The sequence below is a fragment of the Rhipicephalus microplus genome, chromosome X, assembly GCF_043290135.1.
Source record: "Rhipicephalus microplus isolate Deutch F79 chromosome X, USDA_Rmic, whole genome shotgun sequence".
Classification (NCBI taxonomy): Eukaryota; Metazoa; Arthropoda; class Arachnida; order Ixodida; family Ixodidae; genus Rhipicephalus; species Rhipicephalus microplus.
This window is the reverse complement of record NC_134710.1, coordinates 64429364-64573542: the sequence shown is the minus strand read 5'-3', so window position 1 is coordinate 64573542 and position 144179 is coordinate 64429364. Positions and strand designations below refer to the sequence as shown.

At 43.9% G+C, this 144179-nt stretch overlaps 3 protein-coding genes across 10 annotated transcripts; all 3 read right to left on the bottom strand.

The window, feature by feature from the left end:
• Window positions 1-35254: 35254 nt before the first annotated feature.
• LOC142775040 (uncharacterized) lies at window positions 35255-66169 on the bottom strand. The gene is made up of 2 exons (XM_075876355.1): window positions 66103-66169; window positions 35255-37428 (listed from the first exon to the last, which is right to left on the bottom strand). Exon 2 carries the CDS (start codon window positions 37166-37168, stop codon window positions 35255-35257), a length of 1914 nt encoding a protein of 637 aa, XP_075732470.1. The 5' UTR covers window positions 37169-37428; window positions 66103-66169.
• Window positions 53942-54436, bottom strand: LOC142775038 (uncharacterized). Its single transcript, XM_075876354.1, has one exon. It carries the CDS (start codon window positions 54434-54436, stop codon window positions 53942-53944), a length of 495 nt encoding a protein of 164 aa, XP_075732469.1.
• Window positions 66035-132243, bottom strand: LOC119176713 (mortality factor 4-like protein 1). 8 transcript variants are annotated; one of them, XR_012886787.1, is made up of 14 exons: window positions 132036-132243; window positions 131690-131736; window positions 131546-131613; window positions 130472-130558; window positions 126393-126422; window positions 122636-122730; window positions 121057-121172; window positions 120681-120782; window positions 119983-120074; window positions 116093-116195; window positions 110326-110395; window positions 107980-108060; window positions 104649-104735; window positions 66035-66169 (listed from the first exon to the last, which is right to left on the bottom strand). XR_012886787.1 is itself a non-coding variant. In XM_075876991.1 (14 exons), exons 1-13 carry the CDS (start codon window positions 132061-132063, stop codon window positions 104654-104656), a joined length of 1005 nt encoding a protein of 334 aa, XP_075733106.1. In that variant the 5' UTR covers window positions 132064-132238; the 3' UTR covers window positions 66035-66169; window positions 104649-104653. The 8 variants fall into 8 exon arrangements, 6 of the variants coding, with proteins under 6 accessions (XP_075733106.1, XP_075733107.1, XP_075733109.1 ...); XM_075876991.1 differs by having other exon boundaries at window positions 107980-108064; window positions 132036-132238; XR_012886788.1 differs by lacking the exon at window positions 66035-66169 and adding an exon at window positions 92653-94432.
• Window positions 132244-144179: the final 11936 nt, after the last annotated feature.

The window sequence follows — 144179 nt, the reverse complement described above, 5'->3', positions numbered from 1 at the left end:
TTGTATTCTAAATGCTTTTTTGTACAATCAAAATTAAGCTTATGTTCTAATTTGTTTAATATGCAAGTTGTTTGATGGGTAAAAGTTTGTTTACCATAATTTGTTCGTGTTTGTTGTGGACGGCGTAAGATTTGGCGGATAGGATAAGTGTTTTGTCTAGCTCCTTCGTTGGGCTCATACAATTTTTGCTGTATATGATTTGCAATATTTTCATGTAAAGGACTTGATCAGCACGAAGCATATGATATCTTTGAAATAGAGGTGCGCTCCTCAAGTTTGCGTAATTTCCTTGGTGTTTGCAGTATATGCGGAGAACCCTTTTTTGTAGAAATACAAGTTTTTTGTAGTTAGTTTTGGTAGTTGTTCCCCACACCAGAACTCCATAGCACAGCTTAGAACAAAAAAGGCAATTGTATAGCTGTTCTTTCAGTCATAGGGGAATCAGTTTAGAAATTCTGTACATAATACCAATGCTTTATGATAAGTCTACACATAGTTGGCTAATATGCGCGTTCCAGCTTAACTCTTCATTAAACGTCACTCCAAGAAACTTCCGGTTTGTCACTTGCTGCAGTTTCATTCCTGCATAAGTAATGGTTATTTGCTCGAATGGCCGCCCTGCTGGAGGTATAGGTGGTTTTCTGGTGGTCTGGTGGTGGTTTTCTCGTCATGCAGTCTGGACATGTAAGAACAATCTTGCTCCCGTATGCGAACATCTTCGGCTAGAAATACCGGCAACGTACTTTTTCCCATGTGCGCCTGACACCGAGGTGGCCTGCCGTGGTGTCGTCATAGCAGTGCTTCAGAATCTCTGCTATCAGGCGCTTAGGAACAACGAGTGCGGCGCGGTCTTCCTGAAACCCTTTCGCCCTCCGATACAATACACCATCGATCAACCGAAAGCTCCTTGCCGTTCTTTTAATTTTTCTGACAGCGAATGTGCTCGGGTGCTCGAGGTGCTGTATAATTTCTTTCATCCATGGATCTGCCCTCTGTCTCTATTCAACGTCCACTCAATGCACACCCGGCAACAGTAATGTGATTTCCTCGCTTACTGGTGCAGGATCACGAGGAAGGCGAGAGAGCGTGTCAGCATTTCCATTCTTCAGGCCTGGTCGATGCTTCAACGTTACGTCGAACTCCTGCAGCAACAAAGACCATCGCATGAGACGACCATTCAGATTCCGGACCTTCATAAGCCAAGCAAGGCTAGCCTGGTTGGTCACGACTGTGAATTTTGTACCAAGACGTATGGCCGAAACTGTCCACAGGCGTACACGACCGCAAGACATTCCTTCTCGGTCGCGCTGTAGTTGATCTCCGCTTTGTTAAGGTGCCAGCTAGCATAGGCGATCACTCTTTCTTCAGCTCTGATCTTCTGCATGAGCATAGCGCCAATGCTGTAATCGCTTGCATTTGTGTGCACCTCTATCGGCTTTCCCGGCTAAAATTGACGCAGCGCGGAGACTGTAATCAGCTTTTCTTTGAGAGACTGCATCGCTTCTTCACAGGCCACATCCCAGACGAAAGGAACACCTTTTTTGGTCCAATTTTACTGGTGTCGAGAAATACGACAGAAATCCTTAATGAATCGTTCATAATAATTACATATTCCAAGAAAGGTGTGTATGCTTTTTTTGTTTCGCAGCGCGGGGAACTTTTCAATCACTTACACTTTGTCGGGATTCAGCCAAATTCTTTCGCCTGTGAGAATGTGGCCGAGATACTTGAACTCCTGTCGGGCGAAGGTGCACTTCTCGGGATTCAGTCGTAAGTTAGCCGTGTCCAAAGACAAGAATACTCTTTGCAAATTCTTCCAATAGGCTGCCGAGGTCTTGTAGAAAACCATGATGTCGTCCAAGTACCCCAAACACTCTCCAGAGGAGACCACTGAGAACCATATAAATCATTCTCTGGAATGTGTCGGGGGCATTACACAGACCGAAAAAGACAACATCTAATTCGTAGAGTCTTCGCCCACATGAGAATGCTGTTTTGGGTTTATCCTCTTCTAGAATTCTCATTTGCTTGTAGTCTGATGTCAAGCCTAATGTGGTGAAGTAACTGGATCCCAGCAGCACATCAAGAATGTCGTGAATTCTCAACAAAGGGTATACGTCTCTCTTTGTGACAGCATTGACTCTTTTTAAATCCACACAGAAGCGCCAGCCGCCGTTCGGCTTTTTACCAGAACCACAGGGGACGACCATAAACTGTCGGACTCTCTGATCACTCTGTCACGGAGCATATCGTCAACCTTCTGCCTAATAACCTTCCTTTCAAAATCGGAATGACGGTAGGGATGTTGATGAACGGGAGTCGAATCATCTCTGTTTATGGTATGCTCCGCTGCGTCAGTTCTTTGAATGGCGTTGTGTTCTCCTGTAAACAAATGTCGGAACTCATTCAGAAGTAAAATCAGCTCATATCTTTCGGAAGATTGCATATGGTCTCTAACGTTCACTTCGAAGTCACCGGTACCAGCTGTACAGTCCGGTGCGGCGACGCCGAACTGTGCATCATAAATAGGCGTAGCCCAGCCTAGCTTTGTGCCGCAATGCAACTTACTTTACTGGTGACATAGTAGGGTTAGCCACATGGACAATGCCGACACCAATCAACACATTTGTCACACTTCATGCCACACTCAACTCATTTCTCAAATTCATATTTGGCTCAACAATGTGGACAGCGTCTATGGGAATCTGAACAGGCATAACCTCCTCAGTTCATGGCTCTAAACATATCTCCTCTTGGCACCTCACCAGGACAGCACCGTGTGTGACACTCTATGACCCTACTTGAATATCAAATGCCTGCCCCCAATCTGCAATTTCTTCGCTGAAAAAATTGATAACTAACCGAGCTTCTCAGCAAAATAAGAGCCCACCCAGCAGCTCGTTGGGTCATTTCTTGACAATTAGATATTTCGGACTTATTTTCATAGTGCCAAATTCAAGAAGTATTTCCGCTTCCCCCATGGGTGATAGGATATTTCCTCGAATTGCTCTAATCAATTGATTGACATGTGGGGTTTAACGTCCCAAAACCACCATAGCTCTAATCTAAATTCTATGTTCTTTCAATTCTCGAACTGAAGTGATCTGCGCGAAATCAAGGGAGGCAACATTTACAGAAAAGCCGGTGTCGACGATTAGTCTGTCCCTTCTTCCGTTCGCCTTGACCGGTGATGTAATCGGGGGTCAGCCCAGAGAACCGGAGCGTGCCAGAGTCTCGAGGAGATGTCGAGGAGAGGAGCCCGGAGCTGCTAAAAGTAACTTTTAATTACATTATATACAGGTAGCGTGTTACATGATGGTGGTGCCGTTGTCAGATAGGAAGGAGACACCGCGCGGAAGCGTTTGTCCCAGAGTCTCACGTAACTCATCAACCCATCATCATCCGTAAGTCTGTCCCGGCACCTCCTCCCCCCCCCCCACAGGGTCGAATGAGGGGAACGTTTTGTTTCGGGCTGGCGGACATGCCCTGGCAAGGGGGCCACCACTCGGCGCCAGGCGCCAAACAGACGCGGCCTGCCTCCTGGCGTACAAGCCAGGGAGACCCTACAAAGGGACTACCCTTCGGCGAAGCAACTTCGGTCACGACGCACAAAGTAAAAGTACCCTGGCAAGGTGGGCTATCGCAGCGCGAGGGGTGCGCTGCGGTCATGGCCCGTCTCCTGACCACTAGGACTCAGCGAGACTCGACACTGGGGCTGCCCTTCGGCATGGTGACTCTCGGCACCGCACGCAAAGCGGAAGTACCCAAACATTTGGCAGCAGGACTGTCCTTGGGCGCGGTAACTTCAGTCCCCACAACCAAAGTGCCCGTGACCTCCCATAGTCGCGCGGCCTAGAGCCTGCGACGACGTCTCCTCAGGACGGATGGGCTATCGTTTGGCGCGAGGCGTTTTGTGTTCACGGCCCGTCTCCTTACCACTAGGGCGCAGTGAGACACAATCCGTCCCGTGGGGTCTACGGGACTACTATTTGGTGCACAGGCCAATGTCGCTGCACGCAAACCAAACGTACCCAAGGAAACCAGCACGGCTGAAAGCCGGCTCAGTCCTTCGCGAAGAAGGGAACCAGCCTCCGCCTCGGCGTGTAGAGTCGCCGGGCGCAGAGGAGGGTAAACACGGACCTTGCGGGTAAAGCCCGACAAGGCGACAGGATCGCCTTAGCGCACGCAAAGCTCGGGCGAGCAACCATACAAAACTAAACTGCAAAACTCGTGGACGACCGGCTCACTAGGCCTAGTCGTGGAAACTTAGAGAATGCCATCATTAAAAATTGATAGTTATCTGCCTTCCTGACTAACTAAATGTCACTGCCGGACGGTGCCGCATTTCATAAAACTTCTTTGCACCTAGGCGCTGCCACTCTTGGTGGAGAACGAACCAGACCTCCTTCCGTACTTTTTCGAGTACTTCGTGAAGCACGGGTCGCTTCCCATCAGAGACGGCACAGCACTGTGCCACCCACACTAGGTAGAGCACTCAACAAGCAGAAGCACTTACTGCTTATCCGCTTGTCCCAACAGTGGTTGCAGAAAACTAACGGTGTTGAAAGGAACACCGGGAAGGCCAGACAAGCTAGCTATCCTTCGATGAAGGGCGGCTGGTAGTGTGCACTGAGAAAACACGTGAACCAGGTCCTCTATATTGCCACAAAAGGGGCACGTTCCTTGTTGAGAAATTCTCGTCAAGGGCCTGAACTTTAGGGGCAGGCACCCTCTGGCCAGGTGATACATGAATGTAGCGTGCTTGGCGTCCAGGAAACTGGCAGTAATGAACCGCCTGTTAGGACTATGGTGGGACAGGTCAAATGCTCCGCAGTTTGCAGGTAATTCTGGAGTAAGTCTATCAACTAACTCATGAAGTTCTACTGAAACTAAATCTATGTCGGGGTCGACCTCTTGGAGACGGGCCAAAGTAGAAGCGGCCCCTGCATAGAAGGCAGAAGGCGTTCCCGCCCGAGGCACCGAATTTAAAAATACCCCAGGCAACAACAGCCTCGCGGCCGCGTGCTCAAAAAATACGACGCAAAGCTTCTAGTAAGGAGCATATCTTAATCGAGAGCTACCCGCGTCAATCTAACGTGTAACGCCGTGGTCACAACGCAAAGGTCAGGAATACATAGTCCTCCTTCGTCCCTACGCAACTTCAGCACGGGGCGCGAAACAAACGGAGAGGCACGACTCCAAAGAAAACCGAAAAGTTTCTTTTCCAGGAGAACCTTGGAATGGGACTTAACTGGCATAACCGAACCTACATACGTAAGAACCCTAAACAAAAGTGATCGAACAATCGGGGCCCTAGCAGCAAATGGACCAGACAAGGCAACAAATTCCCGAATCTTGTCGGTCAGCCTGCTAACCGCCACGCACAGGACGTGGACTAGAGGGAGCACAGTTCAGATACGTGACTGCGCTCTTCGACTTATTTATCCTGGCGCCGCTCTCCGAGCAGTACCCCTCCATAACATTGAAGACGGTGCAAACAGTTGCCTCGTCCGGGACGACAATAGAGAGGTCATCTGCATAGATGAATATTAACACTGGGGGGGGGGGGAGCTGGCGTAAGGGGAAATCTACCAATGCTGGTGTCTCTAGGAAGCCTCTGCAAGAGCGGCTCTAATGCGAGCACGAAGAGAGCACGTCAAAGTGGGTCGCCCTGTTTGACTCCACGGCACACACCAAAAGACTCAGAAACGCAATCTTGTATTACAACAGCAAAACCAGGACGAAAGTAGAGAGCCCTGACCATGCTAATGAACTTGGAACTGAAGCCTGCCTGCTTTAAAACTTAAAGAGGTACCTATGACTGATAATATCCAACGCCTTCTCTTGATCAAAAGAACAAAGGATTCCACGAAATCTGCATGAATTCGAGCATTCTATAAGATCCCCAATAGCAAAACCATGAAGTTGGCACGATCTACCTTGGACACAACACGCCTGGTATGGACCCAAAACAGTACTAAGTGCTGGAGCGAGTTGAACGGAAAGGCACTTAGCTATGAGCTTGTAGTCACAGTTTATAATGGTGATGGGCCGCCAGGCTCTCAGGTCAGTGCGTCTCGTCTCATCCTTACACTGGAGAGTGATCCGCCCCTCTTTTTGAGTTGCTGACAGAGTCCCCTCACGGAGAAGACTGTTTACCAATGTGGTAAAATGCCCCCCAAAACCTTGCAAAACTTGACATAAAACTCGACTGTCAAACCATCTGAACCTGGGCTACAATAACGGTTCATGAATTTGAGGGCTGCAAACACCTCCTCTTTGACGAGAATAGTGTCAAAAATATCAAAGTCCTCGTAAGTCTTGGTGAAAGGAAACGAGTACGGAGTGGGAGGTAGTTCAGCGTAAAGGTTCTTGTAGAACTGCCTTGCAACCTCTCATAGTTCGTCCTGTGTTTCCACTAAACTGCCTGTGTTTGGATCGACCGAAGAGGTTATCACTGAACTCTTCCTAGCTAAGTGTCTACGAAGGATATTTCTGCTGCACCTAGCCACTATTTCCCACTGCTCTGCGCGTGCTGTGGCCCGCAAGCGGTACCAGCGTCGCTGGAGCAGGACTCCATATTCTTTGCCCAGTGAAGTAAGAGCCGCGGTTGCCCCCGGGTTGCCGGACAACAGCTTTGAAAGCAAGAGAATCGCGTCAGAGACCACTTTGGTCTCGGCGCGCTCCTTCCGCGCCCGCTTCTTGCCCCAATCCTGGAAGCGCTCCGCGACTCCGGCCTTCACCGCGTCCCATTCGCTACCGCCTAAGTTGTGATCGCCAAGGATCGAACTGATGAGCAACCTTGCCTCATCTTTTGTAGCGTCCTTATCTTTAAGGAGCCGCGGATTTAAACGTCACGGCCTCTTGCCCCGTGGCACTAAACTGGAATCGGCAAATCTCAAGGCAAGGAGGCTATGGTCACTCGAGGCGGAAGAACACAGCCAGCTAGAGTGCATGCTAGGAGCAAGCGAGGGCGAGATATAAAAGCGATTGATTCTCGACCGGTTCCCCCTCCCCGTCCAAGTCATTCTTCAATGGAGGGGGTGAAGGGACCGCCAAGCATCGACTAGTCCCAGCTCGTTAACAAGCTCCCGCAACTCTAGGTCGCCATTTCTATCTCTAAACTTTGGAGTTCATCTGAGGGAAACACGATCCGCTTGTTCTAAAACACAGTTGAAGTCACCTACTAAAATGACGCGAGAAGGGCCAACTAGATAGGAATCTAAGAAATTAAAGAAATCTTTCTGCTATCCGTACTGCGCCGGAGCGTAAACATTCACAATTCTAACACCTGAGTCAAGATTCACCGACAGAACAAGGCCATCTGAATCTGTGGCGTGGCGTAGGACAGAACCGGCGAATCGTGGCATTAAAATGACAGCAACTCCCCGGCAACGTGCGCCGCCATAATTCCAGTAGGGTTTGGTGCCAAACGTCCTGTCGAAGCTCTTAATCTGTCCCAATCTCGACAAAAAAGTTTCTTGCAAAACGAGAATGTCTATCTTACGAGACCGAGCTAAGTGGATAACCTCGGCTTGTTTTACTGCTCTTGTGATACCTCGACAATTAAAGGTAGCAATAGTAAAAGAAGAAGCCATGATGAAATTTTGGGCAAAATACAGACACTAGAATAGACAAAAAGCGAAAAGGAAAACACAGAAAAACAAAGAAACAGCTAATACTTGAAGGTATCAGCTGCTGGAAAGCTACCTAAAATAAACCTACGAACGAGAGTCGCCCTCGCAGAGGGAGTCCTCGTTCGTGGACGAATAACTTGTGTCAGACATGAGCGAACACTCACAATTGCCTGGTCCACAGTTAGGGCAAGAAGAACTGTTGCTCAACTCACCCGCAGTACTGCCCGTGAAAGTCGACGAGGTATATTGCTCATCAGACTCCGTCACTGCGGGTCACTTCGGTACCGCGAGGTCATCCTCAGAGCTGCCGGGGCTGCCGCGCGAAGCCGCCGCCAGCCTCTACTTGGAGGGCCCTGGTGATCGGTGGGCACGCCGCTTCTTGCCTCAAACAACGCCTGTCCAGCTCCTGGTGTTGTCGTCCTGATCCTCGGCAGCAGGTGTGTCAGCAGGGCTGGTCCCGGGCGCACCGGTAGGCGAGGACAGCGACAGCTCGGCGGCAGCAAGGAGGGTGGGGGCCTCAGCTGATTGCAACCCCACCTCCTGCTCTTTCCCCTGCTGAAGTCCATTCGTTCACTAGTGGGCTCCGGCTGTGGCTGGGCCGAGCCCTCGTTGTCCCTCGGAGCAGCCTCCTGGTCTTCAGCAACACCGCTCACCTGCTCTTGGGAAGTAGAGAAGGCTACAGGCGGGACGGCCAACGAATTCGTCTGCGCCTTGCACTCTGAGGGACTATGATCACCGCCGAAGTGCTTGCATTTGAGCGCGCACTGGTCGTGACCAATCATCCCACAGCGCACACACTGTGAAACAGTACACTTGGCCACGTGGTGTCCGGTCCTGCAGCATCGTCGACAAACTCGCGCGACATCCTCGTACTCAAACTTGATGATGACGTCCCCCACCTGGTGGAGGTTAGGGACACTCTTGCTCATATATATCCAGTTGGACCACGAGTACGCCGTTGAAGACTCCCGAAAGACCATTCCATTTCTCGCGCGACACTTCCAAAACATTCCCAAGCTTGCTCAACAATTGTCTTATTATGCGCTCGTCGGCGTCCGCCGGGAAGCCAGAACGCGCACTACCTTGACCTGAACACCTCGGTACTGAAACCTGATCCTCGCATCGCGAAAGACGGAGACTGAATAGTGAGAAAACCGCCGATTCGCCTCATCGGTCGCGAATGTCACCTCAAACTTCCCAAGTCCATAGTCCTGCACGCATTTCAGCTCAATGAGCTTGAACCGCTTAAAAAGCTCCTTGCAAATGTCGGCACTGCCGACGCCCTTAGGCGCGCGTGCATAGTGTACCCGCGGCCTAATCTGCGAGAGTAAGGAGGCTGCCATCGTGGTAGCATCATGGAAGCTCTCGATTCCAATGCTCGGCCACAAGGGGTGGCAAAGAATGTGAACCACCGATTGTGAACTCAGCCCACCAGTGCGTTGTCTGGTCCCAAAGGTATGTGAAATGCATTGTAATTAAACCTACATTACCTGCTCGACTCGTTTGATAATGTTCGTTGCCGCGCAGAGTAGCGGTTCTTCGAAACCTTCCCCATGCCTTTAATTCCTTCCCCATGTCTTCATATATATACAAACCACGACGCCGTGGTCTGTATCGCTTTGCGTTGTAACAAATTCAAGTTTACCTTGCAGTTGATTGATTGATTTGTGGGGTTTAACGTCCCAAAACCACCATTTGATTATGAGAGACGCCGTAGTGGAGGGCTCCGGAAATTTTGACCACCTGGGGTTCTTTAACGTGCACCCAAATCTGAGTACACGGGCCTACATTTCCGCCTCCATCGGAAATGCAGCCGCCGCAGCCGGGAATTTAACCCGCGACCTGCGGGTCAGCAGCCGAGTACCTTAGCCACTAGACCACCGCGGCGGGGTAGTTTACCTTGCAGTGGGCTCCCCAACTTCATGACACGTAACACTTGTGCGTACTGCCGAAAAGGAGTGTTTTATTGTGACGAGTACAGCTTTGCAATGAACGATTGGTGCCAGCACTGTTTGTAAACTCATGTGTTTGCTGCTTCAAAAAAAACAAATGATATACATAGCGTAGGTGGTGAGAGGCGTTGTATGCACTACAATATGCTGATCCAGTCCAGACGAGCGAAAAAAAAGAGATGAAAAAGCTGAACTTCATTTGAAACTGCTTTCTATTTGTCTGTGTGTTTAAAAGTGGGTACAAACTAAAGCTTAGAAAAAAAGCATTTGTTGCTTGCAATTCTACATAGCCCAAGTACGGCATATATACTAGCAGAGTCATTCAATGATACTAGGCATCACTGTGCACAATGCAAGTAATGCATCATAAAAGTGTTGTGCATGTTTAGCATTCTGGTTGTCTAATGCGCCCATAGTTTATATGGAATAACTGTTTCATACCTTTAAATGCTCCTGCATGAGAAATCCTACTGCCTTTTACTTTGCAACAGTGCACGAATGAAGGTAGAGGTAATAAGCGTCAGCTGCAAGCAACACTGGTGCACTGCCAGCGCTGGCTACATTAGCGTGTTAGTACACTTGCGTGAAGGTCAGACAGTCTAGTTACAAGAAAGAAGATGCGGCATGCAGGCACAGACGACAGAAAAGAACAAGACAGTGAAAATGTGGCTGTCAACTGAAAAGGCACCCTGTGCTCTTCTAATGATCAACCATTTTTAAAAAAATATGGAGGATTTTTAACATTTTCTCAAGGAAGGCCTCATTGCACTTCAAGATCTGAGCTGGCAGTAGTCCCCCAGATAATCAAGACTGCTGCTAAACCTTTGATCGAAGCAATTATTGTGTTTTTGATCTTGTGTTTGAGTAGCCACTGTGGAATGCTTAAAAAGAAAAAAGTCCATCAGTTTGTCAAGTTTGAACATAACTGTTGAAAGAAGTACACAAGAAAAGATCTATATATTTCACCCATGCATTCTTTAATTCATGAGCTAAAGAAAGCACTAATAATATTAACGTTGCTCTTGCAGCCATCGATAAGCTTTCAGCTAAACTTTCAGCTGCTTCAACATTCTTTCACAAGGGTGCTGCTTAGTTCAGAAGGTCCAAGTGTCGTATGAACTTGTCATTGTGATGCTGCTGCTTCAGTAAAAAGAAACGCAATCTTTGCAGGTCGTGTCCTGAAAAGTATAATGAGGTGAGGTTCCCAAATTTCTGCAAGTGTTCTTCAAGGATGCAATGAGACCCAGAGAAAGGGTATGCACCACACAAAGGAACAAAAACACCGGTAAGAATGACTAAGCTTTTTGTGTATGACAGTGGAGGCGAGCGCAGGGGTATCAATACAGTGTTATCAGATCAGAACACTAAAGTGTGCACAAACATGGACAGAAAGAGGTGATGCCAACACAAGCCTTTACATCCAACTAATCATTTATTCAAAAAACTGCACAATATTCACACCTTCTTTCATGACGTCACAAAACTGAAATGCCAACATCAAGTATACACTCTCAGAAACTGTTACTTGGGATGATAAAATAGTGAAAAGTGTGCTGATGTACAAGTGACTTGCCTTTCTAATCAAATAAGCTTCATTGATCTCCCTAACATGTTGATTTTTAGTTCTCACTATTGCTTGGCACTAATAGTACGATTGCCTACGAGGCATCCACCGCAGCTGGGTTGAATCTTGGCCGTATTTTCGATGGAAGTGGCAATGCTTGAGGCCCTTGAGTTTAGCTTTAGGTGCATGTTCAGAAATCTCTGTTGGTTGAAATTTTCAGAGTGCTCCATTACGGCATCTCTCCTAATGGTATCTTGGTCACGGGGCGTTAAACCCCAACAATTATTGTTATTTATTTATTTAACAATACTGCCAATCTCATCAGAGACTATAGCAGGGAGGGCATATGAGAAATATTATTTCTTTGCAGATTATTATTATTATTATTATTATTATTATTATTATTATTATTATTATTATTATTATTATTATTATTATTATTATTATTATTATTATTATTATTATTATTATTATTATTATTATTATTATTGCTATGAACCAGTCACAAGACTAGGTGCAGGCCAACAGACAGACTGAAATTTGAATGAAATTTCCTGAAACCTTGTGTGTCAAGTTTTGGCCCTCTCGGAAGACAATGTACTTTGCCTTTACCAATTAGGAACGATGTTGCTCCAAGTATATGCCGCCAAAATTATGACATCACAGCAACTGGTGACACGCCCTCTCACGCCTAGCTGTGTGTGGGTTAGCTGTGTCTAAAGGAAAGGTGTGGTGGGTGTTAAGCTGAAGGTGGGTGCTTGGACCTCTCCGAGGCCCCCTGGAAAAGGCAACGCACCCCTGGCCCCAGCTTCACCTAGAGAGCACTCCTGAGCTGACCCACCCAATGAAAGCCAGCAGTCACCTTTTTTCGTCTCTCTACATATATCTTCCTCTTTTTCTTTCACTTATAATGTTTCCTGTCTTCTCCTCTCTTCTATTTGCTTTCAATGTTCCTGGTGGCAATGATTATATGTGTGTAGTATCGAGCCTTGGCTATAAACATTGAATAATAGTGGCGGTGCATAGCTGACGTTTGCAGGTTCTTGAGACCTGTAGCAATTCTATGTTGGGCATGGCAGTAGGTGGCTACCACTGCTGCTGAATTTCAAAACCATGTTAAATGCAGTAACTTTCCCACACTTTACATATTTGCCTATCAAAAGAAATTGTACCAAAACAGAATTTAACCTTATTCTCTGCTCCAGCCTGTACTCCGTTTCACAAGCTGTCGGGAGTGCAGCCAAAGGTAGAGCTCTCGTCGAATGAGGGCTGTGCAGGCACAGCAAATAGTCCCTGAAATATTTCAGCGATCCAATCCTATTTCGCAAGATGCACTCGCAGAAATTGAAAACACGATCAGGATTGACTGTTTGAAAGCATGCATTGTTTAAATCCTTAGTGAAATTAAGACACATAGCCCGCACGGACACATCTCTGCGGAGTCTTTTTGTGAGGTGGTGATGCGCCCTTTCTTGGAAACATGGTGTCACCTAAGTTGGTTGTGTCTGTGTGAAATGCCCCTCAAGCTGAGTGACCAGTAAGCCATCCTTCGAATGTGTGCGGTATTCCCAAGCTGGCAAAGTAGATAGCTTTAAATATTCTTCAAGGGCTTCGCGTCGAGTGTGGAGACAGTGCAAGTGAGTATGCACTTACTGAGAGCACTGCAAAACTGACCCAAGTGAGTTGGCGAACGCTGTATCGGTGGAAAACCGATACAGTTATAGCAGAGTCAATATGTTATAGGTACTGTGGTTATGTGTGAGGTCCACTTGTCACTGGGGTGCGGTGTGCTGGCGCCAGATGCAGAACTGCAGGTCAACGGAGCACAGCGTGGCCCCGATTGCAGAGCAGCGCAAAAGGTTTTAAAACTGCTCGCGCTATATATTTCTTTTATACAATGTGCAAAAAGCTAAGAAATATTCTTCGACGCATGTATACAAACGCCAACCTATGCACATTGAGATGGCTCATGAAAAGGGGTGACACTAGACGAAATAGTGAAGTTCATTAGACATCTGATTTACAAAGGGATTCTTCACATCACGGGCATCCAACTATATTACAACACATGGAGGCTCCTATAGCAAAACATATATTAGTGAGAAAATTCAACAAGTTTTTTTGTGTCTCACGGAATACCAAGCAATGCTTCACCGCATGGCACAAGCAACAAAGCATCACCTCAGTCTCGGTTTTCTTTGTCTATGTGAATGGAAACATTTTGTACAAAATTTATTATTTTTTATATTGTTCCTGGGTCATTTGTATTCAAAATGTATATTCTGTTTCTTTTTTGTATTGAATATTTTTGCATATATAGTATTATTTATTGCACTGTTTACCAGCTGGCACCCAAAAATTATACACTTTTCACATTTTTATTCATTCGAAGATATATTTGTTGCTCCACAATATATATTTTCAGAAAGAGCATTTTATTATGCCAAATTTGGTATGCTGCAAAGCGTGCTAGAGTACTTTTCAAACTGGCAAAAGCGATCTTTCCAAGACTTATGAAAAATAACCATTTTCGCATGGTAACAAAAAAGTTAAACAAATAATCACTTTCAAACCAAATAAAAATATCTTACAGCCAATGCTCGCCAATGCTCGGCACTAATAATCAGTAGGAAGTGGCCAAGCATGGAGGACTATTAAACGACACAAGCATCTCAAGCTTCCCAATTTAATGTCAGGGATGATTTAACGTGCTCTAGATATGCATTTTTTTTTGCTCTAATAGCAACATTTCACTGCTCCTAATTCTCTTGCAACTGTATCACACCTCTTTTCCAGCACCTTCTTTAGTGGCCACCAAGGTAAAGGCACTGGCTCCTGTTTCTTCGAGCATAACATTTATATAGCACATTTTACACAGTTTGGATCAAAGTACAGCTTAAGTTTCTAATATGTTGGCTCCACAACAAATGCAATTTTTTAGGGGCGAAGCTCCTTAGGGCGTGGGCTGTGCGTCCCCTGTAGCCTGTATGTAGCCACCTCTAGTTTAGTTCTTGCAGTGTTCACTAGATGGCGGTACCGTCCCCTGTATGTAGCCACCTCTAGTTTAGTTCTTGCAGTGTTCACTAGATGGCGGTACCGTCTCCTGTATGTAGCCACCTCTCGTTTAGTTCTTGTAGTGTTTACTAGATGGTGGTACTTGTAGCTGATGATGAAAAGATGCAAGATGTTATAAACTAGAAAGCGGTACTTGTAGTTGATGAAAGACGCGAGATCTTATAAAATAGGAATGATGTCACATATGGCGCGTGTCATTGGTTGAAGGCAATCGTTTGATTTAGTGCGGCGACGTACGCTAGGGGGAGCGATGTAATAAAATTGAGTGGGCAAAATGTACAGAGGATTCATGGTTTACCAGGTTTACCTCCGGAGCTTCGCCCACTCATCATCATTCACTTCGTGGATATGGCGGCACTTTTTTTGTATTAGTGTGTAATGCTTCTAATTTGGCTGCTGACTGTATAGTTTGCAATGGCAACTACAGGCTGGAAGATTTATTTGGAGGTTATGTTCCCAGACAAGCTTCATCTGACATTTCACGTGTAGCGATTCTGGTGGAGGCACGACATGCACCCTTACTGTATTGTACCTCTTGCGGATGTGCCCGGATACGTGCAACATTGGGTTGCGCGATTAATCAGTACAGTTTGTGTGCTCTAGATATAGGAGGCGGGATTCAGTAACTGACATTCTGAATTCATGCAATTTAGAACCACTGGAAATTCGAAGACAAAAACAAAAACTTAAAACGTTACATCGTATAATGCAAGGGATATTAAAAATACCTAAAGACGAGTACATACTTTTTCCCGGAAAACGTAACGCTAGATTGAATCATGGAGCCTCCATTAAACCTTTTAACACTCACACTGACATCTTCCGGTGGTCATTTTTTCCGGATGATATAGAACAATGGAATCGTTTACCCCATCATGTTGTTAATAGTACCGATGTACAATCTTTTGAGAGAGAAACTGGTGCTTAATTCATTATGGTTGAATTGAACTACTGCCAATTTTGGTTTCTTGTGTGCATTGCTATTTGAGTGCCAGTTGTTTTGGTATTTTGTTTGTACGTACTATTATACTTCCTACCTGTTATGACCCTCAAGCGAGGGTTGACAGTAATACTAAATTAATAAAAATAAATAAATGAATAAATAATCCTTTCTGTTTGCCGTCGAATTTCGCTCCATAGTCTTGTACTCCCACATACTGCACAGATATGGTTCCTCGCAGTTTGGGTGCCTCACCTGGCAGCGCTGCTGAGAGAAAGCGTGCCATCACACAACTGCCATCAACAGCTCAACCACATGGCATTGATGGTAGTGGTGATCGAGGGGATAGTGAGAGCCAGTCATATGGCTGCCTTCTCCGGAAATATGAGGCATTTAGCTGGCCTTGTGGTGACCACCGCAAGAAGTAATTTACACGGGTATAAAGGATATTCTGTGTCATCTATGTGTCACACTTTTAGACGTGGTTTGGTCGAGTGTGGTCTGTCAGGCCTGCTTGTGCATAGCATCAATACTGCTTTCATTGAGTGTGGCATAGTGTAACTATGCCCACTGCAAGACAAAGGCCTCATCCATTGTTAGTTTATGCCTAATAAAAAGAACAAGAGTAGCATAAACAATATACAGACAATATCATTTGCATTGTGACAATATGCGAAATAGTACAAGATTGTCTGTCTTTCACATTAGAATGCAGGATATTGCTACCGTTGTCATAACACACAAATTTGTGTAATCTTTTGAGAAGCTATTTGTTTTTTGGAAGCATAATGACCTTGGTTTGCAGCCACTGGAATGCACTAAAGGTAAGTCTTTATTGATTTTGAAAAAACTGGTAGAGCGAATGCGTCCACTGGCTCCATTTGCAGCCAATATTTTTATGACTTAGGTTCTATATCACACCAATTTATTTGTCCACAGAAAATAATGCTTCCCGTTTTTTTTTTTCTAGGATTCAGGTTGCACCACAGTGGAAACTTGGGCACCTTGCAACCATGGGGATTCACATGACATCTCCTGCGAAGTAATGCCTGCTATTAAAATACAAGTACAATTCTGCACAATAAAGTCCAATCCAATAAGATCTAAGCATTTCTTATGAGTTGTGAATGCAAAGCAACTGGAAACACTCAGTTGGACATTAGGCAGTCGTAGCAGTAGCCTGCGTGTCAACGCTGCTTTTCCCCAGTATTCAAAATTATTATGTTCTTTTCATACATTGATTTTCTTTCTGGTGATCACTAAGACAAATATCGAAGTCAAGCAAGAACATGTGCATCGTCTGTAGCTGGATCAGACAAGAAAAATGACACCATTCAGTCCAGCAGCTTGCTAGAGGTCCAGCCAATTTCATGGTTAAGTTGGCTGAGTAGTAAGAGATTTATGTTTGAGGTAGTGCCTGTTAGAATGGTTTGCCTAATGACTTGCGTTATTTTCTTCTGTCCCAATGACCCTGATTCAAGGCCATTTGTTCAAGCTAGGTGAAAATGATTTCGAACCAAACATTTTGTACTTTCAACTTGAATTTCTCACGTGGAGAGCAGAGCATTACCTTACTTAAGCTCAATGAGATGGCCCTCGATGGCCCGTATTTGTGATACACAGCATGTATGAAAATGGCATTTCTCAGCGAACATCAACTTCTTTGTCCTTGCGGGAAGCGCTTATTTTTTTCTTGAGGTTTTTATGGTTTCTTTTTAGTTATTATGTTGGACAGCACCACTACAGGGTGTTCAGTCAAGTTCTAATCAATTTTTAGGCATAATCTTTGTTGTAAACTTCAGTAAACTGGCGTTCAAATTGCTTGCCACCAATCGGTGTCTATGAGTCTTATGAGCACACTATTGATGATGAGAAGGCACCTGACTGAAAAAGAAAGGCAATTTCTTCCTACAAAAACATGCTGCTGATCTTTCACGTTCTGATGATTCTGAATTTATTGGCAATGATGCTTACAATGGCAGCTATGTGGAGCATGATAGTGAGGACAGCAATGGCAACAAGACGCCTCAATTGGCATGATGCTTGAAACAAGGAGAGCAGTGAAGAGGAGGAGGAGAACGTCAAAAGAATGTGCTTTGTCAAGTGGAAAGACCGTATGGTTCAATGACAGAAGGAAGAGTGTGAATGGTTGCTAAGTAAGAGAATTATGACCGACGTTGACTTCACCAGCTGCTTTGTGTCCTACTCTCACATTTATTGAACACAAGGAAGAACACTATCCTAATGTTCACTCAGTCTTTGTATATAACATTCATGCTCTAATGAGAGGATGAAATGTAAGAGCAAGCAATAGTCTCGAAAACTCGAGTTGACCTAAAAACGAACACGGCAACATGTTTAACTGAAGCGTCAGCTGCTGTGTCTGAGGGACAATGTAACGGAGGAGAAAATGAAAAAGAAAATTAAAGCAAGGAAATGTTTACCGGCCGACAGAGGCGCAAGATCCCTCTGCCACCACCAGGCAACGTGAGATATGACGTTTGAGGCAACGTTCCTGCAAACCCTAAGCTCGGATGAAGAAGAAGAAGCACAAAATTTGCGTATGGAGATATATCTAGAGCGAATTCTTCAAAATGTGTTCTCTGTAGCCTCCAGAATAGAAACTGCTGTGAGGGCTTCCACACCTGTTAGGACCCAGAGGCCTCATTTGAAGTCAGCTCGGTTTGTTCAGTTCTTTTTTTTTTTGTTGTTGTTGATCCAAATTATTTTGTTCTCTTTTGCTGTATGCTCAAGACCGCAATAAAGAAGCTTCAAATGAACTTACCAGCAATTTTGTTTTAAGGACTGAGAAGGCTATTGTTCTTATGCAGGGCAACTAGGTGTCACCATTTAAACTCTTAAAATAACACATGTTTTTGCTTGGCATAAGCTCTACCTACATTGGTACATACTTTGACCTTGGCCCACAGTGATCAAGACCAGCAATAGTTACATCATGAATGGGGTAATCACTTGATTTACATTGACAGCTTGAAACGTCATCGAGCGGGCAAGAAGGGATTCCATGACAGCAACTTCCATCTTTAAAAATTATACTAATAATTTCATCATCAATATCAGCGATATTGATGATAAAATTGAGCTAAACAGCAGAATTCGTGTGTGTAAGCCTGCATGATGTCAGTTGTATCTTATCTGATTTGATCCCCTTTAGATTTCAAATAAAGAAGCAACGCACAAGTCAGATGGACAGCGCCACTTAACACATGGAGAAAAAACAGGTAAACAGAACAAACACTTTTTCCCCTCCTCCATCAAGTGAACAAATTGGTCGGAGCGCAAACCTTTAGGTATTCTCGCTCGACCGCCATAGAAATAATAGTGCGTATGTGCTACGTTACGATCTCGAATTTTATTCGGGCAAATTTTCATTTGCGCCACTTGGCTATCTTTACTGCAAATGCATGACCTCCGAGATTTAAAAAGTGCAAGGTAGCAAGAGTGTACTGACCCTACTTCTACGCTTCCGCGCCAAAAAGAGACCAGCAAACTTAAATAGTGTTAATTACAAACACAGAAAGCCAATATACACGACAAAATTAAGGCAAAGTTACAAAAATATTGGTAGAAGTAGTGTTCGTCAGTTTTGGCAACTACGTTTGCAAGTCTGGCAACCAGTCATTGTCATCGCCGCGTTATAGTTAGGGTATATTATATTCTAGCACACTACAGCCAGTGCTGGGTACGCATTCTCTTGGGGCCTTGCGGGCTTGGGAGCGTGCGGCATGCGTGCCCAACCCATACCCAACCGGAATTCCTTTTAGTTGGCACCATGGTGGCACGCACGCAAACGGAAGCCGCACGAAGGTCACACGCGCTCGCAGCGCCATAGCGTCTTGTCGCGTAAGTATTATTTAGGTATTTTTATGATTTAAAATGTTAAATTAAACATACATAGCGATCAGGACACTTTTTATTGTGTACAGTATTCTGGTATACGCAAAAAAGTGAAAAGACAAAGTTAATGTAACGGCAGTGTCGACATCTTGTGACACTTCGTGCAACCACAGTCATGAACATGTTAGCTTACGCGTAATGTTTCTGAGGTGAAAATGAATAAAATCGTTACTCATTTGTAATATTGTCGCTGCGCAGTTTTTGCACCAGATGTACCATGCACAATGTCTCTGCAATAACAAAAGTGTGGTTGTCTGTTTCACTATGACCTCGCTAGATGGCGCCACCTAGTCAGCTAGTCGGGAGATGGCAAATTTTTAGTTCTATGTTCCAGGCCATTCTAGCTGTGGAAATCTGGCTGAAACCGTGTAATCGCTATAAGTGATCGCACTTTGGCTTATTTTAACTCGACGGCAAGAGTATCCGCAGTGCGGATACCGTGAATTTTCGCGAAGGTGGACCTTACAAGGCGGCCGATCCATGCTGTCCGAGATTTCGCGACTTTGTGCCATGCTATTCGTATAGTGGCTAGCCACTATAATATTTGCGCTTAAAACTTAAAAGTCAAAGTGGTGGCTCAGGCCAGCCTCAGCTTTGCTCGCCATCAAGGTAACATGATGCGCCAGCATGTGCGCCACGGCAGCTTATCTCCGCTAGGAGGCCAGTGGTGGCAGCGTTGTTTATGGCCGCACAGACGCATCGTCCCAGCGATCTTGCGACGCATCTCTTTGGGGCTTCGCGCATGCGCAATACCGCCGCCCCATCGTCCTACGTACGCAAGCCGCCTGCGTACCCAGCACTAAAACTCCCTGATTTCGACCGGTGACGACGCGGGAGTCGTCCAGAGTCGGCGGCGGTGGCGTTGTCAGCGCACGCCGGTTATTTCATCGGCGGCGGCGGCGCCGGCGGCGCGGAAACCGAAACTAAAGATTCAAAATGCTCTTCTGCCACAGGTTTCTGAATTATTTGAAATTCAGATATTTTCATCCAAACAGCATAAATGACACTACACTGATGTGTCGACATCACGATGATTGCAAAGCGTTTTGTAAAATAGTTTTTATTTTGCTTTCATAAAAATACGCGAATTTCAATCTATGTCGATGTTCTACCCCAAATGTGCAGCACTTTGCTTGTTTTTTTTTTATTTGGAATGCAGCAGTTTGTTTCTGTTGTTGGCTACGTCATACTTCATGAAACCTTCTTTCATTGAACAATGAGCAAGCACCGACGCACGTCACTCAGTTCGCTTTTTCCGAATCGAATCTCACTTTTACATTGTACGCTGCACGAAAAAAAAAAGCAGCTCTGCTACAAGTTTTCTTATTGCGATTGCAGAAAACCACTCTTTTGAGTATCTGTCATGCCTTGAATGTAACTTTCCTTCAAACGAATCAAAATACCTACTTTTAAGAATGTGAGAATGTTTTATGCAGTGGTATAAGATGTGGAAGAAAACAAATCTGCACATTTAGTCAACTAGTCCTCACTGCAGTGTTCAATGAAGTGTAGACATGGGCGTGGGCGAGTCGGGTGGTGAAAAATGGGCACTTGACCCCTTCAAGCTGCACCAGCACTTGCTACCCACTCTAGCGACACTAACACGACCACCCCCCTCAGCCGTGATGCAAGTTGAAAGGAGGGTTTGCATCCCCCCAAGACAGAAACCTGTCGATAGTCATATGCGCAGATGAGATCAAATGCAATATTTGCTCAGATACACAGCCCATACTGGTCACGAGCTGGACGCCCGTTGACCACGCCTGCAGAGAACCTTGACTCCCCGACCTTTGTGTTTTGTCAGGGGATGGGGACACCCCTTGCAAGTGGGCCCCATTAAAATTTTTTCTTAAAAAAGGTCACAAATAAGAATGATGATAAGCATGTATAAAACCTTAAACTTTTCAATGCTTTCTTTTTTGTAGCGTGTACACGTGCTCAATACCCATCAGATGTATGAGACAATTGAAATAGCAACGGCCTCTCTCGACTGAGTCCGGAAAAGACTCAATAGAAGAATGCAATTACGAGTGCTGGGAACCTATGTTCGTTTGTATATTTGATTTTTAGGCATGATTTAAATTCTTATTTAAACAAAAATAAAACCTGCAACATATTTAAAAAAGGCTGCTATTGCAAGATGTGTGATGCAAGACGTGATTTTTCTAGACTTACGCCTCTGCAAGGCACATCTGGTGTCACAAACTTGCAAGTGTCCCCCCTTTTTTCCACGACATCTCCCGATTCCCCCCACCCTCCCTAATAAAAAGGCACCAATGTATGCCTCCGTAGGCCTCCGTGATTACCTACTGGCGCGCGGCGGGCCAGTTCGGTGGCTAGGATCAACAGTGCCGATTTCGACATGCTTTATTGAAGGTGCTGAAGGATCAAGAAAAGGCCGATTGCTGTAAATTTCTTGAGAGTTCAGTAAGTGTTTTTTTTTTTTTTTGTGAATACCGTGGATTATTGAACCTCACTCTGTGTATAATGCTCCAATGAAAAAAAAATGGTTTCATCCTGTGTCATTGCAGAGTCAGAAGCCATCAGATGTGCAGGCATCATTAAGCTTCTGTATAACACTGCCCGGGTTCAGTACATTTGTACAAATAGTTCTCGTTAATTGAACATTTTGAGTATAATCCTTGCTTGGGTTAGTATGTGTGAAACATAAATTTGAGATTTAAAAATTTTCATTGTGGGTTTCTGCAGCAAAGACACGTTGATTAAAACTGATGATTCCGGAATTACCGCAGGTCACGGGTTCGAATCCCGGCTGCGGCGGCTGCATTTCCGATGGAGGCGGAAATGTTGTAGGCCCGTGTGCTAGGATTTGGGTGCACGTTAAAGAACACCAGGTCGTCGGAATTTCCGGAGTCCTCCACTACGGCGTCTCTCATAATCATATGGTGGGTTTGGGACGTTAAACCCCACATATCAATCAATTCATTCCGGAGTTATGGCAGAGGTAACATTCGTTATGATTTTTTTTTCGGTTACGGTAATGGTAATGCGTTACCTTTATATATATATATATAACGTGGAGCCGTGAAACGTTGCTTTTTTATTAGAGTAACGAGTTAGGTATTTAGTTACTTTTTACTGTAACGAATACAACACTGAATAGACTTACAGGAGTGATGTCGGCCCACACCGTCAGTTGTTGTTGCGGTCTATAGGCTGGCTGTAAACATTACATGGATATATTCCTTTCACTTAGCATGTGATAGGAATGGGTTGCTCGACCATTGAGAATCTCGACCTTTGAGGAATACACAACAGCTTCTCAATGATATGCATATCATCCCACCAAAGCGTGCGCTTCGTTTCGCTAAAATTTACGGTCGACGTGAGTGCTGTCGTCACGCCGTATGTTTTAGGTAGAAATTTAGCCTACTCAACATACCCAAAGACGTCGATCCACCTTTCAACGCGTGGCTATACCCACTGACGGTTCTGTATTAAAATGGCATCCACAGTGAATATGTTGCATCTCCTGAAATTTTATTGCAACATTATTATACTGCCACGCTCGCTTGTATTTTTATGTCACTGTTTTGCGCAAAGGCACCACCGTAGTGGTTCAGTAGCTAAAGTACTCGGCTGCTGACCCGCAGGTCGCGGGATGAAATCCCGCCTGCGGCGGCTTTATTTTCGACTGAGGCGAAAATGCTCTTGGCCCATGTGCTGAGATTTGGGTGCATGTTAAAGAACCCCAGGTTGTGAAAATTAATTTCTGGAGTCCTCCACTACGGAATATCTCATAATCATGTGGTGGTTTTGAAACGTTAAACACCACATATTATTCAATTGCCTTGCGCAAAGCACGCTTGGCTGTCTGCGAAAACTCTAGATAATTTTAGAATCTTTTGATAAGCCTGAGACACCTACCATATGGATGATGTTCGATGCCACGTGTATAAATGGCGACGTACCTTCGCGCAGATCACATTACCGACGACCAGTGCTCCGATTACCGCTATCTGCGTAAAGCATAAATTTCTAGTACTTTGCACTTTCCTAGGCACATGTTCACTTAATAAAAAGTGTCGTCTTAAGCAACCCACGCACCGAATTCTTTGACGTCGCAACCACGTGGCAATACCGCAAGTGAAATGAGAACGCTAAAATGATTGATACGAAACAGTGAGATGGGGCGTAAGTACACGGCCAAGTTTTATTTGAGATGCGTATGCCACAAGCTATTTTCTTCTATAGAACCGATATGGTGTGGATTTGTTAAATTACTGTGAAACTGAATGTCAAGAAAGGAAGAACGCGAATTTGGAAAGAGACAGTAGAGACGAAAAATGATAGGTATCGACGTAAAGTTTGATCGGTCATTCTACGCCAAACGTCCAAGGCGTTTTGGCGACTGTCTCAGGTGTATTCGAAAAATTCTGGGCTGATTTACTCCATTGAAAGCAGTCTATTGCGAAAATATTTTGCAGAGAAAAATATTTTTGGTCACCTGTATGTGACCGAAATTCCGGCTTTAGGCTGGGCCCTATATCGAGTCCTAAGATAAAAGCACATTTACTGAGCGAGTCTATGTGGGCTCCATTTATTTTGCCTACCTATGGTTTCGAATATTTAAAACCTCCCACGATGGCGCACCTGGTTGTCGTATTGACGTTCCGGCTTGTAAAGTCTAAAATTTTATTTTTCAAATTATAAAACTGTTTATATCTCCCCCCTCCCCGGAACTCGTTCTAAGGTTGGTCTTTTGATAAAAACCAGTTAAAAAATTCTTGGATGTCAACTATTCATAACTCTCATTTAAGGACGTGGAAATGAAATGACCATCACTCAATGACTGATGAGGTGAAATATTAACCTTAAAAAGCATAGTAAACGTGACTAAAAAGCTAATTCTACAAAAACAATGTAACCTGAACTAATGATGTCACCACATATCTAAAACCTCATGCAATGTATATTGCATACCTGCAAGGTGCAGTTATTCGAGCGCTTTTTGCAGTGAAATTTGGTCACGGAGTTAACCCCGTTCATGGTGGTGCTATTTTTAAATTTAACGTTTGAATATCTAACGAAGCATTAGGAATTTCTTTCCGTGATACCCGTATTTTTTTTTGGCGATGTAATTTAAGATTGTATGCATTGTGCTGGCACGAAGTTTAATGTAGGTGATGTGTTTATAGAGTACACAGTTCGGTGACTGTGATGAAATAGAAAGAGCAATTTATGTTAATTCATGCTACAAAACTCACGTGACCTGTTCCCAGAGAACAGAAGAATGCATAACCAAGTGCATTACTAACTAACGGAAGAATTAAATATTTCTCGGTCTTTTAATGTTGTTTCTGTAGTCTAATCTACAAATGTTCGTATTAAACGAGCATGACGGTACGAAGGTATGGCATTGGGTTCTGCAGCATGTTGTGACGCATGTGCCACTCCGGGTCACCTTTATTACATGACATCGGAATCCACACTGAGCTTTATCTAGGATTATGTACCTAATCAACGGAGAATAAGTGCTAAGCTCCGGATTAATTATTAATGTGGCTTCAAAGACGAGAAAGCAGCACGATTCGCGAGCAATCGAGCACCCGTCCTCTCTCTCTATAGCGTTGAAGTGCTTGTGCCCTCAGATGCCACTTCAACTTTTTCTTTAATAACTGTGGCGATTGGGAAAGTTGTGAGCGCCAAACAAAATGTTAACAAGAACGAGAGAGACAGGACGGGTGCTTGTGAACATCGTGTGGAAACATTCGTTTGCGCTCAAAATTTCCCGATAGCAATGCGCCGTCTGGCTGGATTTCAAGTTTTGTTAAAATGTAGCGATGGCGCAAACCATGGGCTTTTGTCATGTCATTTGCTACCAATTAAACAGCGTCTGCGTAATTTAGGGTACCATGAAAATTGTCACGGCCATATTTCAAGAAGGAAGGAGGCAGAAACGCACCGTTCATGCCGCACGTGATCCTTCATCACTCGCGGAAATAAATTTATGCAAGTTGTAACGTGGTCGAAGGATTCTGTTACCTCTCGGCAATCAGAGAGGCTTTTAATTCTCGAGTCCTTTTATGAGATACTGCTGCCATCTTTTTCCCACAGGCCTGCAATTCTGTTGTACCGACACAACATAGCAACGCCCGTGTTTTCGTAGATTTTTTTTTCATTCCCATTCAAACACTTTTCCATTCATAGACATCTTTGAAGCGCGTAAGAACTTCCTGTCGTCCCTCACCCGTCGTTGCGTTCGTCCAGTCCACATTGCAAAAGGCTTGATAGCAAAGTCGTTTTCCACGCTCAGGTTTCTCGTACTGAAGCTTTCGCGCACTTTGTGCACTTAAAGGGATGCAGAAAGACTATAAGAGAACGCAATGAACTCTACACCGTGCCGTCGGGACTGGTATGGGATATGGTGTATGGGGCAAACATGTTGCGAGTGGTCTCGCAGTGTTCTGCGAATGTGCTCCGTTCGCTGTTCCCTGCGCTCAAGTTGGGTCGACACGTGGCGTCGTTGCGGCGCCATTGGTGTCGTGTTTCCCGTGTCTTTTCTTATACACAGTGTTCTGCGAATAAATGCCTCTGTGTAGCCGCTGGTGCCGAGGTCACGGATTACGTTTTTCCTTCCTTCCTTCTGCAGCTGTGGTGACAATTGGTGGTTAGATTATCTGTTATTTCTTTATTTATTTTAGTTTTCTCGTTTAGCTAGTTTTCTGTATTCTTGCCCAAGAAAGGTGATCTAGAACATTTTTTTTCTCGTGGGAATGACCATAGGTATCTGCGTACGTGGTTGCAGCTCCACATTTCCAAGTCGTATGACTCGGACTGCCCTGCCAACGGCGCCTATTCTCTTTCTGCTCTAGCAGCCATGGCTGTCACGTTCTTCCAAACCTTCTCCTCCTACCTACTTCTAAACTCTTTTCTCCACTCCCCCCCCCCCTCCCTTCAAGCGACTGAGCCGTGGTGTCGCAAGGAAAGATAGTGTCTTTTAAGGGCGAATCTCCTTATAGTGGCACCTGTTCGTCCCTCGTAGCCGTTGTAGTATGTAACAAGTATAGCATTTTGACCTCCAAGGTGGTGCCGGTGAGAGATTTCTTCTGTGTGTTGTTGAACAATAAAAAATAGTGCTCAATATAAATGCCAATGGCTGCTAATGGGGAATGAAAGACAGGAGCATTCGGCTTTTAGTTAACGCGCACGCTGCGATCCCCATTAGCAGTCAATGGCTTAACGCGCACGCTGCGATCTTCATTAGCAGCCATTGGCATGTACATTGAGCACTATCTGAAAAGAAAGGGTTGCTATGTTATACTCGCTGGGTGTAACCTCCTTGGTTTTAGAAAGGTTTAGCGAGCGTTTAGCCGCAGTGCCATGAATACAATGAACTAGTATATACCATGAATGAACTCGAGGTGGTTAAAGGTGGGAAGTTGACCCGAAGTAGGCCACCCTACCCGAAGCGCAAGCCGTAAGAAAGAGTGCGTGTGCCACCTCTCGTTTAGTCCTTGGAATGTCCGCTGGATGGCGGAGCTTCTATATGGGGAATATATGATCAAAAGATGCGAGATGGTGGTACTTGGAGTGTTGAATAGATGGACGAACGGACACACAGGCAGATGCATGGATGGACGCATAAACGGACGCAGGGGCGGACGCACGAACAGACGCACACACGAACGGGCGGATGGACGCATGGACGGTCACACAGACGGACGCATGGACGGACAGAAGCAAGAACGAATGGACGGACGTATGCTTCGCCCCACTCTCCATCATTCACTCCGTGGATGTGCTGCCAATTTTTTTTTCCTTTTCTTCAGCCACAGATTCATTTATTCAGGGGAATTATGCTCGCATGCAGTAACTGGTTTGGAAAGCAGGTAAGGTTCGCGGAAACTCTCCTCACACTGAGCTGCCGAGCACAAAACAAAGCTCAGCCGAAAGTCATGAGAAGACAAGGAGATTACACAGCAAGATGAAAAGAGAAGATATTTTGCCTAATGGAGTATTGCGAAAACCACTGGGGCAACCCTTTTCTTTACCACCATCCACACTTCTAGTCGTACATTGAAGTAATCAGAAAACTCTAACCAAAACACATTTTAAAAAACGACGTTTTGAAGCCAATCTCTCACCCCTGAGAAAGAAGCCGGACCAGCTTCGAAACATCGGGTTTTTTTTTTCCTTAAATATATTTTGGTTCGAGTTCTCATTCCATCAGTTTCTATCCAAAACAGGCAGACTTATGTCGAATGTTCAACTTTCATTCCAGTCGTACATTGTATCCTCGCTGCTCCGAGAAACCCCCTCACACCGAGACATTTAGAGAAGGAATGACAGGTGCGCAACCGCAAACAGCCCCTCCTCCTTCTTGGACGCTTATAGCTCTGGTGTGCGTGTGTGCGCGGGGGAGGGGGGGGGTAGAGAGAGGAGTACTGACGGAAAAAATGTTGCATCTTGTTTTGTTTTGTTGTTTTTTTTGCAGCAGGTAGCTAACGACCTAGTCATTATTTTCTTTTTGAGGAAGTAGCATACAATACATCATCATGCCCAGCTAAAAAGACGCAACTGATGAGGTATTGATGAGGTATTGTCGAAAGACTCAGCTTATGTAGGATAACACGTACATGTACACTAACACCAGAGCATACAATGAAGACAAGTTTTTCTTGCAGTGTTTTGCAGGAAGAATTGATAAATGATGAACCATGAATGCACCTTACCTGATTCGAAACTCGGGACAAGTAATAGACTTTTTAAAAAACGCGACCCTGTCAAGTCATGGTTCTCAGATTTTCAGCTGACAAAAATTTTATATTACAGCATTCCGCACAATGACCAAATTACAAGCGTGGGCGAATGTATTGACCAGCATAGTATCACCAAATTTCAAAAGAGCACAAGTATTTACAGCAGCCAATTCATGGGGTACTCATTGTATTTAGTGCTATCAGCGCGCATGTGCCTGTCGCGGAAATTGCATGTTATGTTAAGTTTCTCTTTAATATTATTATGTATAGAGGCATGGGAAAAAACTTGTTTTTGTATGTTGAAAGAATATATATATATATAATATATATATATATATATATATATATATATATATATATATATTCTTATATATATATATATATATATATATATATATATATATATATATATATATATATATATATATATATATATATATATATATATATATATATTCTTATATATATATATATATATATATATATATATATAAGAATATATATATATATATATATATATATATATATATTATATATATATATATTCTTTCAACATACAAAAACAAGTTTTTTCCCATGCCTCTATAGATAATAATAATATATATATATATATATATATATATAAGAATATATATATATATATATATATATATATATATATATATATATATATATATATATATATATATATATATATATATATATATATTGCTTGGCAATTTCAATTCTTTCACATGTGCTTTTAATGGTGCTCTTTCGACGTTTATTGTTGAGCCGGACGAAGTCGAATATCACTCATTTTTAGTCTGAGTGAGTCCGCTGGAGGAACGTTTTGATGAGCCTGAGTATCAGTGGGTATATTTGAGGAAAGTATTAGTGGATCCGGCTTACAAAAAACATCGGTGAGTCTGAGTGACTTTAATTAGAGAGAAATTTCGTTAGTCTCAGTCCGAGTGAGTCTAAAGCAAAATATTTTTATATATGGTTATTGAGTTAGTCTGAGTGAGTTCCACTTATTTTGCCAACCTATGCCGTACGTGCACTATTTCCGTATTCCACAGAGTGTAGTCTGAGTGTTGTTTGCGAAATTTACTATAACCTAGCTCGTTTGAATGGCACATTTAGTTTTCATATTAAGCAAAATTGTTTGTTCCAGGTGTTAAAAGCTGAACAATATTGCTGCTATTTTTCTGTCATACAAGCATCCAGAAATCTTGCTGAAATGTTCTGTTTGCATTTCTTCCAGGTAGCGACGCAAGGGGTGGGCACAGGGGAGCTGGAGCTCCCCCCCCCCTCAATTTTCACTCGCCCCCCACAGCCCCCCCCTCAAAGAGAGAACATAGTCACAACACAATGGCTAAGTTCCTTTCCTTCCTGACCACCCTTAAGGAACTCACTTATCATGAGTGCCCCTTTAGTAAAATAATCCTGACGCTGCCCCTGATTTATTTCTTTGTGTTGTTGAGCTATGCATAAATACCTGAGTAAGAAAATACTTGCTCTGGGGAGGGTATATTATGCCTATATTTTTAGAGGACAATTTTTTTTTTCAATTTTGTGAGAAAAAAACGCGGGCTTAAGAACATCGTAATTTGGGTCCACATTGAGACGCAATTTACAGCACGTAGGGCTCCAAGTGAAAATTAACTTTATACCTCAATCTAGAGCAAACAAACAGCTTTATGTGGCAAGTGTTATCACTGGGATATTCCACGCCATCTCTCCAAACCTTGGTGCTCGACTATTAGAGATTAGCTTTGAAAAATTGAGGATCATCTATTAATAGAGCAAGGGGCTTTTCCCTGAAATGTTTCTTGACATACAATTTTCAGTACCGTAAGACGCATGCGAATTGTTTTCGGAAAGCTTGACTCGTAAAATGTATTGCCAATAAATCAATTCTATATTCTCAATAAAATTTTTACTATCTCACTCCTATATTAAAATATAGAAAAATTTGTCAAATTGAATAGGGGTGTCCTTTTAACTTGAAATAATTTTTACGAACCCTTTCAAAAGTGTTTATTGCTGCCTTAAGGAAGAAAAATATGGCCCATATTGGAGATTTTTGCCATAGACAGATAATTGTGAAATGAAATAGATTGTATTGATGAATTGTCAAGTAGTTTTTCTGTAGGCGAAAAATAATTTTAAACGTACGTAATGCAAAATAGTGTGGACAACTGGCGACAAAATTTGCTAAGAAAGCTTTTTTTTTTTTTTTGCTCATAAGTGGTCGTAAGTTTAACATTGACGTGGTCCAGGTAAAAATATACTGAACAGTCTATTTAGTAATGATTTTCATTGCGTACTGACTGAAAGTTTTTCTTTACTTTTTGTTTTAGGTGAGAAAATTACTGACTAGTTATCTTTGGCTTATGTAAGTTATCTGTGTGCTTGCACGTGTTCATACCTTATAACAATGGAATCTAGCATGAAGTACAAGCTGCGTGGAAGCGAGGAGCATTTAGCGAACATATTCAGCTTTGTTCAGGCTGATTGAAGTGATTATTAGAGAGTATTAGCTTGGGTCCCTATCAAAATGCCGAAAATCAAGACACCGTAAAATTAAAAAGTCAAATGTCAGAAAGCTGAAAATTTTAAATGCCATAAAATTGAAACACCTAAAACAACGAATGCTGGAAAATCAAAATGCTGAAAAGACGTATTGAAGAAAATCCCTCGAACCATGCACGCGAATACCCCCGATTCGGAGGGAAATGGACGAAGATGTGGCGAGTTGTGTTCCCAAAAAGAAAAACCAATACTTTGTTGCGGTTGTGGTTATGTTTACGTGTTTGACAAGATGGTGTATTCTAGGTACTATTGGAAATGCGAGAAGTGAGGAGACTGCAACGCCAGAGTGACTACCGACCTTCCTGGAGAAGGTACTCGCATGGCAATCTCGAAGAAAGTGATCTACGACAGCCATGCACTTTCGCCTTATTGCTACGGGACTCGCTTGCTGGATTTCGGGCTGACCGGTCGTGCGCTCGCGCGCTCCGCGCGCTTGCGATCTCCCGCGTCAGCGTGGCTCTGGCCGACTGGGCTCGCCCTACGTCACCTCCTGCCGCCGACGACCTTCCACCTCCGACGACAGTGCAGCTCTGACTTACTGGACTTGTTCTACGCCATCCACCGACGCCGAAAGGAGCTCTCGCAGGTGCGCCCCGTCCTCGGACTCCAGTGACTGTGCTCCATCTTTCCTATCTCTTCTATCCCCTCGGTTTGTCCTCGCTCGCTGTGGCTTACCACCACACGTCTCTTCTTCTCTTCTCCTTCTTCGGCTTTCCCACATCTTTACTCCTATCCTTTTTATCCCTCCTCACCCCCATCCCTCGTGAGCTACTGTGGCGGTGTCGCTCATTGAAGCAGACAATAACGGGGCTCGCTTTTCTCTTCTTTTCTCTTTTTAATAGCCACTCCGCCTTATTGCTACCATGAAGAGGAAGCAAGCCAGACTCGAAGACATCGTCAAGGGAGCGACAACCCCGCCGCTTACAGAGCAAGAAACAGGGGTTACGCAAAATCGCTTGATGCTGCTCTGGGCAACCCGGACAATGACGACGTTTCAAGTTTTCGACAACGAATTGCACACAAGCTGTTTGCGATAAGCAAGAAATCACTCTGATGTGCGATCGGAGGTGGACAAGTTTATAGTTTGCTATTTTTATGAAGCCTTGAGATAAATGTAAGGGGACAACTGGAAATGAGGGTGAAAGAGTGTGCTGGCGTACCCTCTAATTTAGTTAGGTACTCCATCTTCCAGTATAGCTAGGTGACGCAGACATTTTGATATTTCGGCCTTTGGATAGTTAGGTGTTTTGATTTTTTGACATTTTACACTTTCGGTATCTTAATCGGCTTTTTTATTTTTCAGTGTTCTGAATTTCGTCATTTCGATTTTCGGCGTTTCGAGTGCCACATTATTATAGCTTTAGTCAACAATAAATGTGAACTCTACCCAGGTGCATTTAAACCACGTGCAGCTCTCCGCTTACCGGGAAGTGATACCAACCTGTGCGACAAAAGCAAAGAGTCCATGAAAAAAATGTTGCATGGCAAAAAAGTCACAGTTATGAACTAACTGAATAGTATTTGAGGGACCATGTTTAATTAACCAGTAATCATGTGTTGGTTTATAATTGCAACTCATCCGCCACGACGCATAGCTTTTTTATTTTCGCGGATTATTAGATCGTTGTGGTCTATCAATTTATAAATCTTCGGGTGTAATTAACGAGGTGCTTTACACGTCGGTATTCCTTCACAGTGTCACAAGGGATCCACGTGGTGCACTCTAAAAGTATTAGAATTCCTCGATGACTAAAGCTAATACTTGCGCGGAAATAATTTGAATGAGTTCTTAGAGAGCTGGATGTGCTGTCTAGATGTTTCTCGTGTCCACTCAGCTTGTACTTAATGCTAGGATTCCACTTAATGCTAGGAAACACCACAACCAACCACCTTCATATAAACACATGCGAGGACTGAGATCAGTAGAACGCCAATTCAAAATTATTTAACTCACTAAAAACAAAAAACCTTTTTTGAAAAAAAAAACTTACAGACATTACACAGGACAGGCTACTAGCAAATGCGCTGTTAGTGTATTGCTGTGTGGACGCCTCAATGTTAAATTTAGAACCTAATGCGGCGCGTCATTGGCTCAACATCTTTCTGCAGAACACCACGCTCTAGATGGTGACGGTCTACAAGTCCTTCAGTTAGCAGAAGTGGTCTCTTACAACGTGCTTCACTTTTCCAACTGCGTCAGGCGTATAGTCTTCTATGCAGCCCCCTAGAATAGGTTTAACTGAAGGACTCATTGAAGAAGAGATACAAGCTAGTTTTCTTTTTGTACCAGCACCAAAAAGCCCATCGGCACAGTTAAGTTTTCCTTTTCGTTCGTTGATCTCTTTGATATGGATTGAAGTCCCGTCAAGGAGATGATCGGCGTCGATGAAGCAGGAGGCAGGTTAGAGGTAATGAAAACTTGAAGGTATATTACAGCGAAATATTTAGTCATATGTACATCTTGCCGAAGCACACTCATGATAACACAGACATCAACAGCGTCTTACTCTTCTACTTAACTTTTCTTAAGTTAGAGTCTAGAACACTGTTACTACATACAACGTACTTAATCTCACTGTTCGACCACCAAGTGGTTACGGCCCAGACAAAAGTTGCATCGTACGGAGTCGTACTGATCTATCAGTTAAGTGATTGCAGCCTCGACTGAAGAGAAACGGATTCCCCCCCGTCTTAAGCATCTTGCGGTAACAAAGAAAAAGGGGAGGGGGCCACTGCTGGTCCGCCTCAACCTTCTCTCATCCAATCTGTTTCCACTCAGATTAAGTCACTCCCTACTGGGCTGACCTTACTCTCGACAGCAGCGCTTCTACAGTTTAAACAGGCGTTTGGTACTCTTTCCCATCATGTCTCTCTCTCTCCACCTCCCACGCGCTCAGGAATTCTAACGCTCGGGAGATATCGGCATTGTAGACCCGGTACATTCATGCCCTTTTCCCACTCCCAGCGAGCCGAGACGAACCTCCAAAGCCGGAAATTAAATGATTGCGCGCAGAACGTAATTGCCCCCGCAGGTAGCAATCGGCCTTTGACTTTCTCCGGTTTCCTTGTGTTCGGGTCGTGCATCGCTGCGACTTTGAGCCGATCGCCAGGGCAAAGCGTGTCGCCTACTTCCACTGAGCTCGCGCCCGGCTGCGGAGGCAGGACGGGCGCTTAATTCCATTGTGCGCTTGCCCCCGGCAGCAGCGACTTGTCTCTAAACCACAAACATTCCAAGCCGGTTAGCAGAGCGGGTTCGTCTCACATTGTGTGTTTGTCCCCAGCAGCGGAGGAGACGGACGTAGTTTGCATTCCAGAGGATAAGTGGTGTACAGTTAAACGGGCATACCGAGAGAGAGTCGAGAAAGAAGCTTTGTATAACGTAGCTTCCCGCGCTGTCGTTCCATGCTCAAAGGAAGCAATTTGCGACCTTGCCGAGAGAGACCCGAGAAAGAAGCTTTGAATAACATAGCTTCTGGTGCTGTCCCATCCGCACGATCAACTTATGAGCGGCAAAACACAACACGTCCCCCCTAAAGAGTATACTGGGCTGTCTTACGCTCAGTGATACGATAAAGCACTGCCGCGATTAAGTCACTGGATTTTCTAACCACACAACAGTTGTACACAAGCATCAAACACAATTGCAAGTCAACACTACAGGAGAATACACTAAACGAAAACAAATACATGCTAAACAATCAAGTACAGCATTGCTGCTTCAAGCAGTGAGATCACTAGTGTCTGTTTCTTGAATTGTCAATCACACAGTCCACAATATACAGCAGCACGTGGGCAGGAACATTCACGTCCCCCCCCCCCCCAGTTGGCATGGCACTGTTATTCTGATGGCTTCCATGAACTATTCTGAAGCCTAGATAACGCATCCGCATTACCGTTACATACTCCCTTCCGATGTTGTACCGACACATGATATCGCTGTAAAGCCAGCGCCCATCTTGTTAATTTCGCCCCGTGCGGAGTCGAAGTTGTAAGGTACGACAGCGGATTGTGGTCGGAAACGACGTTTACTATGGCACCGAAAAGCCAGTAGTCAAACTTCTTTAAGGCCCATATTACTGCGAACGCTTCCCTCTCGATTGTCGACCAACGCATCTGGGTCGGTGAGAAGCGGTGGCTTGCAAAGGCAATAGGCTTCTCTTCTCCCTCGGCTGACATTTGTGCCAAACATGCTCCCGCCGCCGTAGCTGATGCGTTTGTGAAAAGCCAGTAGGGCTGAGATGGCTCAGAGGTGTTTAGCGCCACGGCCTCGCACAAAGATCGTTTGAGAGTCTCAAATGCCGCCTGAGCTTCCTCCGGCCAGGGTATCTTATTAGGTACCGCTTTCTTTGTTAACAGCGTGAGCGGGCTCGTCACCTCTGCATAACCTCGGACGTACTCTCGATAGTAGCCGCAAAGTCCTAACAGGCTGCGTAGTTCCTTCTTGGTGCGCGGTGGTCCCAAGTTCTTAATTGCTGCTATCTTTTCTGGGTGTTCTGGGGTTGAAAATCTTGGCATGCAACCCAATTTCTCCAGCATCGTTTGCGTGAGCTGCGATTTGAAATTAGTGCCCTGATCGGAGCAGATCATCTCCGGAACGCCTGTGCGACTGAATATCTCAACCAGTGCATCACAAGTCGCCTTAGCTGTCAAAGAGCGCAGTGGGATCACCTCTGGCCACCTCGTGCAAAGATCCAATAAGCACAGTGCGTACTTATGCCCTCTCGCTGACGGTGTGTCTAGGGGTCCGATCACATCTACATTGACAACTTGGAAAGGGTGCTCGGGTCTAGTGAGCGGAGTCATAGGCACTTTATCCGTGCGAAGCTTGTCTGACCGAATTTGACATTCATGGCACTAACGACAATGCTCTAATATCTCCTTCGCCATACCCGGCCAAAAAAATTATACCTAATGCGAGCTCTTGTTTTCTTTGACCCTAGGTGCCCCTCGCATAGTGACTCGTGTGCTAAGTGCATCACCTCTGTGCGCTTATCTTTGGGGACAACTAGCTGACTCACTCGAGTGCCTGCTTTTGAGTCACAGTGGTATAATAGTCCGTCTGAAATGAACATGCCGGATTTCCCACTACGCGCGTCTTCCCAACATTTCTTTAGCGTAGTGTCGCCCAACTGCACATTGCGGAACTCTACTCTTTGGCCTAATGACGCCTTCCTTTCTTCATCAGTTTGCGCCTCTTCCCCGGAATCATCTTTCTCCTCCAAGGTAAGATTGCAGGCAATTACCTTTTGTTTCTCTACTGCTTGTTCCGCCTCGTGAGCAGGCTCGGCCGGCGCTCGACAGGGTGCCAGAGGGCTGCTGGCCTTCAACAAAAGTTTCCAATCGTCCTTGGTCAACAAACAATCTGTGTCCTCGACGAGCTCATCAGTTAACGCGCAGAGTAGGTCGACGTTCTGAGGCTCCGTAACCTCTCGCGGGCTATTTAATTTGACCGGTAACGTAGCTAGCCTTGCCTCGATAGTTTTACCGAAAGCGGACACCAATCTTACCGTGCCAGACGGCTCTACAACAGTTCGCGGAAGCAGACTCTCCCGGATGACGGTTATCTCACTCCCCGCATCCAAAATCGCATCTGCGGATATGCCTGCGCATGATACAGGAATTAACTGCAGTTTATCTGTGCCTTCACCCTCGTGTTTCAGAGACTTCACCTTTGCGCTAAGTACTCCAGTAGGTATTTCAGTATCCGTCTCGTGGGATAACGTTACCTTTTGAACCTTCCGCTTTGGCTCGGTAGCCTTCTTGGGGTTGTTCTCCTTATCACTAGCCTTCGGGCACTCTTTAGCGAAATGTCCTGAGCCGTGACATAAGTGGCATTTCAGAGCCCCTTTCTCAACTCGTGTCGCCGGCTTCCGCCCCATTTCTACAGTTGGTTGCTTTGAAGCACGCCCTTTCCCTTTCGCTTGCTCGTAAGTTTGGAGCACTTTCGCGATCTCAGTTGGCCTAAGCCATCCCTCGCCTTCCCTTAATCTCACATACTCAAGACCCTCCGTACTAAGGCCCGATTTTATGCGGTCAGCAACCATGAGTTCTGCCATCACTTCTACCGTGTCGGCTTCTCTCACTTGGAGGTAGTACGAGAAATAAGTTTTCATGCGGGACGCGAACTGCGCCCAGGTCTCTTCCTTACGCTTTACTGCTCTTTCGAACCTCTGCAGGTACTCTGCCGGAGAAAGCTTCAGTTCCGTCAGCACTGCTGCTTTAACTGCCTCATAATCTGCACTCTCTTGAGGGTTGAGGTTACGCAGTAGGTAACGGACTCGCTCAGTTAGCGCTGGCATAACCAAATGCACGCGGCTCTCGTGCGGTACCTGGTAAGTAGCAAAAAGTTTTTCTACTTCCTCAAACCATAATGGGACATCCGCGTCACTCGGCAGGCGGAACCCTTTTAGCACTTTTGCACATTGCTGAACAGAATCGAAACCCCGGCGCCTCTTATCACCCGTCTCCGACCCAGAGTTGGACAACGTGCCATTGAGACGTTCCGCGTTCATTCTAGCCTGCAATAGCTTTTCGTACTGAATCTGAAGATTGAGCTTTTGAATTTCAAGCTCGAGCGTTCTCGCTTCGCTTGATTTCGGCAAAACCTGAGATGCCTGCTGCATCGATTCTTGCCTCTGAGTAAGCACTGTCGCCTCAATTGACTGATCAGAATTTTGAATACCATCATTGGATGGTTCTCGACTCCGATTCACATCTGCCGCACTCGTACCCTCATCTTCATTAGACTCCATTGTTTTAGCACCCCCGCGTGTTCTCACCATGTGCTCTACACATAAACTGCCATGCCAACTATAGAAGAACGCAAGAAATCCTGCTCACCCTTTGCTGTATGCACTGTCGTTCCCGGATCTCCTCCACGGTGCCGGAGTTGGCTGCTGTGGGAGCGTCTCGACTTTGCCGCTGGTGGCTGTTGGATGCCTTGCCCCTCGGTCCTCTCAGCGCTGGTCCGGTGTATGGTGCTGCAGAGCTCGCCGATCCTGTCGACTGCGCCAGTTAAGTTTTCCTTTTCGTTCGTTGATCTCTTTGATATGGATTGAAGTCCCGTCAAGGAGATGATCGGCGTCGATGAAGCAGGAGGCAGGTTAGAGGTAATGAAAACTTGAAGGTATATTACAGCGAAATATTTACAGTCATATGTACATCTTGCCGAAGCACACTCATGATAACACAGACATCAACAGCGTCTTACTCTTCTACTTAACTTTTCTTAAGTTAGAGTCTAGAACACTGTTACTACATACAACGTACTTAGTCTCACTGTTCGACTGCTCGGGAGATATCGGCATTGTAGACCCGGTACATTCATGCCCTTTTCCCACACCCAGCGAGCCGAGACGAACCTCCAAAGCCGGAAATTGAATGATTGCGCGCAGAACGCAATTGCCCCCGCAGGTAGCCATCGGCCTTTGATTTTCTCCGCTTCCTTGTGTTCAGGTCGTGCACAAGGAGGATACATAAAACTTGCTGGAGTGGAAGCCGCCTATGCGCCGCTACGGGAGAGAGTGAAGCCGCGCCGAGCGCGCGGCGGCCATGTTGCCAGTGGCAGAAAAGAGCCGAGCGCTTCAAATTTATGCTTCATCGCGCTGTGGGTGAAGTGACTCGTGTGTTTATTGAGCAACAAAAACAAGTAATTCTGGTTGTAAACGTTTATTGCGACTTGTACGCAGCCAAGTGGCATGTAGAAAACTCAATTAAAGTGCCTATGCATTAAATAGCGATGCATATAAGCAAACACATAATCGAAAACATAGGTGCCCTACTGGTGGTTGAAAAGTATTGCCCTTGTCAAAAGTGGTCCCACCTTACTTTTGACCGATTTTCGTTTTTTTTCCTTCGTCATGTGTTGTATCCTCACTTTTACGTATTGTTCGGCGATTTGCCTGCACAAACTGTAAACCTGATTATCAAGCGTATCGAAGTCTAGGACGTGTTGCTCTAGTTTATGGAACCAGTTTTTCTCGGAGGAAGCTCATAGAACTTTCAGAAGGAGGTGTTTTGCTCTTGACTTCACCGTTGTGATGGAATCACATTCAGCCTGTAGCTGCGCCTCAGTCCTCGACTTCTTTACAGAGACTAATTACATCTCGCGACGGTGAAACAAGACCACCTCGCCTCTTACATTTAATTAAAGGTGTCAGCTCGTCTGAGTGCATGGCTGCTATGCACTCTTCACAGGTAGTTGCAGTTCGACCTGTCGAACAATGAAGCCTGCTATGCATGGCAACATGGAACCGACAAAAACAGAAAAGCTTTCAGACTAGTCAATGCAATGCGTATTGTCGTGGTCATCGGGCTGCAGGACTTGGGCCTTGCGCATGTCAGTGAGATTGCTTCTAGGATCTACCATGGCTGCAGGAGTCGTTGCATTCAATACTGAGAGAACATCTTGGGAGCAATGTCTAGAACTTGAAGACTTGACTTCCGTCTGAACCAATAGACGCTTGTATGCAGCCATAAACTGCGAAGCTGTTGGGTTGTTGTTATGGCCGCCTCATCCACGTATTGATGCAAAGACGTTTTCGGCATAGTCTTGACTGAGTTTGTGTGTCAGTAAGTATTTCAGCTGACCCTGGCTGACAAGTCTGTCAAACATTCTTTCCGTGCTTGCCATGCGTATCCAAAAACCAATGAATCCGTTTTTTTTTTTTCAGTCCTTCTTTCACTGCCGGATCTCTCAGCCCGTTTATGTACGCTCGAGTCTCCGCAAAAAAACGACTTCCAGAATGCTTCGTTCCCCTGCCAAAGGGGCACTTTGTACGACCTTGCCAGCAGGTTCCTGGAGTTTAAGATGCCAAACAAGCGATCAAAAGTTCTAATAAACGTAGATCCTGTGCTGGCATCCTTGAATTGCGGCAGCTTTAGCTTTCGTTCGCAGAAGTCCAAAGCGTCGGCAATTGAGGCACTCGATCAGTTGTACAGCATATCATACCTTCATTTTCTTGCTTTTCCCATTGGACGTGGACTTTCGTAAGTTTGTTTCCGAGCCACAACCCTTCTTCACGTTGAAGTGCCTTCAATGCCACTTCATAGCCCCATTTCACATGTTTTCCCTTCAATGTCAAAGAGGTGGTCAAAGCACTCTGGCGCGAAGGGCACAGAGCGAAGTGATCTCAGTCTTTCGCATTCTACTTCTCAGGGCGAACGGCCCACTCCCAGAGGCTCCGCGTTACGGGATATTTAGGAAACCTGTAAAACAAATCCGGACTGGTATGTTTTGCACGCTTAGATCGCGTCAGCTATAGCTCCCTTTAGTAACGAGCGCGGAATGGCTATGTCGAAGACGTTTTCGTGTACGTACAGGTGGAATGTGAGGCCACAACCTTTTTTCAACCTGTTGGCACATCCGTAAACGACGCAAGAGGCAACGATTGTAAACCATTTCTTTTTTACATGCCGACAAGGTGAAACAAGAACGGACGAAATCAGCAGCTCGTGATGGCGCTGAGCACGCTTTTTGCCACTGGCAAGATGGCGGCGGCTGGCTTCACTTGCACAGCGCCCCTTCCACTCCAGCAAGTTTTATGTATCCTCCTTGGTCGTGCATCGCTGCGACTTTGAGCCGATCGCCAGGGCAAAGCGTGTCGCCTACTTCCACTGAGCTCGCGCCCGGCTGCGGAGGCAGGACGGGGTCGCTTAATTCCATTGTGCGCTTGCCCCCGGCAGCAGCGACTTGTCTCTAAACCACAAACATTCCAAGCCGGTTAGCAGAGCGGGTTCGTCTCACATTGTGTGTTTGTCCCCAGCAGCGGAGGAGACGGACGTAGTTTGCATTCCAGAGGATAAGTGGTGTACAGTTAAACGGGCATACCAAGAGAGAGTCGAGAAAGAAGCTTTGTATAACGTAGCTTCCCGCGCTGTCGTTCCATGCTCAAAGGAAGCAATTTGCGACCTTGCCGAGAGAGACCCGAGAAAGAAGCTTTGAATAACATAGCTTCTGGTGCTGTCCCATCCGCACGATCAACTTATGAGCGGCAAAACACAACAGGCACTACTGCCGCGTGCTCCACATAGCACCACTCAGTTAATAGACAAACGCCATGATGAAAAACAGCAATGGGCAAAGTGCATGGTTTAACCCAACAACCTCAAGACTGGAGGGTTTCGTTACACCGGCCGTACAGACGTGACAGCATAGAGGCTTTCACTTGCTTCTTCGCGCTCGCGATGATCAAGAGTTGCAATTTGGAACATCTGTGCACCGGGCCCTGGTGCATAAACCGGGTTTTCAGCAAAAATATGTCACTTCTTTCAATCAAAATATGCCGGAGGGAAAATGTCTGGTGATCGAATGCTTGGTAGTCTGTAGAAAATCCTGTCACTGCGTTGATACGGCTTATAGTTCACCATTATACAGAAGCGGCAGCGGGGCTTAACATTCATGAACCATGGAAAAGCACTGAGAACAAGTACTCCCACGTGCTAACTAAGTTTAAAAAAATGTTGGAGCGATTTCCTTTTTCTTGGCGCATCATTCAGGAGTATCATTTCCAGAAGTCATGCGCGGCGAATAAATATTTGTAGTACTTTAACCCAAATATATGCGACTAACAACCGCCTCATACCTCAGCTATATAATGAAAATATACTATAATTACAAGACTGTCAAAGAAAAGAAGCTATGGCATACACTGCACGCCTTTTTATAGCAGATGCACGTTACGTACGTCATTGTGACCACTACCAATTTTCTCTCGGAGTGAAACTGTGCGTGCTTGTGTGCGTGTGTCTGTAGAAGATGTTAAGATCGGCCTCCCTGGCTCGGCGCCACTTGGACGCGGGGGACGATTGCACCTAAGCCTACCCTGATTTGTTCCGGGTCAACGCTCTCAAAGCGCGCCAAAAGCGACGACAACACGAAAGTCATACTTCGAATTCTTTAGGGCTGTTGGCTCCCTTCGTCAAAAACTCTTTGGACACGCCTCACTGACTGACGGCCTAGGAAGAGCTGTTGGAAATCGAAGCTGCTTGATTTGTTCAACGTGCTATGCGACGCACTGAACAATGAGCCGAGAGCTTGGGATCCGTCGTCAGGTATGTTTCCCACACTTTGTGGTGCCTTCAAGTCTTCAATTCCCACAGGCTCTATCTAAGCCTGCCTAGCGCTGCAGACCTTATTCTGCACGTGCGATGTAACGTTATTGCACTGTGCTGTATTGTGCGTATTATTGCATTATGACCTACATTGTGTTTCTCACCGTGTGACGAACTGAACGTACATCCTCTCTCTTTCCAGGGTAGAAAAGAAGGCAGAGTTTGACTTTCTCTCTCTTTCTCCTTCTCTCGTTTTTTTAAATCCTTATTCGTTGCGCCATGCTCCCTGCTGGGCTGCAGAAATTAGGCGCCTTCTTCCAACCACTACCCCCACCATTTGGGGGACGGAGATGAAGACGACAATTTCTTTGGACTGCCCTGGATTGAATGGACATGCAGTCTGTCCGTTTACAGTGATCTGCAAGGCGGCTTTCCTGTAAGGTTTATTTTTCGACCAAAAACTCTCGTTCACAGATTTCTTTTCTCCCTCATTGTGCCTTTACCTCTTTGAATTCCAGTGAATGCACATGAGCACGCGAGTACAACAAAATGTCACCTCTCCAAATTCCAGCGAAGGCATGCGAGCACAAGATCTCAAAAAGGGGAATGTCAAAAACAAAATGAGCGAGAAAAGCAGTCTGTGAACGAGAGTTTTTGGTTGGAAAACTAACCTTACAGAAAAGCTGCCTTGCAAATTACTGCAAACTGTCCATTGTTTTCTCCTGCAGAGAATTTTAGGAAGACCAGGGCTTAAAACGCGAGCGCCAAGGCGCTCTGAACCAGCTTTCGGAAGCTCCCATCAAGCTTCCATGATGATACCTTTAGTGTGTAAATAGTGTATATAAACGTTGCTCTTATCAGCCCCGGCTACTCTGCTCGACTTCTACCTGAGACTTGGCTAGCTCCTTCGAATACATCCCGAGCAAGCAAAAGGGCACGGATTTGTACAGGCGAAAATGTGCGACATCACATCGCTTTTATTACGTGACATATTCGTTCTCCTCTGCATTCGCCCGCTCGTGTCCGCATATAACGTTCCAGTTTTTATAGCGACGACACACCGTTAATTGCGGTCACGTCATTGAATGTCAATTAAATAGCGGTTGCGTTATTTATTTGCAAATTACTTCTCCATAAAGTATGGCGAAGTAATTTTTTACTTGGCCACTTGAGGAGCTTTCTAACTTGGCTTATTTTTTTATCAAGACCTGAATATATTGTTAAGATTTATTTGGTTGATTCTGAACATTACCTTCGCAACAGAAGTACGTCTGTCAGCGACAATCATTCTTCACCTCTCCCAGTGCCAGTAGGTCCGTTCAAGTTACGTGATGAAAACCTGTTTGCTGGACTATGTCCTACATGGCATGTCGCTCAAATGCCTGTCTCCACATTATTCACGAATCCAGCCGTCTTTTGTAAACTTTCTACTGGCAAGTTTTTTTTTTAATTTTGTTTTGTTCTTTTTTAAAACTGGTGGCCTCAGGCAAGCCTATTACGCCTCTTCTCACCACTGGATAGCCGTTGTTACGCGTGGCGCCTGGGCCGACGGAGGAGAGCCGCGTTCTTTGTTCATCAAACAAGTTACTGAAGGGCCGCCAGCCTGCTGTGTGCCGTGTTTTGTGCATCTTAGCCGGGAAGTGAGGTGGCATTCCGACACCATAACACGTTCGACGAGACGACCCCAATGGTTTTTTGGTGTCACAGGTGCAGTGTGGTGGCCACGCCCCAATCAACGACCTTGACTTGAGCGAATGTGAGCGGCACCGTCAGAAATGGTGTGTGTGTCCCGTGATTCAACAGCGCATTCTGAACCCATTCCCAGATTCAGTCAAAACGCACACTTTATAGTGAACCACCCAGCTCATTCGCAAGAGATCTGTCGCCCTGTCCGTACAGAATGTAATAAATCCTCTGTTAAGTTTGCCATTCTACTCCTGAGTGCACATGCGTTTTCTTTTCTGTCTCTCTACACCCCCATTCTTGCCCCTATTTCCCCACCCCCAGTGCTGGGCAGCAAACCGGATGCCAAGATATGGTAATCCCCCAGCCTTTCTTTATCTCTCTTGCCGTCTTACTGCCTTGGCATCTTCATCCCGGATATCAGATGTCTTAAAAGGCCGGTACAAACAGATAAGTTAAAGAATAAAACAGATGGTGAATATTTTCTGCAGCATGTTCAGACGCTGCATATGAGTGGTCATCCTCGAAAATTATCAACTTTAACACCGCGGACAGGTGATGATATACCCTGAGTATGTTCGAGCATGTATTATGCCTCGACGCTTTTAATCTCCATTAAACTTCTCCCTTTCATTTTCATCCTTCGGGGCTTCGTGTAGTTCTTCATCTAACGCACTGCATTCATGCTGCACTGCTACCACTTCATTTCTTCTGTATATACGCCCTGTGTAGGGCACGATTATAGGCTGCCATCTTGGACTGATAATGATGCCGTTTTGCATCCGTATGAATTCGCACGCATCAAAACGCTGGGCCAGTACAGTCAACGTCGTATGACCATAATTATTGCTAATTACGACATAGAAAACCAGCTAAAATTGCTTTTAAGCCTAAGATGGCAGTGTCTATGCTTTACTGTAACTGTTAAATTTATTTTTGTCAATTTGTCCAATAGGTCATTTCATGCAGCGGCCGCCGAACTTGTGCCGCTGTTCATAGTGGTACTCTCGGTCTCTGAAGCTAGATGAAGATAACTAAGAAGCCTGGTTTTTACTGGCTACATAAAATTTAAAACGAAGCTATAAATCAAGATGAAAAAGACAAAGACAAATCTGTGAAAAGTCAGTACTGGCGCATAAATGGCGCGCCGATTGCGCCGATGAAAAAACGTCGGCGATGGTGGTGGCGGCGCGCCGATCAGTTCGCGTCGGCGGCGGCGGCGCTACAGTGTACTAGAAGAGGGCAGTGGGCTTACTACCCGGCGGAGGGTATGCGGTCGGGTGGCTCCACAAACGTCGCCAGTGTGTGTTTCTCTCTTCGCCCAGGCGGCGGAAAGTGCTGGCCAGCTCTTACGCAGCAGCAGTTATCGAGCGATGTGGTATTGCTGTGGCCGTTGTAGCGCCGAGTTTTTGCCGTCAGCTGTGAGCCGTACGCACCACTCAAGAAACCGGTATGTGCTTTAGTGCCTAAGCCATGCCGCGATATCGGCAAAACCACTGCTACACGCCTGGGTGCCAAACAAGCTATGTGTTCGAGAAGGGTGGGCCAAAGCGGTCGTTGTTTGGCGTCCCGAAGGATGAGAACAGGCTTAAACAATGGGAGAAGAACCTGCGCAGAGCGGACAAGCCCCTGGAAGACACCAGCGCAGTGTGCGAGCTCCACTTCGAGCTGCGTTATGTGCTCAGAGACTATGTGCATATTATTGAGGGAAAAGAAGTGCGGATACCTCGCGGGAGACCCATTTTCCGCGCTCGTATATTCAGACATAAATACACAATTCACTCGTTTATTTGAGACATAAATACACAATGTGAATTATGTCCTCGAGCTTAGGCAAAAGATGACCCGTATGTCTCCGGACGAGGCCTTCACCCCAGACAACACCGTGCCCCAGACTAACCAATCTCCCTGCCAGCCAGCTTATACAATGTTTTAGTAAACATTCCTTAAAATGAAAATGAAGGAGTTTTCTGTTTTTCGCCCGACGGCATGACGGTGGCTGTAATCCGAGAGGCCATGTCAAGAAGAATTCAAGCAATATTGTTTTATTCTATTTTTTCAACAAGGTTAGCCAGTGGATATCAATGATGACATCGCGGTATGCTGCTGATACTCTCCGGCCAGGCTCTTTGAAAGAAGAAACCCTGAAGGACTTCCTGTCGTACCTTGATCAGTAGGAAAGGCATGCCAAAGGAACTGGTGGATTTTTAAGTGACTCCACAGCAGCCGGCTTGCGTGTCACCATTTCAAGCACTCTCGAGTTGCTTGCCTACTTGATATTCAAGGTTGGATACAAGTACCTAATGACATCAAGGACCAGCCAGGACCCACTCGAGAATTTCTTCGGAATTGTAAGACAAGCTTCTGGCAATAATGATCACCCAACTCCAACACAGTTCCTAATCACTGTGAATTGCCTCTCATTTTATGGTCTGGTTAGGTCTGTTAGCAATGGAAACTACGAGGAGGGTACCCTGGCCTCCTTGCTGGAAGTTGACCCACTCGAAACATCAACTGATAGAGAGGAGTGCAGTCGAACTGCTGCTACCACTGCAGCTGAAGAGAAAACAAAAGAAAAATCATGGTACACCAGCATAATGCTGGCCCGCAGGCTTCAGGTGACCACAACCAGCACGTGGTCAGAAGCGACTCCAGGGTCATTTACCATATTTCGGGCTATGTTGCACTAAAATGCGTTGTCAATGCTAGAACAAAATGCCAAGATTGCGTCAAGCTGCTCACCGTGACCTCACCTGGTGAAAGCTTTCAGCTTGCTCGGCTAACAAAGTATTGTGACCGAGGAGGCCTCCTCCATCCCTCTAGTCAGCTGTACGGCTTTGTGAAAATGCTCGAAGATATATTCCCAGATTCTTTCTGCCAAAGCGAGCTGCGCTCTGACAGCATTATGGACATGCTGGCAGTTGTTCAGCACAGACTTTACATTGAAATTGGTTACAGTGTGCATGCAGCTACTCTCACAGCGAAAGTAATTAGTTTTTGCGTTGTCACACGTCTGTATTTGTATGTGAAAAGACTGAACAGTGACAAAGGAGGAAAGCAGCAGAGGGCCAAGCAGCTGAAGCTGAGACGTTGCACATGATGAAGCGAATAAAGTGTGTGTAAATCAGTTGTTGAATATTGTGCTTCAGTTTTGAAAATAAGGGCTTCATGTCAGGAACAGAAGCTTTTACATAGGCCTAACAGATATGTAACTGCGTAATTATAGTTATTAAAAACCCCGAGAAAACTACTGTGCCATGTGCAACAACCGAATTAGAACAGAAGATATTTCAGGTACAATTTTATTTCATCATAGCAAAGGCACAAACTCAGCCAGCACGCCTGCATGTTAAAGCTCGGCTAGGAAGCGAGCGTGCACTGTTTTCTAATTATCTAGTGGAAGGCAGAGCACAATCTTGCTACAAAATTATCTTAGGTTTGGTCTACGCAGCATGTAACCGTATATCTGGTCACTGTAATAATAATATTATTTGGGGTTTAACGTCCTAAAACCATTACATGATTATGAGAGACGCCGTAGTGGAAGTCTCTGGAAACTTCGGCCATCTGGGGTTCTTTAACGTTCACTTAGATCGAAGTACATGGCTAGTCACTGCATTAAACCGTATATTTTGAGGGGTACACCATCCTTTTGGGCTCGGGGAGGTGTTATAATGGGAAAATATGGTGTGGCCTGAACAAATTTAGTGCTTGTCAAAATGTGCAAAGAACTCAAGCTCCCCCGACCCCAAGAAAAAAACTCATTAACTGCGTCGCACTAGAAAGGAGCAAGCATATCTGCATATGCTGCCATCACACTGACTTTCGACAAATGTATCGCAAAATAAAAGGAAATAATGGTGAACCGAGAGCACCATACGCTCTCAGTACAATCAAAGGAAAGTCAAAACAAGCAAGTTATAAATATCGAAGAAACACGCGTCACGACTTGTACGAGCGGCCAGCGGCGAGCAGCTTCTGCAGACGAACTCTATGGGCGAAAACTCTCGGGGGCGGCGCGCCGACCAGTCAGCCCACACCTCTAGGTAGTACACACATTTGCCTAGTCTTCGTACTTGCTGGCGGCGAATCGTACTTGCGGCTTCGTTTATTGCTGTGTTTCGGTTTTGTTTTGAAAGAAAGATTTAACCCTTTTTAACTTTTTTAGCCGATTTGGAAAGTAAGTCTAAAAAATAAAATGGTGAAGCTCAACCGCTGAACATTTGCTAATACTTGTTTTGTAAGAAAACAGCTCCATGCCACACGAACACACACGGAGCCAAAAGCCGGCCATAATTACGAATAATAGACAAATGTGTGTACTACCAGCGCCTCCTAGATTTCCCGTGCCTGCCAGATCATCGGTGGTAACTTGGAAAGCGGCGGTCGTCGGAACTATGGTAGTGGCGCCACTCAAGTAGCGGTGTCTTTAAATAAATTTTTACATTTTTGGAGCTTATATGCAACAAAAATAGCGTTAAAAGATTTAAACAGGCGTAAACGTAATTTTGATTAACACTACGTAAGTGACGCCGTCATTCAGCAAACAACTTTTTTATTACAAGGCATCCTCTGAAATTAGTAGCAAATGCCAAAATTGCTAATCTCAAAGGCCGAGTACAAAACCCTTACTCCTACGTAGGCAGCGCTGCCATAGATGACCGGCGTTTCGTGCTCATCCAGTAGGCATGAGAAATCTAGGAGGCGTTGGTACTACCCATCATTCCCATTATTGTAGGGCTTTTTCGGGGGTCAGTCACCAGGTATTTATTAGTTTGTGCGTGTGTGTGTGTGTTTGTTCTTTTTGTTTTTGTTTTGTTTGTTTTTTTGCCTCCCCACGGGGGAAGTGCACGTGCATTGAACACGCAATTTTTTGTAGGAGACCTTAGACTTTCTTTTTTTCGTAGGGCAGGGCTCAAGTTTTGTAATTATCGAGTGAGACAAGTCATAAGGACAATTGGTGTCGGAAAAACATGGTTAAAAAGTCTGTAAAGTGTTCAGGATGTGGGGTGGCTTTGAAAGTGGACCCAAGTGTAGAAGCGGAGTGTAGGCAATGTGAGGTCGAGGAAAAACTGGAGAAAATGATGGTTGCCCAGAGCGACCTGCTGATGAGAATCACCGAGCTCGAGATTGCGTTGGCTACAGAGGAAGAGAAAACGAAGGCTATGGGAGAAAGGCTGAAGTCTGCCGAGGAAGCACTAATCAAGGGGAACAGAGGAGTGGCCTACGGAGAGAACAGTAAGGAACCGGCAACCACAACGGTGGAGAAGAAAGAACAAGCAAGTTCGGAGAAAACAGGTTCGGCCGGTTCAATAGTCGCAAGGCCCAGCTTCAGCGAGGTAGTGGTGGGGCTGGGAGGGGACAAAGCAGCTGGCGTCACAGGTGCAAGTAACCCCCAGGTGCAGGACGCTCCAGCTGAAAAGTCACAGCATGTGATAATCGCCAGGGACTCGAATTTAAATCGATGCACAGAAGCCATAAAAGAGAGGCTAAGAGGTGACAAGAGGGTTGCAATAGGGGCGTTCCAGGTCGCAAGCTGGAAGCAGTCATGAGGCAAGCGAGCGCAAAACTCAAAACTACAGCTGATAGACAACACCTCGTGATAATTTCAGGTGGTTTGAACGATGTCTTAAATGAAGATACAGCAGTACTAGCAACCACACTGGCGAAAGGCGTCGATGACATTCGCGCCACTTCTCCTCAGGTACAGGTAGTGCTATGCACGATACCAGAGGTACCGGTGCGTGATGTCAACCTACAAAGAGCGGTTGTCAACGCAAACCAAGAGATATGGCGGATGAGTCGAGAGAAAGGCTTTGAGGTGGTTGAAATAAACAGAGAGGTGCATAGGTGGGGTGGTTTTCAACGAGAAAGAATTCACTTCGATGGGCGGCTAGGTCATGAGGTAGGTTGGCGACTTGCAAGACGCGCAGTAGCTTTGTGGGGGGGGGGGGGGGCAAGTGGGCCCTTCTGGGTGCAGTATAGCTAGTAACGAGGAAAACAACAAGGGAGAATCTTCGACAGGTGGTATGGACAGATACGATGCCAAAGTGGCACCAGTATCTAAGATATGTAGAGTCCGGGGCAGAAATAGACGTAGCCACGAGCGCCGAGCCAATTCAGACACAGGGTATATTAACATGCAGGGTGGTAGAAACAGGCTGAGGTGGGAAGAGATCGAAGAACAGCTAAAGGAGGAGAGGCCGATGGCATACGGTTTTGTAGAAACACATCTCAGGGACATGAAACAACCTCCTAACAATGCAGACTATGCGTGGGAATATTGTAATAGAACAGAAGGCAGCAGAAAGGGGGGGTGGTATTGGGGCATTCATTCATAAAAGTACAGACTGGCAAAGGGTCAAGCAGGAGTGCAAGGAACATTTATGGCAGAAAGGGAAAGTGGCAGGTCAAATGACACTCCTTGGTTTCGTGTACTTGTGGGCGGGAGCAAAGGCCAGAGAGGAAAACCAGGCAATGGTAGAGTGTATATCAAATAACATTCAGGAGTTAGGAGGAGAGTGCGAGATAATTATACTATAAGATATGAATGTGCACATAGAAGATATAGATGGGTATACCGACCCGACATGCAAAATAATCATGGATATGTGCGAAAGGCTTGATTTGATCATTTACAACAGTACCGAGAAGTGTGAAGGGCAAATAACATGGGAGATAGGATCCCTGAAGTCCACGGTAGATTACGCACTGATGTCACATAGGATGTATGATAAGCTCAGGGGAATGCACATAGATGAAGGTGGCTCCAGAAGTCTGGGTAGTGATCACTAACGTTTCAAGCTTAGTTTTGGAAGAGCAATGAAAGTGGGAAGGAGACAAGATGAGCAACTACAGAAAAATTTTTATTCAGAAAGGCAAATTGAAATAGCCACTAAACAAATTGAGAAAGTAATCACAGAGGACAATAAAACAGTGTGGAAATACACGAATCTAATTAGACTGTTTGAGCTACAGCTTGCTAAGGCACGGGACAAGTCACCCCGGAAAAAGACACAAACCCAAAAGTTGGTGGGATGAGGAAGTTAAGAGAGCGATAGCAAAACGTCAGGAAGCCTCTAGGGAACACAGACATGCTAAGCAGCGGGGTGAACCGACCAATGATGTTGAAAGAAAATGGGAAATCTTTCAAAGCTGTAGAAGGGATGCATCTCCTCTGATCAATGAAAACATTAGAAGAAAGGGAGCTCAGTGGCTGGCAGAAGTACATAAACAAGATAGAAAGGCAGCTGCGAAATTTTGAAACCATCTAAACTCCCTAAAAAATGAGATGAGCCTAGAGCAGAGGTTTATAACTACAGCTCAAGGTGCTAGGCTAGAAGGGGACGAAGCCATTGAATATATAAGAACAAGGGTGACAGACAAATTTCAACAAAGAAGTGCTTTATGCACCACAATAGACAAGGATGAATGAAGTGGCGCAATTGCTCCATTTTCACAACGAGAGTGAGAAAGGGCTGAGAAAAGGATTCCCAGTACTACATCAACAGGCCCAGATTGCATTCCAATTATGCTGATAAAGACATTAGGTCCGAAGTATAAGCAGGCTTTGAGAGAGGTAGTGAACAAAATAATAATCGATGGAGAAGTTCCCGATGGATGGAAACTTAGCAGGATGAGCATGATCTATAATGGAAAGGGGGACAAAGCTGACATAAACAACTACCGTCCTATAACAGTGACATCAGTGGTCTATAGGCTGGCGATGCAGATTATAAAGGAAAGACTGCATGCATGGATAGAGGATGAGAGGGTGCTGGGGGAACTGCAGAATGGGTCTCGGATATACAGGAGGTTGGAAGACAATCTGTTCTCACTAACACAGTGCATCGAAATAGCAGAAAAGGAACACAGGCCCCTGTGGCTAGCATTTTTTGATATCAAGGGAGCGTATGATAGCGTGGTTCAAGAGGAATTGTGGGGAATACTGGACACACTAGGCGTGGAAGATGTAGACACTAATCTTTTAATGGATATCTATAAAGGTAACAAGGTAATTATAAAGTGGGAAAAACAGGTACCTAAGCCTGCAGAGGTAAAACGGGGGCTTAGGCAGGGGTGTCCCCTGTTACCCTTATTATTCATGATGTATACCTACAAGGATTAGAGGCCAAATTAGAGGGAAGTAAACTGGGCTTCAACCTCTCTTTAGTCAAACAAGGAAAACTCATTGAACAGGCACTACCAGCATTGATGTACGCAGATGATATAGTGCTAATGGTGGACATCTGCGGTAATTAAGGAGATAGGTTAGATTTTAGATTCAGTAAGGAAAAAACAGCAGTCATGATTTTTAATGATAGCGAAGGTAGTGAGCTTAGAATACAGGAGGTCAGGCTAGAGACAACAGATAAATACAAATATCTGGGCGCATGGATAAGCAATGGAACAGAGTACCTAAGACAACACGAAATATACGTGACGACTAAAGGTAACAGGAATGCAGCAGTGATGAAAAATAGGGCACTGTGGAATTACAATAGGTATGATGTTGTGACAGGAATATGGAAAGGGGTCATGGTTCCTGAGCTGACGTTCGGCAATGCGGTCTTGTGCATGAGATCAGAAGTTCAAGCAAGATTAGAAATTAAGCAACGTGGAATAGGTAGGCTTGCTTTAGGAGCTCACGGGAATACACCAAATCAGGGAGTACAAGGTGATATGGGATGGACATCATTTGAGGGCAGGGAAGCTAGCAGCAAGATAAAATTTGAGAAGCGATTGAGAGAAATGGGGGAGGAGCGTTGGGATAGGAAGGTTTTCAGCTACTTGTACATGAAGAATGTCGATACAAAATGAAGGAAGCGAACCAGGAAATTGGCTGGTAAATACTTAGAAAACAGCAGGTGGCTAAACCAAAAAGAACTATCGGTTAAGAAGAAAGTGAAGGAAATGGAGACTGACATGTGGAGAATTGGCATGATTAAGAAGTCCGCACTAGAGATCTATTGAACTTTTAAGCAGGAAATTGCCAAAGAAAGGATCTATGATAATACTCGCGGTAGTTCTCTACTGTTTGAAACCAGGACTGGAGTATTGCGAACCAAGACATATCGGGCCAAATACGAAGGGGTAGACACAGTATGCAGTGCGTGTGGAGAGGAAGAAAAAACTGCCGAACACTTGATAATGTTCTGTAAAGGGCTTCACCCTATAGTTCAGGATGATGGCGCAGAGTTTTTCAAAGCACTGGGGTTTAGGGACAGGGAGGGCAAAATAGACTTTAAGCGGGTAGACTTAACAAGAAGGAGGTTATCTGATTGGTGGCTAAAGTCAAGGCACGATTGAAAATTAAACCCTTCGCTGCAAAGTACGAATCCTCAACCTCACTATTTAAAGGGAAAAACAAGATAAATGTAATGGTTAGTTCACTAAGTATTACGGCTAGGTGGCGTTAGCCGCCGCCCGATCTAAAGGGTGCAGCCACATCCATTCATCTACCCATCCAGGAATGCAACAGCAGTTTCCACCACAAAGACAAGGTTCCAACAGTGGTGGAAGTGGTGCCAAAAGTGAACTCCTCTTTGTGCTTTTGATCTTTTTTTCTTCTCTTTATATACCTAGGCTTGAACACAGCATATATGTGTTCACCCGTTACAAAGGGCAAAGCCACAAATCATCATCATCATCATCATTTGCACACTTCCACGTGATATGAAAGAGTGTTGGGGTGGCTCCACAGCACGGGTATAGTGAACTAGAAGTACTCTAGTGGTGCGACCGGCCAGGCTCTGGCGCCAGCCTTTCACACGGATGGCGCAAGGTGGCGCCACTGCTCCATTTCCTAGGAGCTTCGGCTGCGTTGACCGGCCGTCGCTGGCTCCTTCTGAGTTGCAGCTATGGTCAATTCTAACGCGCGTGTTTGCTTCCTGGCTCATGCAAACGTAAAATTGCTAGGTTAGTTATTGCGTGGCTCAGCGGTTTGTATATGCATAGTTTGGCCAAGAATATATATATATATATATTCATATTTACCACACGCGCTAATAACATTCGCTACAAAGCGATTGCTCATCACCATCACAAGCTTACGGCGCGCTTCCACTATAGTTTTGGTGCTGGCATAGAAGGTCATGGTAAGGACACAGTGCTCAGCATCGAAAATGAAAACAGGAACATCTTTTTATTTATTGTGATGGTTGGAAGAGTACAAAAAAATACAAAATAACAAAATAAATTTCACTAGTTTAACAGCTTTTCAAAACTATTACGAGGATTCGCAAAAAAGAAGACACGTGAGATGGACATGTGCAGAACTTAACATCTACTGAGCTTTAGGTGCTTGGCTGATTCTCGTTTTTAAGCACTATTCTGGTTCACGCTTTTAGTTAGGAAATGCAGACGAGTAGTGATGTAAAAAACGATGACCTCAGCTGCAATGCCTTCAGAATGATCACGACAACCAAGCCCATTTTTTTGCTTTGCCTTAACTTCGCTTAAAATGTCGAGTATGCTATCAGCGCGCAGCTCCAGCAAACTGAAACACGTTGTGAAGGCTTTTTCTAAATCATGAACAAACTTAAACAACAGGCTAGACGGATAAAGCAGGCCACCTCTGTCTTTCATGTGTGTCAATTGCGCAAGGTGTTTGAGACTTTCAGCAGACTCCTTTTGCATTAGAAGAAGTTTACGGCACTCTTCGCAGCCAGACTTCAGTAGGCATTTTCTAGCTACATATCCTGCTATATAAAATGTTAGCCGGTTGTCACTGGCAGATATAATGCATGACGCATGGTCTGGCGCACTCTGTGGGAGCGAGCTAGTGGTAGCATTAAAGTCCATGGTAGCTAGTGGTAACATTAAAGTCCAGTGGTAGCATAAAGTCGCGCACTAGTGGCAGCATTAAAGTCCATGCCTTCCATTTCACCGCCGTCGCACACTTCGTCAGGTGCATCAGGCCTGCGCCGTTTTCTGCTTGCGCCTTCAGGAGGTTTGGCTGCTTTCCTTCTCTCGGGTCTTTGCTTGGGCGCAGCGACGGAAAGGTACGCTGGACAACCTGGCAAAAGCGTTGGCACGGCATCAGGCACCAATGACGGTTTTCCTCGGGGAGTGCGCACTTCACAGCCATTTATCACGTGCACATATTCGCGCAGAATATATCTTGGCTCGAAGTGATGTTCGCACACCGCTGATGTTTCGGTCAGAGGCTTGTCATCCCTCCGGAGGTTACGCTCCCACTTTCTGCGGAGATCGTCTTCTCTAGGAGCTGCAAACAACGATGCCTTCGGGGCGCCCGGGTAGCCGCTTCGGCAACCCGGAGCAAAACAGTGAGAATCCGTCCTCCGCTTCGACATGTCACGAGCTACATGTTTGTTGGTACGGAATACCTGAACAGGTAAAGACAGCTGCTCCACAACGGTCCGTGCGAGAAAATGCAGAGCAGAGTATACCGGTACACGTGCAGTACAGTAGCTGCAGACAAAGCGATGCGCAGGATACCGGCAGACGTGCTGAACTAACGCGCTGAATCACCAAGTGACCGCGGCTCGCCTAGGAAAAGGCGCAGTAGCGCCACGAGAAACCCTAGCGGCGGTCCGTGGTATTTCCGACCGCCAAGAGAGGCGGCGTGGCCTGGCGGTCGTGCCACTAGAGTACTTCTAGTTCACTATAGCACGGGCACATATCTCTGTACCAGTGCCTCCTTTATAACTTTCTGTGCCCGGTAAAAGCGGAAGAGAACAATGGGACTACTCCATCGGCGCGAGTGCGGCGCCTCGACACCAGGTGCCGCTGCCTAAACAGAATGGGCATGATTAAGAAGTCCGCACTAGAGATCTATCGAACTTTTAAGCAGGAAATTGCCAAGGAAAGGATCTATGATAATACACGGGGTAGTTCTCTACTGTTTGAGGCCAGGACGGGAGTACTGCGAACCAAGACATATCGGGCCAAATATGAAGGGGTAGACACAGTATGCAGTGCGTGTGGAGAGGAAGAAGAAACTGCCGAACACTTGATAATGTTCTGTAAAGGGCTTCACCCTATAGTTCAGGATGATGGCGCAGAGTTTTTCAAGGGATGTGGGTCTGATCCGGTTGGAATAAATGAACTTATTTTCGATGGACGCACTCTTTCCAATGATACGGATAAAGCCACGTGCCTAAATAACTACTTCCAATCCGTTTTTCTTCCTAAATCTGCATTGAGCTCATCCTTGACAAGTAGCAGTGTTCCTCTCATGGAACCTCTTGTAATTAGTGTCAGCGGTATTGAGGCCTTGCTCAGGAATCTCGACGACAGTAAAGCTATCGGCCCTGACGGTGTCTCTCCAAGAGTTTTAAAACAGTGCGTTAACCCCATTTCGCTCTACCTTTACCTGATCTTTGAAAAATCACTAAGCACTGGCCAGTTGCCACAAGACTGGAAAGTGGCAAATGTAGTCCCGATCCACAAAGGAGGTCCTAAAAAAGATGTCACGAATTATAGACCTATTTCGCTTACCTCGATATCATGTAAAATCATTGAACATGTAATATATAAGGCTCTAATGAAGCATTTATTAGATTACGATTTGTTAACAAAGACTCAACACGGTTTTCGTAAGGGCTTTTCCTGTACGACCCAACTTCTCGAGTTCTACAACGATCTAGTATCCGAAATTGATCTAGGTGGGCAAACAGACTGCATCTTTTTAGATTTCAGTAAAGCTTTCGACACTGTTTCGCATCCTCTGCTCCTCGAAAAATTACGAATATTTAATATAGATGAGAGAATTTTTAATTGGATAGAGAATTACCTGTCACAACGCCGCCAATGTGTTGTCCTGAATGGTACTAAGTCGGAATTTCTAGAGGTCACTTCGGGCGTCCCCCAGGGATCTGTATTGGGGCCTCTGCTATTCATAATTTTTATAAATGACATTAACAAAGATATAAGCTCAAGTATACGGCTCTTTGCTGATGATTGCGTAGTCTACAGAAAAATTCAGAAAGAACATGATGTCCTTGAATTGCAGGCTGATCTTGCACGTATTCATCAATGGTGCCTTAAGTGGCAAATGAAGTTAAACACAAATAAGTGCGTTCATGTGTGTTTTACAAAGAAGAAAAAAATATTTGATGCAAATTTTTGTCTAGGAGGAAATAAATTAGATACAAAATACTCGTACAAATATTTGGGTGTATTGCTGTCGCATGATTGTTCCTGGAATGCACATGTGGATTATGTGGTTTCCAAAGCCGCGATAGCGTTGAATTATATTCAAAGGAATTTGAGATGTGCAGATCCTAACCTTAGAAGCACGGCCTACCTCACTTGTATTCGTCCAATCTTGGAGTATGCCTGTACTCTTTGGGACCCAACACAAACAGGTTTGATAAATAAATTAGAAAAAATACAAAACAGAGCAGCCAGGTTTGTTTTGGGTCGGTACGGACAAAAGCAGAGTTGTACCGAAATGAAAAAGGAGTTAAACTGGGAGTTACTGTCGTCCCGTCGCAAAAAATTGCGTTTGAAGCTTTTATACCAGATATTTCATAAAAAAACGGGACTAGACAGCGACACTTACTTAAAAAGACCAGATTACATATCTCAACGTACAGACCACATACACAAAATAAAGCCGTGCCGGGCCAGGACGAACCTGTATTCAAACTCGTTTTTTGTTAAAACTATTAACGAATGGAATTGTTTGACATCTAAGCAAGTGTGCAGTGTTAATGAAGATGTATTTTTTTCAACTTTGTAACCCCCCTGCTGTAACGCCTCTGGCAAAGCGGGGATATGTATGAATAAAGAATAAAGAATAAAAAGCACTGGGGTTTAGGGACCGGGAGGGCAAAATAAACTTTAAGCGGGTAGACTTAACCAGAAGGAGGTTATCTGATTGGTGGCTAAAGTCAAGACACGAGTGAAAATTAAACTCTTCACTGCAAAGTACGAATCCTCAAACTCACTTTTTAAGGAAAAAAAATAAATATAGTTTTTGGTTCTTTAGGTGTTACGGCTTGGTGGCGCTAGCCACCGCCCGATCTAAAGGGTACAGCCATATCCATCTAGCCGGAGTTCGCTACGTGCCGCAGCCGCCGTGGTTCTGGCTCCGCGCTCAGAAGTAAACAGATTAAATCCTTAATGTTCTTCTCTCAAACCTCAATATATCGCGGCTGTAATCGCTGAATTATGTTACCGAGTGTTTCAGAGATCTGGTTGTCAGCTTTCATGCACTAGCCGCAAGCGAAGAACGCCACGCTAAATTAATACCAAAAACATGCCGTGTACGCACGCACCTACATGCGTGGACATGATACACATGAATTTCCAACGTTGACTTGCCATGCGTAGCAGCTCTATATTCTGCAAAATGAACCAAATTGATGCGATACGAATATATTTTGAAAAAAGAAGGAACAATTATTTGTAAGTACCTCTAATTTCGGTAGCCTCACAGTTTTACATATTTTCTTGACAGGGGCTTTTTTGCGAAGTACTTGAAAGCATCATGCTTGTCACTGACAGTGAATGCATAGTTCACCAGCAGGGGCCGCGAAACCCGAACAGATATCAGCTCCATGAGCTTAGCTCTGTCAGTGTCATCCATCTCCTTGCACTTGAGCAGGTTTGAAGCACACAGTGCTGGCACAGCATACTTAACCAGGGTAGACAATGGATTTTTTAGAGTCGGATTGTCCTTCAGAGCACGATCCGCAAATGCCCTTTGCCCGTCAACGGCAAACAACAACTGGTCTGACGGGTAAAGTAACCCACCTCGGTCCTGGCTGCGGGTGAATTGCAAGATAGGTTGATTGCTCGCTGGCTTCGTGCCAACAGCAGTGCAACTTCCACAACACATGTGCTCGTTTATAACGCGGGCAATATAGCCCCCAACATAAACAGTTGCAGAAATCTCAAGTGACGGCAAGAGCTGAGACAAGACTGTTGCATTAAGCCGTTGCAAAACACATGCAGCTCTCTGTAGCTGAGGCGGCTGCTGTACGTGTTAGCGAAGGAGAAGCTTCAGTGAGCAGTGTGCCTGTTGACATTTGGGCACATTCTCTGTGTGCTACGTTTGATGCCATGATGGATGCGGCAAGTCCAGTTTTTAAAACCATCTCCAGCCCTTGCAAAACAGAACGAACATTCAGCATGTCATTACAGCCAGAGGACATCCGCAGTGTTACAAACAGCGACTCGATGGGGTCACTATTAAACTTACGCGTGAGCACAAACAATAACTTCTCCTCTGTGAGCAGGTACTTGATACAGGCAACTGTGGAATATGTGGTCAGGAGGAATGCTTCATACGTTTCTTTCGTCAAAAATTCTTTTTGACTTCGACAGATTTTTTCCAGTTCATCCAAGTACATGGGCAGCGTGACCTCGAGCCACTCCAGTCTTGCATCTTCAGCATCGTCAAACTGCCGAGTGTCAGGATATTTTTTGTGGATGTGCTTGGTCGTATTGCTTGTATCATGCAGCACGAACCATCGATAGATGTTTTGCATGAAAATGATGGTCTGGCCTGCTGCTGCGAATGATACACTCGATGTATGCCCAGCTTGGTCTCTGAGATGCTCCAGGGCTGCATTAACATCAGGCGAGAAGACCTGAATTGCCCTTGCGACATTCATTTTTTTTATGTTTTAGGATAGACATGTTTTCGGCTGAGGTAGCGGACAGGCTTTACAACCACGTCCTTCTGTAGGTCGTAGAGCTTCTTGATGTAGCAGGATGAGACCTCTCCTTTCGGACCAATGTCGTGGGCCAGAAACTGTGAGCGCACGTTTTTTAAAACGTGGCATGTATCAAAACTTAAAAATAGGAGCCAGTCGCAGTCACAGGGATGTTCTATCCGGTACGTAAGAAGACCATCGCCCAAAAGTGTCATGGCATTGACGTTCACTCTGTGGTTATCACTCACTAAGCGAACTACCCTGAAACCACAGGCTTCTACTTTTTCAAGCACAAAAATCAACAACTTGTGAAGCTGTGGGCCTGTTAACCCCTTGGTAAAATAGTAGGCCACTGGAATGCGATATGACGTCGAGAGTCCTGTAATTAGTAAACAGAGAAGAGAGTTTGCTAAAGTGAGGTCCCCACTATGTTGTTCCAAAGAGACATCGGCGTGCCCCACAAAGCAGTCCTGCTGTTTGTTGTACTGCAGCTTTTCCCTGATCTTCATTTCGTCGACTATGAGTGAACACACCCTTGACTGTGGTACAGTCAAGCTTTCGGCTTCTACTCTGAGGCGAGCTTCGGCGAGTTTGCTGAAGCCTGTTTCTCCACTGGTGGTTCCCAAGTAGTTGCTCAAAGTCTTTCTGCAAGGAAGCTTCAAAAGCATTTCACCGTGGATGTGCTCGTACGCCCTTGTCGACAAATGCCTTAAAACTACACAACGTCGGGTTGTCTCCTCAGACCAGCTCGGCCTCTTCTTCTTGAAGTTCTCAATCTGATCAATCAAGAATAAAGCTGCAGGTTCCTTTTCTTTCGCCCTTTCCTTGATGTAAGAAACATCCGCAACCAGGACGTCCTCGTGCAGCTTTTTCAATTCCATTTTGTACTTGTCGACGGTCTGTTGCAGTCGAAGCATCTGGCTTCTCAACTCCTTTTCTTTTCTTCTCCACTTCGCTTTCTCAGCGGCAAACACACTTGAAGTTGACCTGTTGTCTACCTGGACGCCTTGATCACGCAAGTTGGCCTCCGACGATGTGTTTATCGCGCAACAATCCGACATATCCGCCACTGCTGAAGCAACGTTGCCGCTCGCGGAGTCGCTGCGCGCCATTGTAGCACTCACTCGTTTATCGATGCTTGCTGTATTTCTCGCGGGAGTTGACTTCGGCTGGAGATGGGGCGGGTATTCTTCAAAAACTGACGGCATATCCCCTTTCTTTAGGCGTCGCCGCTTGCCTTCGATGAACTCCTCTTCTTTGAAGTGGCGACTGCATACTTTGGTGTAGCATGAGGTGGTGTTCGGCGACCACTTGTCTCGTCGTATTGCGGCAAGCCAGCGCGCTCGAGCGTCTGCGTCAGCGGGTAGTTCATGAAAGGAAAGCCCTGCTGGTTTCTTTTTCTCGTCCGATTTGCACAGCGGAACACAGCAGTAGGCCATAATAAAGCATTCTACGCATGTACTTGCCGAAAACTGTCCCACAAACGAAGTTGCGCACCACTGAACGGGCTGCACGCAACACCCGGACAGAATGGCAACAGCGGCACCCTGTTTACCCAGCGCCCCTAGCGGGAGCGGAGAAAAGTAGCGTTCGACGGCCCCCGATGGCGGTGGGCCCGGCACAGATTTTTATACAGGAGGCACTGTCTGTACATCGTGCGTCAGGCTCTGCGCGGTGCTCCCGACCGGGTTGCAGAAATTAGGTGCCTTTTCTCATCTTCTAACCACTACCACCACCACCCCATCGTGGGGTAGATCAGGTGAAGAGTGTGCAGATTTATGCAAATGTTAGTCTGTATTTTTCTTAGCGCTGTTGCCTCCGCAGCGATAAGCTTGCTATGAGGACGTGAATAGAGCTGCCTATTTTCCCTGTAGTACTTTAGAATCTTTGCGAAACAAGGGTCCAGGGGTGTATGGTCGTCTATTGCATTGTCTTGAGTGGCTCGGTGATTTGTGAAGCCTCGAGCCGCCTTGTCCGCGTGCAGGTTCCCTGTCACGCGGACAAAGAGACAAAGAGCCTGTCCCATCCTGTCCCAACCAATATACAAAGCGCCTGTGCTCCAATTTTACCCTTTATATAGTTTCTGCAAGCTTTTTGCGAATCTGTAATGATTGTTAATGGAGCGTTTCGCGTCCATCTCTCTTTTATTGCGAGTGCCATGGCAACCTCTTCTGCATGTGTTGTCGACGCCTGATCTATTGAAGCGCAGGCTGTAATTTTCCCTCCACGGTCGGTGACTGCACGCACAGATCTCTTTGCATTAGTGTGATAAGGCGCGGCGTCAGTGAATCTAGCCGTGTTCAAAAATCTTGTCATTTTGTCAATGTAGTCAGCCCTTGCCTTTCTTCTTCCAGCATGCAGAGTAGGATCCATGTTGCTTGGTATTGGCAATACGGTGTACAATTCTCTAAGTTTGCTTGGTATTTCTTTAGTTTCTTGGTGCTTTTGTAATAAAGTATCGCGCCCTAGTTTGTGCTCTGCCCGTTGGGGTCTGGAGAAGGCGATTTTCTTGCGCTAGTGGCTGGGCCTCAGATAATTCAATTGTGTTATGACGACCAAGCACCAGTAGTTTGTTGTTTGAAGTATTCGGCGCTAATCTTAGGGCTGTCTTGTAGGCCATTCTGATTATTTGGTTTGCTTTTTTCCTTCTCTTCCCTGTTCATAATTTGATACGGAAGCGAGTATGTAATACGACTGATGACGAGGCTTTTGACCAATTTTAGGGTATCTTGTTCTCTCATGCCTTTACGATTGTTTGTTATTCGCGAGATCATGCGTGAGATCTGTTGTACTGATGTTTTCAGTTGATTTAGTGTGTGCAGACATCTCTGATTAGCTTGAAGCCACAGTCCTAATATTCGTACGACATCTTTGTAAGAACTTGTGTTTTCTCAGACAGGCACAGGGAATTGTTTTCCAATTATGAGAAGCCAAAAAAACGTTTCTACCCATGTATTTTACTTTTTTGCAAGTTTTTCTGTAACCATTCGATTAGAAACTTTCCTGTTTTACTAATACACTGAATAAGCAATCTCAGTTATGTGTTTGAACTAGTGTTGTTGAAAGACATTTGAACCACAGCCAAGCTATGCACTGCAAAACTTTGTTGACTGTGCAGTAGGCATCCATTACAGCATACCTTGGTTCTGTGTGCACAGTTATGCGGATCAAAGAGTTGAGTGCCTAAATATACAGCTGCAGGAACATTGTCAAAAAGTAAAAACCATAAAGATGGTTCTTTGGCTTCTGATTGTCGAGAATGTGGTTGCCAGCCTCTGTTCGAGAAAACACAAGCTCTTGCAGCTCACCTTTATGATAGCACCAGGATTATCATTGAGGCTGCATGAACAGCTAAAAGAAGCCGGTGACATTAAACCTTCGATGTTCCTCTCTGTTAAAGAACTGGCTTACCTGTATTCGTTTTTTTTTTTTACAGTTTGTTTCAGTGCACTTTTACTTAATTTTTTTTTCCTACCATGCGCATGCTATTATTTTGAGGGGAGGCTATATGTTGTATGTTGTATAAAATTTCAATTGGAAGCCTGTGCTTGCCCTCGTGTCACTGGTGTTGCTTTATCTGCTGTTGTGCTGACTATTTTCAAATCTCCGCGCAGATGCATTGTATGCATGTTGAAATCGACACAGCGAAAACTTGAGGACGCAAGAAGAAAAAATACACACCACTATGTCTCGCAACTATCCTTATAAGAAAGCGCACCATTAGAAAGAAACCAAAGGTATCGAACTTACCTGATCTGGTAGACGCCAATCACAAAGTTTAGTCCTAAAAGGCTAGCACAGTGCAGAAATTTGAAGTGGAAAATGGGAGGAAATACGTCAAGTAATGTAATTTAAAAAGCCTTTTTACCGCATCTAATATGTGGGACATTTTTAGGAGAGATTTGTCATCAAAATTCGAGAGGGATGATGATACCGACATTCAGAATCGCTAAATTATGGATGCTCATTACGAAATGAGAACATTTACTCCGTTGTTATGCTCTGGTTGCACGGGGTGCTTGTGGAATAAAAGCTTGAGACCAGTTACATCTGTGTAATTTACCTGAACACGTTATCAAGGGCAAGAGGCAAGAAATAAGTGCGAGTGTCATTTAGGAAAGTGACACAACTTTCTTCCTTGTAAAGTACGAAACAGCTGCTGAAGTTCTGAACATGCTCGCTTGATGCATTGCGAAATTTAGCAGTGACAAAAAAAATGTCTGTATTAATTATTCTGCACAGCCAATACCCATGGCTGCTCGTAGGGCCTCGTCAGTCAGCCTCAACTAGAGAACTGACTTTTTAATTAGGGTAGAAGTATCGGCTTCAGAGTGTTTTGTGCAGGCTTGGTCACTCAAGAAAGGTTGGCGGGACACTTGTTTCAGGCCTCTGCTTAATCTGCAATCAGTGCCGAGTGTTGTTCTCATGTGATAACAATGTCACTAAAAAATTTGAGGCAGGTTTGCAATAGTGTTGCCAAGCCTCAAAGAAGTGATACTTTCCTTGTTTTTGTGTTATTAGTTCTTTCTTCCTCTTTTTCTTTTTATCTGTTATTCCTGTCTTCTTTCTTATAATTGATTTTATTGTCTATTTTAGATCTCATTCTATTTCTTTTTTTTTACCTTTCACCCTCACTTTTTGATTCTGTTTCTTCGTCATTCTTTCCATGCGACACCTTGCTCTTTCCCCACCTTTTTTCCCTGTTCCTCACTCTCGCTTATCTTTCCAACCCCCTTGCACACTACACTATGGAAAGCTATGATCAATTCTGCTAGCGTGTCTGTATAGCTGAGTGGTTGTTTTCGGATTGTTACTACATAGATTGGAATGCCATCTTGTTGAGAATTTTTTTTGCCAACATTTCGTTCTCTTTGCACTCATTCTCTAGTTCATCAGTCTTAATGCATTCCATGCTGGACGTATCGGTGCATGTGTACTGGGAGCGAAGCACAGCAGGACAAAGATAAACAAGAGGCCAAAGAGAGCATGTGCCCGTTCATGATGATAGTTATTTCTGTTTTCCCATTGCAAACCAATGCTCCGCTTAAACAGCTCCACTCTTAAAATATGAAAAAGGTTGTCACATGCACAATCTTTTACTATGTTCCAAATGATCTTCCAATTTGGTCTTAAGTGTGAGCACCGTCCGAGTATCAAAGCATTTTTTAGCGAAATAAAGGTATTTTGACCGTTTTGATCTATTCATCTAGCTAGCTGCCTAAGTCTGGGTGCTCGCGTGATTACCTCCTTTACTAGTATGTACCAAAACTGGCATATAAGAGCATAAGTGTACGACAAATGCGACTAACGTGTCAGGACGTGAATGACATGAAATACTTGTCGTGTAAATCATGAAACCCTTTCCCATACACATCGGGTGCATACCCATGAAATGCGGGCATGTCCAACAGGTTATGAGCCCACAGTAAGGCTTTGCCTTCTCAAGTATGGCTAAAACAGACATTGGAAATCTTACCATGATAACTTTAAAGAGCTCGCATCAAAAAAAAAAATCCACTGCCCGTTTCAGTGACGATTCCGGTGAGTAAAATATTTGTAGACCATAAAGAATAAAAATCACAATTAAAGTCAAAAGTGAACCCAGGCATTCTGTGAAGCAGCCAATTTCTACCCCAGAGTCATACAACTGCTTAAAGTTGCGTCCACCACGATGGATCAGGGGCTAAGGTGCTCACCTTTGACCGGAAGTTCGGGAGTTTGATCCCGGCCACGACAGTCGCATCTGTATAACTTGTTACCATGCAATAAGCGAGTATGCCTACAAACAGTTGCTATTAATATTGACGAAGCGTTAGTCACAACGAGCTTGTGCAGGCAGCATTCCAGCAAACACGAGCCACGCGAAGGTCGTCTTCTTTCACGCTGGCACATAGCTGGCGCCGCTTTGCTCCGGTACATACTATTTGCTTATATATGAAATCAGTGCCTTACAACGTCTCAATTATGAAAGCTTCATTACCACATGTGTTCAACTTTAAAGGAAAGATGTGCCTTATTTTTATCATGCTTCACCTTGTCGCAGGGAGCAGGAGAAGGTGCATTGTCATTTTTACTATGGTATACACTGTATTCTATTGCAGATAGATTTATTGTCTTCTCTGCTCTATAATGCACCCAAAAAACGCTCATACAATTAAAGCCTCCCATGTTAGGTTCCTTGTCTAGAACTGCATGCTTGCTTATGGCAAAGGGGCTAAGAAAGCATGTGTTCCTGGAAAACATCCATAAAGTGGCTTGTAACGAGCCCATAATCAATGTAACATTTCATATCACTACCATGTTGCACAAATGACTGGCTTTTGCCTTCTTGCTGAACGAGTTTGTAACAACAAAAAATTTGTAATTTGTTCACAGTAAGTATAAAAAAAGTCAATTTCTTCGATCTCTTACCTGTCAGCACCAAAGTAGAATGTAACATTTTTATGTGCCTTAAAATAAACTGACATTTATAACTCTGTTTCCTGTGTGGGTTTGTTTACGCCACACATGCAAGGACAGTTCATGTACAGTTCTAGCCATGTTTTGTGCAATGCATGCAGGAAATAAAAACAAACTTTCTGCTGCATGGTAAATGTATGACGAAGCAAGCCCTGTGGGGATTACAGCTCAGGTGACAAATTTCTAGCGCAGCTTTTTTCACGTTATAAAGATTTATGTGGTTGTATCAACAAAGAAACAAATAAAAACCGTTTTCAAGGTAACACACAAAACTGCATTAATGTCCTACTGAGTATAATTATTTTCTATTGGTATTACTAATTTCTCTAGTCTTTTTTCGTTATGTGTCTATGCTGAGCATCTTCTGATACACAATGGGGCAAAAACATCCTGCGTCTTCAGCTTCAATCAAGCTTTTTTTCTTTCTTTTTTTGCAGCCCTGCCTGTTCTACAAAAATTTTGTACAGTAGGCTGGTTAAAGATGAGACTGTGCTGCATTTGCCAAGACTGAATTATGCCATGCAGTTTCTTAATAAGAAAGAAATTAGTTAGCACCATAATTAAAAGATAAGGTGAAAATGGCAGACCTATGTTGTGTCTGTTGCTTTATCTCTAATTTATCCACAGTGTGTGCTACTAAGCACATTGTGAAAAGTGCTCCACACAATAAATGAGGGAGTTATTCATTTAAGAGTTTAGTATAGAAGCAGAAGCTTCACTTTGGTATGCATAGGTTCTATAACAAAAAAAAAATGATTATACCATTCTTGCAGGAAGTTAAAAGCATGCCAGCAATTCTAAAGCTGAAGAAGAAAGGACAGAGGATTCCAATAATGAATATATGTAATAGGATATCACAATCTAGTACATTTAAAATAAAGCGATATTCATACCCTGATTTCTTCTATGGCTTTGTTTGTGCCAGGGATGTATGCATTGTCCCTGTACTGCTGTGGCCATCTATGAAAAAGAGCAAAGAAAAACATTTTCTTCTATATAGTATAAGTACGTCCCAGGAACGAGTAGGGATTTGGTAACTAATTACCAATTGGGCTATCTTGAACAAAGAATTAACAGAGTATATGTGGTTGTTTCAACAGGGAAAGAGATAAAACCTGAGACGAAGGTTACAAGCAATGTTGCACATATATGCTGTCCTCAATGTAGTTATTTCCTTTTGTCAGGATTTATATACCAGTCATTCTTTAGCATGTGTCTATGCCAAGCAATCTTATGAGTCATAATAGAGTCAAAATATGCTGCGTCAAGTTAGGGCAATGTTTGTTGGGTCACATTGATCAAGTGTCTCAATGATTAGGCTGCATTTGCATAGACTTGATTTAGTCATGAATTTATGAGGACGACATTAATCAGCACTATGTAAAGAAAAGGTGGGGTGAAAATTACAGACACAGCATGTGTGTCCATAGCCTTCTCTTTATTTCATCGACAGCGCTGTTATTCCCTCCTAAAAAAGTAGTATTCGTTACTACACCTGCATACACATGTGCATGTGCCACCAAGCACATTCCAAACAAGTGCTTCACGAAAACTTTGTAAGTCATTCCTTTCAGAGCAAATTGCATCTGGTATGTAATAAGTACGCCACTTTTGCCACAAGTTATAAAAGCATATGCCAGCAATTCTAAAGCTGGACAGAAAGGAAATTTCTTTCAAGTGCTAGGTATTTAATTGGTGAAAAAATTTGAATATAGCTTTCTGAAAGAATCAGATTTGCAAGGAACTGCAGGGTTAGTACTGTTTAGTTAGTACTACAGATGACTTCAAGTACCCATGGTCTCACATCCCTTATAATGTGTACTGCGCACATACATGTGCATCGTCACTGCACAACAAAAATCATTGCAGTTGATGAATCGCGAAACCAAGTTTTTTGTATTAATTGCAGCTACATAAACTGCTTAGTTCATCTTGGGTTCCAAAAGATACACTTTGCACCCAGACATATATTGTTGCAAGAGATGTTTGTACTGCAAATGAAACTAGTCGTGCAAGGAATACGTACAGGGGATAATTAACAGCATGATGATGTGAAACCAACGAGACTATATGACATATATTATAGCCGAGTTTATTGTATGACTTAATTTTTATGGTTGATTTTTCCGGCGGGTGTAGAAAAGTTGTGAGTCGTTGAAAAATATTTTGTTGTATACAGTATAGCGGTGATATTCTACGCTCGCTCATTTCTTTCTTTTATATGATCGTGTTGGTGCCATGAAAATTCGATTGGCGCTGGCCGCGCTTTCATTAATGTTTGAGCAACTTCTAGATTGTTTTAGACCATTTTCGTGTACGGCACGTACTAGAGGTTACTAACACAGTTTTTATTACTGTGCTCCCAACGCGAGCCTCCGCGATAACGCTCGTTCCACTGACGGTTAGATTATTGGTGGCCGTGAACTACGTACTGCGAGTGTACGTGTGATCGAGGGAACTTGGTTTTCCGGGCACAAGTCAACTCGATTTGAAAGTTTCTTCTATAAATAGCGGATGACCGAATGGCATGCCGTCATATAAACACACATGACAAAAGATACTGCACGACTTAGATCGTCAGATGAGAAGCGGTTCTGAATGCCATGACCAATGGTATACCTCGAACTACGAACTGAACGCAAAGTGTGTGAGCTGAAGTGCGTTGGCAGGCTAGTTTGTTTATCATACTTGTATGTGCAGTGATGGAAGTGCTGCGCCAATTGCGCCAAACTGCGCCAAGACAGAAATGCTGCTACATGCTGCGCCAAATGGCTGTTTTTCGCGTATATTGCGCCATGCCTGCGCCGAGGCCAACGTTTTGTGACGCTCGCCTCCACGGCCAATGGTTCCGAAACCGAAACAGGGCCGGAAAAGCAGCCAAGCCAAGCCTATCTTCAGCCACTGCTAGTCGTGTGCGAAGCGTTGGCTAGTGGCCAGAGAACGTCGCACCAGTCACACGTGCTGGGCGCATTGGCCGTTCCGGCCATGACCTACTACACTCCTGACCTGTTCAGATAGCGGGGTTCCTATGGGAGCGCGTGTCCCCGCTCTCGTTCAATCGCTCGCCGTAGGTGGCGCTACCTATAACCTGTTCGTCTGCTACTGTGCGGCCGGCAGGAGGGCGACGGACTGATACCATGCGTCTGCTTCTGTGACAAACTGCCTATACGTGTGATTGTTTTTTGCTGAAAAGGCTAACGTGTGCTATGTGTTACATTTTAGTAGTTAGGCTATACTGGTTGATTGACTTCTAAAGCTGTATATTTGCGTAGAAATGTCTTGCTGCATGGTTGTTTTTGCCATTCCAGCCTAAAAAAACTTCAATTTAGTATTCATAAAGCTTTTGACTAATAATGTACTCATTGGTAATAGAATATCAAACTGATTTTAGGTTGTTTAGGACGCGTCAGGTGAAACGCAGTGCCCCTGTTGAGCACTTACCTTGGACACTCGCCCTGGACAGGTGTTACACTTGTAGTCAATTGATAGAAGAGAATAATGCACATACGCCCACGGACGCATATCAAGGAGAGACACAGGAATTGAAGCTTTAACTCTTACTGTGACCTACACAACAAAAATTGTGCGTCAAATTTCGCTACGGGAGTTTGTCTGCTGGAACGGGGAGCGCTGGCCGATGCGCGTTTCTATGATTTTATATGTCCGTGCGATGAGACGATATGGTAAAGGCAGTGATGTGCCTATCGAGGGCAACACATTGCGACCCCAATAAAGTTTTTATCGTCATCATTATCATCATCTTGTCGAGCATAGTTAATAATAATAATAATAATAATAATAATAATAATAATAATAATAATAATAATAATGTTTTATTTTTCATCAATAGTTTGATGAAGGACAGCGGCAGGTAAAAGCTGCTCTTCGAAAGAGGCAGCTTGACATAGGCCCACAGACGCCTTTAGCACGACAGCACTGGCAAACAGTTAGCAATGTTATCTAAGCAACAATTACAAAAATATCAAGTTCAAATTCTAAAAATAAAAATAGCAACCATGATAACAATGTAGCAACTGCAAAGAAATCTTGAAAACTATACATGTGTATATCGTGCAATTGAGTTCGGGTACAGAGTAAGAAATCTATGCCAGCTTTCACATATTTATCAATTAACGTAGAAACTGTGTAGAACAACCTATCTGTGGAGTAGTTTGTTCTCGAAGTTTTTATTTTCCATGTTTCTTTATGTCATGTTTCGAACAAATTATTTGGCTGCAGTTTCGAGAGGTCGTACAAATAATGTCGACTTTCTTGAAATTGACGCCTGACCACCAATGCTAACTTAAAATCGTAGAGACGATGTAGGGGTGGTATTCCAGCCTGTTGAAACAATTCACTTCTGCGAGCATCATACGACCAGTAAAAAATTATTCTAATATACGTCTTTTGCATCAGGTACAGTTTTTGTAAGCGCGTGTTAGTCGTAGTCCTTCATACCAAGAAACAATAAGCAAGATGCCAACAGAACAGTCATTTATAAAGTAAGAATTTTACCTTGTATAGTAGAACAGTTTTGCCACTGTACACCGTGCCCTCTACGCGAGATAACTGACCCAGCACACTGTAAATGCGATCGTTTCAAAGCATATTGCTCGAAAATGTAACTCCAAGAATTTTTATACAATTTACTAACTCAATAATAGTATCGCCATACTTGAAATGTATGTTTTCATTAACAGACTTATTTTTAGGGCGGAATAGTACCGCCTTTGTTGTACTAGTGGTTATGTTTGATTGATAGCGCCCAAGGGCGACACCCGCAGTTGGGGCGCGTACACATGCTGAAAATGTGCCATTATACTCGTTTGTCAATGAAAAGCAGATCCCTCAAAGTGATATCAAGGTTTCTGCTAAAAGAATTTGGCGAGTGTATGCGTGTGATTCGAGCAATGTTACAGCACTTCAAAATGAAACAAAACACATTTGTCGCTTTACTTATGCGTGCCACAATATGCCAGTTAAAGCTGATGTTTCAAACAAAGTTTCTGCACTTTCGAAGAATATCCTACTTGCTGGCACACAGTGACGGCTTGTGTCTGCAATAAAGAAAAACATATGTACGCGTACAGAGCTGCGTGCATTTGGGTCATAGTTCAATAAAATGTGCTAGCAAGGTTCTGGGCGCGTACATGATACAATGGAGGCATGCAACTAAACTTTTAAAATCTTGCGAGATTTTGGCTTTTCGGCTATTCTCTTTCTCTTTCCTTCTTTGGCTGTTTTGTCCCGCACGTAGTTTGAGAAGAAAGGACGGCTAAATTTTTGCAACACTAGCCGCGCCATGGCTTCTCGGTGCTCGCTAGTAGCGCCTTTATGGCTGAAAAGAGGGTTCAAGGCCACTGCAGGTAGCACAGTTTGCACAAAAAGTGCCATCGGCCTCTTTTTGGAAATGGCCAATGGCGCAAATGCTTCCGCGGCCCTTTCTAGAGTGCTCACAAAGGAAAGAAATGAGATCGTTGGGTATGAAAGCCCTCCCCTGTCTAAATTAAATATCACAGCAGTAGCTGGTCCAGATGAGCTGGGAGCCTTGATTTTGCCGATGCAGTCGTCGCAAGTAATGCAATCCTCAGCTGCTTTCACCAGGAAGCCCGCTATAAGGCCAAGCGTGCTGGCCCTTATGCCTGGCTGTGGGGCACCTGTGGGAAGGTAGAAATGAAAAGTGTGCAAGAATTTTATCAGTATATAGATAAGCATGCATGATTAAACCGACACGTGTCCGTATACAAAATATGAGAAATATATATATATATATATATATATATATATATATATATATATGTATATATATATATATATATATATATATATATATATATATATATATATATATATATATATATATATATATATATATATATATATATATATATATATGGATGTTAATGCGCTTTCAGATAACAACTGTTGCCCCACCGCGGTGGTCTAGTGGCTAAGGTACTCGGCTGCTGACCCGCAGGTCGCGGGACCGAATCCCGGCTTCGGCGGCTGCACTTTCGATGGAGGTGAAAATGCCGTAGGCCCGCGTTCTCAGATTTGGGCGCACGTTAAAGAACCCCAGGTGGTCGAAATTTCTGGAGCCCTTCACTACGGTGTCTCTCATAATAATATGGTGGTTTTGGAACGTTAAACCCCACATATCATCAAGATAACTGTTCATTCAGCCGACGTTTGCGTCGGGAGAGCCCCGTCTTTTTCAAGGTATAATAATATTTACACATTTTCCGCGTCGATTTATAGCTTGTCACGACAGGAGGGAAGAAGTCCGGAGAATAGTATAAACAACAACATAAAAAAAACTGAGGGAGAAACGTTTAAAAATAAAAAAAAATCTAGGAGAAGAAGCAAGAGAAAGACGACGGGATTAGGAAGGGACAGCATCTCAAGAGAGTAAGGCGAACGCAAACGAGCCATGCCATCATCTGTGTGCCAGTTATGACAGCGATTCAAAACCGCCGAAAATTTCTTCCCCGATTGCGGGAAAGGGACGTCGGTTAGTCGAGTTGTGTGGGCGCCTGGTGAAAGCATGTTATATTTTTAAATGTAAGCCATAGTACCTGCTTGTACCATGGACTTATCGTTACATACATACACAGTATAACTGATTGAGAAGCATGTTTTCATCTACATCGTGCACTGACGCAAACGCTGCCTCACGCGGCTTGCATGTAACACAGTAAGCAGCGCAGAGTTTATAATATATGCATAATATCGTATAGTGGGGAATTGTTGGACGGTGTGTAATAATTTTTAAATAATGTAAATCATTCCATTACACGGAATCAACGAGATATGAAAAGCGCACCACGGCAAGTCTGCAGGGCTTCTAGATGTGGCCGCATCGTCTGGGTTATAGTAGCAGATGTCGATGCCGCGCACTCGCCTGACGACCCTTGATTCTGGTTTACTAGCGAGTGCATTTCCAGAGGTTGTCCGGCTTGCTTTACTGCTGTGGAGCACGACGCCTGCCTTGCACTGGGCGATCCAAGAGGAGACGTTGTTTGCTCTGTACTGCCGCTTGGTGATGAGTGCATCATTCCCATCACGAGGACTTTCTGCAGTGATGAAAGCGCAGCACGGGCGTCTGTCTGATCGTTGCTTCCTTGAAGCTGTCTGATGGTGGAAAAAAGTGCTTCGACAGGGTCACTGGAGAATTTGGCAGTCAACACGTATAGGAAACCTGAACGGATGAGAAATTGTGTGCACTGTACTGTGGACATTGTGGTCAGTTGGAGAGCTTCGTATGTTTCAAGAGATATGAATGCCCTCTTATGTGGTGCCGCGGCTTTCCATGCTGCGAAAAAGGGCAGAAATTCCTGCTCCAGCCATATCAACCTGAAAATAAAGCAGTTTATTGTAGAAAATATGAAACCTAGCGGGATAAATGGAATGTACCTGTCATCATCTGGGGAACTGAACGGCATCCTGTTTTGGTCCCGGCTTACTACGTGGAAGGTTGTATTTCTTATGTTGTGTATGGTGAACCATTTAAATATCATTTCCATCAGCTCGATGGTTGGCAGGCAGTCTTCAAACCCGAAAATGCCAAATCTGCGGCCGTATTGTAAGAGGTATCGTAAGGCCGATGTCACCTAGAAACCAAGGAGACGCGACATATTAAAAATGATCGGAATTATTTAGAGAGAGGTTTCTAAGCTTGGACGTTCGTATACAGCAAGTGAGACGAGTTACAAGTGGCACTGCAGTCATCAATAACGTGCACTTTTAAGTGAGTTTGTGTTAGTGAACATATATTTATAGAAGCTCTAATGATACGTAATTATTGTGTGGTAAGCAATACGCGCAGGTACATTCGTTAAGAAAGGGAAATTGTATGTTCAGATAACCATGCGCTGTTAGCAGCAGCAGTAGCAGCAGCTCATGTGCATGTTTTTATGTGACCATACTGATAAATATGTTAGCAGTTATATACGTATTGAATTACATTTTCACCATTTGCTTCCGTTTGGGTTCTACAAACAAATAAACCAGAAACTAACATGAATATTCACGTATCGTTTGCGGTGAATTACTATTAAAAGGCAGTTTTTGTACTGCTTCATTTGAACGAAAAGCTGCAAAATTTTTTCTGCTTCTGCATGAACATTCACTTGACGTAATATGATGTAAAATGAGTTGTGGCGTAATATTAGCGCATAAAAGTTTGCCCGAGCGCGCCAAAGAATTTGAGAAGTATAAACGTCACTACTGATAGAAAACTGCGAGCATGATTCTAGCTCAATTAGATGTATTTTTTTGTGTAATACAGGTTGCAGGAAGCATACATAATTTACAGCTAACGAAAAGGCATTTCCTGCATGACCTGTGTGCGTCACGCATTGTGATGTCTACAAGGAATACAGAGAATCTGGGAGTGTGTGACACTAACGCTAAATGGGTTTACACCTTTTCTTATACATGCCTGTGGAGAGAACACTTCAACGGCCCTCTTCACGCTTAATTTCTCGAAGTTCGTCGGGTAAACGTGCTTCTGCGTAAGGTTCCGAACAAGCTTGAACGACGACTGTTTTTCTGTTATGTCCAGCAACTTTCTCAAATACGTGGGGCTGTAGTAATGCCCATTGTTGAACAGAACGCGTTTGGTGGACAACATCTGGTTGCGGAGATTTTTCAGGATGTGGCAGTGGTCAAAAGAAAGGAAGAGCCTCCGATTCATATCCATTGGATGTCTGCAACAACAACAAAAAAAAATGAATAAATAAATTGGAGAAAGGCGGCGTTTGCGGTGTGAATAATTAGTTGCATATACGGTTTTCTGTTTTTTACCAAAGTAATGTAAATGTTAGCCATTCGAAGGACGTGTGCGTTGTTAATTATTACCTTATTATAAAATTTCTCCACTCATGCCATGATCCTGCAGGTCTGTGTGTGTGTTTTATTGAGATTACCTACACCTTAAATCTTCCGAAACTTTAAGTATACTCACCCATTCATACAGTCGCATGCAGGTGCGCATACATTACGCAAACGCGTAACGTCAATTGATTTGTAAAGACGGGCTATTTACAGCGATTGTACTGTTGATAGCAATCTTGTTATGGACACGGCTTTCTTATATGGCAGCGCTGATTAAAAAAAAAGAAGGGGGGGGGGGGGGGGGGGGCTCTGATGCTGATACAGGCTTTTTTTTTTGTGCGACCAAGTCTTTTGTTTTTTTTTTCACTCAAACACGGCATGCATGCGCGTGCATACATTGATTGATAGATATGTGGGGTTTAACGTCCCAAAACCACCATATGATTTTGAGAGACGCCGTAGTGGAGGGCTCCGGAAATTTCGACCACCTGGGGTTCTTTAACGTGCACCCAAATCTGAGAACGCGGGCCTACAACATTTCCGCCTCCATCGGAAAAGCAGCAGCCGCAGCTGGGATTCGATCCATGCATACATTGAGGGCACACTGCGAATACATATAAAAAAATATTTACACTAGGCATTGCGCACAGCTTAATGCGAGCTGAGAGCAAAAATATATACTTAGCAACTTACGGCACAACTGGCATCATACGACCATTCCCTAACATGGTGAACATCTTTTTGTTCGAAGCGTGGTTGTCAGCTACAAGTCGGACCACTTGGAATCCTGCTTCTTCGATGGACTTAATTACTTCAAGTGTTAGTTGATGCAGGTGGTCTCCTTTTACTGACTGCGTGAAATAATATCCCACGGGTAGCCTGAAAAAGATAAAAATTAGCAGTATTCTGTAGCGTCGGTGTCAGCTGGGCTTAAAATCTCACTCCGTTGGAGAGAGGAGGAGAGCCAATTGCTCATCGCGAGTGCTTGTCAAATAAGTGCACAATGCTAAAGTTGACTTGCCGGGGGAAAGGGGGGGGGGAGCCCTCCTTAAAAAATAGAAGACGACTCCCCCTGCCCCTCCCCAGACTTTCAGCCCTGGTCGCGGAATAGCACATCATTGGTTAATTAAAGACAACGTTTTCTTTTTATATCTATAGGTGGGGTTAGTCTTTCAGTCACAGCGAAACGTATAGTGATAGACAAAGTGATGATTCACTTACGTGTAGTGCGTTGATAAGCCTACAAATACAAAGGCGAGAAGGTGTGTGGCCAGCTCGTTCTGAATGCCCACTTCTTTTTCTAGGCCTCCCATTTCGACTAGGCCATGGACTTTGTCTCCTTTTTTTTCGTACGTCAGTGCTTGCTTTAAAGACATTTCATCCACAATCAAAGAGCCCATTTTTTCCTAACAAAAAAAATGGGGGGGGGGGGGAATTCACTGTTAACAGACATGCGTTATATATCGGCGGAGACAGTTAATTATATAAATAACCTTCTTTGTTGTTCCGTACATGACCCATAATTTAACAGAAATGATTAGGGTTTAGAGCAAACATAGCGCACTGCCGTATACTCTTAAACAATACATCTTACGTTCGAGTAATCCTTGCCACAGGTCTGGTCCCTGTTTATTCACTTTAAATCACTTTTCATTCGGCTATACTAGCATGTATTTTGATCAGTCAAACACTGCCGCGTGCGCTGCTTCCTTCGTTATTCGCGTGCATATTGTAAATAATTCTGATCGAAGTAACGTACCCGTTCGGACAAGTGTGTGCTTTCCGTGTGCAGCCTTTGCTTCATTAGCGACGAAACAACTGCTCCAGTACAGTAGCCAATGTAACGCTTCAGTGTCATGCGACTTGGAAGGGTGAGGCACCCAGACCTCCGCAACATTTCGTACCCGCAGGGTGATTTAGCTTGCCACATTATGGCCTGCCTGATGGTCACCTCTTTCCAACGGTGATTTTTCTCACGCAGGCATTGCAATTGCTCCTTCAAAAATTCAGCCTTCTTGTCGTTCTCGTCCAGCATTTCCTGATGATGAAAGGGCAGTTGAAATGCGTAAATCACGCGCAAGATAACATACTGGAAGAAAGCGGAAGTGCAGGGGAGAATGGAAGCTTGACCCGCTGAAACATCGTAGAGCAGGGAATGCCGGCGCATCCAACAATTCGACATTTACGTACTGGACTTGCCCTTGTCAAGACAAGTTTAGATGTTGTGGGAGAGTGAGCAAACGTTCACACACACGCTACTAAAGGAGGCTGTTGCTGTCCTGACAAAGAATAGTGCACCTGATTGTCGAAACCTTGCATTTGGCATCATTCCTTATTCAACAATTCATAATCGCGAGAAAAGATATGCGTTTACTCTTAAGACAATAATAGATGTTTCATGTCACCACGTGGACATTCAATTGCAGCTATGCTACATTAATGAATTGCGCAACTTCAGACTTGCGTCATGTTCAGTAACCGGCCACCGACTCACACATACGGACTAGCGGAAACTGTTCACTTACACTTTCCAAACCATTCCTTCCTTTTTGAATGCAATGCTGCTCGCTCAAGTTTATAAGGCAGACATCACATGTGCGTCAAGCGTGGCTTCCTGTACGAGCATAAACCGATCGGCCCATAGCACCAACACAACACAGCTTGCAAATTACTGTCTTTCCAGTTGTCAGTCCAATGTCCCTAATTGTTTGCGACGACAGAAATTTGAACTCGTTGTTCGCAGGATAAAGGAATAAACTCGGGGTGCGCCAATCACGCAAGGGGGTACACACCGACCTTCGTATCTTAAACACTTGCTCATGTGCGCGCTTACCCACCAACCTTCTTTTATTCCGTGTCCTTATGTCAGGCCTACACCTTCGTATGACCAGAAAGATTGCCAGCATCGGCGTACACTAAAATGTCACGTAAATTTATATGAAGAAGAAAATCTATAAACAGAGTTTCTCTCGAGCAGACATCATGACAGCGGACTTGTCATCCTTAAGGCTATAATTGTATTTCAGTCTTTCAGAAAACAAGCCTGCTTGTCGAAACGCCGCCTCGAAACAACTTTGCTAAAACTACTGATTAAGCGAGTTGGTTCATGATTATTTTCAGTGTTTGTGTGTGTGTAAACAGCGATTAAAGAATGGGAACAACCCCTGTTCACAGGTTTTTTACTGCAAGCTTCCATCCTCCCCTTTCTGACGTTTCTTACAAAAAAGTATAGGGACACTAAGTTAATAGACTGATAAATGAGTACCTGATAATTCTCTATCGTTCCTGTTCCGATCATACGACTATTAGAACAGAAAAAATTAAGACTAGGTTTAATGTTCTGAGTTTGGCGAACAATCTTCGACACGTGCACGTCGCTTTATGTTGCGTCGCTCCTTGTGTACTTGGCCGCATTGGCTGAGAACATTTCTTTGAAACTTGCTACTTCAGACCTTGCATCTACTAACACAGCAGTCTTAGACATTACCTGAGGCCGTCAAAGTATGACGTCACTGCTAGCCGATGCGCGAGAACTTAAGGGTAGCATCGCCACCTTTACAATCTCTTATAGTTTCGAGAATTCCTTCGCTCACCGGACGTCCTCTCGTAGTACGGGTGATGTTGATAGAATTGACTTACTCCTAAATTGTTATTATGTTCAGAGTCATTTAAAATTAAGTGCGAATATAAAAGGATTAATATAACATTCGTCCACTGACGTAACTGCGTACCTGCAGCGTTAGAGCGCCATTCGCCTCGGCGAGGGCTTTCATCTCGAAAAAATCTTTCTTTAGCTTCTCTAGCTGTGAATGCAAATTACTGTTCATTTCTTTCAGCCTGCTGCACTTCCGCCGCAACGTCTTAGTTGCCGCGACCAGGGAGCGCATCTTCTTCAAACCGATCGACGTTTGCGACGTCATGGAGCGCCGCACTGGCCTCTTCTGGTGTTCCCCTTGTATAACTGAACTACAGTCCTCCATGTTGTCCTGACTTGATGGAAAATGCAACCACTCGGCCTCTTGTGCAGTTTCAATTGGGTTTTCAGAACTATATACTTCCCCAGGCTCCGCTGATGCTCGCTCTTCTTGAGAAGAATCTGCGTTGGACGTTCCCCTGTTAAGCCGAAAAAATAGCGAAGCATGACAGATATATTGTCCCGCTAAACGCATAAGGGAATACTGCTAACATTATTCTTATCCGTTGTTGTGTTAGACTTCAAGTTTTACTTACAGTATTTTTACTTGTATGGGTGCCAGCGTTGTTTCCCCCTGCGTTCGTTTTAGCCGCTTTTTCCGCGGCATTGGATCTTGCCCACGTGGATCAGGAGAAGCGGGAAATAAGGAAGGCACGGCTGTGGGCTTCAACATCTTCCTTTTCGTCACTGTTCTGTAATCTTCAGCGGTAAAATGCAGGCTGCATACCTTCGACCGGTCGCTGGGCTCCCAGCGATGCTTTCCTGAACCTTCATCAAAGGTAAAGGCGTATACGCATGGCTAGCAAGATTGCAAAATAACAGTCCATAACACCTTTTTTGTAATTAATTTTTCCAAAATGTAACAAGCCAAATGGGGAGGTTAAGAAAAAGCATAGCCACGATTTTATTCTGGGGAAGTACCTGTATACCCATTTAGTGCATTTTCATATTTTCTCGCAGCCTTTGTAAATGTCTTTTTAGATGACTACATTCGTCGATTGATGTTTAGTGATGGTACGTGGTCGAGTCCAGTGGCATACTTGAAGCCCTTTATTCGAAGAGCTCATTGGCTATACAAGGTTTCATAACAAAGCTGAATTTCCTAATGGCTGCTCAGTAACGAAGCGCGACCCAATACGACAGAGCCGAAACCGAGGCGCACTTGAGCGCCTTGGTCTTGGTTTAGAGCGCAAACCTCTAACCTGTACAATGACTCCGCCGTTGACGACGATGACTTCAGTGGTTTTTGTTCTTTTGCATTCTCCAAAACGAATCTTTGTCATGCATGATGTAATCTCAGATGCAGCACGCACATAAATAGAGTATCTGTCGCTGATTATTCCAGGTTCCTCATTTCGGTTTCACCGGCTGGGTCTCTTAACCCTCACAGAGCCGATGGGCTCATTGCACGAAGGACTTCAATTATGTCATTATACCCGACCGCCTGCCAGCCCTATATAGAGTGAACAGTTAATCGCCACATTTCGTTACCGGCGTAACGTTTCTAATTACCTTAAGTAAGCTTATACAGAAACGAACAAAGCTGTATGGGAAGATAGAGGTTTGAGATGAGAAATACATTTGACCAAATTCGGTCGCTAACTTCAGTGACACCCAGTGTTCAAGAGTTGTCCATCGCTAAACACACACACACACACACACACACACACACACACACACACACACACACACACACACACACACACACAGAGAGAGACAAACTGTGGAGGCAGCACGTAAATATTTCATATCATTAATTTTTTTATGGATTTCGGCGGCATTTGTTGAGGCAGCCTTCGGGAAGGGTGCTCGAACCCCTCGCAACCCACCGCTACGCATTTTTACATAATTTACAGATTTCGTATATTTACTTTTTTCTTGTGTGCTATATTTAAATTTCTTGGCACTATTTGTGGAGCCTGCCATATTAGCCGCGGTACTTTAAAAAAGCTTTCATGTTTTTTAGCTCAGTGAATTAGCATAACACACGGAAATAAAGTTTACTAAAGCACCCTGGTGCTTCTTGCTAGCTTGCAACTCGTTCTGAATTGAAACGACTCTCAAAAACACAAGACTCACCTTTTCTTCCAATTGCCTCGATCCATTCTTCCCGTATGTCTGTGGCAGGAAACTCGTGAAAACTTACTTTACTTTGTTTGCCTTGTTCCGATTTGCAATATGGCACGCAGCAATACACCATACTTACATTTGAGGTGTCAGCTCATCTAAAAAAAAAAAAAACTGCACGCGGCCACTATTAGAGCTGACTACTGCAGCTATCTGCCGTCTGCAAGTTTCTGCACACGACCTACTGTGTTTCTGCGTATCTTCTGCAATTTGTGTATGCGTATCGTCTGGAACCATCGTGATTCAGTGTGAACAATGAATGCCTAACAATAGTTTTTTTATCTCGTTGGACTACGTTTTCATTCAAGAAATATTTTCATAATAAATTTTCCTTCATTTGTAGAAAAGTTCCCGTCTGCTTGCCACTGTGACCCTTTGTGTGCTTTTTTTACGGTTCTATTTCTGCTTCAAACGTCCACACGAATGCAGCCAACTCTGACGAGGAATCATATCGCTTTATTTGCCATATTTTACACATTCATACACAATTCATGCACAATAAGAACGATTTGCACTGCCACAGCGATGGCTGAAGCAGACGACAGCGAACAGGTGCTGCCTAGCGCCACGCCGCTCGTAGGTGACGGCCCTAGCGGCAGAAGGTATGAACTAGAACGTGGGCGCTGGAAGAGGTGCTCTCTGGGCAGGTCAGGAGTGTAGTAGGTCATGGTTCCGGCAGGCAACGAAATGGCTTTTACGAGGAAAGGTAAGCCTTTCCATTACATTATGCTCGGCGGCGCCTTCCTCCTCTTTTCTCCGGGGGAACGCGTTTTCGTTCAAAGAGCGCGCCCCTCCGCGGGCGCTCTCCCCTCCTCTCCCGCCTCTCTTCTAGGAAGAGAACGCATGCATCCTTTCCCCCTCCGAGCTAAACTCGTTTCCTTCGCTAGCCCCGCCGCCGGCGTGCGTTTTCTGGTCTGCTGCGCGCGTGACCGCTGCGACGCGCGCGCAATTCAAACCACTCGCTGGCAGGCAGCCAGCGGGCACACGCTTGCCACGTGTTCCTCGCGCGCGCCGATCGTCTTCGGCGCGCCGCGGGGGCGTGGCACAACCGCTCGCTTTGAGCGGGGACCATGGGGGTCTTCGACCTCCGGTCACGATGGAGAGGCCACAGCTCCGTGGGCCCTGACCTCGTCAGCGGCACTGAAGAGTGGCCCCCTTGTCATGAAAGGCACCGTCCATCTCGCGGCGTGGGGCCGCGAGATACGTCGCGTCCGCACGGTGCTCAGGGCGTCGTGCGGAGGCGGCACCCTTGTCCGGGTAGGGCCGTTCAACCGAAACAATATAAGACCCGTCCTCTTCCCAGGGGCGGGACCCTTACCGGGTTGAACGTAATTGGATGATGAAGGGTTGATGAGTGACATGTACTCTGGGACGAGGCGCTTTCGAGAGCCAACTCCTCTTCCTTTCTGACAACGGTAGGTAAGCCTGTGACATGTGTCGTTGACGCCTGTTTTGTGTTGGCTGATGTGGATATAATGCTTGAAAAGTTAAAGTTGAAGTGTTCGAGCCTCCGATTGTTATTCTTTGTAAAACCCTTGATATTATTGTGCTGTTAAACCTACTGTTTATTGTCGCGTTTTTGACGCACATTTCGTGCTGTTTTTGGGCGCATTTGCTTTGGATGTTCCTTGCTGTGACACCAGTAGCCCCTAAAAGTACCGGAATTATTGAGGGGCTCGTCTTTTCTTTGTTCGACATAAGTCCTATTTTTATATCGCACATTATTAGCTCTGAACTGACGTGAACAAAAATATAAAATGCACGAGTGCCAATAGGTGCATTTATTAGCAAGTTATTCGTGGAGACTTGTATTGCGGGATCACAGCTCATTATTTTACATTGTTTGTTTGCGATTTGTAACTGCCTCCACGCAGCACGGTTCAGCGCAGTAGCGGCAGTAGTTCGTACGAAGTGACCGTGCGGCATCAGCAGCCACGTGTTATGTATTGATGTGCGCATGAAGTTAATATCGTGTAACCTTGATATGGGCCATATCGCGTTTATCTGTACTGACTGAACTCATAATATATCGAATTTTGGATTTTTTAAAATTGGTCGGTAGCATATGAAACGCGGTTGTGAAAATTAACAGCGCCCCTGTCGCCGTAGATTTTTATATAATCATAGCATTGTATAATGATATTACCGCGCCTTGCGATACCTATTTCAATTATTCTTTGTGCTATAGTGTGGCAGCGCATCACCAAGCAGGGAACACCAGAGCTTGAAATCAGTCGAATATCCGAGTGGGCAATTGACCTTTAAAGTACATCGGTTGCGGCGGAGCGGTGTGCACGGAGAAGCCAAACGAGAACGCAGCGGGGTTTGATGTCGGTCGGAATTGCGCCTCTTAATATGTAAGCAGTCGTGCGCACTTGTACCAGGCAGGACTGAGCGCGAGCGTCTGAGGGTAGTGGGACGTAATCAGGCGCAACATGCCCGACTTTCCGTTTGCGGAGAGGCGCCTTTATACTCTAAAATAGCCAAAGACTTAGACTCTAAAGACTTAGACTCTAAAAGACTTAGACTCTAAAATAGCCAAGGAGTTCCAGTGTGGTAGGAAGAAGCTATCATACATAATTTCAGATGGCCTAGGTCCATATTTACGAAGGCAGTCACAGATGAACTGAACAGGCCACACACATATTATACAATTCAGATCGACGAAACACCGCTCCCAGAGCAACGCCGCCAGCAGCTGGACGTGATGGCCAGATATTTTTCTGATACACAAAGCGTGTTGTTGTTGAGCATTTGCGCTCTTATCACTTGGGCTCTGCAACAACAGAAATCTTGCTGGCACATGTCAAAGAAGCCCTGCAAGATTTGCCTGCAAGGAACATGCTCTGCTTTTACAGTGACGGGCCCAACGTCATGCGAAGTTTGAAAAAACGTTTGAAAGAAGATGTGAATCCAGCTTTGCTGGACATTGGTGAATGTAGTTTGCACAAGGTGCATAATGCATTTGCAAAAGGTCTCGAAGCATTTGGTGATACTGTAGAAACAACGTTGCTTGACATATATCACTTTTTCAAAAATTCAGCCGTACAAAGTGCTACGCTGAAGGCAACACAGAGATTCCTAGGCTTGCCTGAAAATGTCCTTCTGCGGCATGTGAGCTCGCGATGGCTGACGCTGAGTTCAGCTTTGGATCGATTTATCCAGCAACATGAAGCTGTCAAGGAAACAGTTCTGGGTGCCCAACAAAAAAGTCGAGCGGGTGGCAATATTTATAGGCGTCTGAAGGAAAATCTAATGAAAAAGGATCTACTTCCCAAGGCAATCTTTCTTCGAAATGTCGCAGATGTATTTGTTGAGTTATTGACGTTATTTCAACGACGGAAGCCACTCCTCCATATATTGTATGAAGAAATGGTGAAGCTTGTGAAAAGAATTCTGGGACGTTTGCTACTGATCGGTGCATACAGAGACTTCACAGGAGTGGAACTTCAATTCCTTAATGTAGAGTGCTCTGCGAATTGGAAACAGGTAGTTGAAATTGGTGGAGACACTGAAAATTCCATTAATTCTTTCACGCCTGAAGAGAAGAAGATGTTTAGAATAGGTGCACCTAGCTTTTACATTCACGTTGCGAAGTATCTGCTTTCAAGGCTGCCCTTTGGCAATCAGCTGCTTAAAGATCTCAAGAGCATTCATCCAAGTGCTGTCAAGGAGTAGAGCGCCATTGTGGCACTCAGGAATTTGGCACAACAAGTGCCAGAAGTGGTACCACCGCAGAAAGTGTCTGCTCTGATGGACGAACTAACGCTCCTCTCCACAGAAGAGTTTTCCTCTAATCCACACAAGCGTCTCGACGATGCTTGGCAACACATATTCAGCCTCTTGTCAAAAGACGGGGGTCCCAAGTACCCCCGAACAGTGAAATTTGTTAAAGCTATGCTGTCGCTTGCGCATGGCAATGCTGACGTTGAAAGGGTATTTAGTGAAAATCGCCGTCTTCTCCATGAGCGAAGTAACCTTTCAATTGCAAGTGTAAATGGATTGCGTGCTACTAAATCATTTTGTAGCCAGTACGGCCAAGATGCCTCAGCCGTTCCTCTAAAGCCGGATATGATCAAAGCGGTAAAGGGCTCATTTAAAAAGTACCAGGAACATGTGTCTGCAGAATGTGAACCCTCAGCCAAGAAAGCCAAGCTTCACCAAGACTCCGTCGGAAGCAAAGTGGATGAGCAGCGAAGTATACAGATGGATATCGATTCTGCTAAGAAGATGCTAGCCAATGCAGAACTGCTTATTGCAAAAGGGATGAAGGCTAAGAAGTTTGATGATATTGAAAGTGGACAAGCATTGCTCAAGGAGGGTCAGGCAAAACTTGCTAGCAGTCTTATCAAGCTTGAAGATTCAAAGAAAAAGAAAAGCTGTGCGCGCCTATAGGACTAGTCTCAGTTATGAGGTTTGCATGTGAATGTCACTGTGATGTTTACTTCTTTTTTAGAGCTGAAGTACTCTGTTTAGAGACTCACGTGAGAGCTTTTCTGTGATAGTATTGCATTGTAATAACTGTAAAATGATACCTGATAGTGCAAAAATAGCAGGCATTCTGCAGATGTTGTGTGTTCAGTAAATGTGTTCATACTTTAGTTGGAAAATTTGTTAAGTGCAATATATGATCAATAATAAATGCAATTATTTTTAAAATAAAACTTATTTGTCGTGTTCCATGCACATATCGGTACCTACCTGCTGCGGTAAGACTGCTCCAAACAGTAGTTAGCTTGCTACAAACAGGACATTTTTGTGCTCCAAGCGCACTAATTTTTGCTCCAAACTTTCATTTTTCCTGCTCCGAAAGCTGCTCCGAAATGCCAAAAGCCACTTCCACCACTGTGTATGTGCAATAGCTTGAGATATATCCACGCCATGTCATCACCAATATGGTCTCTAGAGATAATGTTGACTCTGGTCTACTCGTTCGAGTGAAAATTGCGCCGTTGTGACCAGAGTTGGAAGCGGGTGGAAAGGAAAACATGTGCGTTACTAAGCCCTGAATTGCCATGTTACAATCCGTGCATTTGTGTGTGAATTCATGCCTGTAAAAGTGCATGGGAATATTAATTTGATGCGCACGAGGTGTTAATTCTTCTTAGTCTGCTTGCCATGAGTAAACCAAAAGGTCAAATATCTTCCGTTACATGTATAGCTAGATTTTTTGACAGGCACACCTTCAATCAATGATCGTGCACCAAAGATGCTTATTCTGTGTGGGTGTATGTGCACGTTCTCTTCTATCCGCATTCAATCGCGCTGTTGAAACTTAGTGGGAGCTTGCGCAAGAAGCTCTTACTAGTTGTATACATGAGGGAGTGCCGCTCTCGGTATGCTTACAACAAGCATGCTTTACCGCGAAGCAAATACGCTTCATTGTGTGACATTTTTGTCCTGCAGTGAAGCCAAACAAATGCTGCGTTGGTTTTGGGTGCATATACGATCGGCCCTTCTCCATGTGTTGATATTGACACAATGTGACTTCAAATTACGTGCGCTAGCCGATACTTGTGCCCTCTAGATGGTTTGCGGCGCACGAGCCTGCGGGATCCAGCTGCGCGCGAACCGTGTTGGAAAAAAAGAACGTAGAAGAGGCAGAAGTGAATTCTCGAGACAATCTAGCTGTGTTATTATTCTCGGGCACAAGTTCGCCCTGCCTACGTTAGCCTATTAAAAAAGTTCATTGCAGAGTGCGTTACAAATCTGGTGGAGGTGCTGGGTGTGATGCCAGGCCCCTCTCGAGTGACGGAGCACATTCCATAACCATAGCGATTTCGACCCAACGAGCTGACGCCTGTTCATCAGCGCTGCAGTTGACGCCTACGTGGTGAGGGTCCTGAATTTTCACCTTTATCGACTTCCCTTGGAACATCAACGGCTGTAAACGGGTACGCAACCGACATGACAGCTCAGGTCACTCCAGCCAACATTGTAGTAAACCAGCCAATGCTACCAAAGCCTTTCCACGGCGAAAGCTACGAGGACGCAGAGGACTGGCTTGGAACACTTTGAACGCATCGCAAAGGCTGACGGATATGGGGAAGAGCGCAAACTTGGAAGTGTTTACTTCGCACTGGAAGATAGCGCACAAACCTGGTATGAAAACCACGAAGCTACCTTCCGGTCGTGGGATGGTTTTCAACGGGAGCTGCTCGCTGCTTTCCCGAACACAGACCGCAAAGAGAGAGCTGAAGCTGCACTCCAGACAAGAAATCAGCGAAATAACGAAACTGTCGCCATGTATCTGGAAGACATGTCTCGCCTATTCCGCCGAGCGGATTCAAATATGAGCGAAAACAGGAAGCTGCGCTATCTGATGCGAGGCGTGAAGCAAGAACCCTTTGCCGGACTAATTCGAAGCCCGCCGCGCACTGTCGCCGAGTTTCGTTCCGAGGCGACTACAATGGCAAGGACGCTACAACAGCGAGCAAGGTTATACAACTGGGATGCGATCGTCACTTCCTTGGACATGTTGCCACCAGTCTTCGGTAACGGCATGGAAGCACTACGCGAGCTGGTGCGGTTTGATGTGCGAGAAGAGCTGCAGAAGCAGCGTCTTGACCAGAACGCTCCAATGCTTTCGTCTCTGGCCGATGTGATCCGTGAGGAGGTCAGACAGGTGGTACGCGAACCTTCGAGCAACCCACAGCCAGAGCCGCCATTACACAGAAGACGAGAATGACGTATGCCGATGTGATACTACGAGGACCTCCAGGACGTGCGGACGTCACGGCAGCTACACCTATGCAGTACCCGATGCCACCGAGCACCCTGCAGCCAACGCTAGAGAGGAGACTAAGGAAGAGCGACGCCTGGCGCACTCCCGACAGGATACCGCTGTGGGGAGGCTGGTCATCTTTACCGAACGTGCCACTACCGCCAGGCAAGACTACGTGGTTTTCCTGTTAATGCACCTCGACCACGAAATGGTGAACGTCCCTTCGAAATTGAAGAATACCTGTCAGGTCGTCGAACCTCAAGTGGCTTCCAACGACACCAACCTCGTGCAACGACAACGGGGAGGTATAGATCGCCTAGCTCCCGACCTTCAGAAAGCTCCCCAAGGTATCATTTCCCAAGCCCGCGTCAGGAAAATTAGTCAGTGACCTGTGGAGGCAAGGCCGCTGACGACGCTAATGCAGAAACACCTCCATTGCTGACTCTGAACGGCGACTGATTCAGAAACCAGTGCTTCGATAGTGACGTTGCTTCCGATTTACGTGTGTTCGTTGACGGCTACGAAGTCATCGGACTGGTAGAGACGGGTGCAGATTATTCAGTGATGAGTAGCGGACTTTCTAAAATACTGAAGAAAGTGCTGACTTTTTGGAAGGGACCGCAAGTTCGCACATCAGAAGGGCATCTCATCGCCCCTACTGGAATACGCACAGCAAGAATTGGAATACGGGGTTTCACGTACGTCGCCAGTTTTATTGTGCTGCCGGAATGCTCAAGAGACTTGATAATCGGCATAAATTTCTTACGAGCTAATGGCGCTGTAATTAACTTGCGAGAATCTTCCGTCTTATTCTCGACTAGGCGCGCAATTGCTACCTTTGAAACAAAAGAAAACGTATATGACCTTTGTATTGCAGATGATAGCGTCATGGTGTCGCCAAGATCGAGCATATCTGTCGCAGTAACCAACAAAGCATTCAGTGAGTTCGAAGGATTTGCTGACAACAACACTGCCTTATTACTCCAAAAAGGGATCTGCATGGCACGAGGCCTTGTTAAGTTACGTGACGGATGTACAAATGTTCTACTCAAAAACTTTGGAAATGAGGTGCAGGGCATTGCAAAAGGAACCGTCATCGCCAGTCTGAATGATTTCGTCCAGGTTACGGAGCTGCACACTTTCGAAACCAATGGGTCTGATTTCGAAGACGTGGAGTCTGTCCTTGCAGCCATCGACATCGAGCCAGGCCTACTACCAAGCGAAAAAGAGCAAATAGAGGGTCTTGTAAAGAAATTCGCCGAATGTTTCTCGTTGTCATCTGAGGTTCGACGCACTCCTATTGCCAAACATCGCATCATTGTCGACGAGTCAGTGAGGCCAATAAACCAGCATCCCTACCGAGTGTCACCAAGAGAAAGATAAGCTATTGGTAATCAGGTTAAAGAAATGCTCAAAGACGATGTAATCCAGCCTTCATCAAGTCCATGGGCGTCACCTGTTCTTGTGAAGAAAAACGACCAAACCTTACGTTTCTGCGTTGATTATCGGAAGCTGAATGTCGTCACCAAACGGGATGTTTATCCTCTGCCAAGAATAGATGACACTCTGGATAGGCTGCGAAATGTCAGGTATTTTTCCTCATTGGATCTTAAAAGTGGGTATTGGCAGATAGAAGTTGACGAAAGAGATCGCGAAAACACAGCGTTTGTGACACCGGACGGTTTATACGAGTCCAAGGTACTCCCTTTTGGCCTTTGTTCAACACCCGCCACGTTCCAACGGATGATGGACACAGTGCTTTGTGGTCTAAAATGGCAGTCGTGCCTGGTTTATTTCGACGATGTTGTAGCCTTCTCTGCTACCTTCGAGCAACATTTGGAAAGGCTTCGGGCCGTGCTCACTGCGATCAAATCAGCGGACTTGACGATAAAATCGCAGAAGTGTCATTTCGGCTTCCGTGAGTTCCTTTTTCTCGGCCATGTCATCAGTGCAGAAGGCGTCCGCCCAGATCCTGCATAAACTGAGGCCGTAGCGAGATTTCCGAAGCCAACAGACAAAAAGGCTGTTAGGCAATTTTTAGGTCTCTGCACCTATTATTGACGGTTCGTTAAAAATTTTTCATGAATCGCTGAACCACTGACGCGGCTGACAAAAGAAGAAATGCCTTTCGTATGGCTTGCCAAACAAGAGGATGCCTTCAATGAACTACGAAAGTGCCTTCAAAGCCATCCTGTTCCGACAGATTTTGACGATGAAGCGGAAACCGATATCCACACGGATGCAAGCAATTTAGGTCTTGGGGCCGTGCTCATCCAATGGCAAAACGGACAAGAACGAGTCATTGCGTATGCCAGTCGCACTCTTTCGAAAGCTGAGGTGAACTACTCAGCGACAGAGAAAGAATGCCTTGCCGTGGTATGGGCTATCAGCAAGTTTCGACCATATTTATATGGTAGGCCTTTTCGAGCTATAAGCGACCATCATTCGCTATGGTGGATGGCTAATCTCAAGGACCCATGTGGACGGCTTGCACGATGGAGCTTGCAATTACAGGAGTATGATATCATGCTTGTGTACAAGTCAGGTCGCAAGCACAGTGATGCGGACTGCTTGTCACGTGCTATGATTCAACCTGCTGCTTCTGCTTCTACCGAGGATGGTGAAGATTTTGTTTTCTTGGGAGCTGTGACACCATCAAAGATGGCACATCAGCAGCGATCCGACCCCGAGATACTCCTTTTGATCAAGTACCTACAAGGACAATCTGTCGATGTTCCACGACCTTTTGTCCGCGGCTTGTCAGCGTTCGTCCTACGAAACAACATCCTGTATAAAAGGAACTTTGACAACAATACAGCGACATTCCTGCTTATCGTCCCTTCACCTCTGCGACCAGAGATTTTGGAGGCTTGCCACGACGATACATCAGCTGGACACTTAGGAGTAAGCAGAACGTTAGCACGCATCCGCACTAAATACTACTGGCCGAAGTTGCTTAGCTCTGTACGACACTATGTCAGAACCTGCCGGGACTGCCAAAGACGTAAAACGTCACCGCTAAAACCAGCAGGTCTCCTTTAACCGATAGAACCACCAGAAGTTCCATTCACACAAGTGGGAATGGACTTACTGGGCCCATTTCCTACGTCGTCATCTGGAAAACGGTGGATAATAGTTGCGACCGACTATTTAACCAGATATGCTGAGACAGCGACTCTTGTTAAAGGATCAGCCGTTGAAGTAGCCGAATTCTTCATCTCCCACATCATACTGCGGCACGGAGCTCTAAAAGCGTTGATCACAGACCGAGGAACTGCATTTACGGCCGACCTGATGAAATGTATTATGAAACTGACGCACACCAGTCATAGGAAAACGACGGCATATCATCCTCAAGCGAATGGTCTTACGGAACGACTGAACAGAACGCTGGCTGATATGTTGTCAATGTACGTTGATATAGAACACCGTACTTGGGATAAAATATTACTCTATGCAACATACGCCTATAACACTGCGATGCAAGAGACAACACGGATGACGTCATTCCAACTTGTTTTTGGCCGGACGGTAACGACACCTTTAGATGCAATGTTACCCATTGACGAGACGCCCGAGAATTACTATGACGTTCACGACTTTATACAAAGAGCAGAAGAAGCCAGACAGCTGGCACGATATCGCATTCTCCAACAGCAGAAAACCGACACGCAACGATACAATCTGTGAAGAAGGGACGTCCAGTACGCACCAGGAGACAGAGTATGGATGTCGATTCCTGTACGTGGCCTGTCAGAAAAACTCCTTCGCCGCTATTTCGGTCCGTACAGAGTGCTCCGCCGCGTCGGCTCGCTCAACTACGAAGTTATGCCAGAGGGACAGGATATTTCATCCCGGCGGCGGCATCGCACGGAAACTGTGCATGTCGTCAGGATGAAACCATATCACGACAGGCAATGAAACGCCGAAGACACAACGTTGTTTGACGTTAACGACATCCGTTGTTTGACGTTAACGACATCCGACGTTAACGACAATTAAGTATGTTGTGGAAGAGAATCTAAACAATCGCACATTAGACTGCGGCTGATGCGAAATTCTAAACAAACTGCATGCATGAGCATTGATCGAAGGTGTGCTAGTCGAAAGTTGACTATATATGACAAAATCGTCAGACCTCTGTGATGTGGCCCTTGATAAGCATGCCAATAAGCATTATCACCTCGTGTGCATCAAAGTGATATTTTCATGCGCTTTTATACGGGTATAGTTGTACAGCACTCCGTCTGAATTGAAACAGGACAATTTAGGGCTAAGTAACGCACATACTTTCGTTTCAACCATTTTCACCTCTGGTCAAATCAGTGTAATTTTGACTCCACCTGTAGATCAGAGTCGGCCTTATCTTTAGAGACTGAATTCGTGGTGATGTGACGTGGTTACCTCGAGCTATTGCGCTTATAAGTATGATAAACAAACTAGCCGGCCAATGCGTCCAGTCCCTCTACAATATGTTTATTAAGTGGTGACAGTCCCCAGTCCATGCAACGAGTTGGCTGATTGGGACCCCTTGAAATATGCGTCGTTATCGCGGAGGCTCGCGTTCAGACTACTCGTGTCGTGGGCGCAAGTATTATAAAACAATTTAGTAGAGGTTTTTTAAAGAGTCTGGTATGGCCATGGTGCTCGAGGGCCAAAAATGAGTGTGCCCAGCTCTTGCAGCAAAAGCAATAATAAAAATTATACAATGAACTCGGTTGTTATAAACTACAGTTGTGGCGCTCACGTGGGCTCTACATCAATTCATAATATACTATGCAGTGATATCGCCTGTATGCCTTGGAAGATATAGCTGTTCAGACTTTGTTTATGCATTACATTAACGTAAATGCCGTTAATTACTTTGTACAAGTTGCTTCTCTTGCAGTGGGAATCTACAACTTACGTAACATATTTCTGGGTTCAAAGAGAAAACCCACGGCGAGCCGTATTTCTGGAGCTGCAACAAATATTTACAGAGAACTTTGTTGGCTTAATTCATTGCAACAACTTTTGTTGTGAAGTGCAGATGTGTATGCACAATATGTAAACCGAGATATGTGACGTACCGTACTTTCAGATCATCCGCAGTACAAATTAAAGTGCCTATAGCCCTGCAGTTCCCGAGAATCCATTTCTCTTAGAAAGGTGTGTCTACAGTTTCTCACCAATGTATATATAGCACTGGAAACCTTTGTCCTTTCTATCCAACTTTAGAATTTCTCACATTCTTTTAACTTTCTCGCAAGTATTGTATACTCATTTTTTTTTTTCAATGATGTAACCCATACATGCCAGATGTGGTACCTATACTCCCGTATTGTTAAATAAATGACTTCTCCAGATTCTGTGGAGTACTTGTTCAGACTGTGCATGGCAGCCCACACTGCAGGTGTACTACTGAATATAGATTTTTCAGGAGGGTATCAAACAGCGCTGTAGATGAAATTTAGAGAAGGCAAAAGACACATATGCTGTGTCTGTCATTTTCATCCACCTTTCCTTTATGGCGCTAATAAATTTCTTCCCCATAAAGTAAGGCACAACTTAATCCAGTCCAAAGTGAATGCAGCCTGCACACCAGCTAAATTAATGTGCCCTTGAAAGCACAGCCCTAACTTGACATATAACATTTTGGCACTATTTTACATCATAGGATTGCCTGACATAGGCACATGCTAAAGAATGACTGGAGAAATGAATCACAAAAAGAAATAATTATATTGAGGATGGTGGTGATGTAATATTGCTTCTCACCTTGGTCTCTGCTGCTTTTATATGCTTCCAAGCTGACACAAACACATAACTCTGCTTTCTCAAGTTAGTAAGAACTTCATTGTAGTTCAAAAGTGGCAGAAGCTGGATGGAAATACAGGCTCAGTGAGGTGGATCCACCCTAAGAACCCCATGAGCAATTTGTCACTTAATCTCTACTCCCTCCTACATGTACCTCTACCTTGAAAAAGAGAGTTTTTATGTGTGTGTTTCGTACTACATGGCTAGAGCTGTACAGGGACTATGCATGCATCCCTGGCATCAACGGAGCCATAGAGAAAACCAGAGTATGAATATCACTTTATTTTAGGGCACACAATACTGTCACATCCTATTATGAAGCTGACAAGTATGAAATGGAGGATACAAACATTTTTAGTACATACTGTGAATCAAATACATAAGTTATTTTTTCTACGAGCTCATTTAGCAAGAAGGCAAAAAAGTGAAGGTGCAACTGTAATTTGGAAGCATAGTAAACAAATAGTGGATTAAGCATTGAAGGTAGGCCAGGCCTATTAGAACCCACTTTGTTGGTGGCTTCCAGGCACACATGTGTAATTCCAGATAATGCACTTAGGGTCTAAAATGTTAAAGTGTGAATGCAGAAAATGAGCAATAGGCTAATGAGTTCGTTAATGTAAAAAAATTGGCAGATCCTGCGTACAGTGGGAATCGATTATATGCAAAACACGAATGAGGAAGGTTGTTATGTTGCTTAAATTCAGAAAAACATTACGAAGTGGACATAAATTATATCGAACATGACTTCCATGTTACAATTATTGTTTGGACATGTCATTTATCATCATCAGCTATTCACGTCACGTGATACCAAATTTGGTATATGTGGAGCTAGCGAAACGGCCGCGAGTGCGCTATGAGCGTAGCATGAAGTGATGTTTTACATGACATGCATATTGTGATTATCATGTTTGGACGTATCATTTACTTTCATTGTCTATTCATGTCACATAATTACCAAATTTGTTATATGTGAAGCTAGTGAAATGGCCACGATTGCATCATGAGTGTTGTATGATGTCATGTTTATCATGTTTACACCAGTCATTTACCTTCATCATCTATTGATGTCTCGTATACACCAAATTTGGTGTGTATGAAGCTAGCAAAACGACCAAAGAGCACTATGAGCGTAGCATGTAGTCGTGTTTTACATAACATGCATGTCATGATTTCCTCGTTAGGGTCTGTCACTTATGTCGCCATGCAGTCATGTCATACCATACAAGTTCTGCAATATGTCATGTGAACGAAACCACCGCAAGAGCAGCAAGACCATGAAATGTAAATCATGACATTCATGACATACATGCAATGATTTTCATGTTATGACTAGTCACTTATGCTCGTCATACAGTCCTGTTACGCCATAGCAATTTCTGTATCGATACCATTATTGAAACGGCCAGGAGAGCTCAGAGTCTTAGGCAGCTAGATAGATAAATATGGTCAAAGTCGCTGAAGTTGGCTAAAAAAATGCTTTGTATTTAATAAGCTAAAAGAGTAAAGCGGCAAAGAAATATGGTAACGATTGGAGCACAATTTATGGTCTTGCTCTTAGTTTTTCAAGCTGTAAAGGAAGGGCTGGATTGGAAACAGCTAGACATGATTGTGGTTCAACAAGCCCAGTGCTATTCAGATGCAGTGGGAACTCTTCAAGGAGAGGAAAACAATGAATCTATTTGAGAAAAGATACATCAGCATTTCAGTGAATGAGAAGGCACCTTCTGCATCTATCTGTAGGTATGTAAAGTACAATGAAATTAAAGCACATCCTTCACTTGTAGGTCAATGCATGTGACAACACAGCTTTCAGAAGTGAATCGTTATTAGACATTATTTTCATGTATTAAGACGTAGTGAGAAGTAGAAATGAACTGAGCATGCAGCACTAAGACTTGGTGGGCATTCTTCTGTAGTATGCTGGCAGCCACATCAAGTAGTAAAACTGAAAACACTGGAGTGTATGTCATTTTTCTTAGCGCTATTGTTGTAGGAAGCTGCTGTTGAAAAAACAGTCATCTGCCAGTTGTATGCCTGGTATCTAAAATTTGTAGGTGGGGAGGGGGGGGGGATGGAATCATGAGCAACAGTGGATGCAGACAAGCGGACTATTTTCACAAGATGCTTTAGCTGTTCTAAGATAGGAGTCTGCACATACAACACTGAAAAAACTTCATTAAAGAAAATGAGATCATAACAAAAATTTTCCACCGTGCAGCATTCAATTGACTAAGAAGGAGAAATTGACTTCAATGGTCTCTCTATCTATCTATCTAGCCGGCTGGTCGCTCTCGCGATCACTCCCTTAGCTTTCGGTAAACCAAATTAGTATGGGAGGGTAAGATGGTTTGACGAATATGATTGCCCATCAGGTCATGAATAATACCACAATCCCATGGCGTATGTCGTCAAACGCTTTCTTCCAGATGTGTGGCACACATCTGGCAGGTATGCGGTTATGTGCCCCAGGTGATTGACAGTTTGTTTACATAAGAATGGCAAGAAATAATATTGGTAATTTTAACTCGAAAATGTCCAGGAAAAAGTCAGTGTTGACACTATAAATGCAATGAATATATATCAGGGCCCCAGCAGGAATGAAAACCAAACATTCTGCGTGGCAATCAAGTATTCTACCCCAGAGTCACACCAGATCTCGACACTGCTGTGGAAATAGACACCACTAAGGCACAATGTCAATTGCAGTTGCAATGCTAACTATAGAATTTTATAAAAATTACAGATGCACTTCTGTGACGCAGCCGTCATGATTAGTTCATGTCTATTGTAGTTTTAAGTGCCATACACTTTGGTATATTTATGTAGCAGTGTTCGGCGCTACCATCCTTGAGAGCACAAGCGCTGCTACATGTCAGCTTACCACGTCTAATATTGCTAACACTCGTGTTGCTGTTGGAATCATTATGCAAATGTAAACAACTGGTTATAAAAAACATATGTGACTGTTGAACGTACCTTTGTGTGTACAACATTAGTCCGTTTTGCTAAATACACTACAGTCGCCTTCTTTCTATGATATACGTAAGTCTCAAACGGTAAATTATGTCATTGTACAACATTTTTATACATTAAAGAAGTCACCACTTTTACAGTGCTTTTTTTTTTTCTGTTCTCCTACATAGATCAAGTGTTTTTTTTTCCGCTAGAAGTTTACTTACTTTTCAATTACAAAAAAAACAAAACAGGTGCCTATCTGTTTTTTTAATCTTCAAAAGGGATTGATACTAGTTTGTTAATTGTTTACAAGGGTGCCATTTCACGCCGAAAAATGAGGCACGCGTGGGCAAGAAAACCTGCGGGGTGCAAACTGCACGTACTACATACCAAGGCATCGAACATTTGTTTATGTACAACTATCGATCGTACAGCTGTATGAGGCTTGAGTAGTGCCATACAGGCTCTTTCAATTTGATTCGTGTTTCTCAACTACGAACGACTCGCTTCTGCATTTATGCACGATCGTGTAAATTACATAGTGTAACACTTGCATGGCTTAACTGACAGAGGAAATCGGCCTCATTGACCGACAAAACGGCAGTAATCTCACTCATTGATTAGTTGATATATCCGATGAGCAAGTGGCAAAACAGTCAAAAGCAAGTTGCCGAAGCATATGATCAAGCACAGTGAAAAACTTTCACGCCCAGTAAAATTTGTACAACAAACGCTGCCACCTCAAACGAAAAAAAAATCAAATATTAGCAATCACAAAAATAACGCTGAAGCACACAGTGACAGCGCAAGTAAGGCCTCTAGCACAATTGACCATAGTGCAAGTTCAAGCGCTGCAAAACCCATCCGCGTTCGTCAAGCACATGGGCAACGATAAGCACAATCGCAGTGCTCGCGCCTACCACAAGAACACCGCAATCAGCACACGTCCAGTACAACACAAATGGGTACAGCTCGCGATTGCATACAACTCATCCCACACACGCACTCATGCACACACACCACATGCCCAGAGAACCTGAGGTCGCATGACCCACTGTTAACCAAAGCCACAGCACGCCACACGAAAAATATTATGCCCAGAGAACCAGATTATCCATAACCAGATTTAACTCTGCAGAGAACCTCAGGTTGCCTGACCCAACGTTCTCCAGAAGCCATAGCTTTGTACGGATCCAAGCCAAGTCGGGTGAAAATAGCGTTCTGTCACAGAATACCTATACACTACCATTTCTGTATACAGTGACATTACCATTCACCCTAGCCTCTGTAACTGTAATGAAATACCTCAAAATATGTGCTGCCTGAACACACTAGCGTAAATATGCGAGTGTTGCACCATTGGCAGAAAGAGCTGCCTTGGTAGTTCAGTCATACCAGCTTATGGCAAGGCACTCGGTCCAAGGCACATTTTTGGTGGGTCATGCCAATTTACTACGCAGTAGGGAAAGGATTACATCAGTCCCATAAGCCTGAGCAAGCCAAACAGGTGCTAAACGAGTCTCCCCATCAATCTGTATCTGGCCGGGTCTCCTCACTTATACGGAGAATATACATAGCAGAAAGGGCGAGGGAGCCTACCTGATTGGTCTCTTCAAAAAGCGCCACATGGTTTGCCATATAAAATGGCACACAGACCCATTCCTTTTGCGGCTAAAAAATTCTGCCACACAGCAGCTTAGAGAGCTTGTGTTCTGCCGCCAGCGGCATGGTGTGCATGCTTCTCTACTAGTGTTTAGGCCTTTGCAGGCTCATTTCTTTTTCACCTAAAAAAATTCAGTCCATATTTGTTGTAAGACATATACTAAAGCAGGAATGTAGTACTTTGACGTAGGTTCTTTTGCACCGATCACTTCTAAACCTCTGATTCTCTTTTGAACCACCTCGTTCTCCTTTGCAGTGAATATTTGCTTGCATTCTTGAAGCTCTCAGTTTTCATCGGCCTATCATTGTGTGCAGTTGCCATTGAATTTTATACAAGGCTTCTGTACAGTAAGCTGGCACTGAATAAGATCTGTGCGCAAAAATAGAAAAAAGTATGTATTTCCACCTTGATGAATTTCATGCTTAACCTTGATTGCTATGAGAGGCACTCAGGAAACAGTCATGAAGAGCATCATTATCCAAGGATTCTTGAAATGGAGCCACTTAGGTGTCTATTCTAATAAGTAACACTAGTTTCTTGCACAAACATGTCATAGTGGACTGTTACTAATTGTACTACTGACAAAAGCTGTATCTTAAGAGAGACTGAAGAGGCAGGTGATTTAGTTAAACATTGGTTGCTAATGCAGGCGATACACTGTACTTAGCCACTGCAAAAATAACAACTTGGAGGAATGAAATTTAAACATAGCTATCTAAAGTATTGTGCGATTGGATCATGCCACGTGTCTACATGAGGAATGCACACCCAGCTGCAGAACTTTGCACTTTTCAGGAATACTAAGATCTTGGCACATCATTGGGATGTTTATGCTTTCATGCGTCTTTCATTTCGCTACCCAAAACACATGCAGCAATCAAAATACTGGTACTTATCTCTACAGTTAGAATCTTTGTTGGAGCCCTGTTGAAATATTTTATTCACGAACATATGTTGCGCAGTTACTTTTTATGCTCTTTATTGCAAGCTGTTTAATGGTTATTTATGTGCTAGTCATTGAATGAACTCTAAACTGCAGTACTTAACTGGCATTTAAGTAGTGTACAGTCTTTGTCGAAAGTATGCAAGCTATGTTGCTTACGACTAGCATTGCCCTCTGCAGACTGTAGAAAGTCTTCAAGGCATGCCAAAAGTCCCAACATCCCAAAGACTGGAATGTATTGTCATGCTTACTGTCCAGAGTTCTGAAGTGTTGGACACACACCGGTCATTTACATGTAGGTGTGGAGTAGCCCTTGTGGTGCTTTTGACAAAGGCTGTACATGCCAAAATCATTGTTGTTATTATCTTGACACCATAGCTATATAGCCTGTTGCAATGCTGATGACTTATTCTGCATTGTTTTATACAGTATTGGTATTAAGTTTCTCAAAATCCTGAAGTTCACTAAGGAGCGTATAGATGGAAAGGGGAGCAATGGAGATATTTACTATGATACACTGCTAATTAGCTGGCAACAGTCAGTGTTACAGCTATTCTGCAAATTTATTGCGCATTTGGCTGGGTACCGCTGTGCTCTCACTCGGAGTGCAACACTGTAAAGCCTGCTCTCGATAAAAACGGGAGAAAACGTAGTGCAGCCGCTTGCTAGAGTATTTGAAGGCTAGGACAAGAAGTACGTTATTGCATTTTCTCTTGCGAAGAAACAAGGCATGCAGGCGCAACTGACATAATGCCAGAATAAAAACAGCTGGAGTCACCTGATCAGATCTTGTTTGCACTCTCAGTTTGAACACAGTGCTCTGAAAGAGCTAATCGAACATATTTAGAAAGCTTAATCTCAACCAGCCGCACGTGATTCATGTACGTCACTAGAGTTCTCAGGAGCTACTGAAAAGAACAAGCCGCATGTACAACAAGCTGTAACTAGCCTTTCTAAGTCTAGGAGCAGCCCCTATTCTCTATAGCAACTCGTATTGCTCGATTGAATGAATGGATGATCTGATTATGCGAGGTTCTGAATCATTGATCTGAGTTTGCAGTTTAGCCAAAAAGAAAGATGGACAAACTGGTTCACCAAGCAGTTTGAAGCTGGTAGTAATGCAGTTACTATATTGTTCCTGTGATCTTTATAATTGTGTGCCTGTTATGCCTAGTACACGATGGTAAACACATTCCAATAACGTTCAGGATTCCACTATATATGTGTTACAAATGTCCCTTCTTCCTGTTTACAAACACTTCTATGAAACTGACAACTCTCGTCATTTAAGCTCTTATCAAAAACTATAAATGTGCACGTTGTACATATGTGTGACACATGCTCATTTCCATGTGCTGTTAACCTTGGAAGCATGAGCAAATCTTATTTGTTGCACTGCTGTTCGTATGTTACTTGCCTGTAGCACTGCAGAACATTTGCAGGTGTCGTGAAACATGCTGAGAAATCAGCATGCAGCTTGAGTTATTATATAACCCACTAGTTATAGTAGTGTTTTTCCAGTATGAGAACAGCATCCTGTGCTCTGTTTGGTACAGTAATAAATTTTGACTCGGCGCAGAAATCAAAAACCAGTATTGCCTTACCTTGCAAGGGGGCTAACATACTGGCAAAAGTGGACAGACAAAATCATGTTTCCATCGTGAACTTTCTTACAGCGCAACACCAGAAAAAATACAGGACAGGGAAGGAGTAGAACAGAAAGAAAAGACGGCGCTGACTCACAACTGTTGTTTATTGGAAAAAACGGGGTGAAACGGGGTCTTTTCTTTCTGTTCTACTCCTTCCTTGTCCTGTATTTTTTCTGGTGTTGCGCTGTAAGAAAGTTCACGATGGATCCTAACCAACTGGCCCGACTTACCGTCTTACTAAAATCATGTTTCTGCAGAACATGCCTACTGCTAGTTGTTGTATTAGCGCTGCTTATCTACAATCAAGAAGGTTGATGGAATACTAAAGAATATCAAGCAAAAGGGGCTATGACAGGCTGCTTGTCATACTGAACTTGCTTTTTGTAGAGCTAGGGCTCTGAATGACACTAAACTGTTATTCATTTCTCACAGCTGTCGAGCCAGAGAGCACGTATAGGTTGGCACAAAGTAGTGCATGATCTGTGAGCTCTTGGCCCAACTGCACTCTTGTTCCCTTTGATGAATCGCACACATGGTATCCACATGTAAAATAATATAAACCTGTGCATCCCTTAGCATTTCTTTCATTGCACATAAACCTTGTTAGGTCTGACAAGTTTGCTATGAGATGAATTGAAAACCTTACATTGGAAGGGTGGTCCCCATTTTTTCGCTGGCGGAATGTATGGCATCGTCCTTCATCATGACTGCTACACACAGCCCTCCTAGCATAATTTCGCATTCATTGTGATTATGATAGCAGGATGGCCAGAATAAGGTGCATGTGGCTACATGCAAGTGATAACAGTATTAAACAGGCAAGCCCAAGAAACCTCCGACTACATATGTGATCAGTCTACTACATAGCAATGAAACCTGTGCTTTTGTCATTTAAACAGGCAGTCTGTTTTTGTGTTTTCAGTACAGCGATGCAAATAGCAAAATTTTGGGTGCAAAGCAAATTTGAATATTAAAGTTTGAGAGTTAATTGAATAGAATATTTTTCAAATAGTTGTCAAATATTTGCTTAATATTTTTTCAAATGCTTTGACGTGAAAATACCGAAAAAAAAGCTTGGAGAGGACCCTCAAGCACATTCTCACGATAAAAACATGGAAGTGCTTCTTTTGGCCAAATTGAAGTGCTGGAAGTGTGATGTTCCCTAGATTTATCAAGGATGCAACAATGCAGAGACGGAATTGTATTTATTTACATGAACTGGTCAACCAATGTGGTGTCGCAACATGTAACATATGAAAAGGTGCAGATTCCTCCACCTCTCTCCTTCAACATCACTGGAAGCCTTAATAATTTGGGATACAAAGAATTCACTAATTTGCCCTGTACTTTTTAATGTATAAAACATCTGAAGTTTTGGATGCTGAAAATATTCATAAAATTGTTTTGACTTTCTGGCCCAAAACAGCACTAGTTAAACCTCCCACCACTGCTGCATACATTCGAACCAGTGCTTCTGTGAGTCAATGTGTTTACGGTAGGCTTGTGCGAATAGCGGATTTTAGGTCCGAAGCGAATAGAGATTTTTGTCTAATAATTTCGAATCGAATAATATATATGTAACATATAAAAAAAGGGGCATATTTGTCCTGAACAAGCTAACCTGCAAAATATTTTTTTTTTTAAAGTTGAAACAAGGCCTGTACAAATGTCATTTTTTTTTTTTTTTTTGCATCAAAGGAAGAGGAAGCGACTTTGAACAGTAGCAGGATTTGACTTTCAGTAGAACGTAAGTGATAGCCTGTAAAATATGTTACATTTTATCATTTTCTATACTTAGAGCATATGAGGTGGTATAACAAGATTAACTTAAAAAAATGATCAATCTAATTTAGGGTAACAAGTTCATTTATCCTTGAAAAGGAACATCGCATATTTCTCTTGGATTGGTGTTCGCGCGGCTCGGCACTAGCTCACTGCTGTGAAACCAATTTTACAAAAAGTTATTTGCGAATTTATATACACTTGGACATATGTTTTTATGGCTTAGCACGTCTTCACTGCAGTGAAACCACCTTTACAGGGCGTACATGAATACTAAAATGTATTTATGCGAAGTCTGGCAGTTTGGGCTAGTTGATATGACATGATAGTTAAAGCGAGAACAGAACATCCTTCTTGTCCCTTTGTCGTCATTCTGTTCTCGCGCTATAACTATCATCATGTATTTATTTATTCATCTCGAATAATCCGAAATTTTTATAATTAAATTCGATTCAAGGCATAATTCGAATTCTGGATTATTCGTTACAAATGTTCGAAGCATGCGAATATTTGCACAAGACTAATTTACGGCCATAGCATAGCCCTAAAGGCAGCTTCGCCGCAATGCAACAGTACAGTGGGGTGAAGTGTGTGTATATATATGTATATATATATATATATATATATATATATATATATATATATATATATATATATATATATATATATATATATATATATATATATATATATATATATAAAAGATTGTGAAGTGGTTACTGCCAATTGGATGTTGTCTGTATTTGTCTTTGGGAAGTTTTGGGAAGTTCAAGTACTTCGAATAGTAGAAATTCCAGTGCAAATTGAATCGAATAGCAAACACTAATTGTAGAATATTCTAAAGTTTGAATATTCGCACACATTTAGTTTCCAGACAAAGTGAAGACATGCATTGCGTGAGGTCTTCTGGTTTTTCGTACATTACACTACAGAAACACTTGACTTGCAAAATTGTACATGTTACTTATGAATTGCACAGTTGAAAAGCACTGAAAGCTTTAAAGTAGACGGCTGTTAATTAAATGCCAATATGTTCTCATGGCAGGTTCAAGAGCGGAAACAGAGGCATGTGTGCAGTGTTTACGCAAGGTGTTGCTTTGTCAGAGGGTGAAAGAATTCAGTTTGGCAATGTGCGTACAGAAAGTGTTTTTTGTCATTACCTATTGTAGTGGAGCATACGCACTAACGTGTATGCGCCTTCCAAAGAGAAGGAAAAACCCCGTGCTCTGATTGCACGAGAACCTGGGCCGCCTTTTGCCAGACTTGTCGTACGGCCATTTTTCGTTGCAACATTGTTGCGACTTCTCCTGTTCAATAAACGTCATCACACTGTAAATAATAAATTAATAAATTGTAAAATCTCAACCACAGCACATGAGCTTCAATTATATGTTCGAAACATGCGAGCACAGTAGATGGAAATCTCTTACGTGCTCCCTTGTTCGCTTGCCTTTGTATCTTGTGATGACGAGTGTGAAAATTTATGGCTCAAATGGCAGATTACAATCCTAACACTGGTGATGGTTATTGTAATTGTAAGTCTTCACATTCCAATTACTATGTGATGTGTCAAGTTCTTCTATACCACCTATTATGTAATGACAAGTACATATGTGCAATCTGAAGTCTGTAATAAATTTGGATCTTAGAAAAGATTTCTCATTGCAGAATCATGTAGGATATTTTTTAGGCTTGCCCTAAACAGTCTTCTTGTAAAAAGGAAATGCACGACAGTGCTGTTGTAACAACCTTAAGGAATGCCAAAAAGTAAAGACTTTATATTAACGGCTGTCTTAGAAGTTTTAGCACCTTGAAGAGCCACTTAGGAGTATTTAGTTTACCACAATAATCCACTCTTTATTGAGAGTGTGTGTAAAATGAATATTTTTTGTTTCAATAATCACACTAACAAGAGTGAAATCTACAAAAGTGTGATAGGGAAATGGGATCTGTGTTTGAATTGCAAACCAGAGGCAGTGACAGTAGCAAGAATGATGGGATGGCAGACCCAGCATATTTCTTGGAATCTACTTTAAACAAGAGAGGGAATGATTATGTAAGCCCAAAGCAGACATAGCAAAATTATATGACTACATGGCTTGGGAACTTCTACCTGTTTTCTTTTTTTGTTTAAGCTTTTTCTGAGAGTTTTTAAGCTATGTTCTCTCTTCTCCAGGTAGCAGCAGTACATTTGATATTTATAAATAAGCACAAGTAATTTGTCTTCTTTTCTCTTTTGTGCCCTCTAATTGAATCCATGATTTAACAATGTTATCGGCTGTAGATAGAACTTTGCTACGTAAAGGTTTTTGTTGTTGAAAATGCAAGAGGGAGTTTTTCCTCCATCATCGCACAGTTTTAATTGTGATACAATGAGGGATTACACGCACTTTGTAATTTCAGATTTACTGTGCTGCACTTTATGTGCTTTTAGAAAGAATGCATATAGTCGAATCTCAAAGGTTGGTATGAAGCCACAGTTTTACTAAGCTTGACGGTAAACATCTCCTTGAAACACCTGTGTGTCTGACATTTAAACCTAATCTATTCCAATACTTCAAGTGTAACATGCGTTGGTGGACCCATATGCTCATAGTACTAGAATCAGCAGCAAGCCTTGTTATGATAAGTGACATCTCTTTTTGATAAAGTCTACTGTGCTTCCACCTCAAAATGCATGCCACATTTCTCATCTATTTCAAATATATATATATATATATATATATATATATATATATATATATATATATATATATATATATATATATACACACACACACACACACAGTTTAGTGAGAGTTCAAAACGCTCGATAGCGTATCTAAAGAAAAATTGCAATGCACGTCTGAACTGCTCTTTCAACTATAGACCATTTTTATTTATGGTAAAAGAATCCTTACCAATATGAGGAAATGGACCGATGAAGGGAGTTTGAAAATCTTATATTTGAAACTTGTACAATTTCACTATGAGCATGCACATCTTCGGTAAATAAAAGTTGTCCAACAAAATATTCAGGGCTGAGAAATTAACTTTGAAAATGAACACTATATCTGCACAAAACATACAACCTAAATGCGGTTAACATGGGGGCTATAGTAGCAATCAGTCACATGCAGCCATTACACGATTGTTATCGTTATTATTCTCTTGGGGTCTTTGTTCATGGGATACATGATTTAAAGGGGTAAATGAATGCAGCAAGTACTGGGAAGACTATTTTGACAAAGTGATTGTAGATGTTATTTCTGTAGCACAGATTTACATTTTTCAGATGGCTTTCCGTTGGTAGTCGGGAGGTGCTATTGTGTAGTCATTCAGGCTGAACAGCTGCGAGTTCCTAGCCATGTACCTAGAACATAAACAAACAATATGTTTCTTTTTTTGCATACATAGAGTAGATGTTGAAAATGAAGGCAGTGCTCCCACGGTGAAATACTACTTTAGTGAACAGTATAAAGTAACTCACGGTTTTTTCTCTGTCAATATAAAGTAACGCACAAAAATACTTTCACACACAACTGTGTCATGCAACCATTACACACAGAGACATTTGATAACCTCCTTAGACCAGATTTTATAGCAAGAGGCAATGCTAAGCAAGAGAAAAATGCCAAGCTTAATGTGAGGAGCCATAATGATTTAAAGAGGAGTGCACACGTTTTCAACCTGCACCTGCACTATAGATCTCGAAGCAAAGTAACTGTTGAAATAAACCAAACACATTCACGTAGCGTTGTATGGTTCACTATTTCAAGCCATTATATGTTTACAGTGGTGACCCGATAGCACCATTTGCATCAATTCTATATTCCTGCGCCTTGCTACGCACACTCGAGTACTAACTGTGCCAAATTTCACCTGTTTACACCGCATCAGATCGTTTAATGCCCAAAATTATTCTTGGTCGTCGTAACAAACACCATTAGAGCTTTTCATAATGCTGCCAATTCGCTTTGCTTGCTCCTAACCGAAGTATCTGTGGTGCTGTGGGTGTCTCCGTTGTTGAAAGTTTAGCATGCGGTTATAGCCTCTTGTATTTGTTATAGAACTGGCGATAACACGTAGAAAAGTGACATTTTTTTTTTCGTTCGGAACTGATGTGGGGTACCATAACGTATCCACCATGGCCAACGGGCAACAGGTATCGGCACTGTAAGCTATCAACAGCCTATTTACGCAAATTAAGATTCGGCATGAAACATCTTGTTTGATTTTGACAAAGAAAAAAAAATTGAGGCCGCTATGTCATGCTGAGCAACGTTCTTCGGTATGCCTATTGTAAAGTTAAGCCTAAATATCCACGTAGGGTGCGTCTGGCACGATGTGGTGCAGCTGCCGCTCGCATATGTCCAAGCGCTTGTTGCACGTCTTAATTGCAAAACCGATGAAATGCGACGGTTAGCCAGTGCACATTGAAATTAACTGAGCCGCGAAGTTAGCCACCTATAAAAAACAAGTGCTCTCATGCATCCTTAACGCCGTTTGAACAATAAAGTGTTTTGTCGTCAGTCGACAAAAAAAAAAAAAAAGGCAGTTACACTGCAAGAGCTGGCTCGTTTGATATCCTATGCAACCGCGCTCGTCGCCCCAGCTTGCGCTGGGGGATCTTGTAAATTTGGGCTCTATAAGCTACGTGACGGCTGCTGCAAAACCTGTTGAGACTCTCTATATATTGCTGTGCCAATAAAAGGTCAAATAAGTCTCCCCAGCTTGTAAATTTTTCCCAGTGATTCGCTCACACTTTGCAACTGCGCTTGCAAGCGGGCTCAGCTTGGCCACCGTTTGTACGCGAATCCAACGTTGATTTCCTTCTCCCTGCTCTCTCCCAAATAGAAGAAAAAATGGTAGCACTCCTCCTAGCTAACAAGTTTGTTGTCATCTCGCCTGTTCGCAGACACCATAGTTATTCCCCAACCATGTGAGTAGAATGGGCTCACACCCACCCATCGAACCTTGACAGCATATTTAGGTGTAAAATTCGTGAACACGTAGCGTTGCTAAAGCCAACATTTCAACAAACGGATTTGTCTCCTTCATGACTGCCTCGCAGAAATACACCCCCCCCCCCCCTCTTCATGTTTAGATGGATCTCTCACCCTGCCCCCTTCGTATTGGCTGTTTACATTGTGCCAGTTTCATTTTTAGAGTACTTTCTTTTTCTTAATCTGGAAAACTGGAAGTGCTAGGGCTGAAGTTCTTTAAATTAAAAAGAAAATGTCACTCTGTGCTCACACCTCTAACAATTATTAAGTACGATGGAGCATCATTCACGAAAAGTAGTGGTGATTATTTGATGCACTGTCTATGCAATCAATTTCGAACAGTGTATTCTTACTTGATCGCATTTACTTCATTTTTATTCTTTGTTAGACTGCTGGTTTTCTGATTACGGTCTTCTTTTCCTCGGAATGACCTCCTGACACCTGTCATATTGCAGAAGCAGTATGTGGCATGCTTGCCTTGTCACTAACACATGTAACCGTCCTTGTCGCTTTTGCACGTCAAGCCTGACTTGTGCAGTGCCTATAATGTTGCACTTTGGTGTAAAGAACCTGATTGAGGGGGCAGACTGGTCTTTGGAACCAAAAAGTGACAAAAAAATTCATTTATTAAAAATTGGCAAGCATTTTTCTCTCTGCCAATTTGGACACACCAGGAAGTGGCAATTTTTTTTCTAATGTCATTCTAACTGTCCAGATTCTCGAACCTGCAAAAAAAAAATGGGGAACCGACTTTAACGCTTCTTTATAATTTGCCGGGACCTATGTTAGAAGATCTGTAATGAATTTATGAGCACCCTTATGAGGATTGCAAAACATGCGCCCCATGATTGTTACTTTTTGAAGAAGCTGTGCATTTTCAGTTTTTTTTCGTTTCTTTTTTACGACTGTTCAATTTTGAGGCATCAATATCTCTGCAGCTAGGACAGGTACAACAATAATGATTATTGCTATAGAAACTTGTATGTGTGTAGAATGCGAGTATGGGAGCAGAATTTAGAGCACAAGCCTTTTTAATTAATTACTCATTAAAATTGTAACACAATTCCAACTGCTTTTGAAAATGGATAGTTTATTTTGCTTTGAAATAACCAAGGCCCAAAAACAAAAAAAAAACTTTTGCGTACTTTCAACCTCATTAGTCTATGTTGGCATATCTTAAATATCACTTATAATTAAGCACTTTTTTACCTATGGCGGCCTTAAACAATAGGGGTTGAACTTAAGTTATCCCAGGAACAAGATGAGTGACAGGAAAACTATTTAAATATTTGAAATCAGCAGAAAAAAGTGCACAATCCTGTGCAGTTTGATCAAGATCACTGAAAAAATAAACAAAAAATGTCTAAGACCAGTCTGCCCCCTTAATGGCTTCTCTCTATATGTTGGCTGTCTTCGGGCTTACATTGCAGGAGCATTTCCAGTATGCACACTAATAAGAATATTCACTGAAGATTATTTCTTTTGCACTGAATGATCCTAAATTAGACCTTGTTTGCTCCAAATCTGCTGACACACATTTCCTCCTACTCCAAATCGTAAACTGGCTGGATCACCACCGTGATCAATATGACAAGACAGAATGAAACTCACTTGAGAAAATCGTGAATGTGATGTAGCAGAAGCTGGACACTCTTCTCGTCCAGCGGGGTATAAGCCAACATGCTGCCAAGCCTGACTGAAATATAAGATAAGCTTCCTTCATAAGTTAATATTCCTGCAGCAATAACCACTTGTACAATAAATAAATGCAGAACTTGATAATTTGTGAGAGTTGCGAGGAATGTCCAAACTTTTAAGCAAGTTTGTGTGAGTGTGTGTATATATATATATATATATATATATATACACATTTCAAAAAAGAAGTTTTGTGGATCCGGTGCAAATATAGTTAAGAAGTAAAGGAGCACACTTACGAAAATTTGATAGTTGTTTACTCTACGTTACAGCAGTGGCATGGTCGAAACGTAGAGTAAACAAGTATCAAATTTTCGTAAGTGTGCTCCTTTATTTCTTAACTATATATATATATGTCTGCAGTTGACAAGAAAATTTTCAATGGCACTGCCAACAACTTCACAAAAAAAAAATGCACAAGTTCACACTTCCAGAGGAGTCACTTTTATATGACATCCTCTTTGAGCTAGTATTAGGCTTCTTTTGAGAGATGGTGCCACAATGCCTGTAGACGCTTTTGCCTGCATTGCAACATGGCTGTATACGTTAGGCAGTGCCCATGGTTTGTCCTACAAAGTGAAACAATGGTGCCCATGCAGAGCAGTGCATAGTGTGGCGTGTCGTAGTGAGGTGGGATGCGTCCTTGCGAACATGCAATACTACTATATGCATTTGAAGATTGTTGCTTCTACTATAATTTCCAACCAATATGCTTTATGAGTAGTGATTTCATGATTTGTGTCTATATTGGAGAGCCAGCCACATTTGTGTTACTACCTCAGACAACATGCGACTGTTGATGCACTGTTTGGCTGCTTTGTCGGCAAACAGCTCTATTTGCAACAGTTATTCACATAAAAATGCAACTGCTCAGCTAGAAGCAATAAAGGTAACAAATACTTTCAGGCACAGACAAGCGAAAAGTATTAATTTACTGACTTTATGCAATGAAGCAGTTCCAATTACGTGGCATCAAAATAATGAGAACATAGCAGGCTAACCTAAAATAAAAAGTAAATTAGGACAAAATTGCATAAAGTTTCACACTATAATACCCAGAAGGGAATCTGATGCTAGTGTCCATGCAGGCTTTTTGAGTGGCGCTTGAGCCACCATGAGAATGATGAAAAGTATAGGCTTAAGATGGATTTCGTTCTTGAGATTTGCAACGCTTGTTAAGAGTTTCAAAACAAAAGGTTATTACATTATTTTCACTTAAAACTTACTTAAACTAAAACGTATTGCAGAACATTAACATGAACATGTTTTTTAAGTATAGCCTGAACAATTTTAACCATCAGGGTATGCATTGCTCTGTAACTGCGCTCCGGATATGGCATCACCAAATAATGAATTATTTTATTAAATTTCAACACATTTGTTTTTCCCTCCGAAGCAAGCATAATCTACTTATATAAATAAAAATACTGTATTGGGCGAGAAGCAGTTAACTTATTATCAGCTGCGATGAGAGATGCATTTGCATTGGTAACCTCCTTCCAACACATAAACAGAGGCAGAGGAGCGTGATGATGAGTCCATGTCAATTTGCAGCTGATTTGAATGACCTTCAACAAGATGCACTTATCAAAAAACATGAACTGTATGCGATTTACTGCACTGGCATGAGACGCTACATCTATGCATAGCAGTGAGTGCAAAAGACTTTAGTACAGCTGTTGAGTACAACCCATAAAGCTGCAACGTCAAAGCAAACCGAGAAACCTAGTAGTCTTCAGCCTGTTTCAACAACAAAAGCATCATTAATTGAGTGCCTTGCACTTAACCCTGCTATGCAAAAAACAAAACAAACTGCAGAAAAAAAAACCGTAGACAGTTTGCTAGCTAATTGATTGATATGTGGGGTTTAACGTCCCAAAACCACTATATAATTATGAGACGCCGTAGTGAAGGGCTCCGGAAATTTCGACGACCTGAGGTTCTTCAACGTCCACCCAAATCTGAGCACATGGACCTAAAACATTTCCGCCTCCATCGGAAATGCAGCTGCCGCAGCCGGGATTCGATCCCGCGACCTGCGGGTCAGCAGCCGAGTACCTAAGCCACTAGACCATTGCCGCGGGGCTTGCTAGCTAATTCAACCCAATTTGAAGCCTGTAAACCTGTACTTCCCATCAATACTATGGTGGCTGAATAAGAGCAGCGCCAGTTTCAGCTCAAGGTTATTGTACGAAACTTTATGTGACCTTGAGTCTACAGCTCAGCCATTGCAGAGTAATGCCTCTCAAAAGGGCAACTCACCGAATAGCCTTAGCAGGTGAATGGCACCATATATTTGTGACATAGGGGTATCCGGCCTTTCATTTAAAACCTGCGTGTACAATAGAACATTAACTCAGATTACAATGTACAATACCTACTTGGCACATGATTATGGAGCCCAAGCTAGCATCACTAAAGAAGTTCATGACATCCAATGTGACACAGTTAAACTCTTATTAAAAGCAATTAGCAATATAAAAGTCATCATCACTCATTTAGCTGCTTTAGCAGCAGTGGTACCGTAATTACTCGAATCTAACGCGCACCTTTTTTTCAGTTAAGAGAGTTCATAAATTGCATGCGCGTTAGAATCGAGTACGAAAAAAATGAATACGGTCATTTTATTGCCATCGGCATTCCAAAATGACCGCCCCCTATGTGCGTCGGCATGACGTGTCGGCCATTTCTGCCTATGTGTTTCCCATGCGCGGCACTTCGTACGTGTGCTGAGGAGTTCGTCATCTTGTAGTGAATTAGCATCGACGGCATGGAAAGGCCGACTCCAAAAACTCGACGAGTGCACCACGGTGCCGCTTTTAAAAGAAATGTCATCGCGTGTGCCGAAACGGACGGAAATCGGGCCGCATCGCGGTCGTTCGGAGTTTCCGAAATGTGCGTGCAGGACTGACAGAAACAAAAGCACAATATTGTCGGCAGCAAAGATTCACGCAAAGGCTTCAGCGGACCACAGCAGGATCGGTTTCCGCAAATTAAAGAGCTGCTCGGCGAGTATGTGATTGAGCAGTGAGCGGCACAGTGGCCCGTGACGACAGAACAGCTCCAAGTGCAGGGTGTGCAGTTAGCCTTAGAAAAAGGGCTAATGCGGAGCCAGTTTAAAGCGAGCAGGTGCTGGCTAGCTAACTTTATGAAAAGGAAAGGCTTTTTCCTCTGAAGGCGAACGGGCATATGCCAAAAGTTGCCGCAGGAGTACGAAGAAAAGCTTCAGTTTTCAGAAGTTCGTCCTAAACTTGCGGCACAATAACAGCTCCCTGCTTCGGCAAATCGGGAATGCCGATCAGACGCCTCTTTACTTCGACATGCCTGGCACCACAACCGTCGAGAAAAAGGGGGCGAAGCAAGTTCGCGTGCTGACATCGGGCCACGGTAAAACTAGAGTGACGGCAATGCTCCATTGCACGTCAGATAGGCACAAGCTTCCCCCGTACCTCATATTTAAACGGAAGACGCTCCCGAAAGGAGTCTTTTTCTCTAGTGGTGTGTTCGTGTGGGCGAATGAGAAAAATGGGTGCGCATTGCAATCGATGTCTAACTTTTTTTTTTCGTCGTGGAAACCGGGTGCGCGTTACAATCGAGGGCGCGGTAGAATTGAGTAAATATGGTATATTGCTGCAGAGTACTAAATGGTTGCAGGTTCAATTCCCAACCAGTGTGAACAGGTACTTCCCGAGGGGGCAGAATGCAAAATAAATGCATTTGTGAATCACAGCGCTACATACAGAGATTTAGTGCAGCTTTGGGAAGTTTAACAGCCAAATGAAATTATCTTCCTGCAGTTACTGCAGTTTAAACTGCTTGTTGTATGATGCAAAAACCATTACAAATATGAATATGTGTGAACAAAAGTCACACAATTTGCACAGAAAAAAAATTGGGGCACTTTTTCTTCACATGTAACATACACAGTGAAATATGAAAGTTGTGGAATAACGGCAATATTTAGTGTGCAAAAGCACATGCTACATGGCATTTGTGATCCCTGACTCCCTGTATATGTTAATGTACTTACCGTATTTACTCGATTCTACCGCGCCCTCGATTGTAACGCGCACCCGGTTTCCATGACAGAAAAAAAAAAGTAAGACATTGATTGCAACGCGCATCCATTTTTCTCGTTGGTTGGCCCGCACGATCACACTACTCGAGAAAACGGCTCGTTTCGCGAGCGTCTTCCGTTTAAATATGAGGTACGGGGGAAGCTTGGGCCTTTCTGACGTGCAACGGAGCATTGCCCGTCACTCTAGGTTTGCCGTGGCCCGATGTTGGCACGCGAACTTGCTTCACCCCCGTCTTCTCGACGGTTGTGGTGCCAGGCATGTCGAAATAAAGAGGCGTCTGATCGGCATTCCCGATTTGCCCAAGCAGGTAGCCGTTGTTGTGCCGCAACTTTTGGCATATGCCCGTTCGCCTTCAGAGGAAAAAGCCTTTCCTTTTCATAAAGTTAGCTAGCCAGCACCTGCTCGCTTTAAACTGGCTCCGCATTAGCCCTTTTTCTAAGGCTAACTGCACACCCTGCACTTGGAGCTGTTCTGTCGTCACGGGCCACTGTGCCGCTCACTGCTCAATCACATACTCGCCGAGCAGCTCTTTAATTTGCGGAAACCGATCCTGCTGTGGTCCGCTGAAGCCTTTGCGTGAATCTTTGCTGCCGACAATATTGTGCTTTTGTTTCTGTCAGTCCTGCACGCACATTTCGGAAACTCCGAACGACCGCGATGCGGCCCGATTTCCGTCCGTTTCGGCACACGCGATGACATTTCTTTTAAAAGCGGCATTGTGGTGCACTCGTCGAGTTTTTGGAGTCGGCCCTTCCATGCCGTCGATGCTAATGCACTACAAGATGACGAACTCCTCAGCATACGTACGAAGTGCCGCACATAGGAAACACATAGGCAGAAATGGCCGACGCACGTAGGGGGTGGCCATTTTGGAAATGCCGATGGCAATAGAATGACCGTATTCATTTTTTTTTCGTACTCGATTCTAACGCGCATGCGATTTATTAACTCGCTTAACCGGAAAAAAGGTGCGCGTTAGATTCGAGTAATTACGGTAATCTTTTTTCACTTTGTAGTGTTTAAGATATGCACATACAAATAGTGTTTAAGGTATGCACATACAAATGCATACTCACACGTACTAAAAGACGTCTGATATAAGCATTCAGTTTTCTTTAAAAATATGTGCACCAGTGTAGGCCATTTCTACAAGGATGAAAATCCTGCAGACTCAATGGGGTCACAGCGTGGTTGCCCACCAAATTGTGTTCTTCAGTGAAATACAGAAGTAGAAAATCTATTATGCCTGTACGTGTATGAAAAATGGCCTGTAGAAATATACTTCACTGCAAAATGAGCCATTGAAGTCACTGGCTATAATATAAACCCAGCCCATTATCGGCGACCGCCATTTTGCCATAGCGTGAGTGATGTCAAGTGACACACGGAGGGGAGCTATCGTGTTCTAACAAAGTTTCAGCAGCTGCAAACCGTTCAATTTTTCATGCCAAAATGAAGACGGCTCTAATATTGCCACTGCATGCACAGCTCACCACGAAGCAATATCATTAGCCAAATACAGACGTTTAAAAAAGAAGTGGCTTGTTACGTCATGGCTCGCAAAAACACCACTATTGTCATACTCTTGGGCCACTTGCATGTTTATAAAAATGCTCATTATAAATTAAGTTCTTGACCTACTGCACTGAAATTTTGCCAGCTTGTTTGTGAACACCCTAGTATTGACCTATATGACACAGATTATGAGCGAAAATTCGGTGTCAGGGCCCCTTTAACTAAAGTCAAATCCCCCTACAACGAAATTGATAGGACGTGTGAAAAAATTCGTAGTCACGGAATTTCGTTGTAGCAAAATTCATCTACAAACCACAAAATTTGGTAAGATCTGACGATGACTCGTCCTTTGGTCCCTTCAAGCGCATGCATTGAACTCTCGCCAACTCAGACGTGCCTGGCCGAGCACTAAGTGAACATATTTTTTCGCGTATAAACATGATCAAAAAATACATAAAAAAATTTGAGCTGAAGTTGGGGTGCGAATTTCACGAAAATTTCGGCACGCAAGTGGGCTTCACAGCACAGCTCACGGCAATGTAATGAAGGCAGCCTAGCGTCAATACGCGAGTAGTTTTTTCTTCCTCCCGTGGTTTGCGGCCGGGGATGCCAGTTACAAGCAGGGGTAGGTTGTACAGAAGAAAATGTGATATTCAGACGAGGCGTGCTGAGTGCACATCACTGCGAACGAGCGTGCCAAAGCTTAGCTAGAGACCAACTGTTAACTGCAATTAACTGTGATGAAGCTCCGCACTACCGTGGCCATAAGTGAACAACAGGAAAGCCATAACGCATCGTGTTGTCTAATGGCTTTATTGCCTTTAATCTATGGCTGTTTTATTTTAACTGCGCACCTTCAGATCATATTCGCTATCGATCAACAAGACGATAGCAACCAACTTTGCACGGTTTCCTGCGCAGCGGTTCCGGCAAACAATACTAGCTCCGTTTTCAATCTGTGCGCGCTGTGCTGGCTGTGCACGTGACTTAACAACTGCGTTATTGCTATCTTTGTTCGCATCGTTACAGAAAGAAATATTGGGTTGAGTCGGTGCGTGTTGACTGCCCGCGTACTTTTGTGGACGGCCATGATCGCGTTCGACACCACAGCATTTGTGTTTAAAGCAATTGCAGCAGAATGCAGTCACGCTGGGACTAAGTGCGCGCTGCTCGCGTGTGCGCCTTCATGTGGTGTGATTGTTATTCACGATCGCAGGGCTGGTGACGACAAGTAGTAGTTTAGTTTTGAGCACGACGTCAAAATATATGGCGGTGTTTCTTGGAGATCGCGATTATGCCGCAGCCCATACGTACTTGCATCAGATCTACCGGCAGCATCATGGTGGGTGAGCGAGCTGTCGCAGAGCATCTCAATGACAATAAATTTAGCAAGATGTGTGTGTGGTGGCAGAAAGTGTGTATGTGTTGAAAACACAGTTGTTGTGATACTGTCTTGCGCTCTGGGTGTCAGACGTCGAGAAATGGTCGAGTGGAATTTCGCGGCAATTGAGGCAAGCTTCTTTTTATTATGGGGTTGTACTCTGAAAACTTCGTTAAAGTGGAAATATCCAGGAAAGGTATTCGTTAAGACGAGCCATTTTTAACTTTGCTTTCTATGGGTGGCTGATGGGGAATCGAAAATCATTCATTATGGCGGAAATTGCTTAGTAGCGAAATTTATTATAGAGAGATTTGACTGTGATACTGCTCCAGTTGGTTCTTAAACACGCATTCTAGCATCCAGAGTCGTCCCTCACCAAACTCAAACACAGCACAAGAATAAAGAGGTCAGTAACAAAAATTAGGGTTTCAGCGGTAACTGAACCCAGGAATCCAGCATAGTAAAGCATTCTACCACAGTGTGCTGTTCCAAAGCGCTTTTCATAAGAAAAACCGAACAGAGGCGTCATTTCAGAAGTCTTGCTAGCAGCTTGACAGGTCTATAAATATTTGAAGTCCGCAAAACAAATACATCCTGGTAATGAAGATGTCTATATCTAGTGCACGCCATTCAGGCACTTCTGATTGTGTGGAAATGTGTTGAACTACTACAGTCAGACTCAACCCTGCCTTTTACAGCAGCTTTCTTGCTTGGGTGCCTCAATGATAACAATTTGTTCTATGCCGTAATATCACTGATTGTGCATTTCACTGACAAAGAAATTCAGATTTTCTACAAAGTGGCAGTTGCTATGGTAATGCTTTTTTTTTTAAGTTGCATCATCCCGCCGCCAGCTGACTGGTGCACACAAAGCATTGTCACTTTATCTGGTAAATTGCACCCCGCAAGGGTCCCCACTTAAAGTACTATATATCTTACAGCGTGGCCAAATATATTCCACCTAATAAACTTTGATCCCTCAGGATAAGATAGCCGAGTAGCACTATTTTAAGACAAGCCATCTACAAATTCTATTATTGGTGACTAAACTTACATCAGCATACTGAGGACGTTCAAACTTGTACAAAAGTTGGCTTCCTAGCATCACATTGAAGTATTCCTTGAGTCCATTTGTCACCTCGATGACGGCACTCTCCCTGTGTAAAGAGAAATAAGGGCTTTTCTACCTTTTTTTTTGCAGTTTTCTACAGAAGAAATCCTAAGTAGAGCAATACAGACTGTAATGGAAGTTTTTCAGTAATGATGCTTCAAGCAACAGTAAACACAAGAAAGTGCCACTGAATGTAACTTCTTTTGAAAAAAAAAAAAGAGAGAGAGAGAGAGAAAGAAATCCAAGTGCGCTCGCTCTGTCAGGACAATGGGGGGCTAGCGAAGCTTAGTGTGTGTGTGTGTGTGTACCAAAAGTACTACTTTTCTTCACTTCTTTTCATCACATTGTGCAATGGTTCCTCCCAACTGTTTCCTTCCTCCGTGCTGGGAATTGGACTTTCATCCACGTACTTAGCAGCACAGCACTTTAGTTGCCACAGGCAACAAAAACGGTCATGCGCGCGCACCCACGCAACAATGAAATTTAACAATGTGAAATGACAAGTCACCTCACCAAAGATCAGATTGCTATACGAGAAATGGCTGGTCACTGACAAGCCGGTGCAACTTCAAAGGCCTCATTTCTTTGCCCTCATGGATGCCTGGTTACTTGCATAAAACCCCAAAATCTATTAGTTATCAAAGCTTCACATTGAATTTTTTTTAAATGTTCCAGTAGTGCAGCTATATTCCATTTATTGAAGCCCTCCTCATGCATAGACAAGTGCATAAATACCAGCACCAGTGTAAAAAGCCCCTAATTATTCAAGCAGCGATGGCCTGAGCTGCCACTAAGCATGAAAGAAAGTTTAAAAACACACAAGGACGCAGTGCTTGTGCAAGTTAAAAGAAGTATGAACGTGATATAGAGGTTTAATTTCAATGTGAACATTTTGTGTAATCCACGTGGCATGCATGCCAACCAAACCCACGATAATGCTCATGCACAATGGTAACCATTGGCTGCTTCCTGCACATATGTACTGATGCACCACAACGTGGACTCAAGAGAATACGCACACTAATTTGTGTGCCTTTTTTAATGGGTGGCCGGCTTTAAACCACGAAGCCGTTAAAATAATCACATGTTCTGATGCCCAATGGCAATATATGCTTGTATCATGCACTGCAAATGGATTCTTTTTTGCAACTCGTCTATTTCACTACGGATCTAGAAACGGGCACCTTGAAGTTCACTAGTTTCATTGAACAGAATATGGACGTGCCTGTAAGCTGGCTAGCTTCTATTTCAAGATTACAGTATGTATGCATAGTAAAACATCAGTGTTACAATCACAGCTTGTACCAATTTCGGTGTGGTACGAATTTTCTCGTGGTTCCGGTTAAGGCTTCTTAGCCTGCAGTGTAATGAAGTAGGGTTGTTGCCAACTGATTTTTACCCTGCGAAGTTTGATTCGAACATATGCTAGCATGCAGGTACGAACGGGTGCTGCCCGCGTGGTAGAGAAATATATGCGGCAATCACAGTGTGAGGGTGTGGGAAACGGAAGTGCGGGCTTGTGCAGTACGTTGTAGTCTCCAAGATCACGAGTGCGAATCTTGGAGGAGTAAATGTGCCTTTGCATTTAGATTACAGATTGCGTTAGCATTGTTTTTTTTTTCTTTTTCTTTTTTTAAATTTGTCAATTAGGGCTGCTATGCTCGATGCAACGTCATTGTACTACTGCGTTCACACACGCCTGTCGATGCAAGCCATGACCTTAAAATCAGACATCCTACGAAAGGTGAACAAGGACAGAAAGAAAAAGTGGATTTGCTTGGTGAAGTAGTTAGGCCTTGAAACATCAATGTGCTTCATTGTTGGGAACGCGCACACCTGCCAGCTTTCCGATTTGCACGGGACACTCTTGACAAACCTCCCGATTGTGCAGGCACGGCCGCAAATCTCCCGAAAAACATCTCCAATACCACCATAAGAAGTAGTGGTATTTTGTGAAAAATCCTTCCGACATGTGCTCATAAATAACACGGTACGCCAAGAATATTCACATTCATATTGTTGCTTTCAAGGCCCACTGGCATCTCTCAATTTCAACCTGTTGCAGCAATGTAGTTTTCCGTCACTGAATGAACACTTGTGAAACCACTTTAGCACGTAACCAATGATAACACACCCCATGGTAAAATGTAATGCCTTTGCCGGTCAGTATTTTTTTTTTCTTTTTAGTTTCAAACGAATAGTAGTGCCACATACAGGCACGTGTTAACCTTTCATGGCACACACGGGTGGATACAAGTTTTTGCGAAAAGGAATCAGCTTCTGGGATAACCTGTTATGTACTCTTATTTGAGCGCACACTGAAAGAAAAATTTTAGGACCCTTAAGCTTCGCCTTCAAGAGTTGAATGCAATAGCGTTATCCTGTACCGAGTGCATACTTCAACCACGTAATGCATACTTCTTATTGCATGATGTTACTACAAAAGTTTCAATTGTGGATGAATACAATGTAATTGATAAGGATGAAAGTGGCTTGAGTCAGTGAAGCTTTTGCATATGGCTGCATTCTGTGTAATGGGTGGCACACTTTAAACCACAAGCAATTATGCATGTCAAATGTTTTCGAACTTGCTATGCACCACAACGCGGACTCAAGAGAATACGCACTCTAATTTGTGTGCCTTTTGTAATAAGTGGCCGGCTTTAAACCACGAAGCCGTTAAAATAATCACATGTTCTGATGCCCAATGGCAATGTATGCTTGTATCATGCTATATTACTGCAATATTATGTCTTGTATTGTGAAGGCCGTATTCAGACCTCCCGTGTTTGTGAACAATTGAAGTTATTTTCACTGCATTTTCAAGCAGCAGAAGTTGTTTTCACTGTATTTCCAAGCAGATGCGTATCTGTGATGTAGAACACCTGCTTGCCATACAAACAGCCAGACTTCGATCCTTACTCGGACCCGATAATTTTTTTCTTTATTTTGCGATCACGGACAAGATTATTATTTTTTACTCACAAGCAATGATACCGGCACGGACACTGGAATTTTTGCAAAACGAGCTCTTGAACTCAATCGTGTTAAATGTAAGGGGAGGGCAGTCGAGGCCGCCCTTATGAACTTGGTAGTTATAGCACATGAATGCTTGAAAGTTTGCAGTTATTGATAAGCAACTACCTTGTTAAACTCCACAATAAAAAAATGGACCACGAACAATGCGCTCTCGGTTCACTGAGAATCGATGATGTGCATGAGCTACCTGACAAACATCTATAATTGTTATCACAATATAATAAAACACAGTAATGTTGTCAAAAGCAGCAGAAGCATGTGCAAGTAGTCCCAATGCAGCTTTGAAGCTCGTACACAAAGCCGGTTTGTCAGTGCCTGCAAGCACACAGCCCGAACACCGTCCAGTTCCGGCATGACACAAAAGAGTGTTCTCATACGAGTGCCAATGCTTTCACATACCACATCTATTACGAACAGCGAACGTAAACACCATGTTAGCCGTAAGCAGTGGCTGGAACAATGGAATGATCTAGCGCTTCTCGTCGGCCGCAAAGAAATGACATGGAGGTTATTTGCGAGCAAACCGTATTTCAAGCATCCCAGTATCATCTATTTGAACAAGACGGCACACGAAAATACGTTGGCATTGCAGTTTTTTACAGCCGCCACATGTCGATGCGTATGCTCTGTATGTATTCGTGCAGAGTGCGAGCACATATGGAGTGGAAATGTGCATGGCGGCCGCTAGATGGCAGCAAATTTTGCATAATGTCTTCACAGGGCAGTCAATAGAGAAACGAGCTACAGGCAAATAGAGTTATACACCACAGGTAAGCTAAAGTAAGGTTACTCACTTGTTAAATGAAATTCCTTTTACCGACGTCTTCTGTTTCACATAATCCGCGAGAATATGGTCCACAGTGACATTGCAGGGTAGCTGTACAAGCTGCATGCAAACACAGCAATCGCACATTTAACATCAGAACACCAATTACAAAAAAAAATAATCAAAGCATAGTCCATCAATTATTGATATTGATATGTGGGGTTTACTGTCCCAAAACAACCATATGATTATGAGAGACGCCGTAAAGAAGAGCTTCTGAAATTTCGACCACCTGGGGTTCCTTAATGTCCGCCCAAATCTGAGCATACGGGCCTACAGCATTTTTGCCTTTATCGAAAATGGATCCACTGCAGCCGGGATTCAATCCCGCGACCTGCAGGTCAGCAGCCGAGTACCTTAGCCACTAGACCACCGTGGCGGGGCACGGCATTATTATTAATGAAGAAAATTTTAAAAGGAACACTAATGACAGAACCTGGTATTCCAGACTAATTCTATTCATGTCACAGGCCTCTATAATATGCAAGCCTATACAGGCTACACAACACCCACATTCCACATTAATTCCAGATTCAAATGAGTCATTTTTAGCTATTAATATGAGCAGTGAAATACTATGTCTTTTTAATCTTCTTTATGTGATTGACACAGAGTATCAGGCTTTCAATGAAAGCTGTCCGATGCAGTAAAGTAATAAGCCATTACCTTTTTTTGTCTTGTGATAAGGTCCCAGTCATCTACAAGCCATGGCTTCAGTTCCTCTGGTATCCGCACCTTGATCTCTACTCGGGACAAGAACGCTTCCTCCTTTAGAGGAAAAATCCTTTAGCACAGCTACCATGAATCTATACATGCATTATAGTAATTATACACTTATGGCTCCATCAAAAATGTAGGCTAATGCTGCAACAACTTATCACAATGCAAAACACTACACATCCAAAATTAAATTTCACAATGGAGCTTCTTTCGAGATTTAAGGAGCAGTTCTATCCATGACTGCTTGGACTTCAATGGCTAGCTGACGCTGAAGTTTTTCCACACCTCAAAGTTTAAAGAGAGTGTGGTTAGAATATCTCACCGGCTCAACATGGGGGTCCAGACGGCTTCGTTTCTTTCTCTGGCTTTCGCCACCAGACTCTGAAGCCTGACTAGCAGTTGGCTGGTGGGAAGCAGCTGCCGCCGTCGCTGCAGCACCTGTTCACATGACAAGTGAAGCACTTTGACGTGGAAACTGAAGCCTCCTCATGCGCAGATTAAGCCAAATGCCACCATAGCAAACAACTCGTAAAAAATAACAAAAACTGTCATCTACCCATTTGTAGCACAAACATACAAAAAAGTGCACACGGATTTCTCAGCAAATGGGTTAATCAATAATGAAAGATTGACAAAATCAGGAAGTTTGCACTAAGCCGCGCAAAGCCTGGCTGAGCGAAGCATGGGTGCAGCTTGTACTCACAGTCAATCGTCACATCTAGCTTCGAAATGCGAGTCATCTGCTTGAGAGTACGCAGTATTTTAAGGCATCCCATGGCTGTCTCTGCATAGTCAGGCACAGCCAGGCAATGCACTGTAGCGTGGAGTTATCACACATCTACATCAATGGCCGTGGCTGGCTAACGTGCACGTGCGGCTTGGTCAGACGGTGCAGTATCTGGTCTCAATGCTTGCTTCCTTTTTCTATCTAGTTTTCTCTCTTCATGTCCACGGCTTTAAACTGCTATGGGACGCTATGCACGTTGGTCTCCATCACAGAACACAACTTTGCATGGCGTCACTCGAGCTATGCTCTGCATCCCATGGCTTCAGATTGCCATAAGACGCCATGCAGCGGTCTCCATCACAGAGCACGTGCTGTGCTCAGTCGTTGCTAGGCAACAAAGTGACTATTTTTTTTTTCAGCAACACTGCCATTGCTATGATTCGACAGTCGGTAGGGCACGTGCTAAGCTCGGCAGTTGCTAGCCAATGGCGCAGCAACTTGTTTAGCAACACCACTGCCATCTCTGTAATTTGATTTACAGCTTTGCTGTTACAATTCATCTTGGTTTAGAATTTAGCCCCCTAGGCATTACTAAGACACTTGCCTTACCACCTGAGCTAACAAGGCAAGCATATCACAGCGTAATGGCATATTGACAACTTCCAGCACATGATCATGAAACATCAAAAGAACAGCTCTGCAGTGGCCTGCTAGGCCAAGGAACATTTATGAAAAAGTTACTTTTTACCTCCACGAACCTCCTTTCCCCGTCGTGCTTTCTCATAACTGATTTTTCGAACAAGGCATTCTACGAGCAGAATAACCAAGTTACAAATATCCACGGTGTGTGGAGAAAATTTCACGCAATCCAAAAAAAAAAAAAGGAGCAAAGTGAATAGCCTACGTATAATGCTCAATATATGACATGTGACATCATAACTTCAAATGCAACAAGTGGTATGTGGAACCGTTTGAGACAACCATGTTGTATTGCTGCAACCTAGCCACAAAAAGTGATGTAGACACTGATATAAGTGTATGAGCCAATAGTGTTCCCGACACAAGTAAACACAGGTATAGGCGTGCACCCGACTATAGGTGCTACTTAAACCTAAATTAGTGTTTCTATTCCATGAGAACTGTGCAAAGCAGACAAAAGAGCCTTAACACATACCTTTCTGTTTCTGGGGCTTTTCTAAGGACGGAGTTGTACAGCGTTCCCTCTCTACCTCTTTTTTTGGTTTAGTAGATTTGTTCTTTTTCCCCTTTCTGGAAAGCAATGCAGAACGTTGGTAAACATGAACCTTCATTTTTCTTTTCTTTTTGGCAGTCCGTTGTTATTCACTGTCGACGAGATCTGAAAGTTTTACCTGTATTGAAGCCCTTATACCTCCATGAGTTGTGAAGTGTAGCTGTCTTGAAATTTAGCTTATCAAAAGTATGCACATTAATAAAAACTACACAAAACTGTTTAGCTCGTTGGAGGGTACACCTTACTAACAAAGGTTGTGTCGAAGGGTATAGGTTGCATAAGAACGACACATCTTCATTCCATTGTCGTGTGTAACTCAGATAATTGCCACGTGTGTTAAATTAGACTCTTGCATCCACTACTTTCAGGTCTTGGAAAATGTTTTGCAAATCGGTGTTAGCAGCAAGGTGTCACTCATCCTAGTCTTGTCATCCTCGCTAATAACACTGATCAAGAAAAAAATTTCTAGCTCCTGAAAGTAGTGGACGCACGAGTTTTAGTTAGCACTCATGTCAATTTTCTGAGTCATCAGAGCGATGAATTGGGCTAATTGATTTCTTTTTGCACTCCGAATGATGAGACTAGGGTAAAAAAGCGAATGCAAAATAGGTGGTGCGCAAACTCACAACTGGTTTATTCACATCTTGCAAAGTGTTAAATATAGGTTAACAATCTGATATGATAGATGGGGTCATCACAAAAAAACTAAATAAAGGTAAACAAAGATAATGCACACATCTTGCATATGCCATCATAAGCACAGACAAACTTTCCGCATATGTCACTTTCAACAAATTTTATTTCTGCCAGTTTTAAGAGCGATAAGAGTGTACTGATACATTCCTGTTTTGCAGCTATGATAAAAAGGGCTTTTCTTTATCTCCCTAACGTCTTCACCACCACCATGGGCTAACTATGTGGTGACCCAGAAATTGTGGAAAATTTCAAGAATGTGACATACACAATGGCATTTGCCATATGCGTGAATTATCTTTGTTTACATTTAGTCTTTTTGTGATGTGCTGCCCTCCACCTCATCCATCCTACCTGACACTTTGCAAAATGTGAATAAACCACTTGTGGGTTCGTGCACCACCTGTCCTGTAGTCCCTTTCTCATCCTCATCTGCAGCACAACACTAAATCATGAAGCAGCGAGGTGTATGCAAAAATTTTAAATTCTGCTTTTTGTTCTATGCAATATGTTGGCTGCCACAGCTCATTTCTACGGAGATGAGTGACATAGATGCTACATTTTCGTGATGAAATTAACATGTTCTTATTTCTAATACAGCACTTGTGTCATATTAGAAAGAGCGTGCTCACATATGGAACAAGAGGCCTGAGCAATTAGTTACTGTAGGTACACAACAGTTTAAGTAAACACAGGGATTAAAATAGAGAGCAACTACCTCCCTCTGATGGTTGGTGCTTAGTAAAGCATATGGTTTGTAATTGTTACTGTTGTCTTAACATTCAGCATTGTTCTGCCACTTGACAGAATGCACATACATGGCAAAGCTTATATTGGCTTTTATTGCGAATTTGTGCAAGTTATGCTGAACAAGACATAAATCGGAAAAGGCTGAAGCAAGAAAAAAAAAATAAAACACTAAGAAAGAGGAGGGCAAGAAAAGCACGGCCTTGGTGGGAATGCAGAGTGCTTGGAACATTGCAACGAGAGCACCGTATGGCACAACATGACTTTGCATCACCGAGTGAATCGCAATGCACAGCTGTGGACAGACTAAATGCAAAGCAGAAAAAATTACACAGTAGAATGCCTTCTGTGAGCGATACGCTGAGGGCATAATCATGCACTGCTGCTTGTCCAGCTGCCAATGATAATATACGAGTCAGACTAAGCATACAAGCAGAGCCATACTGAATGCACCACAGAAATGCACGCAAGAAAAATACACCACAAATCCTCGTCTCGTGTTCCACACTCATCATGAACAAGTACCAATTCGCCTAACTGTCAGTACTCCCAATACAAGCTGGACTCCACACCTATTGGAGTGCGGCCATGACTGCTGGTATCCAGTGTCCACAGCACTGCTCTGTAATGCAATGCCACTGGGGTCATATCAAACTAGTTCTCACATTTAACATGTCCACAACTGCACATATGCCCTCTACAATTATGAGTGTGTGAGTTTTTGCAGGCACAACTGAACTTGTCACTTTGGTATCTAATTCTTTGAAAGAAGGGCCCAAGCCAAATTCTGTCAGTATGTCCGCATTATTATGACAAGCAGACGAAAGCTACGTTGACATGAAATTTTACAATACCTCACGACATCGCTTAAGTAATTCATTCTAACATGCACAAACTTTCAGCATGCACTCTTAACTTTAGGAACTTTTTACGAGTGTCTACCAATACAAGCTCTAAATATAAGCTATTCTAAATTAGATGTAGCAATAATCTTACAGGAACTTAAATTATAGATCAACTGAACTCGATTGCTAAATTATGTGAGCTGGCAACCAAATATTTTCTTTGTGCCCTCCTTGGTTTTCATGTAAGAGAGACAATGAGATACAATTGATGACAGTTGAAGCCTTTGATGAAAAATTGATTCTCCCAGGTAAAAGGTGGGGGGACGAGAGACTCTAGAATGATTTCGACCACTTGGGGTCCTTTAATGTGCACCCGATGCAGTGCAATGATACATGCGCATTGCAACACATTCAATGCCGTGGAAATGCAACTGCTGTGGCCACCCTATATGAATGATTTGCTAGGAGAACAAGCACTTGCAGATGCAATTACTTTTAAAAACCATTAAATTACTGGACACCACCTCGCACCTTGTTGCAGACACGTCTAATGGCATGATGTATCTATGTGGGTGCATCTCATTAGGCCTTAAGATAGCAAAACCGCCAAATGGCCTCAGAAATAAGTGATGTTCCTTGCCAGCTTCGAGGAAGTGAAAACTCATAACACCTCCAAGAGACCAACATTAGTGAGAACACAGCAGGTTCGAGAATTAGCGCTGAAGCTCAATTTTTTATCATGTGCCATGTGACGTTATTTTTCAGCATCAATAAACATTACGCATGTTAAACTCCCCATGCGGCACAAAGGAAACAGAAAAGCCAAATGACATACAAAGAATGCTCAGAGAAGTGAACAATATTCTTGGGTGCGGAAAACACAACGTGAAAACTGTGTGTTAACTTAATCAATTTGGAAAATCTCTTTATCACCTTGATCTTCACATCCTGTTTTGTTTGCACTACAGAATAAATATTGCTCTTACAGTCAAAACATCTACACCTCCAGGCAGGTAGCTAAAGTTGAAGACTGGGCTTGTTAGTGGAGCGTGACAGCATATTGTAGAGCGCAACTGATTATCGGGACACAAGAAAGATGTACATACAACAAAGTGCTTCATTAAGTGCTTTGTTATGCATCTTAATTGTTTCATGTCGATCAGTTGCGCTATGCAATCTACAGGCAAGTGCACAAGACAGCCCCTGCAGCTCTCCTGCTCACACACATGGCTTTCGTGAAATATTGATGCTAATATTTTCATTGCGGTAGGTGTGCCTGACACTGAAATTTAGAGCTTGTATTGGCATCTCAGAAGCAGACTATAGCAAGGCAAAGTGGGCAGCCAGCTAGCAAGGGTGACTGCGAATGGAGTGAGGGGGAGGGTGGTACTTACAAAGCAGAGTGCGAATGAGAGGCTGAGGACCTGAGCAACCCGAGAAACAAAAAAACACGCACACATACACACAATGATGGGGTGAAAAAGCCCTATGACCGAAAAACAAAAAGCAACAAAACACACAACAATGCACATTTAAGCTCAGTGATAACACTAATGCTGAGCCAGAATGGGTGTGCAAGTGTCTGCACTACTTCTAGTAAGCTGCCACTTGCAACCTTGTCAATTTTCCAAGCTTGTAAAGTGCACTACAAGTCAGTAGTCACAGAATACATAGTGAGCAATTTATTGACGTGTTAGTTGCAGCCAAATGCTAACCGCAGCCAAACCATAGTTATCCCGCAACCATAGTTGCACAAGGAAACTGAGCACCAGTTACTAAATTAACACACTTATGAAGTTCCAAATGATCTAGCCCCACAGCTAAGTCCAGGAACCTAGTCAAATTTTTTTTCCAGTTTCAATAAAGAGGAAATATTTTTGGTTTTAGAAATATACAGCAAAGTATTTAACTCTGTGCTGTTTTATTTTATTGATAATAATCCTCTGCACAAACTGAGCCTTTTATTGACTAGTAAATGTCGCCATATTCCACTGACTAAATACTGAATTTATCAGCAAGGTGGCAAGTTGGGCTAGTTGGATAATGTTCATGATTGAAAATTTTTGTTGAAGCGCACTGAAGACAGATGGAAAATTTTCAATCATGAATTTATCACAATTGCTTAGTGTGCAAGTGCATAAACAAGTAAAATTAGTAAATGCTCAGGAGCCATGGATGCTGTAATGGGTTCTCATGTACAGTCTCTTTCACACTCAGGGGAAATCTCAGTGGGCATTGCGTTGTGATGCGACCAGCACTGCAGACGCGTGCCATCAGCAGCTCGTGCAAGCTCAGACACTTGAGGGGCGGGCTACTGAACCGCATTGTCTGCAACAGCGGTGCGCGCTGGCCACGATGTCGGGCAGCCTGCCGATTTCATCACTGCTGTGGGAACTAGGCCGATATTCTGTATTAAACGTTGTGCGATGCCAACCTCTCAGCCTTCATTGGCAATAATGGGGTTCCAGAAACAGGGTTTCACAGCATATGCTGCATGCTTTTTCATAACGCCATGGTACCGAGTGCATTCACGAATATTTTTTTCTTTGTGTGTGAACCACAGTATGCTGCAACGGAGAATACCATGATAAGCACATACCGCGCGTGGCATTTATTTAATGCCAAAAAAGAAAACGAAGCACTCGACAGTGACTGCCGTGCAGCTATGCGCCTTCAACACAGTAAAACAAATGAGAATGAGTTTAAGAATGCTGTAGGTTGAAGAAACCAACTGAATGTGCTTCTACTAACTGACATTTTATTACTTGAGGCAGCACTCACTTGCCGGCGCCGAAACGCACGCATGAAGCTTCGAACTTCCCTCAATACCCCAACATGACCCCAACGGAAGCGATGTCAGCACTCATTTTGGACAGTAGTGAGGGGTACTGTGACATGATGAGAAATATCAGCCCAGTTCCAGCAGCAACGCTGAAATTCACCCACTACCTGACAATGCAGCCAGCACGCGCTGCCGTAGCCAGCAACGCGGTTCAAATGTTCAACACAATGTCCCTCAAGCGTCTGTGCACGCGTGAGCTGCTTACGGCGCACGACTTCCAACGCGATGCTACGCACAACGAGATTTCCCCCAAGTGTGAAACAGACTGTACACTTGATCACATGCACACTAGATCAAACTTAATCTATAGCCTAAATTTAGTGACGGTGTCAATGCAATCTGAATAAAATATTTGTGTACGTATGATTATTCTACATTTTTTCTATGTACCTGCACCAAGATGTGCTTCATGTTGTAGTAAAAGTACATCATAGAAGGCATTTGTGCGTTTCCCACAAGTATTCCCTGGCTGCTAGCATGGCACATGCAGGCGTAAAACTGCACAATTCTAAGTTCCTTTGGTTAATGTTAATTAAACTCAGCTGCGGTCATCAGAAAGCATTTCTGCAGTGTGCCTTAGATTATGTGCCACAATACTGTGAGTTTGCTATGAAAGAGCATTGCTGGTAAAAGCCTACTATTGGCAAATCTACCCCAAAAGTACTACTATTTGCAAAGCCCCACAAAAAAAAAGTGCAATATTTATAGCGAAGAATGCAAGAGTCTACACTAGTCATGCTAATACATGCCAATAACAGTCCCACATGTGACCAAGATTAGCATGGCATGGACTTACAGTGTCACGCCACTAATATGACATAACAAGATGCAAATAGCCATTAGGACAACATTCTAACAGTAGTATAGTAATTTTACGAGTGCACAAAAGCACCCACGTACTGAAAGAAAACAACACAAAAATTTTGCACCTTCTTCTTCTTTTATTAGTAGTATCATTTTTTGCAATAGACAGCTTACAGCGCACTTATCACGGTTGGAAACCTCATTTTCATGAGTGTGAGCATTTATTTAGAGATAGTTTTTAGAGTGCCCAGTCGCAGAGCACCGAGCTAGGCAGCAGCTGTTCCAGCAGCAAGGTAAACACAGCTGATCATGTGACCACGCAAGACAGTGACCTGGGCGCTGCGCTGACAGCCAGCCCATGCAAAGATGCAGGCGCGGAGGAAGAAAATCGCAGGTAGCGCAAGCAACCATCCAATACAAACTTGTGACATAGGTTTGTATACATTGCTGCCACATTGATGTTGGCATCGTGAGGAGATCAGCATCTCACTCAGTCATGCAGCATGCAATTTAAGATTGATTTTAAATATGTTCTAAACTGTATTTGTCCTTGTCATTACATAGATATTGTGTATGTCTCCCCATAAATCTATATCACTCATTATCTTGCCTTCAAAATTTTGTGTCAGTGCTCTTTTAAGAGATTGCTGGCTTCACAATAACTGCAAATGAGATACTCAACCCTTTGCGATACAAGTGGTGAAAGCTTACTATAAGTACCATTTCATAAAGCCTTTTAACTCTGAACATAATCACAGAAGTTCTTGGAATGTAGACACAGAAGAAAAGGACAAGCACTTTGCATTGAATGCACGAAGCCCACAGTTCTGTACCACATTTACCACTTTTGCCGTGGACTGATGTAATGCTTCCACATTTTGTGGTATACAGTAGTCCTGACAAAATATTTCGCAGCTTCTGCGTACTACAAAGTTCTGCCACTGGCTGTACATACTCGAGCAATGTTTCAAGAACTGTAAATTCACTAGTTATAAAAGCATGATTACAAAAGTCCTGGTGATGCTAGTCCCTATAAATGCCCCTTAGAGGGATGCTGAATCCATGTAATAAACCAATTCAGACCACTAAATTACTTTTTTGGAAAATCTGCGGTTAATCTTTTCATAGTGGTTTCTGTACAAGAAAAGAAAATGAAAGTCAAAGCTTGACTTTTTGAAGCAAAGTGTCGGTATGGTCCAGTTGGTATTCCGTTCCGAGAGTGATTACAGTGCAAGGGAAGACACAGAAAAACGACCAACGAAGACTTTTAAAATTGGGGCATATGCTTCGGCACATAATTACACATGCACTACTCCTTGAAAAGGATCGTTCGCTTTATAACACTACAAAATAATCGAGAGCACTCAGAGTTAATTAATTAAAGCTGAAGTCACGGAGCAAGGTATTGGTATGTCGAAATCTATTATATATAAATGTATTCAGTGGACATTTGTGCGAAACAAAAAACTGCCTGAACTAAATTTTGCTGCCATTAAATCTGGCCCTGAAACTTTGGCCCTTAGTAGATACTCAGTGAGGTGTAACAGACATACAACTGTACGTACTAGTCAGCACAAGCAGAGTGATTTGAAGGGATGCACAGGTGCACATATCGGAACCACTATATAACCCATCAAATGCAGCTGGCAAACAAAAGTGGTGTATATAGCAGCTTTCAGCGTATGTGCTTTTTACAGGGAGTTTAGATGTTCAGCCGAATACGGCACGCATGCACTAACATCTGCAAGCACACTGCAAAATAGGCAGAACATGCTTCCTGCACGTAAGGCAACGCAATATAGTAGCAAAAAACAACGCAATGCTTACAGGTGTGCCTTCTCGAGTTCCTTTTGCTTTTGGAGATTAACATCATTGAACTTGAGTACACGGCTTTCAGGAACCCACTCGTCCCAACTGAAATTGTGATAGAGTCAGGTAAATGCTGGTGAGTGATTTGATGTGTTTTATGCCGGAAATATACTGATGCTTTTATGAAAAAAAAAAAAAAGAGGATTATCAAGGTATAGGGCAACCAAGAAAAATGATACATAAAATATAGCAAAGGCGTCTTAGCGATGTTCTGCTTTCACACATGCTGCAAGATCCAGGTGGTTGTGTTACTGACACTCCTATGTCTGTTTGAGACTGCAAATGCTTCACAATGAGCAGTGGAAGTGTTTATCTACAGGCATGTCTATTCATATGCTTCCTTCAGTATATCCGAGTGTTCGACTTCCAACATTATAAGTTATATCCGACGCATGTTTTTGTATGCAGGGCCGCCGTCTACTAACTCTTCTGGATGGCCTCATAAGACTGCATTGCTGAGTGTTCGCGGTGATGGCTTATCGAAGATTACAGCATGTGACAGCATGTTCTCATTGACACCCTTGTCACACAACCGCTTTGGAGTCTCATCGCAGACTGCATTGATGGCTCTTTTTTTTTTCATTTTAGATTTGATAAACCAAACCGCCCCTCTTCAAGTAAACTACAATGTAGAACGTTCGTGTCTTCCCGACTGCTTCAGGGTAAATGTGGATGCTATTTACAACGTCGGGATCGCCTGGATGGCGCAAGCCACGTGAATGAGTGACTACAACTTTACAACAGTCAAATTTTCCATTGTGGCTGCAGCCTAAGAACGCACAGCCTATCGGATAAAAAAGAAAGCAATATCGAGGCAGGGTCGGTCCGAATGGAATGCGATGCGCGCGTCTCTCTCCCTGCATAAGTAGGCGGATTGTGACCGTACTACACGGGGTCCGCGCGCAGTGCAACAAACGCAGCTCCATCTCCAGTGTAGGCGCTGAGGTTGCACTGGACCATTGTAAACTTGTACTCACTCACGTGGCTTGCGCAAGAGGCTGGTCCTATGTTATCGATCGTGAGTGTTCTTACTTTTTGTTCCAGCCACTGTAGTGAATAAAGTACTTGGTTTGCTTGTCTTTAACCTGGGCCTTGATGCACTGTAACAGAAATCAAACGAAGGGCGTGGCTCCTATGATGTAGATCAAAAGGCCAGCAGACGTAAAAAGCACTCACCTTTGCTTCGTACAACAGAGGCCCGTGAAAGCACAGAACCTTCTCACCTAGAAAAGAAAAAGAAAGGTCAACAAGTATTAAAGCCCACTGCTGCGCTCAACAACTGAGAGGTACGACACAATAAAAAAAAAGTAACGCGGCGATCTTGCGGGAACGTCGCATACAACAGTGCCGCCAAAAATAATAAAAAACTTAGCTAACAATTCACATCCGAGCTTGAAGAACTTATACGGAGACCAAGTCATCCTCAGTATGACAAAGGTAGCTCGCCACAGCTCTGCGCAAGGCTGGAAACGGTTCCATGCCGACAAATAACGACAACTTAAGAAATAACTGGTTCTCTTACCATCTTGAAACCTAGCTTTCGGCGCCATGTTGTTAACCGACAGAATAGTATATTATTCTAGAACACTGTAAGAATAGAGACGATACATAAAACTTGCTGGAGTGGAAGCCGCCTATGCGCCGCTACGGGAGAGAGGTGGAACTGGTAGGTGTTCTGTGGTGAAGCCGCGCCGAGCGTGCGGCGGCCATGTTGCCAGTGGCAGAAAAGAGCCGAGCGCTTCAAATTTATGCTTCATCGCGCTGCGGGTGAAGTGACTCGTGTGTTTATTGAGCAACGAAAACAAGTAATTGCACGTTAAAGAACCCCAGTTGGTCAAAATTTCCGGAGCCCTCCACTACGGCGTCTCTCATAATCAAATAGTGGTTTTGGGACGTTAAACCCCACAAATCAAACAAAACAAGTAATTCTGGTTGTAAATGTTTATTGTGACTTGTACGCAGCCAAGTGGCATGTAGAGAACTCAATTAAAGTGCATATGCATTAAATAGCGATGCCTATAAGCAAACACATCATCGAAAACATAGCTGCCCTACTGGTGGTTGAAAATCATTGCCCTTGTCAAAAGTGGTCCCACCTTACTTTTGACCGATTTTCGTTTTTTTTTTTCCTTCGTCATGTGTTGTATCCTCACTTTTACGTATTGTTCGGCGATTTGCCTGCACAAACTGTAAACCTGATTATCAAGCGTATGAAAGTCTAGGACGTGTTGCTCTAGTTTATGGAACCAGTTTTTCTCGGAGGAAGCTCATAGAACTTTCAGGATGAGGTGTTTTGCTCTTGACTTCACCGTTGTGATGGAATCACATTCAGCCTATAGCCGCCTCAGTCCTCGACTTCTTTACAGAGGCTAATGACATCTCGCGACGGTGAAACAAGACCACCTCGCCTCTTACATTTAATTAAAGGTGTCAGCTCATTTGAGTGCATGGCTGCTATGCACTTTTCACAGGTAGTTGCAGTTCGACCTGTCGAACAATGAAGCCTGCTATGTATGGCACCACGGAACCGACAAAAACAGAAAAGCTTTCGGGCTAGTCAATGCGATGTGTATTGTCGTGATCATCGGGCTGCAGGACTGGGGCCTTGCGCATGTCAGTGAGATTGCTTCTTGGATCTACCATGACTGCAGGAGTCGTTGCATTCAATACGGAGAGAACATCTTGGGAGCAGTGTCCAGAACTTGAAGACGTGACTTCCGTCTGAACCAATAGACGCTTGTATGCAGCCATAAACTGCGAAGCTGTTGGGTTGTTATGGCCGCATCATCCACTTATTGATTCAAAGAATTTTTGGGCATAGTCTTGACTGAGTTTGTGTGTCAGTAAGTATTTCAGCTGACCCTGGCTGACAAGTCTGTCAAACGTTCTTTCCGTGCTTGCCATGCGTATCCAAAAACCAATGAATCCGTTTTTTTTTTTTTTCAGTCCTTCTTTCACTGCCGGATTTCTCAGCCCGTTTATGTACGCTCGAGTCTCCGCTAAAAAACGACTTCCAGAATGCTTCGTTCCCCTGCCAAAGGGGCGCTTTGTACGACCTTGCCAGCGGGTTCCTGGAGTTTAAGATGTCAAACAAGCGATCAAAAGTTCTAATAAACGTAGATCCTGCGCTGGCACCCTTGAATTGCGGCAGCTTTAGCTTTCGTTCGCAGAAGTCCAAAGCGTCGGCAATTGAGGCACTCGATCAGTTGTACAGCATATCATACTTTCATTTTCTTGCTTTTCTCATTGGACGTGGACTTTCGTAAGTTTGTTTCCGAGCCACAACCTTTCTTCACGTTGAAGTTCCTTCAATGCCACTTCATAACCCCATTTCACATGCTTCCCTTCAATGTCAAAGAGGTGGTCAAAGCACTCTGGCGCGAAGGGCACAGAGCGAAGTGTTCTCAGTCTTTCGCATTCTACTTCTCACGGCGAACGGCCCACTCCCAGAGGCTCCGCGTTACGGGATCTTTAGGAAACCTGTAAAACAAATCTGAACTGTTATGTTTTGCACGCTTAGATCGCGTCAGCTATAGGGGAGACCCACGCCGAGGGAGGCGCTGCAGAGCCTGGCGCTGTTTACTCGAGTGTTTACCCTTTCGCTGTCCCCTTCAACCTGCCTTGAAAACGCGTTGCTTTGCTCGCACGCCGCACGCGTTCTGCACGTGTTTTTGAGAGTTTCGCGTCACGCGCGGTTATGGTGTATACGCTTCTGCCCGCGTTTAATAGGATCGCCGGAATTGAGGATTTTTTTTCGCGGGAGCAATTTGATAAAAGGGCAGCGTCTGCTCAGCCATGTAGCCGATGTGAAGCAAATTACCGGTGGGTGCGAGAGGCGTCTCTAGCAATTCTAAATCACTTGAAAGCGTGACATCGAGCAAAACAGAGTTCTCTTCATCTTGCATTGCTGGGTCATCTTGAGCAATACCTTGCGGCACAGCCTGCTCCACGGAATTTCGTGCTGATCTGGCTGGCCTCACAGAATGACGCTTCTACCAAAGCAAAATAAGGTGGTGGCAAAGATTAGATCGTGCCGTTCACAACAACGTTCATACGTTGGAGTTTTTTTTTTTTGTTCAGATATTGTATGGTGATCAACATTGAGCATATCTGTAGTGCGCCAGATATTAATATTTTTTATCATCTTCAAGTATAAAATGTACAAGAAGTCTGAAAATGAGTATACGTTTAAGGGTTTTCCGTGATCTTGTTAGTAACGCCTTACATTGGATGGATGGATGAAAAACTTTTATTGGGGTCCTGAAGGATTCCACCCCCGTTTTATAGGGGTAGAATACGCCTTACATTCAGCAAATAAAACAAGTACTGCATATGAAATCAAACTCTATGAAAACATGTACGATGGCAAAATGCCCCATTAAAAAACACTAGCAATTGTGTCCATCTGTGTGCACAGAAACATTTTATACGAGAACTTCATGGAAATAGCTACGTATGAAAACTTATTGATTAAACATTTTTGCATTCTCTGTTGCTTGAATCATTTTTACTTTGTATGAAAACTATCAAAAAAGCAATGTGCCTATTACTAACCGCGTTCCAATCTTACTCTTAAAATGTGGTGGTGTGAAAGTGTCATGTTTGATCAAAATCCTATTTTAGCTTTACTTGATAATTGCGCATACGCGGAACGAATTCTCGCTGAGCTTGAAATGAGGAATCAAAAGTCATCAGAAAATGGTTTGAAATGCATAAATAGTTATGCGCAGCACTGCCTATCATACCTCGGCGCCGTTTCTGCTTGAGGTGCCCGTTTATTGTAAGCCGCATGAAACACTGTCAGCACATATTAAGGTGCAGACTTGAGTCATTTTTGCAGTTTCCCACAAAATGTCTGCTACAAATCATTCTCCAAGCTTTTGGCAACCACACACTTCCGTCAGCGCTGCGTAGATATAAAAAATATATAACCACACGCCACCAATACCACATGTGTACACAGCTTCAACTACTACGTCGCCAACAATATCGAATAATAGAAGCAGCATAAAATATTTCTTCGCAATTTTTCAACAGTGCTCTAAAGACGGATGTTGAAAATTTATACTTTTAAGATGGGGACGTGCATATCCTAGTAACTCGTTAGATTAGAGGAACGGTGACGCAGGAATTAACACCCGTTATTTTCAATGCATTGTGCTCCTGCTAATTTTTATGAAAAAATTGTTTACTTGCTTTTTTCAGTGCACTGCTTTAATCCATTCCCATCGTCTGCTTGTTTCGTACCATTGGTTTGGGAATCGGTAGAATTTCACTGGTGGAGTCAACCCCTTCATGTTTGCATAGTTATTGTGATAGTTGGCGACGCATTAATAGTTCCCCCTTTTCTGTTGGGTTGACATCGCGGAACGAGGAACGTTTCACGAGCAGCGCGCGCTTCGCAAATACATGGAAGCTAAAGGGAGCGGAAGGGTCGGAAGAATCTCCTATTGTGCGCTTTTTCTGGAAGGGGAAAGGCAAGCGCTGGCGTCGCCGGGCAAACTTCAGCGGGTCTCTCCTATAGCTTCCTTTAGAAACGAGCGCGGAATGGCTATGTCTACTATTCTAGTACACTGTAGCTATGTCGAAGCCGTTTTCGTGTACGTACAGGTGGAATGTGAGGCCACAACCTTTTTTCAACCTGTTGGAGCATCCGTAAACGACGCAAGAGGCAACCATTGTAAACCATTTGTTTTTACATGCCGACAAGGTGAAACAAGAACGAACGAAATCAGCAGCTCGCGATGGCACTGAGCACGCTTTTTGCCACTGGCAAGATGGCGGCGGCTGGATTCACTCGCACAGCGCCCCTTCCACTCCAGCAAGTTTTATGTATCCTCCTTGGACGAGACCTTCCAACTTACACAAAGTTTACAATGTTGGCAGCAAAAAATTGATGCACAATGTTGCCCACTAAAGAGCAGCCCTCGTTTTGCGCATGCGCAAGAAATTTGGGGACGTTTGCGTCATAGCAACGCCTCCTCTAAACAATGCCTGGGGAATGGCTCGCGCTCCCAGCGGAGTTGCCTGCCTTCAGTTTTGAGCAAGCGCCGCGCGGTAGTGCTCGCGACAGAGACTATTAGTGAACACGCAAACTTTTGTAGTAGAGCTTAGACCTTCTTTTTTTTTCGTAGTGCAGGGCTCGAGTTTAGTAATTATCGAGTATAGAGACAATTGGTGTCAGAAAAACATGGTTAAAAAGACTGTAAAGTCTTCAGGATGTGGAGTCGGTTTAAAAGTGGACCCAAGCGTAGAAGCGGATGGAGAAGAGGCTGACGCGAAGTGTAGGCAATGTGAGGTCGAGGAAAAAATGGAGAAAATGACGGTTGCCCAGAGTGAACTGCTGATGAGAATCGCCGAGCTCGAGACTGCGTTGGCGACAGAGCAAGAGAAAACGAGGGCAATGGGAGAAAGACTGAAGTCAGCCGAGGAAGCACTAGCGAAGCTCAACAAAGAAGCGGCCTACAGAGAAAACAGTAGGGAACCGGCAACCAGAACGGTGGAGAAGAAAGAGCAAGCAAGTTTGAAAAAATCAGGTTTAGCCAGTTCAATTGTCCCAAGGCCCAGCTTCAGCGAGGTAGTGGTGGGGCTGGGAGGGGACAAAGCAGCCGGCGTCACAGGTGCAAGTAGCCCCCAGGTGCAGGACGCTCCAGCTGAGAAGTCACAGCATGTAATCGCCGGGGACTCGAATTTAAATCGATGCACAGAAGCCATCAGAGAAAGGGTAAGAGGTGACAAGAGGGTTGCAGTAGGGGCGTTCCCAGGACGCAAGCTTGAAGCAGTCATGAGGCAAGCGAGCGCAAAACTCAAAGCTACAGCTGATAGACGAAACCTCGTGATAATTTCAAGCGGTTTAAACGATGTCTTAAATGAAGATACAGCAGGTCTAGCAACCACACTGGCGAAAGGCGTCGATGACATGCGCGCCACTTCTGCTAAGGTACAGGTAGTGATATGCACGATACCGGAGGTACCGGTGCGTGATAGCAACCTGCAAAGAGCAGTTGTAAACGCAAACCAAGAGATATGGCGGATTAGTCGAGAGAAAGGCTTTGAGGTGGTGGAAACAAACAGAGAGGTGCATAGGTGGGGTGGTTTTCAACGAGACAGAATTCACTTCGATGGGCGGCTAGGTCATGGAGTGGGTTGACGACTTGCAGGACGCGCAGTAGCTTTTTCTGGGGGGCAAGTGAGCCCTTCGGGGTGCAGGATAGCTAGTAACGTGGAAAACAACCAGGGAGACTCTTCGACAGGTGGTATGGACAGATACGATTCCAAAGTGGCACCAATATCTAAGATAGGTAGAGTCCGGGGCATAAGTAGACGTAGCCACGAGCGCCGAGCCAATTCAGACATATGATATATTAACATGCAGGATGGTAGGAACAGGCTGCAGTGGGAAGAGATACAAGAACAGCTAAGGGAAGAGAGGCCGATGGTATACGGTTTTGTAGAAACACATCTCAGGGACATGGAACAACCTCCGAACAATCCGGACTACGCGCGGGAATATTTTAATAGAACAGAAGGCAGCAGAAAGGGGGGTGGTATTGGGGCATTCATTCATAAAAGTACAGACTGGCAAAGGGTCAGGCAGGAATGCAAGGAACATTGATGTCTAAAAGGGAAAGTGGCAGGTCAAATGACACTCCTTGGTTTGGTGTACTTGTGGACGGGAGCAAAGGCCAAAGAGAAAAACCAGGCAATGTAGGAGTGTATGTCAAATAACTTTGAGGAATTAATAGGAAAGTGCGAGATAATTATACTCGTAGATATGAATGCGCACATAAAATATATAGATGGGTATACCGACCCGACAGGCAAAATGATCATGGATATGTGTGAAAGGCTTGATTTGATAATTTGCAACAGTATCGAGAAGTGTGCAGGGCAAATAACATGGGAGGTAGGAAGGCTGCTGTGGACGATAGATTATGCACTGATGTCACATAGGATGTATGATAAGCTCAGGGGAATGCACATAGATGAAGATGGCTCCAGAAGTCTGGGTAGTGATCACAAACTTATCAAGCTAAGTTTTGGAAGAGCAGTGAAAGTGGGAAGGAGGCAAGATGAGCAACTACAGGAAAATTTTTATCCAGAAAGGCAAATTGAAATAGCCACTAAACAAATTGAGAAAGTAATCACGGAGGATAATAAAACAGTGTGGACATACACGAATCTAATTAGACTGTTTGAGCTAGAGCTTGCTAAGACGCGTGACAAGTCACCCCGGAAAAGAAGACACAAACCCAAAAGTTGGTGGGATGAGGAGGTTAAGAGAGCCATAGCAAAACGCCAGGAAGCCTCTATGGAACCCAGACATGCTAAGCCGCGGGGTGAACCGACAGATGATGTTGAAAGCAAAGGGGAAACCTTTCTAAGCTGTAGAAGGGATGCATCCCTTCTGATCAATGAAATGATTAGAAAAAAGGGAGCTCAGTGGCTGGCAGCTAGAAGTACAAAAAAAGATAGAAAGGCAGCTGCGAAATTTTGAAACCATCAAAACTTCCTAAGAAATGAGACGAGCCTAGAGCAGAGGTTTATAACTAAGCTCAAGGTGCTAGGCTAGAAGGGGATGTAGCTATTGATTATATTAGAACAAGGGTGACAGAAAAATTTCAACAAAGAAGTGCTTTATGCACCACAATAACAAGGATGAATCAAGTGGCGCAATGGCTCCATTTTCACAACGAGAGGGAGAAAGGGCTGAGAAAAGGGTTCCTAGTAGTACATCAACAGGCCCAGATGGCATTCCAATTAGACTGATAAAGACATTAGGTCCGAAGTCTAAGCAGGCTTTGAGAGAGGCAGTGAGTACAATAATAATCGATGGTGAAGTTCCCGATGGATGGAAACTTAGCAGGATGAGCATGATCTATAAAGGAAAGGGGGACAAAGCTGACATAAACAACTACCGTCCTATAACAGTGACATCAGTGGTCTACAGGCTGGCGTTGCAGATTATAAAGGAAATACTGCAGTCGTGGATAGAGGATGAGGGAGTGCTGGGGGAACTGCAGAATGGGTTTCGGAAACACAGGAGGTTGGAAGACAATGTGTTCTCACTGACGCAGTGCATCGAAATAGCATAAAAGGAACACAGGCCGCTGTGGCTAGCATTTTTGGATATCAAGGGAGCGTACGATAGCGTGGTTCAATTGTAATTGTGGGCAATACTGGACACACTATGCGTGGAACATGTAGTCACTAATCTTTTAAAGGGTATCTATAAAGGTAACAAGGTAGTTATAAAGTGAGAAAAACAGGTATCCAAGCCTGCAGAGGTAAAACGAAGGCTCAGGCAGGGGTGTCCCCTGTCACCCTTAACATTCATGATGTACCTACAAGGATTAGAGGGAAGTGGACTGGGCTTCAACCTCTCTTTAGTCAAACAAGGAAAACTTATTGATCAGGCACTACCAGCAATAATCTACGCAGATGATATAGTGCTAATGGCCAACAACAAGGAAGATTTGCAGAGATTGATGGACATCTGCGGTAATGAGGGAGACAGGTTAGATTTTAGATTCATTAAGGAAAAATCAGCAGTCATGATTTTTAATGAGAACGAAGGTAGTGAGCTTAGAATACAGGAGGTCACGCTAGAGATAACAGATAAATACAAATATCTGGGCGTATGGATAAGCAATGGGACCGAGTACCTGAGGGAAGACGAAATATACGTGACGACTAAAGGTAACAGGAATGCAACAGTGATAAAAAATAGGGCACTGTGGAATTACAATAGGTATGATATTTTGAGAGGAATATGGAAATGGGTCATGGTTCCTGGGCTGACGTTTGGCAATGCGGTCTTGTGCATGAGATCAGAAGTTCAAGCAAGATTAGAAATTAAGCAACGTGGAATAGGTAGGCTTGCTTTAGGAGCTCACGGGAATACACCAAATCAGGGACTACAAGGTGATATGGGATGGACGTCATTTGAGGGCAGGGAAGCAGCTAGCAGCAAGATACAATTTGAGAAGCAATTGAGAGAAATGGGGGAGGAGCATTGGGCTAGGAAGGTTTTCAGCTACTTGTACACGAAGAATGTCGATACAAAATGTAGGAAGCGAACCAGGAAATTGACTGGTAAATACTCAGAAAACAGCAGGTGGGCAAACCAATAAGAACTATCGGTTAAGAAGAAAGTGAAGGAAACGGAGACTGACATGTGGAGAATTGGCATGATTAAGAAGTCTGCACAAGCGATCTATCGAACTTTTAAGCAGGAAATTGCCAAGGAAAGGATATATGATAATACTCGGGGTAGTTATCTACTGTTTGAGGCCAGGATGGGAGTACTGCGAACCAAGACATATCGGGCCAAATACGAAGGGGTAGACACTGTATGCAGTGCGTGTGGAGAGGAAGAAGAAACTGCCAAACACTTGATAATGTTCTGTAAAGGGCTTCACCCTATAGCTCAGGATGATGGCGCAGAGTTTTTCAAAGCAATGGGGTTTAGGGACCGGGAGGGCAAAATAGACTTTAAGCGGGTAGACTTAACTAGAAGGAGGTTATCTGATTGGTGGCTAAAGTCAAGGCACGAGTGAAAATTAAACTCTTCACTGCAAAGTACGAATCGTCAAACTCACTTTTTAAAGAAAAAAAAAATAAATCTCATTTTTGGTTCATTAAGTATTACGGCTTAGTGGCGCTAGCGACCACCTGATCTAAAGGGTACAGCCTTATCTATTCATCCATCCATTATTACGGCGACGGGCGGTACCAGCTAAGCGTTTTTCACCGGCGGCCCATAGGGGCGCGTCAGTCGAGAGTTGTTCAAGACCTGCAACTGTACACTAATACTTCGGAGGCTATGCAAAGTGTTGCGTAGTTGCACCGTTCGCCACAGGTGACGCTAGCGACTGAGAATATTCTAAAATAAAGGAGAGAAAGAGTGTGGCAGCCGTTTTTCTTCTCATGCGCCAGTCATCTTCTTGAGGAGGCGTTGGTCATAGCAACGCCTCCTAGATTTCTCGTGCCTGCCGAATAAGCGCGAAACACCGGTCATCTTTGGCAACGCTGCCTACGTAAAAATAAGGGTTTTGTACATAGCCTTTGAGATTGGCAATTCTAGCGTTTATTACTAATTTCAGAGTACTAAAAAAGTTGCTTGCTGAATGACGGCGTCATTTACGTATGGGTAATTAACAATTTGTTTACTGCTTTTAAAAACTTTTTTATGTTATTTTTGTTGAATACAATCCAAAAACGTAAAAACTTTTTTGAAGACAACCCAACTTGAGTGACGCCACCATCGTAGTTCGGATGACCACCGCTTTCCAAGTGACCGCCGATAATCCGGCAGGCACGGGAAATCTAGGAGGAGTTGATCATAGACTCTATGCAGAACAGTAGGGTAGGGTGCCATAGTAGCCGTTACCGACCGTAAGTCGCAAGACAATCCAAGATCGATTGTTGGCGTTGTGCAAGTTGTGCGCTTTCATACGTATGTTAGTTATGCGCATTTAAATCGCGTTCTAAACCAATTGTTAAGAGACAGCAGAAAGACGTACTGAGTAAAGCAGTTTTTGAAATTTCAGAATGTCCATTTTTGACTTGACGAAGCCGGCCGATTGCTCTGAAAGTGAAGATGACGACTACGTTCCATCGGGTACGTGCTGCTGAGCTCGAGACTCATTCTCTCGTATCTTGGCCAATTCCCCATAGAGGGTAGGAACCACTTTTAAGGAACAAGCAAGCCAGCAGGATGCGGTGAAATCGTCGCAAGCGCAGTCTGTCTACAAGAGAAAATCGCCAAATTTAGCGGCAGTCTGGCAACAACTACCCCAAAGTCTGGCAGCTGACTTATTCAACGCCAAAATGAACCTTGCCAAAACAGTCAAAAGCAAGTTGCCGAAGCATGTGATCAAGCACCATGAAAAACATACTTTCATGCTCAGTAAAATTTGTCCAACGAACGCTGTCACCTCACACACACACAAAATTAAGTATTAGCAATCACAAAAATAACGCTGAAGCACGTAGTTGCAGTGAAAATATGGTCTCTAGTGCAAGGGACCCCAGTGCAAGTCAAGAGCTGTAAACACCTTCCGCGTTCGTTAAGCACATAGACAACAATCAGCTCAATCGCAGTGCCCACGCCCACTACAAGGACAACGCAATCAGCGCACGTCCAGCACAACACAGATGTGTACAGCTCGTATCGCGTACAGCTCATCCCACACACGCACACACGCCACACGCCGAGAGAACTTGAGGTTGCATGACCCATTGTTAACAAAAAGCCACAGCACGCCACACGCGAAAAAAATATGCCCAGAGAACCAGATTTAACTCTGCAGAAAACCTCAGGTTGCCCGACCCACCCACGACCTTCTGTACTCCTGACCTGCCCTGCTGGCGGTGGTCTACGGAGCTGCCTGCGCCGGCTCGGATTCCAAACTTCGCCGCCTAGGGACGCTCGAGTTACCCCAGCTGAGGGTAGAGGTTGGAAGACAGGAGGTTGGAAGACAATCTGTTCTCACTGACGCAGTGCATCGAAATATCAGAAAAGGAACACACGCCCCTGTGGCTAGCATTTTTGGATATCAAGGGAGCGTACGATAGCGTGGTTCAAGAGGAATTGTGGGGAATACTGGACACACTAGGCGTGGAAGATGTAGTCACTAATCTTTTAAAGGATATCTATAAAGGTAACAACGTAGTTATAAAGTGGGAAAAACAGGTATCCAAGTCTGCAGAGGTAAAACGGGGGCTTAGGCAGGGGTGTCCTCTGTCACCCTTATTATTCATGATGTACCTATAAAGATTAGAGGCCAAATTAGAGAAAAGTGGACTGGCTTCAACCTCTCTTTTGTCAAACAAGGAAAACTCATTGAACAGGCACTACCAGCATTGATGTACGCAGATGATATAGTGCTAATGGCCGACAACAAGAAAGATTTGTAGAGATTGTTGGACATCTGCGGTAATGAGGAAGATAGGTTAGATTTTAGATTCAGTAAGGAAAAATCAGCAGTCATAAATTTTAATGACAATGAAGGTAGTGAGCTTAGAATACAGGAGTTCACGCTAGAGGTAACAGATAAATACAAATATCTGGGCGTACGGATAAGCAATGGGGCCGAGTACCTAGGGGAACACGAAACATACGTGACGACTAAAGGTAACAGGAATGCAGCGGTAATGAAAAACAGGGCACTGTGGAATTACAATAGGTATGATGTTGTGAGAGGCATATGGAAAGGGGTCATGGTTCCTGGTCTGACGTTCGGCAATGCGGTCTTGTGCATGAGATCAGAAGTTCAAGCAAGATTAGAAATTAAGTAACGTGGAATAGGTAGGCTGGCTTTAGGGGCTCACGGGAATACACCAAATCAGGGACTGCAAGGTGATATGGGATGGACGTCATTTGAGGGCAGGGAAGCAGCTAGCAGCAAGATACAATTTGAGAAGCAATTGAGAGAAATGGGGGAGAAGCATTGGGCTAGGAAGGTTTTCAGCTACTTGTACACGAAGAATGTCGATACAAAATGTAGGAAGCGAACCAGGAAATTGATGGGTAAATACTTAGAAAACAGCAGGGGGCCAAACAAACAAAAAAAAACTATTGGTTAAGAAGAAGGTGAAGGAAGCTGAGACCTACATGTGGAGAATTGGCATGATTAAGAAGTCTGCACTAGCGATCTATCGA

Coding starts and splice junctions, on each gene's coding strand:
- LOC142775040 (XM_075876355.1), bottom strand. CDS start 37,168: ATGGTGAGAACACGCGGGGGTGCTAAAACAATGGAGTCTAATGAAGAT.
- LOC142775038 (XM_075876354.1), bottom strand. CDS start 54,436: ATGTCGAAGCGGAGGACGGATTCTCACTGTTTTGCTCCGGGTTGCCGA.
- LOC119176713 (XM_075876991.1), bottom strand. CDS start 132,063: ATGGCGCCGAAAGCTAGGTTTCAAGATG. Junction 130,559..131,545: donor TACAGTGGCTGGAACAAAAA/GTAAGAACACTC, acceptor TCACAATTTCAG/TTGGGACGAGTGGGTTCCTG. Junction 110,396..116,092: donor AACGTCCTCAGTATGCTGAT/GTAAGTTTAGTC, acceptor TTGTACACGCAG/GTTTTAAATGAAAGGCCGGA.